This window comes from Pygocentrus nattereri, chromosome 24 (assembly GCF_015220715.1).
Source record: "Pygocentrus nattereri isolate fPygNat1 chromosome 24, fPygNat1.pri, whole genome shotgun sequence".
NCBI classification, from domain to species: domain Eukaryota; kingdom Metazoa; phylum Chordata; class Actinopteri; order Characiformes; family Serrasalmidae; genus Pygocentrus; species Pygocentrus nattereri.
Window position 1 is genome coordinate 27,306,380 of NC_051234.1, and position 144,179 is coordinate 27,450,558.

Here is a 144,179-nt window from a genome sequence, read left to right on the forward strand (position 1 = left end):
AGAGCCATCTACACCACTTTCTCCATGAATCTGACGAATGACTTCACCTTGCAAAGAACTGATTAATCATGAATTGGTCCTATATGGAACCGTTTCTTGCTTAAATAGTTCTTTGCATGGTAAAATGGTTCTTTAGATTGACGGAGAATGTGTTGTATATTGTTCTATATAGCACCAAAAAGAGTTCCTCTGCTGGTACAAGCTTGACATCATATTAAAAGCAGAACCATTTACAGCACTTGCTTTCCATCAACCTGAAGAACAACTTCACCATGCAAAGAACCAATTAATCATGAATAGAACTCATGAACCCTTGAAGAACCATCTTTTTAGATTGTGTAGATAAACCTTTCAGAAACATACATAAATGTTTATAAAGGCTTATTATATCAAGCCTCATTTGTCATTAAAGCTGCTTTTCTCATTTTTTAGGAAAGTCTATAAAGGTTTATGTCAGTTATGAAATAATTATGCAGGCGTCATGGAGACTTTATGAATGCCAAATGAAGTAGTGTTCTCACAAACTGGCAACTTAATATAGGTTTATCAGATGAACAGTTCAGCATACATTACGTCCAACTTCCTTTCAGTGAAAACCTTTCCATTTTAATCGCTTTATTTGAATGACACCTTCACCCAAGCATTAAGAACAATCCCATCTTTCACCAACTCAAGTTTTTGGCCATGCAAGGCCATCAGTGTTTAAAATACTAGTGCACTAATCCCCTTTATCAGATCAGACCAACATAAAAACATTCATTTCAAGCACTACATTACACAGCAGTGCAGCTTTTTTATCAGATAAGACCCTATTATGTTAAGATAACAAACAATCAGGTCACTATCACAGTATAACAATTACTCTTTGCATTGGATTAGCCTATACAAATCAGATTCCTTATCAGATCAGATCCCGTTGAGTTTGTGTTGTGGTAATACAACAAACCACGAGACAACAATCGCGGCGTATCATGTAGTAGGTTCTTAGAATGGCGTTGTCCCAGTAAAGATATACAATTCGTCCACTGTCTAAGTCAGAGCTCTGTAGTTCTGGCTCATCTGCTTGTACTCTGTAATAGTAGAGAGAATAAAGAAAGTTGACTTACATACGTAAATGCTGAGTTTCTCTGGCTGGAGTGAGCAGCTCCTCTTCTCTGACTGGGAGTTGGACAGGGACTGGAACAAGACAGACGGGTTCTTCTCTAAACATGCCCCTTTAGCATCAACAACGCAAGAACACATGAAGGCTAATTACTCATTTTACATGCCTCCTTTTAACGTGGGTGGAGTTTGGTTACTCTCCCGCCAGTGAACACAGAATGTCAACAAAGAAACCGACACACACTCGCATGGGCAGAATAGTCTGAAAGTCTACTCAGGCTTTAACAGAGCTCAGTAACACTGAGAATAACAACTGATTACATTGATTTATCAGTCTACTCAGGCTTTAGCAGAGCTCAGTAACACTGAGATTAATAACCGATCACATTGATTTATCAGTCTACTCAGGCTTTAGCAGAGCTCAGTAACACTGAGATTAATAACCGATCACATTGATTTATCAGTCTACTCAGGCTTTAGCAGAGCTCAGTAACACTGAGATTAATAGCTGATTACAGTGATTTATCAGTCTACTCAGGCTTTAGCAGAGCTCAGTAACACTGAGATTAATAGCTGATTACATTGATTTATCAGTCTACTCAGGCTTTAGCAGAGCTCAGTAACGCTGAGATTAATAACCGATCACATTGATTTATCAGTCTACTCAGGCTTTAGCAGAGCTCAGTAACACTGAGATTAATAACTGATCACATTGATTTATCAGTCTACTCAGGCTTTAGCAGAGCTCAGTAACACTGAGATTAACACCTCAGTAACACTGATATTAATACCAATACTAACTGATCATTGATTATTCTGTTATATCCCAATCCTGAACACACAAAAATGTTTGGTAGTGGTTATTTTTTTTTCTGATCTGTTAATTCGGTGCCTGAAGTGCTTTACTGCTCTCACTTAACATTCAAGCTTTAGCATTTTATTTTAGACCAAAAGGATCCCAAAAAGAGAAGAACAGAGCCAAACAAAGTTCACTTCCTATTCCAACAGATGGAGTTCTACAGAGAACTCAGAACCTGAGAAGTTCTTTGACCTGCTATTTTTACTCATGCTGACGTGCTTTTATGGTAACTTTTACTTCTGTTATTATTTTAGTGCCAATACCTTAGGACGGCTTTAGGCTGCTCTACTCACCTCCACATGTCTCATCTGTGTTATACTCCACTGCGGTACAAAAAAATATTAACACAAGATGTGTCACCTCCAGCCGAACACACTGATGTGTGTAGTTAGACAGAGAGTGGGTCGTTTTCAACACGTCTATATTTAGAGTGAAATGAATACCCTCTGGCATTCAGCCGGGCAAATGCATAAAATGCCATTTTTTTTCCACAGAGAAAAATGCCTAAAGGGCTCTTAAATATATGTGGTGCCGCACTTCAGTTCTCATAACCACATAAACTAGGTACAGGTTCAGAGTAGCTACCAAATCATAACTCCATCCTTCTCAGTCTACCCTGTAGATGTAAAGCCAGAGACGATAGCCCACAGTTTGTGTTGGTCATCCTCTAGTCCTTTACCAGGACGCTGTTGGCTGGATATTTTTGGTTGGTGGACTATTTTCAGTCCAGCAGTGACACTGAAGTGGTTAAAAACTCCAGCAGCACCGCTGTGTCTGATCCACTTGTACCAGCACAACACACACTAACACACCACCACCACGTCAGTGTCACTGCGGTGCTGAGAATGATCCACCACCCAAATAGTACCTGCTCATGAGGATTCATGAGGGTCCTGACCACTGAAGAACAGGGTGAAAGGGGGTAGCAAAGTATCAGAGAAACAGATGGACTACAGTCTGTAACTGTAGAACTACAAAGTGCAGCTATACAGTAAGTGGAGCTGATAAAATGGACAATGAGCGTAGAAACAAGGAGGTGGTTTTAAAGTTATGGCTAGTTTGTGTATGTCCCAAGATACACAATCTTATGTAAGCTTGTGATAAATAAGGAAGAACAAAGAAGCTGCTGATGTTCTCAGAACAATGGACTGACCACCCCAGAGTCCAGACCTCAACATTATTGAATGTGTTGGATTACTTTGGATGGTGAGAAGCAGAAAATGCAACTAACTTCCAAGACTGAACTTTGTGTAAAAATATCCCTGCAGATTTCTTTAAGAAACTGAAGTGAGTCTCCTGAAAAGAATAGAAGCTGTAATAAAGGCAAATAATGGATCCACTAATTGCTGAAAAACTTGATTATATTTAGTTGTTGAGGTGATTTTCCGTTAAATACATATCACTGCTGTCAGGACAAAACCTTCAATCTTGAAAATACTTGTTAGCCTTTACGTTGTGTGTACATTTTATGACGAATGGACCAAAAGAAACGACCAAAGATGACTCCGAAAGAAGTCTGGTTCCCTTGACTTATATTAAAAGTAGAGTAGGTTTTTTCTTTCTCCTGTAAAGTTACCATTTTGGAGATACGAGGTTTTGATCCGACAACAGCAAAGTATTTTTCAAATTTTTTCTTGATGCTGAAAAATGATCAACTTTAATTAAGTGAAGGGTGGTCTCTGACTTTTGCACAGTACAGACTGTATATGTAATAAGAATTTTGTAAGCATGGCTGTCAATCTAAACCCAACTTTAGCCTTAGTAACGTAATGTTTTTACTCTCAGTTTTAAAGAGTGAAACATGATATTTTTGAATAACACACTTTACAAAGTCGGGATTTTGCTGGTCCTGTAGGCGAACTCAGGTGCATGATTGACCTGAAAATTTACAAAATAAACATGATCATACACTCTCAGAAAAGAAGGTGCGACACGGTCACTGGGGTGGTACCCTCAGGGGTAGATCTCTTTAGTCAGGGAACATAGCTGTACCATAATCCACTGAAATGATATGTTGTAAGCTGTAATGACTCCACACACCCTGTCTCATCTCCAGGCGTTTTATTAAATGGTTCTGTTTTAAAACATTAGTTTATAAACAGATACAAATATCTACTTTTCCACTAGGAAAAACTTATTTAAGGTACACAATTGGACCTTAAAACCAGTGTTGTACATTTGAGGGAACGATTGCGCTGTTTGTAGCTTGATGAATAAATCGTGTACCTGACCATGACTTCTGTGCATGCATGAATGCATGTAGGCACATCACCTTGTATTATTACTGCTGTGAAGGTGCTTTGTGTCCAGGTTTGTGTTCAGGTTTGACCACGTGAATAACCTCATGCATTCAGCTGGACAAATGAATGAAATGCAAATTTAGGGTCTAAACACTACTGAAAACTAAGTCTGTCTTAAGATCAGCCCATAAACGTCCATATCTGAAAATTGACTCTATACGTTCTGTGAGTGTGCTAGATTTAATTATATAGCATATTTCATACACAAGGGTGTGTAGAAAAGTGCTTAAAAAACAAAAAAAAGAAAGACAAAGTGTTATTAAAATAGAACTAACATCTCAATAAAATTAAAATTGAAAATGAATATAAACTAATAAATTAATAAAGCAAGAAAATGTAGCACCGGTAGCGCTGTCGCTGTCTGGGTTCGGTTCCCCGGCCGGGTGATCAGGGTCCTTTCAGGGTGGAGTTTGTGTGTTCTCCCTGAGTCTCTGTGGGTTTCCTCAGTGTTCTCTGGTTTTCTCTCTCAGTCTGGGGAATTGGACACATGAAATTGCCCCTAGTTGTAAAAGTGTGTGTGTGTGTGTGTGTGTGTGTGTGTGTGTGTGTGTGTGTGTGATTGTGTGATTGTACATGTCTGTGTATCTGGACTGCTGGACTGGCGAGCTGACTAGGGTGTTTACTGCCTTTTGCCCCATGACCACTGGGATAGGCTCCAGCACCAAGCCCAATGCCTACATTTAAGATTTTTAATTGATATAATGATGTGACTGAAAAATTTGAGTAAATCTCTTAATTTAGTAAATTTAGTCTTTTGGTCACAAGGAACTAATCACTTTTAACTACATTAAAAATCCAAATTTGATTGTGAATTGGTTTTTGTAATATTCTGTGATATTTCACAGATCAATGTAAATCTAGTTGTTGGACATGAATGAGTTAGTTGCTGAACAACACACTTGTGGTTTAAGGGGTTAACTCTTTGAAGCTGCAGTTATTGCCAGTGATAACACATTTTTGTGAATTATTTCTTCCTTGTGCCTCATTGAAACAATATGAGAAATTCTGTTCTAAATGGCAGATTCTACGCTTCAGTCAATGTTTGTGGTCATAAGTAGAACAAGTAGAACAACACATTGTCTTGTTTTGAGGAAAATGTCCAGTAACTCTTAACTTGAAATCTGCTAAATTCTGTTGACATAACAATGTCATAAACATGGCGTGTCAGATGACGTAAGTTGTTGTGACACACTATTTTTTTGCGAAGTGTACTCAATGTCATGACGATAACCAGTAACGGTGACGTGACACTGTTAGATAACTGAACTTAATCTGCCACGACATGTTGACGGCATGGTTGTGTTAATGTCATATAGCGAGGTTCAAGTGTTCCCAGGCCTGGATCATCTCATGGCACAAGCCACCAGGGGGCCCCTTTTAGCAATTATTATAAAATCTAAACAGCTGACTTGCAGTGGAAACTTTACGAGTGGCAAAGCGAGAATAAATTCATTTCAAGCTTATATTACACCCAATCAAAATCGTGATGCTTTCACGTCATGCTTGAATTTCCACTTAATTTTAAAAGATAAAAGTTAAAAAGAATATCAGTGCAATAGAACAATAGAGCAGTAGAACACAAGAGGGAGTGTGTTATCGCAAAAGAAAAACACAGGTGTGATTTGGTCAGACCTGAGCCGAAGGCAGATATACTTCTTTAACAAGCAGCTTGTTGCTATGTCAGAGTAATAAACTCCGCTCACCGGCTGTATAGTCTAACCCTCGCCTTTTGAAATACGGACTGAGCCATAAAACTGCCGCAATATCAAGTTTAGCTCAGTTTTGTCAGTTTTTGCCAGATCAATATTAATCCTGCGATGGACTAGCGACCTGTCCAGGGTGTATCCTGCCTTCCGCCCGATGACTGCTGGGATAGGCTCCAGCACCCCCCCGCGACCCTGACGGAGAAGTGGCTTGGAAAATGGATGGATGGATATTAATGTTGTTTTGTTCCAGCTGGTCTGTAAAGCACCTTAATTTGGCCCATTTAGTTTGGCGAATGGTGTTGGGTTCATTTCTGGCTGATTCCAGGTTGTTTAGTTGTTCTTCTATCACAGCTGCCGACTGAAAAGCCGCTCAGTGGTGATGACAGTTTGGGAATTTAGTGTCGTCTCATCTTCTGAGTCTGACCAAATCGGCTGTCGGTCAAATGGGATCTTAAAAGTATCCATTTTCTGTTTGTGGTAAAGTAAGAAATAAAAACGTTCAAATGGCTTGAGCGTCTCCTACAGCTGTCAAAGTCATTGCTTAGCAACGACGTGTCAATACATTATGTAAATACAATTTAAAGTGGCTAAATAGATAATTAATTATGTAATTACATTTAACATTTTATAGCACAATAACAGTAATAGCTCAAGACCTCTAAACATTAACAACAGAACAGCAAGGCTTGTTAATAGCAGAATAACAGACCTGCAGTTTAAGGTCTTGGTAAGGAAAATCAAGCTATTATTGTTAGAGCTATAAAGGAATTTCTTCAGAACAGTTTTACCAGATAAGTTCTGTCCTATTTATTAGAGCTGACTGCCACCTGTGAAATGTCACAGGCTGCACCCCAAGAGGAAATTAATCTGATGTGACTTGGTGAAGAGAACAGACCCCCTGTGATGTGATTGGTTAGACAAGACCTTTCAGTGGCACACTGCTGGTCACGATCAGGCCGTAATCCACCAGATTAGACACGGCACTGGGATTACTGGGTGATAGGTTTAAAACATTCCCTCTCTATACCTCTCTATCATTCTCTCTCACTCCCCCTCCCTCAGTCTCTCCAACCCTCTCTCGCCCGCTCTCCGCTATGGAATTGTGTTAATGAAAAGTGATTAGTACTCCGCTGGGATTGTTTCAAATAACTAATGATGAGCTCTGCAGAATGCCGGCCTGAATCAATCTGGAGTGGAATGTCTGTTGGGGCGCAGGGAGCATTACAGACAGCGCTTTGCTTCTGTTTGATCTACGACTTTATTAGGATATAACTCCTTCATAACATTCTGGTAAGTTTGCGTATCGCTGCTGTCAGAACAAAACCTTGTATATGACATAATCTGAAAACGCCGGTTGCCTTTTACGTTGTTTGTGAATTTCATGATAAATGGACCAAAAGAAATGGCCCAACGTGACGTGAAAAGATGTCTGGTTCCATTGACTTACATTAAAAGTGAAGTATATTTTTCTTTCTCCTGTAAAGTTACTATTTTGGAGATATGAGATTTTGATCCAACAGCTTTGACATGATTTAACAACTTCTGTTATTGTAGATCTGTTTTGCATGTTACCATTCAAAAGATTAGAATGAGTCCTTTTAATAATATAAAGATATATATAGAAAATGATTCAAATATGATGATAGTTTAATTTACCTAATAAAATGTATTAAATAAGTAAATATATTTTTTATTAATAAAACAAATACAATGTAACCTGTGTTGGTGAACAGAGCTGTAGATGATAACAGCTCCCGTAATAATCAGGAATGATGTTTCAATTTAGTGTAAAAATATATGTATAAAAATGTTTAGTAAATTAAGTAATAAAACAAAAAATTAAAATCTAAAAAGTAATGTTAGTGTTAATTTATTAACTAGTTTTAATAAAAGTGATATGCACAATGCCTCAAACTGGAAAACTGCTGATCAGTGTCAAAGCAGATCACGGCTGAATGCAAATGTTTTGATTTTCTAAGTGAAAATAAGTGAACACAACCTCTTGCACATTTTAATGCACAATTACTGCACAATTGCAGTACAAATTACAACATAAAAGCATAAAGCAACAAATTAAACATAAAACATGGCCTAGACAAAAGTTTTAGTTTTGTTCCAATATGTTAAACAAGAAAGAAAAAAAAAAGTTGGGCCAAAGTTTGTAGAAAAATATTTCCGTGTGTTCCCTGTAAAGGATTATTCTCACTTAGAAAATCAATAAAGCATGTAATTTGATACGGAATAAACTTTTGCATAAAACAGATAACTTGAATAAATTACTGTAAATAGATCATTACTGCATGTTATTTATAATGTAATAGCTTTTTGTTATTGTATGGAAGTATTGAATAAAGATTCCAGAAATACTTTTTGGTGTTCAGTCAATTATTTTTTAAGTTATTACTAAATTATGTCTTCCCAGATGTGAAATCTGATATAATTTTTAGCATTAAAAATGACTTTACTAATGCAGTACCACATTGTCTGAGTATGTCAGTGCTGAACTTGAGTAAGATGTGGAAAATAGGCACAATTATAGATTTCTGCTTTTTGTTTTTCTTCAGGATGTCCCATTCACAACTTTTCTATATGCTGAGGAGTACTGACTGTTAGAGCTGTCATTTGTCAGGCGAGTGGACGCTGCACAGGTTAGCAGCTCTGACTCTCTATAAACTCACACTGCACACAGCATGTATTGATGTTCTGTGAAAATCCTGATTAGAGGCAGCCCACTGTGTCATCCCTGCCTGCTTTGTAGGTTACAGAAAGATTTCAGTCGGCCACCGATAAGAGGATTTTCAGGGGAATTAATGTCATTCCTTTATTACTGTAAGAATGAAATCATATTGATTTAAATGTAGATGAGGCAGGACACATCAGGTCAGAGCAGAGACCTGCGCTGGCCTGCCGGATAGATGTAGACGCTGATAGGGTGATGAATATGCACCTGCACACACACCTGGGTGAAAGGAGTTTAGACACAAAGCATGAACACTGAGACTTACAGTATTAGCTTTAGGCTTTTGCTTTTGCCTTTTTTTAATTTGAGAAAATACACAAACTTTCTGGTCAGTTCTGGTCTGGTGGTCCATTTACACTGATGGATCAGACAGATAGAGGCTGATAAATTGTGCATCAACAGATGGGCTGTGATAAGATAAGATGTCTTTGTTGTCATTGCACAGTGTACAACAAAATTGAGCAGCAATCCAACGGCACTTTACACACAAAATAATTAAACATAAGGCTAAACTATATATGTATATATATAATATAATGTATAGTTTAGCCTTATGTTTAATTATTTTGTGTGTAAAGTGCTGTTGGATTGCTGCTAACAAACAAAATTGTTTTAAAGAGCCCGCATCCTACATTTTTCTGGTATTTTATTTTTTTCCCCTGAGGCCAACTTATAATGTTTTTGTGTCTTTATATACTAAAAACAATCATAATAGATTGTTTACATGATGTATCAACATCCATTAGATTTACACAGGCTGTTTTTTTACTGTGGCTTTAAGACTAGCATATGTAAATGAACATCAGCGTTAATGGGCGGAGCTAAATTGTTGTAGGCTTAATTTTTCGTAACGTTACAATGTTTCGTGGGCCCTTTAATTATTGATTTAATAATAATTAAGGGGCCTACGTCATAGATCTGCCTGATGACCACTGGGATAGGCTCCTGCACCCCCCTGCGACCCTGGAGAAGCGGCTTGGAAAGTGTGTGTGTGTATCATAGAAAAAAAAAGAAACAAAACATAGCCAGTTTTGAGTCTGATTCATATTCTGGAACTGTATGAGTTGCTGAAGGTCTCTGTTTGCACTCACAGGCTGTTTTAGGTCAGGGAATGGCCGAGTGGGTGGAGCTGTACCTCCTTGGCCCCCTGGAGCTCTTCTTGACGGCAGTGGCAGGATCTGGAACCTCTGAGGAGGAGAACTGGCAGCCCTGTATGAGAGCATGAGGCTGATTCTGCTGAGCCTCAGGCTGCTGTGCCTGGCCTGCCTGTGGCCCGTCACCCTGCTTAACAACCACTACCCCAGCCGCAAGAAGAACAAGGACGTACACCTGGAAGAGCACGCCAAGCATAAATATGGAGGGTGAGGGGTCACTCCATGCCATGATTTGCATCCAACATCAGTTTGCTTTGTGCAAAGTAGGGTGGCACAATACATTGTTCATGAGGCTACACCAATAAAACGATGCATTGGATTTCATTGATTCAAATGGGTACATCACTTAACCTTTAAGAAATATATTACATCAACATGATTTTACCTCTCAGTTTACTTTCTTTTAATGAAAATGTAACACATTTATGTGGAAATGATATACAGTGCTGTGCAGATGTCAAAGACCAGTTTCCATTCAAAACGGCATATTAAGTACAAGCTATTCATTTTTCAGCATCAGAAAATAAAGCAGAGATCATATATTTAAGGGAAAATTGCACAAAAGCTTCAACTAAATATAATGGTTTTTTTTCTCTGTATTTAGTGTGTCTCTCTTTGCCTTTTTTACAACTTCCTTTCTTTTCAGGAGTCTCACTTTGCAAAGAAATCTGCAGGGATATTTTCCCACACCTGCAAAGTTCAGTCTTAGAAGTTGGTTGTGTTTTCTGCTTCTTACCACCCAAGCAATCCAAACACATTCAGTGATGATGTGGTCTGGACTGGGGTGGCCAGCCCATTGTTCTTTTCTCATTAAACCCTTAACAATCCAGGTTTATTCCATACAAAGGCATATTATTAACTAACTACAGGCTTTCAGGCAAACTAATGGAGCTACTCTCAGGTTAAAGAAGTGTGTTATGAAACTTTGGTCCAGCCAACCTGATTTTCTCCTCTCTCTCAAGATTAAAGCTTTGAGTGCTGTTCGTCTGAGGGAGGTGGTCTACCAGGTCTTCCAGGTGGTTGTTAGAAGTATTTTTTTTTTGTATGTTTCATTCTTTGTTGAATTAATGTTTAATTTAAAAAGGCACAGTACCGTTTGTATTTGAATCCAGTAAATCAATGCATCTCTAACATATTTGACCAGTCATGTAGTCCTGTAAAGCTAAATAGTTTTGGTCAATCGATAATCAAGTCACAGTGCTGCTTCACTATTTCATTTTCAACATGCTGCAAGGCAAATCACAATCACTTTTTACAGTAATATACAGTCATATGAAGGTTTGACCATGATGGTCAATTTACATGGTCAGTTGTTGTTTTCTAAGTGAAAGTAAGTGCTCTTACTCATCTTCTAGAGGGAACACACTACTGCACATTTCACTGCGCAACTTCAATTCATTTGCTGAGTTTAACAGAAAAAATAATAAATAAAACATAAATTCTGCACAGGCCACATTTTATGCTTTATTTTTCCATTCTGTTAAATTCAGCAACTAAACGGTAATTGTCCAGTAAAATGTGCAGAAGTGTGATCTATCTAGAGGATATGTTCACTTACTTTCACTTAGAAAATCAAAAAGATTTTTGCATGCAACTGTAATCTCAGTATGGTGCAGCCTGACTAAATGAAGCTCTTCACATCAGCTATCGTCAGAGCTGGACTTCAGTAAACCGAAAGACCGAAAACTGAAAATAAGTGGAAAGGATAGACGCAGCTGAACATTGTTTCTGGAGCTTTATTTTGTCTGCTCTGTGTTTGTTTTTTCTCCTGAGGGTTTCAGTGTAGTCTATGCTGTGAAATGTTTGGGTTATCTCCTCTTTTCGAAGTCTCTCATCAGGCAGCAGAGCACATTCTCCTTCTCTGTGCAGCAGCACTGAGATGAGAAAGCGTCTGTAACTGGGCAGTTCGGTTTAGAGAAGGAAGCCCAAGTGCATTTATGAGGAGTTTAACTGCTGTGGCAGTGTTGACGATGTGGTCGAAATGGAAAACGTTTTTGTGACGGTGGTTTTGAGGAGTGCTGTATGATGTGTGACATTGAGCAGTGGGCAGAGTAGCCTTAACCCATACCCAGGTGCTTTTTTGGTGATAAAATACTAAAACACTAAGGTAACTTGTAGTAAAATTCAAAGTAAAGGAGAATAAAAAAAACAAGAAACATAACAACAAGAAACACAAAAATAGCAGCTCAAACAAGCAAATAATACTATTTAACTTATAGTAAAATCCAAAGTAAAAATCTGCTTTCAAAAAAAAAGGTAAACACAAAAATAACACCTAAAAAAACCCTAAAATAACTTTTAGAGGAAATCTCATGGCCTTTTAAATGTTTTTAAATAAAACTCAGAACCACTTTGTGACTCTGTCCTAACAAAAGCAAATAAAGGTTAAATAACAAACTTGACAAACAATACAGTAAACATAGGCAAAAGAAGAGGAAAACAACCACACATTGTAATAAGAGAAACACCAAACATATTGGCATAATATGTAAGTACAATCAAAACTAATTGAGAATCATTACATAGTACTGCCTTCTGGAATATTAGCAATGGTCACTACTTACCATAATGATGACAATTACCATAATGATTAGCAAATTATATATTGCTATGCTGTGGAGAGGCTTAAACCCTCTTACAGGCTTTTCATCATCATATTGCATGCTGTTGCACATGGGAGTGAAACTGCATGAGTCAAATAGTGAAAGGGGGAGGGAAATGCTCTCATTTTTCCAGATTACAGATGTCATGTACAAAAATCCCAACACCAACACTTTGTTTAGACATTCTTTCAAACAAGGCTTTACATGGTGAAACTATCACGGAACTAGTTGAATGTTGTAAGTTGCCCAATAATCCAGCTTGATTGGCTGTTTCCAAAAACACTTTTCACAAAGTTGAGTCACCTGCAACTGTTGCAAATAAGTTTCAAGTGAGTTGCAGGAAGCTGCACATGGTGCAACTCGATCAGTTTAGCGTCAAGTAAGTTTCAAGCAGCTAAAGTTGCATTCAAGTTTCATCATCTAAAGCAAGCCTCACCCTTTTCTTATGACATGTAATGGGACTATAGCTTACTAGCTGTTGTGTCTGTATTTGTAAGTACAGATTTGTTTGAAATAAGTTAACAAGCTCAGATAATACAGTTTTAGCGTTGGTACAGTGAATGGAGTTTTTCTCTGAGATAGATGCCAGAAATAGCTAAATAAAGCCTATGCAAATTCATGATCAGAACATTTAGGACATGTTCAGATCTTTGTTTCCTTGGAAGCTATGCCATGGTTTCTTGTAAGGAAAGTATTACATTACAGTCCTAACAAGTTTTTGATGTTTCTTGTTTCAGATTTTCTGGTTTGGTGACATGACACACCTTATTTCAACTCATACTCATGACATGCATTGTTTCTGAAATATATTTAAGAAGGTGGTGCTCAATATAAAGTTAATGTAATTTAAGGAAAGTAATTTGTTTTAAAAGCCTCTTATCATGGAAAGCAGAATTGTTATTGTTTGGCTATTTTGAACCTAACTTTAAAAAACCTACCTTTCACTCCTCTGACCATGCATTATATATCGCTGCTGTCAGAAGAAAACCTCAAATCACCAAAATGACAACTTTACAGGAGAAGGAAAAAATATGCTTTACTTTTAATGTAAGTCAATGGAACCAGAGTTTTTTCCCAGGTCATTCTGGGCCATTTCTGTTGGTTCATTCATCATGAAATTTACACACATTGTAAAGAACAACAGGCATTTTCTTATTGTCAAAAACTGAAAAATGTCAAAAATGGACGTACAAGATTTTGTTCCAGCAGTAGTGATATATGGAAACTAAGCTGTGAAAACAGCCTGTTTTTGTGATGTCACAAAAACCAACTCATATACATGTACTTGCCTATTCAGCCAACAGCAGTTCAGCCCATCCATTTACACTGAATTTATAAGGAGCATTTTAGCCTGGACTGCTTTTGAATGAGGCACAAAAAATAAAGGGGTGGCCAGTCTGTATAGAGTTAGAGGTAATTCACATGAGTCAGTCTTAAAGGCACAGTAACAAGTTACTCGAAGTGATAAAGAAAGTAATATGAACATTAATTATTACCATTTTTGATGCATAAATTTACACAAATATTACAAGTAAACCTCACAAATACAACACAAGTAAAATGTAGGACATGGGCCCTTTGTCCTTGGCTTTAGTAGGCCTTTTTGTCTTAGCTGCTGGGTTAAACTGTGTAGCGATGTCTCTGTTAGATAAAAAGCCCTTTCACTGAGTCCCTAAAGGATTTCCAGCCTGATTGCTCCATATGAACTGCATTATGTTGGGTTTGCAGTAAAACACACTCTGAGGAAACTCGCTTCAGAAAAGGCGCTGTTTGTTTACCGCTGACCTTCAGCTGCTATCGTAGTCGAGTCTATTTTCAGGTTCACTCTCCCTCTTCGCTTCATCTCCTGGGAGAGATGCTTCCTTACTGCCTTTCAGAGAGCTTCTAGAATTCACTTCACTTTCACAGCCTGGTTGAGTCATGATCACTGCTGAACTGCAAGCTCTTTTCTTTATTCCCAGGAAAACTCACGCAACTGCTGTGTAATAACCTGGACAATTTAGATGCCACTGTTGCCAAGCAGATGTCTTGGGGAAATTTTTTATAATGAAGTTCATTCTCAACACTGTCTACATGTGAAATCTAATTAGGCTTTTAGTCATTTGACACCTGACATAAGAATCTATAAGAATGACAGTGGGCCTGTACTGATAGCATGTATTGTTTTTACATGGCATATTGTAGCTGTTGTAAGAAAAGAAAAAGTTGTCCTACACTTTATGCCATATTTTATTTTGTTCTCCTTGAGGTGCACTTATAACATTTGTGTGGTTTTATGTACCAAACATGGTCACAATTTATTTTACCTGACTATTTTCCAACCTCTCTTTATCCCTTAGAATTAAAGTAGCTGTTTTTGTTACTGCGCCTTTAAGTCTGACATATATAAATTAGCTTTGTTCTGATTGGCCATCCTGTATTGCATCTAATTCAAAAAGTAAGTGATACTTTTTTGATCCCACAACCAGGGAAATGCCACCTCCGCATTTAACCCATCCATGAAGTGAAACACCACATACACAACTAGTGAACACACACTTGCCCAGAGCGGTGGGCAGCCCTATCCACCGTGCCCGGGGTGCAGTTGGGGGTTAGGTGTCTTGCTCAAGGACACCTCAGTCACAGACTGTCAGCCCTGTGGATCGAACCGGCAACCTTCCGGTCACAGGGCCAGTTCCCTAACCTCCAGCCCACGACTGCCCCTAAGTAGTCCAGGTTATAACACTCCTCATAATTTTAGTGTGAATGGGGGGGCTAAACTGGTGTCGGCTGAAAATGGGAATATATGTAAATGAGTTGTGTTATAAGTGGCCTGTGTGGACTGAGGAGTAAAGAGTACGGTTAAATCTCATTTATTTCAAAAACGTGAGAAAAATAGAATTTTCTTGATTTGGGCCCTTTAATGTATGTTAAAGTAATGAGATTTAATCGCTGATCATTTCTATTGGTTCATTCATCATGAAATGTCCACACAGACATTTTTAAAAATAAAGGTTCCTAAATAGTTTTATTGGCAAACTTGGTGTCAAACTTAGAGGTTGGGCTTTAGTTTGGAAAATAAATATCAAAACTAAAAAAAAAAAACATGACTACTAATTTCTGCCAACCCCTTTATGGGGTTTCCAATAGTATGTTAGTAGCATGCCAATGCTGGCGTAAACTCTCTCTGGCATAAATGAATGCTAACATCTGCTAGCACATCTATGGGATTTCTAGTGGTAAGATAATACTGTTGTACTTCTTTGTCAGATTAAACATGGACATTTGGAAGATTATTTAGAAGTTGTAACAGACATTAAGATATTTTATGTAGTGGTTTTACAGTGACTCAATCTGGGTGGTCTGGGTCATCTGAGAGCAAAGAGCTCTCGCACAGAGCTCTCACCACTGTTATCAATCTCTAATCACTAAATGAAACCTGGTTAAGCTCAAAAAGCTGGTTCTCTTTTGCATCTGTATTTTTAAGAGTGCATTGTAAAGGGCAGTTGGTCTTTCCAGTAGTGTAAAACACACTGGGATTAATGCCTGTTCTTTTTGAACGCTGATGTTATTTTCTTTCATGTTTAGCCGGATTGACCACAAGGTCAAGAAGCAGGACAGCACAAAGTCTCTCCTCATCAAGACTGAGCAGCTGCTGAGGATCGAGGAACATGACTTTGCCATGCGGCCTGGCTTTGGAGGTTTGAACATACTGCAGTTCCTTTAACTTTTCCCATTGCATGTGCTTTGGTGCTAAAGCTGATTCTGTAAGATATAAAAAGGTTCCTTGCACTTACATCTCATTTGGAGATGGCAGAGATCTTCAAATCTGGACCTTTAATCCAGTTTCCAGTCCTGTATTTTGTAATGACTTGTAGTTAAGTGAAATGGTACTGACTGACCAAATAGTACCGGTGTTTACAAAATCCAGGACCAGAAACTGGATTCGGAGTCTGGATTTGAAGACCTCTGCCCTGTGGCATTGACCAACGGTCACTTTTTTACACCTTTGTTTTTTTCATGTCTTGTGTTGCCTTTTTATGGGGCCGCAATGAAGTGGTGAATACTATGTCAGGGTGTAGAGGGGTGATTAGATTCCATCCAAAAATTCACAGATGACCCAGATTGAGAGCCTCACAGAGCAGACAAAGGCCACCACACTCACAGATGTACTTTGGAGAATATTAATCTGGATTACTGTTCAGGTCCATCAAAACAGATGCAGGAATTTGGGCTCAGGTTAGAGAGAATTCGGGAGAGATCTCTAAATACACGCACTCACACACTGTGTTAGAATATTCCCAGCACATCTTTGTGATGATGACAGCCAAAGTGCCACTGCTGTCACGCACTGTTCCCATAACATTTGAATGTGAACCCCATGATATTTGAATACTTATTTTTATAGTAAGAGAGACTGTCAGTCTTTTCTCTCGTTCCCTCTCCTTTTATATATATATATATATATATATATATATATATATATATATATATATATATATATATATATGTATATGTATGTATGCAGCACATTGGAAAAATGAATGATACAAAAAGTGATGCTTGTGCAAAAGGTATGGCACATTTTATATTTTATGTTTTATATTTTCTCCAATATGTAAAACTAAAATAAAAATGCATTAAAAGTTGAAAGAAATCCATATTTAAGCATGTTCTCTGTAGAGGATATGTTAATCATCAAAAGATCAAAATCTAATTTGATCAGGAGTGTTTAAACTTTCGCAAATAACTCTGTGTATGTATAATTTCAATAAAAATTCTATTAAATTATTATTAATCAAAGGGATAAGTATGTATTTGCTCAGAAAATACTAATTTTAGAAATACAAATAACAGTAAGTGGTGATTTTATGTATGTTAATTTAACCATTTCCAAAGTATTACTTGTAGGTATCACACAATACAAATCCATAATAATTCATGTAACTTCTTACTGTTTTATGTGTCTATTCTATTGATATATGTTGTTTTTATGAGCAAAGCCACACTTACTGCCAAGATAAATTGCATTAAACAATGTGTGTGTGCGATTGTGTTCGTGGGTAAAAAGACTTTAAACTTCAGAGAAGTTAAACGGCTTAAAGGCGTACGATTCAGTAACTACAGGGACTTTTTTAATATATATATATTTCAGAATTTAATATTTAACTTTGACATGTACAGTAGATCTAATCTGCATTTTCAGTGGGCCCTTGGCTCCTGAGGGGCCCTAATCAGCTGCTTACCTTTACCTAGTACAAAGACCATCCCTGCAGATTTTGTTCAGTAATATAACAGTGTCATGTTATCATTATCATTAACTGTCATGACAAAATCATATTGTTTGATGTCATGACTTAGCAAAAATTGTCATGTACATAATGTCAAATATTTATATTGGTCGTGACAGTGAAGGTAATAATGGTAACATGATACTGTCGTGTTACCCAAGATAATATGCCAACTTTTATTTATGGCATGGTTATGTCAGTGTTATTTATTTATTTATTTTTTAATTCTTTATTTTGAGAGACGGTCACATCTCCACATTTAACCACCTTCCGGGTCAATTTTGTCTCTTAATACCTTTTTTTTTTTTACATTTTTAAAACAATCAACAATCTACAATTAAAGAAAAAAGAAGAAAATAAATTTAAAATTTAATTTAAATTTAAATTAGAATAAATAAATAAAAAAACACAACAGTCAACTGTATACATTCAGTCAAGGAGCAATAAACAGACAGTATCACGAGTGGGTTCGTGATTTATCAATTTGGTACAGCAATATAGTATCACAAATGGTAGTTCTTACTCATTGGATACTATAAATGTGGTCGTAAAGGTTTTATATTAGTAACCCACTTCGACCAAGACTTAACAAATTTATTCATTTTTTCCATAATATGTATTTCATTCACTAGATCTATCCAGCTGTCGATTATAGGAGGCTTGGGAGTACACCAGCACCTTTTTATATTCATTTTACAAGCAGATATTAAAACCACAAACAAATATTTATCTGGCCCTTCCCACTTCCAATTCCCCAGGTACAGAACTTCAAATTGAAAGGGTATTTCTGCGCAGAATATCTCCATCAGTGCTTTATGAACCTCCAACCAGTAACTTTGTATTACTTAACACTATGTCAGTGTTACATAGCAGGGTTCAATTAACAGTTTATTTGAGAACTACCTACATAGGGATTACATGACACATGCATAAGTACTAAATAACATACACTGGAAGCAATGTTTGACCAGCTCATGCTAGTAACTGCAAGATGATATAAAACGTTCTATGAAGGAAACAGCACTGTGTTGACATAAGAGATCTTAAACTAAAGTGACAGACATTCGTTCCATTTATAACACTATTATGAAGAATCCTTCCCAAATAATGGACCTCCTAGTTTAAGAGTTTATATCGTTTATATGTACATGAAAAAGTACAGTTCACATATGTCAACATAATGTCATTTACTTCAGCTTATGATGTGATTCCTTTCATGAGCTGTTCACAGGTGTTGCTTTATACATATCCTTACGTAGGTAGCCTTCAAAGTGTTACTAATTAAAGTTAATAGCAATCAACATTGTAATCAATTGACAATCCAAACTGTGACACTCTTCTTAAGAAAGATGTTCTTATTTTAATTTAAATACCATCTTTGTTCTTTAAACACATTTACATCACCTTTGGCTTGTCTCATAAGTTCCTTTTAAAGCAGTCCACATCTCCTCCAGTCATGTTAAATCAGGGAAGTTTGCATCTTAATTGAATGCACTGTGGCTGAGACTCAGATAATTAAGTTCTGTGCCAATTTCAAGCCATAAGATTCCCACTGGAACGCCCTCTGGCCACCAGGTCTAAATATACAAATACACACACCCCACTGTTACCATTACCGCAACCTCAAACTCAGCAAGTCCATCCCTCCCAACCACTGCCAGACATCTACAACAGCACCACTGCCTGTTTGCTGTTACTGTCTAGAACGGTTCCTAAACATATGGAGCATGAATTGTTATGCATGCATAGGCCACATACCAATCACTGGCATTATCACCGTTATTTACGGGATCTGAGACAAAGTGTCACGTCTTCCTGGGTCTAAACTCCAGCCTGTGGTGAATGGGAGAGGAGAGGCGGAAGCAGAGATGTTAACTGGTTTGAGGTTTCTCTTTTTTAGGATCTGTGGTTCTTCTCTGAAAATATTAGAGTTCTGCCGGGTGCTTTAATCAAGGAGCTCTCAGTCAGCACTTTTTTCATTTTTCGTTGACACTCCTCAGAATAGTGTTCATTCTTGAAAGACAAAGGCCCAGATTTTGAGGGGGTTCTTCAGTTTGACGGGGTAACATGTCACATCACAAAGGGGAATGCGTTCATTTTCTCTTTAGTTAAGCGGTTAAGTTGGAAACAAAGCCATTCAGTGTAGTTTGATGTAAAGTGCTTTGTTCTAGAGAAACTTATAAGTGATACTTTTTTAATTCCACCTCCGCATTTAACCCATCCCGTGAAGTGAAACACCACATACACACACACTAGGGGGCAGTGAGCACACTTGGCCAGAGCGGTGGGCAGCCCTATCCACGGTGCCCGGGGAGCAGTTGGGGGTTAGGTGTCTTGCTCAAGGACACCTCAGTCATGGACTGTCGGCACTGGGGATCAAACCGGCAACCATTCCGGTCACAGGACCAGTTCCCTAACCCCCAGCCCACGACTGCCCAAGTCAGTTCTTCACTGAGGTGGTGATAGGAACCAGACATCTGAGTTTAATGCCTCTGAAAGAGTTTAATGCCTATAAAAGCTCCCTCACTGAAACTTCTTACATGAAGTTGTTACAGTTGTTCCTGTTGGCGAAGACATTGTTTTTCAACAGTTTTGAATGAAGGTCTTGCTGGAGGAGTGCATGCAGGGCCTTATTTTGTAAGGCAGATTTTTTTAGATTTATCACTGTTTTACCGTTATCAGGATCACAGTTTAAAGACTGACCTGAAAAGACATATATGTATAAGTACTTATAAAAAAGACACATCTACATTTATTGCTCATTTTGGATAGTATATTAAGTGACTATATATGTGTTCTAGACATCACGACCCCTGGTTCCCATCATGACCACTGTAAAAAAAGTGTAAGTTGCTCTACAGTTTAAAATTTCACAATGTCTTTCACAGAATTTCACAATATGGCAGGTCATTTCTTTTACTGTGTAAACACAAGCTGGTTCTTTCCCCAAGTCTTTGCTGTTAAAGCAGTATGTTCTACCATGCTTTCTTTTGTGCTCTGAAGGTTCTGCCATTCCTGTAGGCATAGACGTGCAGGTGGAGAGTTTGGACAGCATCTCAGAGGTCAACATGGTAAATTAGAGATATCTGCATTCCACTCGAACACTGTATGTCACTTTTTTATACAGCAGCATCAGGGATTTTAGATTAATTTCCAGTTAAACTAGGCATTAAGTATGTTTTATTGATGGAAAATGTGCTATACCTGGTTCTATATAGAACCTTTCTGAAAAAATATATAAACCCAAATGGGTTTTTCTGTTGTTACAAGTTTGACATTGTAACAATGAAAGAACTTTTTTGGGTGGTATAAAAAACCATTAACAGCACATTCTCCAATGATCTGAAGAACCCCGTCATGATGCAAAGAACCCCCTAATCATGCAAAGGCTTCTTTGAGTGTTCATGGTTCTATATAGAATCATTTTCTTTACTAAAGAACCCTTGAAGAAACATCTTTTTTAAGAGTGTAGATCTTCCCTCAGATGCACATTGTTGTATTTACGTTCATTTCTAAGCTTCATTCTTGCAGGCTTTGCCATTTTCTCTGTTGCTGAGTTTGGTTCTAAACTCACTAGACATTACATTGTCTAATTTAAACCAGCATAAGTTAAATCAACACCAGTAAATCGTGTTAAATGGCCATTAGTGAGTTGAGCTGGAAATGTAATAGCACATTAAGTTCAATTCAAGTAAATTATGTGGGATCAAGAAAATAATTACTCTCGAAAGGTTCAAGTAAAGAATGATTGTTTTGTTACTGTTACTTTATACAAAATTCCACCTTTAGCATTTTAAGCTTTAAGTGTGTGTCCTTATTAGATTGTGTTCACTGTTGGTCACCTACAGGACTTCACTATGACCCTCTACCTGCGACACTACTGGAAGGACGAGCGGCTGGCTTTCCCCTCTGGAAACAACTTGAGCCGCACCTTCGACGCCCGACTGGTGAAGAAGATCTGGGTGCCAGACGTTTTCTTTGTCCATTCAAAGCGTTCCTTCATACACGACACCACCATGGAGAACATCATGTTGAGGGTCTATCCTGATGGCAACATCCTCTACAGTGTCAGGTGTCTTCTCGTACGGGTTGTGTGCATATGGGGGTGATGGGCTTGCTTTGGATTTTGTTGTTGAACACAGAATTTGTCTCCTGGTGCAGGATAACAGTGACCGCTCTGTGCACCATGGACTTCAGCAGTTTTCCTCTGGACACCCAAAACTGCTCTTTGGAGCTGGAGAGCTGTGAGTCGAAGACAAAGTTGAAGCTAGTCTTTGAATAGAAAAGGCAACCGAATCACATAATATAGTATTGGTCACATTACAAATGCATGCATTCACTTACCCTTTGCTTACAGTCCATGCACAGTCCACACTGTTTGGTAAGTGTCTGAGTTGGGCTTTTCTGTTGTCCTGCAGATGCTTACAATGAGAATGACCTCATGCTGTACTGGAAGAACGGGAACGACTCTCTCAGAACAGATGAGATTGTTCTCTCACAGTTCTTCATTGAACAGTTTAACCCATCCAGTGGACTGGCCTTCTACAGCAGCACAGGTACTGAGCTTTCAGCCGCACCCCCCCCGGGTGTCATTTGTCTTTGTGGCTGGTCATGTTTCCTCTCTGTTTCTGCGTAGACGGCCAACACACTTGAATTGACTGGTCTTTTTCCCTCTGTTCCTGTCAGGCTGGTATAACAGGCTGTACATCAACTTCATCCTCAGGAGACATGTTTTCTTCTTCATGCTGCAGACCTACTTCCCCACAATGCTGATGGTCGTCCTCTCCTGGGTGTCCTTCTGGATTGACAGACGGGCCGTACCTGCCCGCGTCTCACTTGGTAAACATGTGCATATGCACTTCTTATTTAATATCCAGTCAGAACAGCCATTAAGCACAAGTTAGTCACTTTAGGAGTCATTTCTGAGAGGATTAGATCACTTAATCCACTTGCATAAGGAAGGAGAAATCTATAGAAAATAAGGAGAAAAAAACAGGAGATAAACAAATTATTAAAAGATGGGACTCATAGCAACTACGCAAGACTGGAAGACAACCAAAACTGCCCCTTCACATAAATAGTACCTTCATCTTTGAGAGAGAGAGAGGAGAAAATCAAGCTGTTTCAGATCTGAAAACATCCACAGGTGTTTCTGTCCGTCCTTCCACTGTGGGAAGACCACTCAGTGCTGTGGGTCTGAAGGGATTTGTAGCTGTTAAAAAAAGTCATTATTGAGAAAATAGAAAAAAACAAAGACTTACAAATTAATCAAAGAAGGTACTGGAGTCCAGTCCTCAACATCACTGACTATATTGGGTTACTTGGATTGCAAAAAGCAGAAAATGCAACCAACTTCTAAGACTGAACTTTGGTTAATCAGAAAATACTCCAGAGATCAGCGTGAAGAAAGAAAATATTCATATTGGTAGGATTTAACAATTTGATAGATTTTTGTAAGTTAAAGTGCTTGGCACCGGCCTCATTGTCATACATGTGGAAAAAATCTCCCTGTAGATTCATTAAAAAGCTACATTAAATGCACAATCAATAGTGAAATAATTATGTTTATTTGTTGATGCGTCTGCATCATTTTCTGTTAAATATATGGCATGTTTTCAGTTTTTTTCCCTAATGCTGTTTATTAAATTATTGCAAACTCAGAAAGAAAGCACTCTCAGGGGTATTTAAACCATTCTAAAAAGGTAGACTTCCCCACAGTTTTGACAGGCACGCACGCACACACACACACACACACACACGCACACACACACACACGCGCACACACACACACACACACACACACACACACACACACACTCAAGCTGTGGTGCAGTCAGTGTATCAGAGCTCTAGTGTTCCTCGGTGACTTTCCACTGCGTTTCCACTGCAGCTGGCCATGGGTTATATTGAGATTGGACCTGCTCTTTCATTGCATAACAGCTGCTGCCTTTCCCAGCGTTATTTAAACCCACCTGGGTGCTCTCACTGAAACCAGCAGTACAGTTACTGCACTACACTACTGCACAACACTGCTCCAGTAATATTACTTAACCCTTAAATTCAAAGGCCTCTTCATCGTCTCTTTAATCTCATAGCTACGTATCTTTGGGAAAATTGGGAGTGAATCCTAACATATTTTGTTTTTGCTAAATGATTTTAAATTATTTGAGCAAGATTACTATTTGTAATTTAAATGAAATTTAATTTATTATTGATTGCTTCAAATAAAAGTGTAAACTTTGTTTGATGCACGTACCATTTATGAACAATTCAGTGGAAATTGGTTTGAATTTTTTCCCCCACTAGTAAGGGTGGTCATCATTATATGGGACATTTCTTGTATGTGTAAGCAACAATATTGTCTGACCAGACACGTCATTAACTATGCCTCATGTTTCTCCTGTCATTGTCCATTTTATCAGCCACATGTACCACTTATCTAATAGGTGCACTTTGTAGTTCTACAATTATAGCCTGTAGTGAATCTCTGTGTGTACTTTGTTAGTCCCTCTTGACCCAGTTCTTCAATGGTCAGGACTCCACAGGACCAACAGTGAGCAGGTATTATTTGGGTGGTGGACCTTTCCTAGCACATTCTTGGGTGGGTATGGACTCTCAGTGTTTATGTTGAAGTCTTAGTTGTAACCGAGTGTTTAAAACTAACCCTGCTGTGTGGAGGCTGTACTTTTGCTTGGCTAATTCATGCTGAGTTGTTTATATGTGCCAAAACAGTTCTATCCAACTCATTAATCAGTTACAAAAATCAGTAAAAAAAAAAGATTAAGTTAAGTTGGGGCGACACAGTGGCACTGTTGCAAATGGGTTCCAATCCCCAGCTGGGCAACCAGGGCCTCCTCAGTATGGGGCTTGCATGCTCTCCCCGAGTCTGCGTGGGTTTCATGGTCCAAAAACATGCAGTCAGATGATGCTAAATTGCCCCTAGGTGTGAGGGTGTGTGTAAATGTGTGTGTCTGCCCTGTGATGGACTGGCAACCTGTCCAGGGTGTTTCCTGCCTTCTGCCTAATGAGTTGGGATTGGTTCCAGTATCCTCTGTGTCCCATGAGGATAATTGGCTTAGAAAAAGTGTGTGTGTTTAAGTTAATACTATTTATAATGTATACTAATTCATAGTACAACTTAATTATAATGTATAATTTAGACTGTATATAATATTGTGTATTATATATATATATATGTGTGTGTATGTGTGTGTGTGTGTGTGTGTGTTAAGTAATATAACTTATAGTATAATATATTGTCATTCATTTATAACACTCAATATAAAAAAGCCATTTATATATATTTAATGTATATTTAAAAATAAAAAACAAAAGCATCAACTTGTTCATTGTTAGTGATATAAGCAGTTGGCTTATAAATCTAAAATCTAAAATCTAACTTAATTAAAATATATTACATCTAAATCTTTTATGTGGTGTTTTACACCAGGAATCACCACGGTGTTGACCATGTCCACCATCATAACGGGCGTATCAACATCCATGCCCCAGGTGTCCTATGTGAAAGCAGTGGACATTTACTTGTGGGCCAGCTTCCTGTTTGTCTTCCTGTCGGTCATCGAGTACGCTGCAGTCAATTACTTCACCACCATGGAAGAGATGAAGAAATTGAAGAACGGAAAGGTCAGTCAGGGGTCAGATATTAAGGGGATTAAGAGGATAGAAGCTATTCGTGTTTCATTTATGCCATTGACTGAAATTACAAGTGAATGAAATTGGTAATACATTGACTGGCTACTTTACTAGGAACACCTGCCTCATACTTCCACTCACTGACCACTTTATTATGAACACCCGCCTTGTCATTGCACTTACTGGCCACTTTATTAGAAACCCCTATTTTGTACTCCTACCTCACTGGCCACTTTGTGAAGTCCACTAATCATATAGGACTCTTCATAGATGTAAAGTAACAGATTATGTCCTAACTGTTGCTGTGCAATTTGTCAGCCATCCTGAACTCCATAACTCATCATTGGTCAGTTTCTGACCACAGCACTGTTGCCGTGGGCTATGGTGGCATGGTAAAGTGTGTGGTGCTGGTGTGAGTTTTATCAGGTACAGCGGTGGTGCTGCTGTTTGATGTGTTGGTGTCAATGTTAGACTAAGAATAGTCCACCACCCAAACAAACCCAGACATCTAGACTAGTTGATGGCCTACACAGATCAACAGATGGGCTACAGTCTCGAACTGGACACTAGCAAGGTGGAGCTACAGTGTTATTGATTCTAATAAAGTGGCCAGGTAGCGTACCTTGAAGCCTAAATATGGGCACTGATGATATTGAAATGTCTCCCCCTGCTGATCGTATGACTGGCTTATGTCCTCCTTGATTTAAATATGTACATAATTTCCACATAAATAAAATATGTTACATCAATACAATTCTTGCCAGCGGTGGGTTAACTGACACAATTGCATTGCATTGCATGACATGTTTAATTTCTGTGGTAACTATGCACACATTTGGTTTAATAGATCACTTTTTCTTCAGTGTAAAAGAAAACATTTTTCTTATTATTGCTTAACTGCCTTTCTCAAACTCAAAAAAATGAACCAGCAGCACTTTTTGGCTCACAGATATGTTGACACATTTAAAGTAAGTATATTTTCATTTTTAAGTCAAACAGCTCCCTTCTGTAACAACAGCTAAAGCCGATTCCTTTATATTGACAGAAGGAAGTGTTAAAGGGGAATTCTGTTGATTTTCCAATATTTGTATGCATAACTCAACAATCAAGATGTAAACAAAGTCATTTAGAGTGATTTGATGTGAAAGTGTTCATTATAGAGAAACTTACTGACTTGGATTTTTTACAGCGATGGTGACAGGAAACGGGTTGCAATACTCACAATGCAGATCTAACAACAGATAAACCTATTGTCATATGAGTTTTTATATGTATTGTTAATGATGGTAAAATAGTGGTCAATGTGAAAAAATTTTTTTTATTTTATTTTCTTTGGGGACTATTTTGCCTCATAACATTTACATTTATGGCATTTGGCTGACGCTCTTATCCAGAGCGACTTACAATTCAGTCATTGTACACAGGTGGCAGTGTTAGGAGGCGGTGCACAGAAGGCAGTGTTAGGAGGCAGTGTTAGGAGTCTTGCCCAAGGACTCTTATTGTTGTAGTGTAGGGTGTTTATTCAAGCAGGGGAGTGAACCCCAGTCTACAACATAGAAGGCAGAGGTGTTACCCACTACACTATACCAACCACTACAACATTCTACTGTGAGGGAGCTTTTGGAGACAATAAACTCTTCAGACGTCTGGTTCCTATCACCACCACTGTGGACAATTCTGACTCTGTAAGCTTCTCTATCCACTTTACATTTAATGATTTATTTATGCAGAAATCTGTCAAAATCAATGGAATTTCCATCTTAAGTTCATACAGAGATATTTTAAGTCTAATATAGAGCTCCTCTTCATTCAGCTATCAGAATTTGATGCATCTCAGGCCATGGCTTTCGATGGCTGCTTCCATGACACAGATGTAGAGCTGAGCCCCTACCCACCGTTGGCTGACCTCAGCATGGACCAGCAGGTGTCCTCACAAAGCTCCACAGTGCCTGACCCCCCTCCGGTGCTGGGCACACGGCTGCGGCGCTCGCGGCCACTGCGTTACCGTCTCCAGCTGCTCATGAGCAACAGCTACATCATCGACTCCTACTCCAGAATCCTGTTTCCTCTGGCCTACGTCCTCTTCAACATCATCTACTGGAGCATCTACACTTGAGCCTGGAACAGAACGTTGTACTTCGCACTGCCTTTGTGTACAGCAGGCCAAAGACTGATCAGGCCAGTCTAGATACTACTGTTTCTTGAAAATGAATTGTTTTTGTTGGTGTATCAGTGTGGCTGCCTCATATTGATGAGCTTAACACTGAGTCACTGCTCATTAATTTACCTATTTTATATCCAGGGCTGGGTAACAGGGCGATGTAATCAAATATTCTCGATGACTGATGAGTAACCTGATGATGGTGCTTCAAAGACAATCACTGCCGTTTTGAGAAGTGATAGAAAACTAGCTTTAAACAACTTGCTGAATAACTTTCTTTCTTGAATAACTTAACTTGCTGAATAAATTTCACTTTTACTGTTAAGCAGTGGATTATTACAGGATGTCAAGAAGCTGTTAGAGTAAATTTCTCATGATTTCTCAAATTTTATCTGTGGAACATTCTCAGCATTTTCCACACAGCTGATGATCCAGGTGAGTTCATACTTTATGACTTCATACAGGCATCTGTAGCTGAATTCCAAAGCACTTACTCTATAACAATGGAGGAAAATATATACTTAAGCAACAGAACACGAGAGGGAGTGTGTTGTCACGAAATAACATCACGGCTGTGATTTGGTCACGGAAAGTGTCGTAGATCACCACAGCTGTGATGTTATTTGCAATAACGCATGACCTCTATTGTTTTTATACAACAGTTAAATAAATAAAGTAAGAAATTAATATACCGGGCTGTGAATGCGGCATTTAATATGTTTTAATGGCAGCAATTTCTTCTGAATATATATAGTTCCTTAAGAAGCAGCTTGCACAGTCTGCTGTAAGCCTCACCTTTTGAAGTACAGACTAATTCATAAAACTGCCTCAATATCAAGTTTAGCTCAGTCATTTTTCACTTGATCAATGTTAATGCTGTTTTGTTCCAGCCAGTCTGTAAAGCATCTTATAGCCCATTTAGTTTGGTGAATGGTGTTGGGTTCATTTCTGGCTGATTCCAGGTTGTTTAGCTGTTCCTCTGTCACAGCTGCCGATTGAAAAGCTGCTCAGTGGTGACGACAGTTTGGGAATTTATTTTGGGAATTTAGTGTAGACTTGTCTTCAGAGTCTGACCAAATCAGCTGTCAGTCAAATCTTAAAAGTATCCATTCTCTGTTTCTGGCAAAGTAAGAAGTAAAAACGTTCAAATGGCTTGAGCGTCTCCTCCAGCTGACTGTATGTGCGATTATACTGAGAAGCAACTGATAAATAGTCAGTAACTCTAAACTCACAGCACTTATATGGTAGGTGTTTTTCAGAAAGTAGCCAATGAGGCACAAGACTTCAAACTCAGTGCATGTTAATAGAATTATGTGATGTCTACATAGAGAAATAATGCAAAATCAGGATTTGCTGGGAAGTGCATTAATAATATTGATATTAATATAAACTCATCAAGCCAAAATATGGATCATGTAGGTCATATTAGGATTTTGGGTTACTATTTTCATTTATGCAATTTACAATATTTGGTACATATTTGACCCAATTTAATCAATGACTTTAATATCTTTTTACAATTGTATTACCCACATTTTCACTCTCCTTCTTTCACACAAAGCTGCCAAGCTGGGAAGGCACATGCCTTAGCCTTCAAAGACTCTAGCACATGCTTCCTTGGAGACATATGAAGTGCCGTCTTTTTGAACTACTGACACAACACTATTGAACAGCTCTACATGCTTGGAGGAGAACATTATCCACCAGTTCACTTACAACAGCTAAAAGACTCCTATTTAGGCTAACATCGTGCTTGTCCTCATAAAAGGAGACAGTCTTCTTCTCTACGCTTGATTATATTCCTCCCTTTGGATAAAATGTAAATTCACTCATCCTGAATTTGCAATGTAACTATACAATATAGCACATCAAGCTGCTTCACTTCAGTTTAAAACTCGAGCGCATCTGTAATTGTCAAGAAACGTTTGATTCCGTTGAGTCTTTAAATCAGCAAAAGCCATGAACACAAAGAAAATGTTGGTATCAGCAGTTTTAGGCTGTTTGAGAACGTGTTGGGTGAAGTTCACACTACTGAATCGACTTAAGTTTTACTTCTTGTGGGAGCCACCAAACTTGCCTGCCAACAGCTAAATGTATGTTTTAATTAATTGAGAAAAGGTGGACTAGTAGATCTGCTTGCTGTGTCTTCTCACCTCCTTCTCAGTGTAAAAATAATTATTATTGGTACAGGTATGAAGATAAAAGACTCCTGCCTAGTAATACTTGTGGAAAAGCTACTGGAGTAAAGCTCATAATAATGTACTGTGAAAATATAATACATAAACATACAATATATGGTCACTTCATAGTCGGACTTTCCACCGGGGGACCTCCAAAGACCTCAGTTTGGTGATGGGCGAGAGGAAGTGCCATCCAAAGAGAGAAAGGACAATTATGCTCTCTTGGACTTTAATATTAGTTAATACTTATGGGCAAGAAAGGCAGGACTTAATTAAATTAGTTTATTTAAAACATAGACATAGTTGAAAATTAGTACATTTTTTTGCAAAGTCAGTCAAAAATACAGAATATGGATTTATATCTAGTACAAAATATATATAAAATAATGGCTCTTAGTTAAGAAACAATAGTTAACTACTAACTAGCAATTATAATGGAAAAAGAGAACATTCATCCTGTGCTTCTTTCTGAAACTGGTCAAAATCTCTGCATAAATACATCATTAAGATGTCAACAAAGTCATTCAGAAAAGAGTAGAGAAACTTTCAGAATCAGACTTGTTCACAGTGATGGTGAAAGGAACCAAATGTCTGAAAAGTTTAATGCCCGAAAAAAAGGTTTTATCACCGAAAGTTGCCTGATGCATGAATCACTGATTTACAATAGATTTAAGAGAAGCTTTTGGCCTAAAATGTATTTTTAAAATTCATTTTCAAAAGTGGCAGAGGGGTATATCAGGCAAAATAGTCCCCAAAGAAAGCTTATTTTGAAGTTGCCACAATTTTGCCGCAATAAACTTTACACACAAAACTCAAAAGGCACGTTCACTCGTCATTTTGCAGGACAGTTACATTAAACCACTTTGAATGACTTTCTTTACATCTAAACAACTGAATTATGTAAGAATTTTTTAACTATTAGGTGGAATTATGCTTTATGATAATTTTGTTTATTGTGCTCAGCATGTCCTCAATATTCATATACTGGACATTACCTTAATTGTGCTAATCTGTAAGCTATAAAGTGCTACTGTATCTTCATATGAATGTTTTATTATATAAAAGCATGAATGAACAAAAACATACACAAGGCAATATTTCAGTCTACATTATGAGCTCTGAAGCCTCAGCAGGTAGTGTTTAATACTGTTTTCTGAAAATGAGTGAAAGCTCCTCATTCTTCAAGTTTCTTCACATAAGTGGGGAGATACAGTAGGTCTCTTTCACAGATTAGTTGTTACAGATTGTCCACATGTCTTTACTGCTTATTGTCAACCCCTGCATATGGTCAGCTCACGCCCGGCACCAGCTTAAAATGCAACAGTCCATTTCAGTTTGCCCTGTTTGAACCTCACAACTTGTCCTGGTGCATCTTGTTGTCTTCAGCTGAACTGGACTGGCTCACATCTCTTCAGAGGACTGTCCGGCAAACTAGACAGAGGGTGAAAGGCCACAAATGTATGTTGAAAATAAAATAAAATAAAATAAAAAAGAAAATAGCCATGTGAGGCATATTCCTCTGAAAAGATCTCAAGTCTATCTGCTTAAATGCAAATTACTGAAATAGCACGACTGCTGATCTTCCAGAAAGCGTCACGTGCACATATGGAATATTTCAGTAGGTGTCATCTAGAACAGTGTTTTTGTTGTTTTCTGAAGGCCTCTGTTCGCAGTAACCTGGCCATCTTTCCGCTGATTGTATCACCTTAATACTTCCACTAGGCCACGGTCACACATCAATCGGTTCTATGTAGTGGTCTGTGCTGGCTGTTGATCTCATTGAGAACCACGTCGCCGCTGGATCCCTCCATGGTTGTGGACGTACTGTCCTCCGTGGATGAGTCTGCAACGTGAAGGTAAAGAACAGATCTTTTCAAACAAGGACTCTCTGTTCAGTCTCAGTCTAAACTCTTAGAAGCCGCAGAGATAAGAGAACCTATATGTAAATTGATATTGTTTGTTTACTGCAGCGGAGAACTTCTGTGGAAGTGTGCAACTTTTAACTGGTATTATATTTGTATTTGTTAGCATAAGAGGAGATATTTGATTATGATTTGAATTTATAAAGTTATTTTGGTGAACACAACAGAAAGAAAAAAAAGCCTTTACAATTCCTCTATGTCCTCTTGTGTCATTACTAGACATCAAAGTCAAAGGGAAAAAAACAAAAATGCAGCTCCAAGCTGCTGATACAGAAAGTAAATTGGGTGCAAATATAGTTTATAACTTAACCCACTCAGTAATGAAATATTAAAAATTTGGTATTTTTGGTAACAAAAATGAAATGAATAAATCTAGTTTTTCCAAATAAATGTCCACATACTTTTTGGGGTCAGTGTATTTACAGAGCTGTGTGACAGATGTGTGATTAACTCAGGAACTGACTGTTTGACTGTGGTATGCTGTTGGTGCTCAGTGAGGAGCTTCTAGAAGCAGTCTGAGTCCGAGAGCCTGAGTTTGCAGTGACGAGTGACGTCTTCTTTGTGGTGTTCTGAGTGGCTGTCCGGCTCCAGTCTGCAAACCAGACACAAAGATAAAGGAATTTAAAACAGTGACTCTGCACTGTAATATGGACAGCAGCTCTGCAAATGACTTCATACAGGCAAGAGATCTATAAAAGATGTGGAAGCCCTCCACACTTGTCATCATAAAAAACGTTCAACGTCATCATAAAAGGTCATTTTTATAAGGGACACTTCTAGGTTTACAGTTGCTGACCAGGTAATATTTGAATGTGTGTGGTGCTGGTATGGGTGTCTCAACACAACAGCACAACAGCATTGAGATTTTGCACACCTCAGTGTCACTGCTGAGTTGAGAGTGGTGATACTGTAGTCAGGAACTGACCACTGATGAAGGGCTAAAGCAGGGGTGCCCTAACTTTTTGTTTAGGGGCCAAAGTGCAATGTTAGTGGGGGACCCTACATATATATCAGTAAATATCATGTAAAGCTACTTAGACCACATTAAATGCAAATAACATCCTGTGAAATGCAAGAAATAATTGTAGTCAAAACTCTGTTTTGGCTCATCAGTGCTTCATTAAACACACTTACTGCCAATATTTATGGCTTTAAATAAAGTGCCTAAGACCTTTGTACAGCTTAACAGTATGTTTGTTCTCTCATTGGATGAAGTAGTGGGCAATTTTCTGGCAAGCCAAATCCAGTGTCTGCACTTTGGGAAGCCCTTTGCTGGAGAATGATTAATTCATTTAGTGCATAAATTAGATGTTGACAGATGGTGGAAGGGGGCTGACAAACTGAGTGTAGAAAAGGGGACCTAAAAAACTGGCCTTTTAGAAACAAGCCATTCAGTATATTTTTCCTAAGTTCTTTGCAAGAGAATGCGTGAAGTGGTACCTGAATTTTCCGCGAGTCTGTACTTGCCACAGCAGAGGTAGGTTCGCCACTGTCTGCGGACGGTCTCTTTTACTGCGCAGTGGAACACAAAGATGAAAAAGCCTTTGGGAGAGAGAGGGAGAGAGAGAGAGATGCTTTTTTTGCGGCTCATCCATAAACATTGGTTCCTCAAGATAACCATACCACACCATTTTGTATGCTGAACATTCTCACCCTGTAGAGAGTTGAAGATGGTGAAGAGGTACATGAAGGCCAGGCTGACGACTCCCCAGGCGAAAAAAGCAAAGCCCCAAGTGAGTCCGAGCAGGATGGTGAGGCCAGCGATGCTGCGCAGGTCCTGCAGCCCGCTGCGGTACTGGTTATTGTGGGGATTTTGACGTTTGATGCGCCTCAGCTGGACCATGACCACCACAAACATGACCATGTTGAACACAAAGATCACACAGAAGTAGGCCACCACCGCCACGTAGAAGGCAGTGTTATTCTTCAGCCAGCAGCTGAAAAAGACACATACAGTGAATAAAGGCCTTCATAATATAACTCAATTGTAGGCATAGAATTCAGTTATTAATCAGAAGGCTTTTTATAAATGAACTCTTGTGAATTATTTGCCAATTACACCTGTCAAACTAATATATAACGTGTGGTTATGAGAGTGAAACAAGGATGTCTGGACTAGACTAAAGACATTTTCGTCCTTCGTCAATAAAAATCCAACCACCTTGGAAGCCACATTTAATGTCAATTTTAACATCTAGGCTGTCAATATGTCTCTGTATGTTCTAGTAAAGGCTTACTTTACTTTAATATTTAGCTCAGCTATAACAACTTTTCTCTCATCTCAGACAGGAAGCGTTTCTGTAGAAATAGTTCCTTGTAAATGTCTCTCAATGTTGACTTTTTTCAAGGCTGAAGTCAGCTATACTTATTTTCCGGTTCCACCTTAAATTGTGCCTGAGGCACCAGAATGTAACTGCACCATTTAAGATGGAACAGCAAAATTAGAATGAGAAACTGACTTTTTAATGTTTCTTGTTGCACATTAAATGTATCAGGAAACCAAGTGAGTGCTTACAAACACAAATACGTTCATTCATCTCCAAATGATCAATGTTAATCTTAAATCTCTCTCTACCGCTTTGTTAGCTACTAGCTACTAGCAGTCTGCGCGCCAAGCTTCAGGGTTAAAGTTATTGTCAAAACGGTGTTAGAACGACCAGCAGAGCTTTATTTTACTGCAAAGGAGGATTTTTTTTTTTATTTTTATTTAAAAATATAGTTCTGCTGTGGAGCCACAACAGAGCAGGGCAGAGCCGTACGACGCCGACTCCTGGCTTAGAGTGACAGCTCAGCCAAAAAGTCTAATGTTGCTCCTAATGAATGAAAGCGAATGGCCACCAATTAGAACGACGTCATTAGTACCTAGAATTTTTTGAATGTCCGACAAAATTAAACTATTGAGACATAAACAAAAGCCATTCAGAGTGGTTTGGTGTGAAAAGCCTCATTCTAGAGTCATAGTTTTTCACAGTGGTGGACGTCCACCTCTAAAAGCTCCCACACAGAAATATGAAATGGTTAGATACACTATATTTCCAAAAGTATTCGCTCACACATATAAACTTGAGTGACATCCCATTCTTAATCCATAGGGTTTAATATGATGTCGGCCCACCGTTTGCAGCTATAGCAGCTTCAACTCTTCTGGGAAAGCTTTCCACAAAGGTTAGGAGTGTGTTTATGGGAATTTTTGACCGTTCTTCCAGAAGTGCATTTGTGAGGTCAGACACTGATGTTGGATGAGAAGGCCTGGCTCACAGTCTCCGCTCTAATTCATCCCAAAGGTGGTCTATTGGGTTGAGGTCAGGACTCTGTGCAGGCCAGTCAAGTTCTTCCACACTAAACTTGCTCATCCATGTCTTTATGGACCTGCTTTGTGCACTGGTGCGCAGTCATGTTGGAGCAGGAAGGGGCCGTCCCCAAACTGTTCCCACAAATTTGGGAGCATGAAATTGTTCAAAATCTTTTGGTGCTGAAGCATTAAGAGTTCCTTTCACTGGAACTAAGGGGCCGAGCCCAACTCCTGAAAAACAACCCACACCATAATCCCCCCTCCACCAAACTTTACACTTGGCACAATGCAGTCAGACAAGTATTGTTCTCTTGGCAACTACCAAACCCAGACTTGTCCATGGGATTGCCAGACGGAGAAGCATGATTCATCACTACACAGAACACATCTGGCTCTGGAGTCCAGTGGCGGCACTTTACACCACTGCATTTGACACTTTACATTGCGCAAATTAAGCTTGGAGGTCTGTAGCGATTGACTCTGCAAAAATTTGGCGACCTCTATGCACTACGCCCCTCAGCATCCGCTGACCTTGCTCTGTCATTTTACATGGCCGAGGAAATATAACGACTGGACTTGTTGCACAGGTGGTGTCGAATCACAGTACCACGCTGGAATTCACTGAGCTCCCGAGAGTGACCCATTCTTTCACTGTTTGTAGAAGCAGTCTGCAGGCCTAGGAGCTTGGTTTTATACACCTGTGGCCATGGAAGTGATTGGAACACCTGAATTCAACTATTTGAATGGGTGACTGAATACTTTTGGGAATATAGTGTATGTGCTGCCTGATGCCTGACATATTGTTTTATAACAGTTTTGAGATAAAGTTTAAAACTTATTTTCAGATTTGTGACTGTTTTTACCATCATAAACATTCCAAATACTAAGAAAGAAAAAGAAGATGTGTAGGTTCCCTTGTGGTTTTGGATATTAAATGAAATGGCTGTATCTGACCCCTGGTTCCTGAGTCTAGTTCATGAACCATGTCCCACCCATACTTACAAATCATCTGTGGTCCCGTCAGTATACTTTGCATACGTAATGAGGCCGTAGTTGTTTTTGTCCACAGCGATCACAATGATGACAACCAGCAATGGTACACCTGCAATGCATGTGTACACCAACAGAGAGCCAATTAACTATGCATCTAGAACCCTATCTGCTGTATCCTACAGTGTATCCACTGCTGGTTCTGCTCAGGAACTCACCCCATCCTGCCAGAGCGAACTTGAGAATGTATTGGGACATGAAGTTGTTGAAGACCTTGACAATGGCGAGGTACAGGTGCAGGGCCTCCAGACCCATCCAGGTAAACGAGGCAAGCAGGAAGTAATGAAGAAAGAATGCTGTGGAGATGCAGAGGCCTACAGCATCAGCATACAGGGCCAGCCATGAGTCCAGCAGGAACACCATGTTCAGCAGTAGAAGTGCAAAGCACAGGTTGATCAGGAGCTTAGACGGAATGTCCCTCCGGATTTTCCTGAGGAATCAGAGAGGATGGAATTAGCGTCAATACTTTTTCAACAACTTGGTAAACAATTCAACACTCATGCTAAAGAAATAGTTCTTTATTTAAATAGGAATAAAGAGCAATGATGGCTCAGGAAATGTCCAATAACTGAGACAGGCCCCCGTCTGCACCTGCCTGTTTGTTTACTGTCTAATTTAGCACACATGTTTTTTCTTTGACAAAATAAAGATATTTTTTTCATTTATTAATGGTTTCTAGCTACGGCCAAGCAAAAACACAAGTCATATCATTTTACATTATCTGAAAAATGCATTTCCATCATAATTTATCACAATTTGTATCAGACAAGACATTCACCACATACAATCTTTAAATTTCTTCAATATTTGTTTCCATTGAGTCTTTTTTATTCAATATGCCAAAATATAAATGTGGATGAAAACCTGGCTAACGTGTTGGAATCTACTCACTTTTCAAGGATTCTTCAGTAAAGGCGATGGTTCTGTATAGAACTATGAACACTCAAAGAACCATCTGAATGTGTAAACGTTTCTTTGCATGGTCAGATGGTTCTTCTCTATGGCAGAAAACCAGTGGTATACGGTTCTTTAAACAATTATTTTAAAAACGCTTCTTCATCGATACGGGTTCCACTATTGTTATGAGTCAAAAAACCCTCTTTTATTACTATATAAAAACTATATAAAAACAAAGAGTGTTTGGGAGAATTAAACTGTGCATGCTAATTTGAATTGGACCTCTTATTAGCACATTTAAAATGTATACATGAAAAGTTTTATTCAGTAGCAGAACTGATTATTTGGCTATATTGTATGCTAACCTTCCCTTTATGTTGAATAAAACCATATTTTAATTATTCATCTACCTTTTCCATTTATTTTCCATTTGAAGATACTTTTTTCTTTAATAAAAAGTGCCTAGATTTTTTTGGTGTGTTTAGTCTAATAAATATTGGATGATAAGGGTTTTAATTTTTTTGCTGTCATTTTATATCAGGCGTTGTGATGCTTTGTGTCAGTACTGTATGAAATGATTCTGTTACCATAACAGCCCTGGACAGAGAATTGATCAAATACAAAGAGAACATTATGCTAATACGGCAGCAGTTTAGTTAAAGAATCATACGCATAGAATGTGTAATGACTGTTTAACTCACTCAAAGGCCAGGTAGGAGAGGAGAGTGACAGCAAGGAAGATGGCAGAGATGCCACAGCCGATGTAAGTGATGAAGGTGAGGATGGTGGCCTGCACTGGGTCAGTGATCACATCTCTGGACAGGTCCTTTACATACATATATAAAACACAATCTCTGCTGAACTTACATACCAAACACACCCAAGCACACGCTTCTGCACTTTGTCACTTTTTGCTTTGTAGCAAAAAATGACAGCTACACATCCTTTCAGACCCATAGCGCTAAGTTGTCTTCTCACAAGGGAAGGATGGACAGAAACACCTGTGGATTTTTTCTCATCTAAAGCAAGTGTGGAATTTGATTTTCTCTCTGATGGGTCAGTTTTGGTGTCTGTCAGGTCTTGCAGGTGGTTGTTAGGAACATTTTTAATATGGTACTTCTTTGCTGTAGGGCTGTGTTCATAAAGCTACATGAAGCATATTTAAGTTCAACATGACAGCCGACACAAACCTACATAAATTGTTTCTCCTGAAGACAGCTTTTGCCAACTTTGATGTGAACACCTATGTCAGGTGACACTGAATTTCCTTGCAGTATGTTATTTATCATTATAAACCTCTCATTGTTCTGAAAAATACATTGAAAAATACATTTTGGTGTTAGTTTTTCTAAATTTCTAAATATTTAAATTTACACTGTATAATAATCTACAAAAATTGTTAATATGATAAGTTTTGCACAATAGTGCATCCTTGCTCACCATTAGCACAGCAAAGCTAGTCAGGTGGTTGCAGCTGCACACGGTCTCATTCTCTGTGCTGGTGTTCAAGACGGCACATCCAGTGTTATTCCAGCCTCCTGATCCGTCTACAGAGAGCGAAACACATTTACGTTATAAACTTTACACACAATTAATGGTAAATTAATTAACAGTAATAATTAACAGTAGTACTGATTATATTGACAATTAGTCAAATATGTTTTTTCTAAAAAGCTAAAAAATATAAAAATAATTAACTGAACAATAACAAACCAGGCAGTCTTTGAAAGATTAAAAAAAAGCTAAATATATTACTTTGTGGCAAAAAAATGTATATAACATAATGCTTAGTTCATTTAATTTCCAGTTAAATGGCAATTCATTTATTTATTTCTCAGCAATGGAAAAAAGCAAAAAAAAAAGAATATTAATAGAAAATTACTCAAAAGCTTCAACAACTAAATCTATCCTTAAAAAAAGATGGTTCTTGAAGGGTTCTTTGGTAAAAGGGTTCTTGCCATTAATGAAGAATGTGCTTTAGAAATGTTTTTTCTACTGTTACAACGTCAAGCTTGTAACAATAAAAGAACCCTTTTGGTGCTTTAGAAAACCCTTTTCATAAAAGGTTCTGTACAGAACCATTTTCTTTACAAAAGAACCCTTTAAGAACCCAGTTTTTAAAGAGTTTAATATAATTTTTTTCAGTGTTTACTGTGTCCATCTCTTGCCTGCATTGCAGCTTCCATTCTTTTCAGGAGTCTTGCTTTTAGTTTTTCACAGAAATCCACAGGGATATTTTTCCACACCTCCAAAACTCATTCTTGGTTGGTTGCATTTTCTGCTTCTCACCTTCCAAATAATCCTTAACACACTGAGTGACTCTGGAGTGGTCAGTCCATTGTTCTGAGACCACCAGCAGCTTATTTGTTTAATTTGCAAATGTTCTTCTTTTTTGTCTATTTGTTTTTTTTCAGTAAGAGCTTCTTTCACATCCTTTCAGACCCATAGCACTGAGCTGTTGTCTCACAGTGGAAGGATGGACAGAAACACCTGTGGATTTTTTCTCATCAAAAACAAGTGTGGAACTTGATTTTCTCTTTGATGGGTCAGTTTTGGTGTCTGTCAGGTCTTGCAGGTGGTTGTTAGGAACATTTTAATAATTTTTAATATACTTTTTAGGAATATAATAATTTATAATATAAAATATAAAAATTTTATAATAACTACAGTTTTGGAAACTTATTTTTCTTTGACTTTCTCGTTCCTTAAGCAGGTGGATTATCTTCAGAAACATGGCAGAAATATGTTATATTTTATGTTTTCTGCCCTTAAATGATCTGAGTGATGAGAAACAGAGTAACTTACAATTTTTTTCAAAGTCCCAGAAAACACAGGTCAGGTTTCCCTGTGGGAGAAGAGAGAGAAATGAGAAAGGTACCAGTGCAGAGAGAGACCGTGTGTGTATGACTCATGAGTGGACTCACTATTACAGGCGCTTCATTCCTCAGAGTGAAAACGACGTTCTCCCTCAGCCCCTTGATGGACAGGTTGGCTACACTCGTCCCTAGAATGTGGCTGTTAAGCGTCAGGTTTTTTCCTGGAACCTTTGTTTTCTCCTGCAACAGTGAATTAAGCATGTAAAAGAAGATAAGGGCCTTGTATTTGCATATTGTCCTTGTTATAAAAAAACATTTTTACATGATTTGAAAACATCAGCTGCCCTTCGCACAGTGTGAACATTTCATGGTGAAGGTACCAAGAGAACGTGGCAGACAGACAGGCATAATTTGCATGACTGTGTTTGAGCAGCCAGAGGAAGCATCTCCCATAGTCACGCTTCAGTGGGAGTGTATGGCAGATTCAAATATACACTGTTTTAGTGGAGCAAAGACCAAAGCTTATTGGACTGTAGACTTTTAGACTGTTACTTGACTTCTGTATTTGATGATTGATGGGGCTCTCAAAAATGTTGAATCACAGAACCAATTGCTAAGACTGACGCATGATGTAATGTGCCTGACTGACGTTGTTTCAAACTAAAAATAGTCTGTCATTGAATACTCGCTCAGTGCTGCAGCATTAGCATCACTGTCTTGATATAATTTGCAGGTTTTATCATGTTTTACTATCACCATGTTGAGAATATTGTGAATATATTGTAAAAAAAATCTTTCATGATTTTAAAGTTATTTTTAGTGATATGAAGCTGCTGTGTGAGTGAAATTTAACAGCTATAGCTGCCTTGTGAAGCAGCCTCATGGACACTGTAAGGTGTCGACTATGTAGTTGTAAAATACACGATATGAACAAAAGTATTGTTATTAATTGTAATTCTAAATCCATAGGCATTAATATGGAGTTGGTCCCCCTTTGCAGCTATAACACTTCCACTCTTCTGGGAAGCTTACAAGATTTTGGAGAGTGTCTATGGGAATTTTTGCCCATTCATCCAGAAGCGCATTTGTGAGGTCAGACACTAATGCTGGACGAGAGGGCCTGACTCACAATCTCCACTCTAATTCATCCCAAAGGTGTTGATGGGGTAGAGGTCAGGGCTCTATGAGGGCCAGTCGAGTTCTTCAACACCAAACTCAACCAGCCATGACTTTATGGAGCTTGTATTGTACACTGGGTCTCAGTTATGCTGAATCAGAAAAGGTTCGTCCCCAAAACTTGCCACAAAGTTGTCAGTATACAATTGTACAAAATGTCTTGGCGCTGAAGCATTAAGATTCCCCTTCACTGGAACTAAGGGTTATAGGCCAACCTCTGAGAAACAACCCCATATCATTATCCCTCCTCCACCAAACTTCATAGTTGGCACAGTGCAGTCAGGCAGGTAAGGTTCTCCTGGCATTTGCTAAACCCAGACTCATCCACCAGACGGTCAAATACAGCAGTGAGATTCTTCACTCTACAGAATACGTTTCCACTGCTCCAGAGTTCAGTGACGGTGCTTCACACCACTCATATCCACTTGTTAGCAATGGGTGTGGCTGAAACACCTAAACTCATTAATTAAGAAGTTTGTCCCAATACTTTTTTCTGTATAGTGTAGATACTCTACCATTCAAACATTCAACCAAATGATTCTAACACGCTAGTGCTGTGTGCCTTCACAGGTTTTCAATCATTAATAAGAAAACTGAGAATCTGAAAGAACAAAGCCACTGTTAGATGTGTCCTGAATGCTGAACAGAGTTGTACACTGACAAAACTCTATAATATCAAGAGTGTTATAATAATTTGATATCCATAATGGTGTTGCATGGTGTTGATTAAATTTCAATTTAGATGACCTGACAAAAAATCTTTCTACATAATTACACTGCACTGGTTATCAATTCACAATTTCTTTTCATTCTCAAAAATACTTGAAATATGGAGTAAAACCTTTTGGTGCCTAGTTTATTATACGTAAAGCTACTTTTAAGGAGTTTCCTGTTAAATATAAAACAACATTGACCTAACATGACAAGTGATTTCAGACTTTTCAATAATAGCTTATGATTTTCTCCAGCTGTCCCTGCATTACGTCAGAAAGCATCAGCAGCCACTGATATTATTATATAATTAGATTTTAGTAAACTTGGATCATTTCTTTTTTCATGTTTGGCATGAAATGTTGACACAATGGAAAAGCCAAGTGGAGTTTTCAAACAGTGAAAAGGAAAAAACAAAACTGTGTTTTGACATGACAGTGATGATATTTGCATATTTGCATATCGCTGTTGTCGGACGAAAACCTTGTATCTCCAGAATGATAACTTTACAGGAGTAAAATCCTACTCTACTTTTAATTTAAAGTCTATGGAACCAGACTTTTTTCCAAGTATTTTTGGGCCGTTTCTTTTGGTTCGTTCCTCATGAAATTTACATACAATGTAAAGAACAAAAGGCAATTCCAAATTATACCAAAAACTGAAAAACGACAAAAACAGAGATACGAGGTTTTCTTCCAACAGCAGCGATATATTAGCACACAATGCATTGCTTGTGATAATGACCAGTGCTGCTCTTCATCTCTTCTTTACCTGGAACAGGGTGCTCTTACTGAAGAAGGTGAACTGAACCCGTGAAGCCTGCTGCTGCTCTACCAGGGAGAGGTTTTCTGTTAGAGAGGCAGGAAGGGAGATGGAACCCAGAGGAGAACTCGCAGATCTTCTTCTCCTACTGTTAACCTGCACCGACATCAAAACACACAAACACACACATTCAGAGCAGCAAGACAGGATTTCAGCTGACGCCTCCTCCTTTACCATCTCTCTTCCCTTACCATGCAGTATTTAAAGGCTACTTCTCAAGTGTTTTACAATAATAGTAGTAATGATTATACAGTGTATATACACAATTGTGTGCAAAAGTTTGAACACCCCAAAATGGAATGTAAATAGTCTATGAAAGAATTAGAGACATGAATAAGAGAAGAGTCCCATCTCAGTGATACAGACAGATCTGAGTGCACTGCATAAGACTTGAGGGTCATACTTCACCTGTAAGGACACTGGATCTGTGACTGAGAATGATGCTCCCATGAAGTTGGTTCCATCGATTTTTGTCACCATCAGAGCGAGTGACCCCACTGACATGCTTTCTTTCTTGTCCTGAATGAACAGCTTCAAGCCCAGCATGTCCACAGCCTTGATCAAGCTGACACCGACAACAGACACTAATCATAAACCATATCACCCACCTTTTTTGACAATTATTTCACCATTCTCTTTCACACGCTCCTCACTTTTGAAGCTGTGGAGGATGCTGATGTATCTGTCTCTTACCGGTTGGAGGAGGAGGCCATAGCATTTGTGGAACTTCCGAGCAGGCGGTCAATGAGAGACAGCACTTTATGGCCCAGTTCCAGGCTGATGTTGGGTCCAGACAGCATGTTCTCTACTCCGTTGACCAGCTGTTCCAGCTGAGAGGCGTTCAGGGTGGACATATCCTGGTTCAGAGTCTGGTTTAGAAGCTGATTGGCCAAGTCATCAGGACTACCTGATGTTGTGGTTTCTGCAATGTGTCGAGAAAGATTAAACTTAAACGTACACATACATGCAAGATCGAAACAGTTCAAATCCAGTTTAATATCACATTTGTTCATGCTATCATAGGCAGAGAGCAATGATTCTCTCTTTTCTTATTCTTCTACACTTTATAATTGTGCTTTTACTTCATTTGAAGCATGTTTTATCTTTGCAGCGTCAATCTTTCTTTTGTAAAGCCTTTTGATTTTGTAACTAAAATGGAAAATGTAGATGTTAATCAAAATTCTTATTATTATTTCGATTATTACACACTTCCTGACAAAAGTTTGCAGACGGATTTACGGGGTGAAACACAGCAGAGCACACACATCATATTTTAGCCTGTTTTCTTCCTCCTGACCCAATATTACAGTCTTAAAAAAAGATCAAGGGTTCTTTAGTGAAGACAGTGAATCTATATACACTACAAAAATGTTATCTTGTCAAGTAAAATTATCTTCAGTCTATTCAATGAATCTAATATTTCTCCTGTTGAGATTGCTGTAAGCTTAATTTAAGATTAAATACTTATTTTAAGATATATTACCTGTCATTATATTAAGTAAAATTATCTCACTATATTGGCTGATAATTTAGCTTGTTTTAAGAAATGTGCTTGAAACTAGCAAAAATATCTGCCACTTAATAAAATCACTTAATACAAGTAAAATGTCTAAAAATGAGTTAAATATATCAAGTTTACAACAATCTCAACAGAAGAAATATTACATTTATTGATTATAAAACAATTATACTTGACAACATAAAATTTTTACACTGTAGAACCTTGAACACTTCAATGGATCGTTGCATGGAGAAATCATTCCTCATATTGATGTACAATGTGTTCTACATGCTTCTATATAGAACCTTTTTGAAAATGGTTCTCTATAGCACCAAAAATGGCTCGTCTATTGTTACAAGCTTGACATCATAACAATAGCAGAACCCTTTTTTTGGTGCTATATAAAACCATTTTCAAAAACAGACCCATATACAACACATTCTCTATCAATCTGAAGAGCCACTGCACCACGCAAAGAACCATTTAAGCCTGCAAAGTGTTCATGGTTCTATATAGAACCACTGTCTTTACTACAGAACCCTCGAGGAACCATCTTTTTAAGAGTATACTTCTTTCAGTTTTAACAAAAAAGTCATAAATAGTGCAGCTTTGATTCCAGGCTTATTACACACAAAGGCTTATTAGTCATTAACTACAGGGACTTCAATACAAACTAATGGAATTACTCTTAGGTTATAATTGTGTAATAATACTTTGGGCCCTCCATGACTTGTTAAGCAGTTATGCTAGTAGTATAAACGCTAGTAGTATAAAAAGCCTTTGTGCATACACTTTTGATGTATTTTGCAACACTCAGCTTCATGTTTATGAAGATGTCTTTTCTGGAATACATGTATTTTGGTATTAGTCTCAAAACTGTCCTGATAATGTCTTTCATATATGAATAGTAGAACCCAGTACACATAACAGAGCTTTGTGTACATCCTACATAGCTGCATGTCCCACATATCCAGGGCCATACCCTATATTTATTACCCTTTATGACCATTTCTTTTAATTCCCTTAAAACTGTTTGTTACTGTGCCTTTAAAACTGATATATGTAAATTACCTCTGTTGTGAATGACTGCCCTGTATTGTGCCTCACTCAGAATGTTAAGAAAGTCCAGCCTGAAACTCCCCTTATAACTACAGCATGAACAAAGCAAACACAGATGTGCTGTAACAATGTTGTGACAACCTGTTGTTACAATGTTGAAGTTGGATGCTGTAATTCCTCAGAAAGTTGTGACAACAGTATCTGACAACATGTAGTGGTGACGTTGTCAGAACGTTGTCGCAACCTCCTAGAATCCTCATAGGATCCATTAGGTTGGGCATGGAACTCCATGGAATTTTGCCAAGTTGCCAACAGGTAGTCGTAACGTCATACGGCAACATCAGACGTTACTGAATAATGAGGTTGTGAAATCGCTGTGGCGACCTTGTTCGGACAACATGAACACCACCACCTTTGACAACGTTGCTGCAACATTGTAAGAAAGCAGACAACATTGTGACAATGTTGTGTGTTTGCTGAGAATAAGCAGTTCTAAACTACTGTAGGCTGAATATGTAAATATATGCAAATGTGAAGATTTTCATAACATCACACAACCAGTGAATTCAAATCTGTTCATGCAGATTATTTTAGACATATGGACTATATGGACCGGGCTATGAATGGAGCATTTTAAAGCTTTAATAGTGAATTGACCTATCCATGCTCCGCCCACAAACGTGTTAGTTCATAGCAACTGTTACTAGGTTGGGCAGGCTTTTCAGAATGTGGGAAACTGATGGTTTAGGGTCGCTATAACGTTAAAATGCTTCTCTGCTGGATTATGTTTTTATAGATACGCTAGGGAACCAGCCCTGTGACCGGAAATGAAGCACCCTTGAGTAAGGCACTTAACCCCAACTGCTCCCCGGACGCCATGGATAGGGCTCACTGCCCCCTAGTTTGTGTGTTCACTAGCGTGCATGTATGTGGGTGTGTCACTGCACGGAGGGCTAAAAGATCAATGCTTCTACATTTAATTCCACCGTGATCTTACCTGTTTTTTTAGTGGTGGTAGTGGTGGTAGTGGTCTGCACTGCTGGTTGAGGAGGAACAGTAGCAATGGTACTTCTTGTTGTAGCCTCTGTACTGGTGACTACAGTAGTACCCAAGGTTGTCAAGACCTTGTCAGAGGCAGTCATGCTGGGCTGGGCCTCTGTGATGCTGTCTGGGCTGGGTGTTGTATTATTTGCAGTATCTGTGGTGTTACTGGCCAGGTTGGCCAAGCTAATGGAAGGACTTGATGTTGTATTTGGTGTGGCAGAACCATCTTTATCAATGGGGTTGGTCGTGTTTACTGTGGTTGTGGTATCTGATGTGATATTGTTAATGTGAGCACTGTCTAGTGTAGTATTCTGTATCATGCTTCTGATATCAAATTGTGTTGCGTTAAGGACACTAGCAGTGGTGTTTTGTTCTAAATTGACATCTGTGGTGAAATTCACCATTTCTGTGGTGTTGATCCATGTTGTGGGAGGTACTGAAGTTGTGGTATTGGATTGTATTACATTAAAACTGTCTGTTTTGTTATGTTGTGTTGCATTTTGGGGTTCTGTGGTATTGATCGCTGTTGAGTTTAGTGAATTTAACGTTGTCCTGAATTCTGTTGTGTTTAATGGGTGTACTGTTGTAATGTCTTGTGTGGCATTGTGCATGAAATCTGTTGTGTTAGGAGCTGTAACATTGAGCACAAAGGCTGAGGTATTAAACTGTGTGGTGTTCTCCTGAGCAGTTTGTGTTGTGCTCATTGCATTAAAGACTGTGAAGTTCAGCTGATTAATTGTGGTGTTTGATTGTGAGGTGTTCTCTACTGTGTACAATGGTGGGCTTGTGAGATTTGCTGTTGTGTAAAGTGGTGGTGGCCTTGTGGCATTGGGGTGTGTTGTATTCACTGATGCTGTTGCAAATGTAACATTCAATGGGGTGTTGGATGCTGATGTGTAAAGTGGTGAACTCGGGGTGTTTGAATGTGTTGTGTTCACTGTTGCATTATGATTGCCTGTTGTGTAAATTAGTGAGCTTGTGGTGTTCTCCAAGGTGTAAAACTGGGGGCTTGTGACGTTCACTGTTGCATTATTTGGGTGGGTTATAAGGACTGATGCTGGTGCACTTGTAACATTTGCATTGGTGATTGATTCTGTCACGTTACCAAATGAGACTGTTGTGTAAAGTGGAGAACTTGAAGTATTTGAGGTTGCAGCGTTTGGATGCGTTGCACTCAATGATGCTGTTGCATTTGTAACATGCAGTGTGTCATTTGATTCTGTTGTGCTATGATATGATGCTGTTGTGTAGAATGGTTGGCTTGTGGTGTTTAGGTGTGCTGAATCATGCTCTGTTGTGTTGAGTGGTGGGCTTGAGGTATTAGTGTATGTTATATCCACTGACGCTGTTGATTCTGTCATGTTATTGAATGATGCTGTTGTGTAAAGTGGTGAACTGGTATTTGTGCTTATGCTGCTTGCATGTGTTACACTGCTTGAAGGTGCTGCATTTGTATTTTGGAATGATGCTGTTGTGTAACGTGGTACATTTGTGTTGTTTAGATATGCTGTGTTCACTGATGCTGTTGTGTTTTGATGGTGTGTTGTGTAAATTGATGCGCTTGTGGTGCTCAGATATGTGATATTCACTGATGCAGTTGCATTCGTAGCTGTTTGAGGCTGTGTTGTGCTCCAGGATGACTCAGCAGTGCTGAAAGTAGTTGCATTCAGAGTTACTGCCGTATTGTACTGTGTTATGTTCTCAGACTGCGCAGTAGTATTTGGCAGGGTTGTGTTTAGATCACGTGCTGTTGCATTTGAGTGTGAACTGTTTTGAGAAAGATCTGTTGTGCCAAAATGTGTTGTGATTTCTGAGACTTTTGTGCTAAATTGTGTTGTGTCTGCTGTGCTAAGCTGTGTAATGTTATATAGAGGGGTCGTTGTATTGAGGTGTACTGTGTTTTGCTCCGTCATTGTTGTATTAAAGAGTAAACTGACTAGAGAGCTAGAATCTGTATTTAGAACTGAAGAAATGGTTGTGTTTGCTTGTGTTACATTTGTCTGTGTAGAGATTTGTTGTAAGCCTGTTGTATTATGTTGCATTGTATGTGGTGATGTTTCATTGATCTGCATGACTGTTGTATTGTATGGTATGTGTGCATTACTGAGTGAAGTTGTAGAATCAAGTGGTGTGTTTGTAATATTAGCTAGTGTGTCTGCAGTATGTAATAGTGTAACTGTACTGGCTAAAGATACTGTTGTACTGGGAGAGGACGCTGTAGCATTGGGTTCTATAACTGTATTACTGATTGATGCAACCAAAGAACTGGATGAATTAGCTGTTACATTAAAAGTTGTCACTATATGATCAACTGGTGTGAGTGTATTATTGAATGGTGTAACTGTACTAGATAAAGTTACTGTTGTACTGGGAGAGGATGCTGTTGCATTGAGTTCTACGCTTGTACTATTGATTGACGCAACCACAGAACTGGATAAATTAGTTGTTGTATTAAAAGGTGCCCATACAGGACTGAATGGTGTGACTGTATTATTGAATGGTGTAACTGTACTAGATAAAGTTACTGTTGTACTGGGAGAGGATGCTGTTGCATTGAGTTCTACGCCTGTATTGTTGATTGACGCAACCACAGAACTGGATAAATTAGCTGTTGTATTAAAAGGTGCCCATACAGGACTGAATGGTGTGACTGTATTATTGAATGATGTAACTCTACTAGATAAAGTTACTGTTGTACTGGGAGAGGATGCTGTTGCATTGAGTTCTACGCTTGTACTATTGATTGACGCAACCACAGAACTGGATAAATTAGTTGTTGTATTAAAAGGTGCCCATACAGGACTGAATGGTGTGACTGTATTATTGAATGGTGTAACTGTACTAGATAAAGCTACTGTTGTACTGGGAGAGGATGCTGTTGCATTGAGTTCTACGCTTGTACTATTGATTGACGCAACCACAGAACTGGATAAATTAGTTGTTGTATTAAAAGGTGCCCATACAGGACTGAATGGTGTGACTGTATTATTGAATGGTGTAACTGTACTAGATAAAGCTACTGTTGTACTGGGAGAGGATGCTGTAGCATTGGGTTTTACATGTGTACTATTGATTGATGCATCCGCAGAACTGGATGAATTAGCTGTTACATTAAAAGATGCCACTATAGGATCAACTGGTGTGACTGTATTATTGAATGGTGTAACTGTACTAGATAAAGCTACTGTTGTACTGGGAGAGGATGCTGTTGCATTGAGTTCTACGCCTGTATTGTTGATTGACGCAACCACAGAACTGGATAAATTAGCTGTTGTATTAAAAGGTGCCCATACAGGACTGAATGGTGTGACTGTATTATTGAATGGTGTAACTGTACTAGATAAAGCTACTGTTGTACTGGGAGAGGATGCTGTAGCATTGGGATTTACATGTGTACTATTGATTGATGCAACCGCAGAACTGGATGAATTAGCTGTTACATTAAAAGATGCCACTATAGGATCAACTGGTGTGACTGTATTATTGAATGGTGTAACTGTACTAGATAAAGCTACTGTTGTACTGGGAGAGGATGCTGTAGCATTGGGATTTACATGTGTACTATTGATTGATGCAACCGCAGAACTGGATGAATTAGCTGTTACATTAAAAGATGCCACTATAGGATCAACTGGTGTGACTGTATTATTGAATGGTGTAACTGTACTAGATAAAGCTACTGTTGTACTGGGAGAGGATGCTGTAGCATTGGGATTTACATGTGTACTATTGATTGATGCAACCGCAGAACTGGATGAATTAGCTGTTACATTAAAAGATGCCACTATAGGATCAACTGGTGTGACTGTATTATTGAATGGTGTAACTGTACTAGATAAAGCTACTGTTGTACTGGGAGAGGATGCTGTAGCATTGGGATTTACATGTGTACTATTGATTGATGCAACCGCAGAACTGGATGAATTAGCTGTTACATTAAAAGATGCCACTATAGGATCAACTGGTGTGACTGTATTATTGAATGATGTAACTGTACTAGATAAAGCTACTGTTGTACTGGGAGAGGATGCTGTAGCATTGGGTTTTACATGTGTACTATTGATTGATGCAACCGCAGAACTGGATGAATTAGCTGTTACATTAAAAAATGCCACTATAGGATCAACTGGTGTGAGTGAAGTATTGAATGGTGTAACTGTACTAGATAATGTGACTGTTGCATTGAGAGATGAGGCTGTAGCATTGGGTTTTATGAATGTGCCATTGATTGGTGCAACCACAGAATTGGATGGTGTAGCTGTTGTTGCTATAGGATCAACTGGTGTAACTACAGAAGTGAAAGGTGTGACTGTGCTGTTTGACTGGATGTTCACTGAGCTGGCTGTTGATGTGATAGGAAAAGAAGCATTTTGTTCTAAGCCTATTTGAGCTGAGGAAATGGCACCTGTGCTGGGAGGGGTGTATGGTGTTTGGCTTGGGCGGGTTCCAATCTTATAAGGTTCAACAGTACATCTCTCATTAAGAAGCACAGACAGCACCTGACCCGTGCCACTGCAGAAAAACAAACAAATTTTCTACTTTAACATCCTCAAAAATGGTTTAGAAACTATTATAAATGTGTAAAAATTCAAACATAGCAAAATTCTCAATGCTGAATTAATACCACAGTGTTTATTCTCAAACTATGTGAACCAGTGAGTATAAAAATGTCAAGATATGTTACTGGCAATTACAAAATAGAAAATACATTTCAACATATGCTGATATTTTCTCATTTATCTTGAAAAAAAGATGAGAAAGCTGGGATTGATGCTGGATTTATACCAAAAAAATACATCAGCACAGTTATTGCCAAAAGTGAAATGAAAGTTGAGGCTGTGTAAATGCAACATCTTTCATCTATGCGTAAACAATGTATAGAGATCAATATGTACATCATAAGTCAATTCAGTGCATCATGTTTTCCAGTTTAGCAACTCTAGTTATGCATTTAAGGGCTGGCAATGACACCGCCTGGGTTAGTTCAGTACTGTGGGTTTGGCTCCATAACTCAAAAGGTAAAAGATCCATGGCTACTCATGTGTCAGCAGCACTTACCATGTATACTGAGTATTGAGGGAGAAGGGCCTCAGCGAGCACAACTGTTCAGCACTGATGTTTGCAGAGACCCAGGTGAAATTTGAATTGAACAGGCTATACGTAGAATCACCGACTGAACCACACAGAGCTGAGCAGAAAAAGAGCGTAAGAATGACTTCAACTGTGCAAAACACTCTCAGATGAGGTTTACAATCAAATTTTTTAATCCCTGACTTCTGTATTGGCTCGGCTACACTGTAAATGAGGGTCACCACAGTGTACTGTGAGTGTAAACAAGGCTTGAATGATTGATTTATTGATTGCTTGCTTGATTTGAGCCTCACCACTCAAAGTTCTTTGGAGTGGTGCCATACAAGAACCACTTTGGTTCTGTAAAAACTTTTCATTGGACGGTTCTGTGAAAAACTATGTTTGTAAATGAGGTGTGCAAGTGTAACCTTCACATAATGTAGCTTCTATGCCAATTATGGCTCATAAATCATGTGCCAAGCCATGAGCCATTTAGAAACATTCATTTTCGAGACTGTTAGCAAGGCATATTTATGAGTGTGATATTTCAACACTTACCTAATCTAGTGAGGGTGCCATCATAGGTGATGAAGGTGCTGGACTTGTATAGGGCTGCCAGGGCTTCACTGACTAAACACAGATCTAGAAGCTGACTGAGCTGCAGTGCTACCAAACAGCTATACAGCCTGAGAGACAATGATAATATTTATTTTACCAGGGGGTCAAAATTTCATTTTTGGTTTTATACCTGCCAAAGTATAAAAATACAAGGACTATAAAACTATAAAAAGGATAATTAAGTTTTATAAAATTCTAAATACAGTTTGGCACAATTTTATGTTTGAAGCCTTTAAAATCATAACATGTTGCACAATGTCATGCAGCACAACCGGCAAAAAAGGTCTTTTATTATGATATGCCTGATATGTCAGGAAATGTGACCCTATGTTATCTTAGTAATATTCTAATGTTTATTGATTTACAAAAATGCTTATACAAGAGTCCAAAAACAAAGATTAGTTTTCAGTAGATGTAAATTTTCAAATCTATTATGTTTTATTAATGTGTGGTTGCGCCGCCTGACATTTTCTGAGTGGTAAAATTTATCATTTGCTTAAAATGAATATGCACAGTTATGAAAGCTTTGAAACAAATATCAATGCATTGAAAAGATTCGTACAGACACAAAAAACACATCATATCGTTTTTAATAGGAACTTTTTAAATGATAATTTTGAAAGCCTTATTTGTCATTGTCCTGCTAGCAAAAAGACCCAGAATGGGGCTAGATGACACACATACACACAGACTAGCCATCTAAAGATTACCTTGTTCTATCACCGTGACACTGTATGTGCACACCCTGCAATCAAACAAAAACAGGCTCTCAGGAAACGTGGGCAGCAACAAGAACAGAAAGCATTTCAGTGGTAGCAGTGTGGGGCACACTGAACAGCAAAAACGATTCACCTGATAGTGACTGGAAACATTACAGAGAGACCTGAAATAAAGGAACATCATTATGCATATCAGTAGGATGCTCTGAAAAAGTATACTATATACTGGTGGTCTCTGAGCAGGATACATACGGGTGGATGGTTGAGCTGCAGGGACTATCAGGGACTAACAGCTGTGTAATCTAGTGGGTCCAAGAAAACAAAACATCAAATAGGATGTACAATCAAATAGGATGTATTTCTACTTCTTCTTCTCATTCTGTAATACATTTTATCATTTATAGTTTCCACCCTTTTCACTCTACTGTAAGTCTATATCTTCTCATTATGTACTCACTGTGTTCTTGACATCATCAAATGTAACACCAAGGCTGCTGACGTTCAGGCTAAATGCATAAAATGCTCCTGAAAGTGGTGAGAAGCAGATCATAGAGTCAGAATTGCAAACACAAGCTACAAACATGCTAAAGATAACTCCTAAATGTATTCTGTGTACCTGAGTCGCTACAGAATCTGCTACAGCTGCACTGCTTCTGTGTGTTATCTAGGACACAAAGAGGACAGGAGTGAACACTACATGACAGCTCAATCACTTTCAGCTATATTAGCCTCAAAGCTCCAGCTCCAGTGCAAAGTCAAAGAAAATCTCAGTCGACAAACATGCCTTGGCTGACTGATACATTTACCAGTAGCATACACTTTAGGCTCACACCAAGCAGGAGAACACATTTCCCAGTAAAGCTTTGGTAAAGCTGAGTGGTTAACACTCACTGTCACAGGCCTCATTCAGGACACGAGGGGTGAAGCGCTTCTTCTCATATGAGCTGGTGGAGAAAACATTATGCAATAGTTAGGTCTCAGTGAGGTCTTGCACAAATAAATAGGAGAGCATGAAGAACATACGTCATACCATGTGACACTGACTGGTTTCTTAGCCTGGCAGACTTCGGAGGAAGGCAAGGAGGAGTTGCAGTACACAAAGCCATCTCCTGGGGGCAGCATGTTCTCATCCACGCACAGGTTTTTTCCTACAGAGACAAATTACTGTGCTGCAGCAGTGCATAATCAATGGCCCATTCGACCCAAGCATTATTGTGGGTGATTGGTAGATGATTGATCACCTCTTACTCAGAGCCTCTTCATAAACTGCATGAATAATTCATTAGATTCAAGACCATCTCTGGTCTCACCTACCCACTCTCTCTACCTCCCCCATTAATTCAACATGTAAAGAAGATTTTCTTCTTTGGTCCTGGAGGAGCTGCCTCATGGAGCATGTGTCTGTGGGCTGGCTTAACTGAATCAGCACAGTGCAATTAGTCTTCCTGTAATGAAGAGGGCAGCAGAGATTTAGCTGGTTACCGCTTATGGACAGTGCGTTAACTGACCTCTAAAGTTGGTGTCATTCTGTAGGTGCTGCTGTGACCATATTAGGAACTCCAGGTCTAAGCAGATTTTCTCTATGAGGAAAATGAGTGGGGTTTTCAAAAATGTTGTCGAGTCACATTTTGTCCTGGCCCAAATAGCAAGAGGATGGTGGGACACCATTGGCGTGCTGAAAAAAGGTGGCAGCCCTTTGGCTTTTTGCTCTGTGTGTTCAGAACAGCCAACTGGCAACTGGTAGTTAAGCAGAGTATTAGACATAAAATTTTCATTCATATATTTGTAAATTAGCTCAGTAACTACTTTTGTCAGCAATATTTTCAACAAAACCATTTTATATTAGGCATTATTTTCTTCTCTCAGTTGTTTGTTGTAATATTTGTCTTAGTTTATTTTCCAAAAAGAAATTTTCTAAAATAAGAGGCTGTGAAAATTGAAAATCTGTTTGAGGAAATTAAAAACTAGTTGGACCTTGTATGTATGACAATACCACTGGGTGGTCCAGCGGTAGACCAGCAGTGACATACAGATAGTGGGGTGTCAACCTGGATCCTCTGAATTCTGAAGTCATTTAGAAGTGAAAATATAAATACTGCTACATATATTCTCCAAGCAAGCTAGCACTGAAAAAATCACATGAAAATACGTCTAGTATTAAATAACACTTTTATACCAGGGTGACCAGACATTGATGTTTTTTGGGGACAGTCCCTGTATCTGGTGGCCTGTCCCTGGCTGGAGCTGTCCCCAAAATGAAGTCCTTTCAGCAGAGCAGACGGGCAGATGTCTCACATTTTATTTGTTTTGGCCAACAAAGGAGCTGGCTGTTGCCGTCTACTAAACACTTCTACCTTTTGCATGTGTAGTTTTAAAGAATACTGCTATGTAAAACTCAACCAGAAGCTAGCAAGTGTCAAGAGAGTCCACAACATAACCACAAACGTCTTCTTAAGACACAAGGTAACCCATAGATTAAAAGCATGGGTGGGGTTGTGGGACATACCAACAGGTAATCTGATTTGAAAAGTATCTGATTTGAAAAGGCATACAATCTACTTGCCGCCTACCATGCCGCCTACAAATAGTGCATCATTTTTTAAAAACTGCTTCAGTTTTTCAGCCATCCACATATGACAAAAGGCATATTTTGATAGCAGCTGTCTGTCTCTCCAGAACTGGAGCTGCATGTGTTTAGGGGTGTGTTTAGGGTCTGGCCACTGGGCTTTAGCAATGGGTCTTTTTTCTGTATTTAATTTTATGTATTCATCATATGAATTACAAGCTTATACAAGCCCTGAATTTTCACAAATTACTTAGTACCCACTCTTTCAGTTGGCCTTCAGTTTATTACTATAGTTTTACATACTATACTATTAATATTACTTATGTACTATTACTAGTACAAAAGATACCATGGTCAAAATACATGACATTGGAACTGTCCTTCCCTTTTCCATTTCATACATTAAAAAAAACTGGATGTTTTAATGGTATACAGACGGTCAAACTGGAAACATCTTGGGTTTTCATCTCAAAAATCTGGTCACTTTGTTCTATATATTTCTGCTACTCAGTCTGTAGCCTGCTACTGCCAAGACAACTGCCACATTTGACAAAGCTTGCTGGTCTGCATGGGGTATTTTAAGATAAGATAAAATAAGATAAGATAAGATAAGATAATCCTTTATTAGTCCCACAGTGGGGAAATTCACAATTTTGATGGGGTTCCTCTTATGATGTCCATTCAGTGCTCAGCAGTGTTAGGTTGCATGCAGCAATAGTTGTATTTTGGATTCTTAATGACCTCGTAGCTCAGTGGATCTGGCAACTCTCAAGAAATGTTGGTATTGCAAAACATATCAGCCTTGGAATGTTTACCACTGGGTGTGTTACCAACAATTTTCAAAAATGCCATTCATTTGTCTCAAACATACAACAAGCTTAGATCTGGAGATCTTAATATAGACATGAAGCCAACTACAGAATGATACACAAGCTCTATCCTCAATATTTCATATGAGATATGTACAGTTTTAATTTAATATTTACGACATACTTGAAATCTTTCTCATCTTCGCAGTCCACGCTAATGTCCTGTAATGAAGAAAAACACTTAAAATGACCATTCATTTTAATCAAACTTCATAAGATTAAACTTTAAACATGTTCCATGTCAACAACAGATACCTGCAGTGCGACTGTGGAGTTTTTCTGGCATAAAGTTGAAGTGCTTGCTGTTCCAGTTGTAATTCCATCTGATATGTTATTGGAATTTGTGGCTAATGTGGTTGATGAGTTCAGACCACATTCAGGCCTGAAAAGGTCTGAAAACTGAGACAGCCAGACAGAGATAGACAGAAAAATAAGGGTTTCAATACAAAAAGGCTGCTTTGGGAAGAACTGGCAATTGGTACTTACCCAGGCCTTGACATCTTGCTCACTCATAGTGGATCCCTCCACCTCAACACTGACAAACATCCAGTAGTTTGATGCTACAGAGAGATCAAGAGAAGCATTTTGTAAAAACTTTTTATTAGGAGAAAGTGAAAGTAAGCCCAATACAACATCACGTTTATATACAGAATACCTTCACAACTTTCCCCATTTTTCCACCACACATCAACCAGTTTTTATAATAGAACACACACAAAAACAAAAATGTACCCCAACCCCCCCCCCCCCCCCCCCCCCAAATGTCCCATCCCAGCTCACCACACCCAACACGCACACTGCGAATAGCGATAACTACAGAAAGGCCACAACACTTGTATGGAAGTACACATTTAACCAGGTAATACTTTTAGGTTGGAAAAATATGATATAAAGGGCTGCCATTTCTGGAAAAATGTATCTGTACACCCTCTTTGTGTGTACCTTATTTTCTCTAATTTTAAAAAAAGCATGACATCCCTCAGCCAGCAAGAAATAGAAGGGGGCTTGGTAGATGTCCATAGTAACAATAAGCAGCGTCTTGCCAATAAGGATGTAAAAGCTATAATGCCGCTTTGCATAGTGCCAAGTGCGAGAGAGCGGTCTGAAACCCCAAATATAGCAATTAGTGCACAAGATTGTACCTGACATTATAGTAAAATAACCCGTCCAAAAACCTTTTAGTGCAGGACAAAGAAAAAACATGTGGCTAAGGTCACAGGGGGAACCATAGCATCTATCACACACATCTTTCACTTCTGGATACAATTTAGAAAGCCTAGATTTAGAGAAGTGTGCCCTGTATAAAACCTTAAACTGGATTAATCCAAGTCGCGCACAAGAGGTAGTAGAGCGTATACCATCCACGGCCTGTTCCCAAATGCCTTCTTCCATTTGAATTCCTAGTTCCTCCTCCCATTTACCCTTCAATTTTAGATCAGAGTAATCACTAATAGACATAATGAGATTATACAATTTCGAGATAACTCCTCTATGATGAGGAACCATTGAAAGCATGGTTTCCCAACACTGTACTGGAGGTAATGAAGAAGAGAAGCGTTTTGAATTTAACTTAAGAGGCAAAGAATAAATAAGAAGAGCACTATTTCATTAAAAATAAACTCTTATGCTTACCTTTGTTGTCACAGAACTGGGAAAGGTTGCACTGCACCACCACTGTCGAATCTGGAATAACAAAGATTTGCATTTTCAAGGTCTTTGCTGGTCTGATACTTTGGCCCAATCCCATTTCTTATCTTAACCACTACCCTTTGTTTTCAAGTGTTACCTTGCCCCTTGGAACTGAGGTACAATGGTAATGGTTGAAATCGTCCTCTATGAAAAGAAACAACCCTCAAATAAAAAAGAGCATCATTCAATTAACTGCTACCAGCGCTGCTCTGTAGGCGACCCTGCCAGTCTGCAGTGACAGCAGAGGAGGGTAAAGTTCAGCTCCTCACTGCTGGGCTTTAGTTACATTTAGGGCATCATACGCCTTCAAAGATGGGGGATGAGACAGTTATTTATTATCGCCCACCCCTAATTTTTCAGTGATATGAAGCTGAAGTCAGATATTCACCAGCTTCTTGTTCAAATTTTCCTGTTCCACATTAACTGGAGCAGCAGTTACATTCTAGTGCAACAACATTAAAATAAGACAATACAATGGTTACTGTAATTTTTTAACAGAGAAATTTCTTTGGTTGCCTTTTTTTTCGTAACACTGATTGGAGTGAGTATCTGAAAAACCTGCATTCCAACACGTCACAAATAACCCAGCTGAATTCATAACTGCAGCTTAATTTCTTCATATGGACAAAATGGACTGTGGAGTCAGTAACACGTTTTGAAACTTTAACAGTGTGATTACTTTTCTGTGATATGAGCCCTTTAAACCTATGTATACTGTGTGCAGTCAAAAAATAGACAAAAATGATTCTATAGTTTGGTGAGCCAGCCAGGAGTCCAACAACCAGCAATGCATTTCTAGAGGGACACTGTAGTGCACGACAGTATAGAAGTCTAAAGAATGTCACTTGAATGACTTACACGCTTCAAATGTCTGTGTTTCAACCATAAGTAACGTCAAACCCAGGCTGAACGCTGAATGACTCCATACTCCCTAAACAGTGTGCTAGCTATAAATGTTTAGAAATTCTAGCCTCTAAACTAGTGCACCATTAATCAAGTATGGATGTGTCTGAATCCCAAATGACTATGTTTTTAGTTATATTGTGCACCATTGTGCTGCTGGATCCTGTATTTAAATTCCTATGTTTCGCACTTCGTAGGGAGCAGGCAGCCATTTGAGATGCAGCCAAGTGTGAGAATAGGGCGCCTCTGGATTGGCGCCAAATAAGACGTGACATGGTAAGTTGGTCAGCAAAAAGTTCTTATAAAGCAAATGGTACTGTGTTATTATATGTTCATTGTTACATGACAAAAAGTTTTAAAAAATAATGAAATGACCACAGTGTACAGAGATGGGAGACCCAACACTTTCTGCATTCAGCGGTCCATAGCTGGAATCACATTTCTTGGTGGAATACTTGTTTATGTCAATTATTATGTCAATTATTATTAATAATAACCTACATTATTTTCTGAAAAATTGTGCATTCTATCATATTCGATGTTGGCCGCTGTTTTATAAAAGCTATAAGCCACTCGAGGTTGTGTGTTTTTTATCACAGGGATGGGAGCTTTAGGCACTCTTCACTTTGTGCCTAAGAACACCCTTCTTGTTTTTGTCTCTTTGAACTGTAAGACACTGAGAGCATTCAGGTTAATGGTTACATACCTGTGGACAAAGTGCTGAATGCAGTCTGGTTTCCTGTGAGAGTGGTGGGGGCCACTGTTATTAGAGAGAGGTAAGATGAGTTCTGTTCAGTAGATGCTGCTGTAGTGGGATGGATTGTGGTGATAACAGCTGATTCCTCATGGCCCCCTGGGTTCGCCGCTGTAGGAGAAAGACATGTAAGCACAAACATGTGGACCACTGAACGTCCAGAAGCACTAAGGCCTATCTAGCTAGTGGGCTGGCTATTACCTGTGGAGCTATAGACCGAATCTGCTGTTTTGGACATGGCTGTGGTTTGCAGGGTGGGCGATGATGAGGCAGGAGAAAAGGTAGTGGTAGATGTTGTATTTATGATAGAGGTGGTAGCAGCAGCTGTAGTTGTGCTATCTGTGGTAATGGGAGAAGATGTAGCAGCACTAGCAGCTGTAGGTGGAGCTAAAGTTGCAGTGGTAGTAAGAGAAGATGCAGTAGTACTGGTAGTGGCAGCTGTAAGCAGACTTGCAGCTGTGGTGGTAGTTGTAATAGTTGGGCTTATAGATGTGGTGGTAACTATGCTAATAGGAGTGGATGTAGTAGTAATAGTACTAGTCACAGTTGTAGGTGGAGCTGTGGTTGTAATGGTAGCTACAGTAGTAGAAGTCGTCGTTGGTGTGGTAGCTATGGTAGTAGCAATAGATGCAGTAATACTAGGAGTAACAGTTGTAGGTGGAGTAGTTTTGGTGGTAGATATGGTAGAAGGAGTAAAAGGAGTAGTAGTGGTCGCAGTTGTAGGTGGAGCTGTGGTTGTAGTAGTAGCTACAATAGTAGAAGTCATGGTGCTGTTGGTAGCTATGGTAGTAGGAGTAGATGCAGTCATACTACGTGTAGGTGGACTTGAAGTTGTGGTGGTAGACATGGTAGAAGGAGTAGTGGTAGTAGTAATAGTAGCAGTTGTAGGTGAACTTCTAAAGGTGTTGGTGGCTGTAGTAGTAGTAGTAGTTGGAATTCCTGTGGTGGTTTTCATGGCTGTAGTGACAACACCCGTAGTGCTTATGGTGGCAGCTGTGGTCGTAGGTGTATATAAAGTAGTAGTGCTAGCAGTAGCAGTTGTAGGTGAAGCTGTAGTTGTGGTAGTCGGTGGCTGCAGTAGAGGCTGCAGTGTGGCTGCAGTAGAGGCTGCAAAAGTAGTACTTGTGGTGATCATAGGAGTAGAGCTAGGAGTAACAGTTGTAGGTGTGGTTGTAGTAGTCGTGGTGGTTGCTGTAGCTTCAGCAGTACTACTTGTGGTGGGACCTATCATAGTAGAAGTAGTGGTACCAGAAGCACCAGGTGTAGGTGGCGTAGCAGTGGTAGTAGGACTAGTGGTTTTAGGGTTAGTTACTATGGTTGCAACAGTAGTAGCTGTCGTGACAGCTCTGGTAGTAGGTGTAGCTGTAGCGGTAGTAGTAGTAGTAGTAGTAGTAGCACTTGTAGGTGGAGTAGTAGCTGTAGTATCTGCTAATGATTAAAAGCAAACATTGTGTTAATAGATGCAAAATCATATTCATAACCTTAGCTGTCATACTAGCTACAAAATGTTAAAGAGACTATAAGGCTGTTACATAAGGCTTGAGACAATCATTTGCCTGCACATCCACCCTCACCACACACACATACACACACCCACGTCCACACCAACGCAAATGTCAAGCCTGCCAGCAGCACACTACAATGGCTCCCATTGCTGACCACTGACCTTGCTGTGGAGGTGAACTCACTGTAGCAGAGATCAAGGCCAGTGTGGAGAGAAATGGAGCTGAGAGAGAAGGACAGGGGCATGAGAAGAGAAACATAGAGAGGTGAACATACATGAATAGACATCAAACACAGAGCAATAAGTGTAGTTCATGCTGTAGTTATGTCCTATCTAATAGAAAAGGTTTAATTCTATACAGTCTTGTAACGTTAGTACACTTACCTGCAGTTGAGAGGAAGTCTCGGGCATTCGTACTGGTCGTGACTGTAAATGAACAGGCTCAAATTTAGTGAAACTGAACGTTACAGGCATTTCCCTGAGATGAGTATTTCAAAGCTCACAGCAGGAAAACACAACAGTTCTACACTAAATGAACACATGGTTAGTAAAATGAGACAACTGTGCACTCACCCGGTTTCATTTCTGTTTTAACGTTTCCTCGTTTGACCCGTACACGGCCTAAACGATTGAGCATGCCTACAGGAAAGTCATGCACAAAGGTAAAGAACGAAGAGCAGCTCTCACTACTATGACTGACAATTAGGGGTGCACTGATTATCAATGTATATTGCAGATTTAGTCTCTGGTTTATTGACAGTTAAATTTGCTGATGACTGGCAGCAATAAAGGTAATGACATTAATTATCTGCTATTTACTCAAAGCTTGTATTTTGTGGAATAAATTAACATACGGATATAAAATGTTTTGACTGCTAAGCATTTCTGAAGTGTAACGCACATAAGATGCACCAAGCTGCATCCAAAAATTTGAAACAGTTGCATCTAAATGCCAGTGCCCATGCACTAAACATCACTTGTCACCTTCCAGCGCTCCAGCATTTCTCTATGCACCAGAGCGCAGTCAGTAGTTTGCTGTCACTACATTAAATTAAGCCCAGTGAGGCCACAATAATCAACAGTAGATTATATGTGGCTTGGAATTTACATTGAGAAAGGCAGTCAGTTTAAAGTCTTGAGAATAAACAGATAAAATCTAATCATCTGTTGACTCAGATAACGTTACTAGCCTAGCTTATTTCACATCATACCTTTTAGACTTTGAGAAGAGGCAGTTCGCTGATAGCAAACACGATAAATTCCCTTATTACGGTTTAGTGCTACTATGAGTAGATGTAGTTAAAAGAGGTTCACTGGTTTAGTAAAATGAGCCAATCAACTTGCTGGTAAATCTGCAAGTGGGAAAAGCCCACTTTAGTTGTAAAGATATGTGCTTGCCCAGTGGATTTTTTAGGGATTGCATGTATGCTTTTTGATCTTTAATTTGGTTTTCAGGTCTTCCCCCTTCCAAAGAGATAAGATCCTGGTCTTCTATAACCACAAACAACTGCCAAGATCGGCGTAGATTGAACAGACCTTCCTATGAGGACTTTGGTTGTAGTTGTTACAACCTGTACAGCCTATAAATTATTATTTGATAAGCGATATGGTCTGCAGTAGCCTTAACACATGCAGTCAAATTGGTACTATGGGCTATGGTACTACAAAGTTTTTTGTGGTATGTGTAGCTAATAGCCAATACTGATCAACTGTCATGCTGTTATTTCCTGACTCTTACGACAAGCCCCACCTATTGGTGAGCGCCCACCAATCAGTGAACCCCTCTGAAATATAAATGGGTGGAATGTGTTTATTTGACTGTTCTGACATGAAGTAGACATTTGACATGTAATTTTGAAATACTGGCATCGTTTTAAAATATGGTGTTATTACTGTAATACTGCCTAAGCCTTTGCAGCATCCTGGCTCACATTATTTTATGCCATAAAATCGAGCCAAAATTGAAATAATCAAAATTAATTCTGTCATGTGTTTAAGGGAGTATTAGCTAATTTTGAGTCTTGCTGTCTCCAATCGTGCACCCCTGCTGCCAGCAGTCTATACTAGAGTTTGTATATCCATTCTAAAATGGATGAAAGCTTTAAAGTGGAAAAAAAAACAGAACCACAATGCATCACACATCAAATAAGCCAGTACTCACTTCATGCATCATACAGTATCCACACTCACAACATGCAAATAATGCATGGTCTGGCTTCATGCAAAATGCTATAGAAAGTGGTGACTAGGTGAAGTTTATATTAATTTATATATATTGTCTGAATCAGATATTTCTTTAGTTGAGGAAGAAAACTGAAAGCATGCATTCACAGAGTAAAGGTAGGGTGGGTGAAAGAGAACGCATGCATGACTGTGTAAGCTGGAGGCTAAGTGAGCCACCCAGGTTAACACTGCTGTATGCATTATAATTGCTCACATTTTCTCTGCTATTTTAAGGCTGACTCACTGTCAGTTAACTGCGCTTGGCGCTAGGCCTATTTCCACAATGACTGCACTCACCACACTGCAGAGTATCGTCCCGGACCCTGGCCTGGGGACGGGTGATGCCCCACCTACGAGAATCCCAGCCCACGACTGTGCCATCCTCACAAGGCCTGTGCTGCAACACATCATTCCAAACGCGAAACAAGTAGAGCTCCAGAGTGGCCATAGTGACCCCAGGGGAGGCGTCCCGTGGCTGGCAGCCCAGTATCAGGGTCCCTATGGGTGGGGTTGCCCGAGCAATAACTGTGCGCTGTTGAGGGTCCGGGTTTCCACTGACCTCCAGGCTGAAGCTGTCTTGCATAGCATCTCGGCGCAGGCACAGCTGGTACCAGCGGCCCTGCTCCAGCTGCACAGGGAATCGGTGCCGTACACCCAAGAGCCAGGCATAGAGGGCGCTGTCGTCACCCTGCAGGGCCAGGTCGTAGTATGGTGGGCGAGGAGATGTGAAGCTAAAGGCTGTCCACTCACCCGGGGTCATCACACGCACATCCACGCACACAGTTATCTGGAACAGCTGTGGCATGGTCCAGCGGTCCTGCAGTGTCCAGTAGTCAGAGCAGCCCTGCAGGACAGCCTTAGAGTCACTCATGAAGTAGCCGCCCGCTGGGGAGAGAGAAAACCCTTTGGCAATGTTGTACTCAATACAGCCATAGCATTAACACTGGACTGACCTGAACGGAAAGAAATTAATATAAAATAATATGATTATTATAAATAATATTAAACCAAAGAGGTGTCAGATTTGTATTACACGGTATCACTTATGTCTAAATTTGAAATATTTTGACATTTTATATGTGTCAAGACTGATAAACAGAGCTAGAGATAATCTGTATAGCATCAGAGGAAAAAACAACAATCAAATTAATATCAAGTCTTGCATTGCAAAAATGTCAAGGAAGATAATTAATGAACTACAGACAATCAGTATGTAAATTATCATTTACTAATGACATGCTATTCCCAAACTGCTTGGAATTTTGAATACCTTTTGGTGCCTAGTTCATATTTCATTTTTGGTTTCATTTAAGTTACTATTTAACATAACAAAAGATATTACTATTACAATGCATTCCAAGTTATTAAAACAGCAAGATAGAGAGGATGCAACATATGAAACTGTAAGAAAGGCAGCCCATGTTCCTTGATGTCAAGTGCTGCTGTAAGGACTTATACTGGAATGCTGATGTGTTCTTTAAGCTGTCCTTGTTTTCTTCCTGTATCAGGTTAGCATGAGTCATGATTCATTGTGAGAGTTGCACCCTGCACATTAACCATGTACCTCATGCATGTCTCTTTGCATTCCATCACCAGTTGCACCACAATATGCTGAAAATGTCAACCAGCCCTTTTCCCAGAGACAGAGGACCAAGAATAGCCACGGCCTCCTCCTATCTGCTCTACACTCAGCCCAGCTACACAGCAGCAGTCCTGCAGGCCTGCTGCCACTCCACTTAGCATCTAGTAATTGGATCAGCTGCCAGGTACCAAGAGTTTTTACTGAACTGGGGAAATCTGCTTTTAGTTACATTACCAGCTGGAATTCACTACAGGAAACACTAAAACTCGGCTCACTGGTGTCACTCAGTCATTTTAAACTTTTAATATCAAACCACCTTCAGACAGCCTGTACCTGTTTTATTCAATCTTATTTATTCTTAACTTCTATTTCTTGTTTTAGTTCTTCTCTTAGTTCTTTATTTACTTTTGAACTTATTTTAATTAGTTTTTATTATTATTATTTTCATTTTATTAATCTATTATCTTCTTTTGATCTTAATCTCATCAATTAAACCTCAAGTTATATTTTTATTATTATTTTTATCTATTTTTTACTGTTAGTTTTAAATTTTCTTTTAATTTAAAATGATTAAATATAGATATTATTTTCCTTGTCAGCGGAAAGAACAGCGGAGGAAGTGCATCCACCATGCATCAGCATAGGAACTTAAGCTTGGTTGAGCTGTATTCCTCTCTTTTTGAGATCCCTTCGGTCTAAATCTAACACCAAAGCTCAAAAGTGAGAGATCCGACCAATAGCAAAGCAGCATGGGTGCTGATCCAACGCGAGAGAACGGAATTAAACCTATAAAAAATTAATTAAGAACTAAATATGATCAAAACGGAACTTGCTTCAGCATCTGCCCCAAGTCTTAACATCTATCCTCTGCAAGCAAGGCTGCTAAAAGGTTCCCTCACCACAGACCAGGCAAAGCATTTTCTGTATTCCAGCAGAAGTGGGAGGAGGAGCCAAAACCTATACCTAAATAAAAGTAGCATCATTTGAATGAAATAATACCACATTAAAAAATATAGAACTGCAGAGGAACTTCTTAGTGTGTCCGCCATCTATCAGCAAAGAAACTAAGCGCTAATCCTCTCTTTTTGAGACAATTTCAGTCTAAATCATGTGCTAAATCTCAGAAGTGAGAGGTGTGATTAACATGGGTGCTGAACCAACACGAGAGAATTTAGAGGGATTAAGCCTACAAAATGAAGTAAGAATGAAATCTGAAAAACGAAAGTGGAGCTAGCTTTAGCATCTGTCCCAATGGGTTCTATCAGAAGTGTGTTTCGGGTTCACTAAGAACAGGGAAAAATGTTGAAAATACTGCCTGTGGCCACATTTACAGATGCAGCGAGTTAAGTTGAAAAACGCGAGATTATTCGGACCGTGTTGTATAAAGAAAGTGTGTACTCCTTCACTGTGATACAGACTGCAGCCTGTTTCATCTGTAAATTTGTGGGAAACCACGTCAGCCAGTTTGAACAACATTCCTGTCAAATTCTCTGTAGCCTTGCTTGCGCAGCCTGCTTATGTCTGCGCTGTTTCGTAATCATGTGTGATACCTTGCCAAATCCAAAACAGGCCAGGCCAGATTTGGCCTCTGTATGCGCATACTGTAACTGCGCCATGACTGACAGGCTAATTGGCAGCAGATGAGCGAAAAACTGCTTGCATGTATGCGTTTAAGTGGTCTTGTTTGCGCAAGGCTTCTGGAATGCTCCCGCAGGTAAGGCCTACACTGGCTGTCTGTGGCGTCATGGGACAATATGAAAACAGGTGCAAATGCCCCCTGAGAGCACTTACATTCTTTCTGAAAATGAGAAACGTTTGGGACTTAGGCCCAAAGCTAAATGAAAGTTGCTTTCCTTAAACTAAAAGCTAAATATCCAACCTATCATGCTGGTTTGTGCTGTTGGTGAATGGCTAGACTCAGTGCAGCATGCAAGATCTTACTGACTGCAAATGCAAGGGAACCTATTCAACTGAATAATAAAATTGGCCTATGTTATTGGTCTACTTGTTCCTCGCTTCATCTTAATCAAATTATTGCTCTAATGTAGCTCAATGACTGAAGTACATTATTAAATGACTGTAGCTACCTCATAACTTACCCAGGTGTAAGAATGCATAATTACCACGGGGTTCCAGTGGTGTAAATTTGGTCTGACAAGTGGGGGGTGCAATTCCAAGGGGATATAGCCAACATACAGCAATTCAAACATATAACTAGGTGAAAAGTAGTTAGATTTACCATATTTATTTATTATTACCTACATTTATTCATGTTTACAAAGCATTTTCTGATACATCTTCTGTGTATCTGTTTCTTGCCCTTTACAGTGACAGGTTTTGTTTCGTTTGTCACTGAAATACAACAAATTTGTTATCTGATCTGCATGTTGTGATAAATATTTTAGAAACATAATTTGATAATGATAAATGTGACGAGAGGAAAATGAAAGCCAATGATTACAGGGCAGCCCATAAGCGCTGCAAACAATTTGATGTACAAAGGCAGGTCAGGGCTTCATTGCTGGATTTCTTAATGCCTGAAGTGGCAGACCTTTTCTGCCAAACTAATATGCCAAATGTTGACGTTTTGGAGCATAGATAATGCTTAATGACAACAGGGTATCAACGATGTGAAATATTTTATGGAACAGTCACTCTTAGAAATGTGCCATCACTAACACAGACTATTGTGTTAAGCCTTTTTTGACCAACATCTTGAGGCCCCCGACTTTCTTCAACAAAATTTCAAAAAGTGATGGACAACATGTCCACACTGCCGCCCACCCACACCTTATTTTACACCAGTGAATGGTTCAGTAAAGACATTAGCTGGCCCAGTGGGCACGCCTCCGTACCCTACCAGAAGTAACCCCACTGGCTAGGCTTCTTTTCCCTCCCCATCTAACAAGTAAACTAGTGAACATGGTCAAAGTTCTAGCCTTTGTTGCTATACTAGAACGTGGGACAGAATGATATAAGCCCTTAAATCTTTCTGTTTCAGTATTTATCATGTTATCACCTAGGCCAACTTAGGCCTGACTTTTTTGTCTCGGGCTGTGGGTGATATGGTAAGTGTGCAATTATAGGGACCAGGCATTTGCCCACACAATCACCCACACACATACATTCTTGCTCACTCACATCCCCTGTCTCACATCCCTTTTGTCGCACCACCCTGAAAAAAACACTACCTCTCACCTTTCCCTCACACATACAATGACACAGCCTCTGTGCTTTAATTGTAACCCTGTCTGTCTATCCTTTCAGCTGCAGTCAGGGTTGTGTTGGTTGCTCCCTGGAGGGATGAGGGGCTAAATGGTCTAATTCTCCTTGGCTGACCACAGCAGCCCACACACTCGCCTCTGCTAATTAATCTGAGATTAAACTAGGGAAATGTCATAACGCTGTGGGCATGCTGGATTTAGCCACCACGCTCACCGAGGATCAAAAGACTCTCTGGCTCAGCCTTTGTCCTGTGCCAGGAAAATCTCTCTCTCTCTCTCTCTCTCTCTCTCTCTTTCTCTCTCTCTCTCTCTCTCTCTGACTCTCTAGGTGCCACAAATACACCTGACTAACAGTATCTCAATTCATCTGGCCATTCCCCTGAATAGAATTATGAATTAGATGAATCAGAGGAATTGTGAGCTAAACCTAGAGTTAGCAGTCCTTGTGAAAATACCAAACTGATTACAGGCCGTTTATTCTAGAGAGTGTGATGGCTGTCTTGAAAGCTGCATTGGGTCAGGGGATACTTGCTCCTCAGACTTCACAGAAGCCCCAGTCAGGAACAGCCAAAACATCACATGCCTCAGGATTAGCTTTGGGCATGCTAACAAAAAATCTGCATGACAAAGTCACCGAAATGATCTGATCTTCCTGGGTGCAATATACATGTCCCCTCTGTCATGCAGTGCTATCAAGCTGGCAGGGTGAAGACTAGGATCAGCTTCCTCTCAGACGAATGGAGCAGCCACCATATCTTTTCAACGTGATGCTAATGCCACGTCACTGGACGGCTCAACACGCTTGGAGGAGAACAAAAACAGCCACTAACAGCCAATCATCAGCTAACACGAGCTCCCTCCGGCTAGCACTGTCCTACGTAATTGGGGAGGGGGCGGGGCAGAGAGAATGAAGCCAAGTAGGCTATCTTGGAGTCCCAGCCACATATGTCTGTGACATCAGAAGGATCGAATTTGCGATCTCCTGATGACAGGTAATTATTTTTAAGCAAATAGCTTTTAAAACTTTCTAATCTGTTAATATAATATGATTCTGACAGCATGATTTTGATAGCATCAATTTTCTGAACAAATATAGTCAATTATGAGTTAAAGTATTAACTTTTAACAATAACCACAAAGTTACATATCCATCATAACTTAAATACTTGGAATTGAGTATGAAAAATGTTGAAAGTCTTTCCCTGATTTGCCCCAGGGTCTCTTATTTAGCACCTATCATGTCCAATCTGTAATTAGTGTTCAAAACTAGGCTTCCGGATACATCTTATCTGACTAAAGTGGGTGGGGCTTATGCGGGGTGTCATGAGGGGTGTCCCATTGGACCATTGTTTATTCAAAATATGCCATAACTGCAACAGCAAAATAGGCATTGAATACTTCAAATGAATTCTAGAAAGATAAGATGTAGATTTTTTATGTAGGGCCTAGTGAGCTGTCCAGGGTGTATCCTGCCTTCCACCCAGTAACTGTTGGGACAGACTCCAGCTCCCCCTATGAGCCAGATTGAGAAGCGGTAGGTTTTTTGCCTATTTGCTTGAAATTCACGCCAGCCATCTTTTCATTCTGTGTACCCGCTGTCCCAAAGATTGTTGTTGGGGGAAGGGGGTCAGAACACACACTATGTTCCCATGCATGCTGAGGACTGTAGTGCATTTCAGGGTGAAACAGGCCAATAAGAATAGAAAACTAAAATAATTTTGCAGGCCGAAAAGCATTACAGTCAAGATCGTTATAGAGGTGACAATGGGTCAAGACAGACCAGGAGACGCTGGTCTGTAGTCGAGTCTGAGCTAAGAGATTATTCACTTGCGGTCTCAAGATCACCCACCACCGTGACCCAGGTGTAGGAAAGGTAGCTTGCGGTGATACGTGATTGCGGCCTTTGAGCCCTTCTCATTCTGTTGTCCCCATTTTCCTCTTCCAACCCTTTACCTCTCGCTAATGTACACAGTCTATTCACTCCTGCACTTTCTCTCATTCAATTTACAGCTTAAAGGTGGTTTATTGACTTGCACGGAGAGTGCTGCCAAAGCAATTAAGCCAATGCTCCTTTAGTGGGATTAGCACATCACACGGAGCATTAGTGTTTGTCTCCAGGTGCGCTTCAGAGCCAAACTTCAGCTCGCTGAGCTCTGGCCTTCAATCTGGCTTTCCACTCTTTATCCATCTCCTCTTTTCACCATGCTGCCATTCAGTCGAAGCACTGTGGAAAGCTGAGATCTATTAAAGAGCAGAGATTTTTCACAGGCCTTGTTGCTATGGAAACAAATCACACCTGAGTCCGTGTCTTGGTCTTAGATATTTTAAGTATAATGGCCCTGATCTAGTTATTGAATCATCATGGCTAAATCAAATGAAGTCTTATTTATATTTAGTCCATCAGTGCACATCGGCAATCCTGTCAGTAATGAAGAAAATGCAATCATTTAGTGGCTTTAAATGCTTTTTTACTTACACTGATCAGGCATAACATTACGAGTACCTCCTTGTGCTACGCTAACTGTCCATTTTATCAGCTCCACTTACTATGTAGGTGCACTCTGTAGCTCTACAATGACAGACTGTGGTCCATCTGTTTCTCTGATACTTTGTTAGCCCCCTTTTATCCTGTTCTTCAGTGGTCAGGACGCCTACAGAGCATCACAGAGCAGGTTCTATTTGGGTGATTGATCATTCTCAGTGCTGCAGTAATACTGAAGTGGTGGTGGTGCGTTAGTGTGTGTTGTGCTGGTGATATAGTGATATAGTACAGTACACATAGTATATAGTATAGTACATATAGGTGCACCTATATAGTAAGTGGAGCTAATAAAAGCTCCAAAAGTGCCTCAAGCTCTGTGGCTTTGCTAGTCACACAGGCACCAACATGCACATTTGCATATCTCACCACATTGAGTCTACACCTTTGTGCTCATACCTCGAGGAACAAGAGGTAGGAACATCCATAAGTAAAGAGCACGTAGGAAGTGATGTTTGGACTTCCTCTCTCGCTCAGCCAGGTGGTCCCTGTGTTTTCGAGGCATCCTTCTGAAACAGAGCAAAAAAGGAAATCTTCATTTTTCTGCAGGTTTGCAGTTATTTGTAAAATAATTCAAATGAAATTAAAATGGACCTTTTTATCCTTGTTAGTTGCATAATTTAGTTTACTTTGTCGCTCATCACATTAAGCACAGTGCAGCATATTACATAACCTAGATCAAAAGCCTACCTTTGGTCAAAGTGTATTTACTTTTGCCCCCCTCTAAAGTGTCCTCTGATTACATCACTGTGCTGACGTGTGCAAGGAAAAATAATATGAACCAGTAATGTCATGTTTTGCCCCTACCCCCGCCACCCACCACCACCGCCCACTACCACCCCCCACTACCATCCTGGGAAATGATAATCAATGCTGGTGGGCTGCATCACCCCCAGATTTCCTACAAACAATAACGTAACTCCTAAACAATAATAGAAAAATAGCAAAAAAAAACTAAATTTTTAAATATTTCAACATAGCAAAGACAAAAAAGTGATTTTTGTAGGGTGAAGTTTGCATTTTGTGTTGTTTATATGGGTTCAAAATCTATCATAGTCTATTTTTTTGTCAGCTGGCTGCTTTGGGGTCATGTCACTACAACACAAGCAGGGGTAACCAGAACTTGAAATGAGTTGGGGCTAATAACAATAATAATAATGATAATTATTAATAATTACTATTATTATCATCATTATTATTATTATTTATATATCAGTTTTCATGCTGATGGCAGTTCAAGGTTTTAGGTTAGACCCAATTATGTTATTGGGGTGGCAAATTACTAGGAAAAACAAACAAAAGACAAAGACAAAACAGAGAAAAATAACATTGTTTTGTGCATATTAAATAACATAAAATGTGATTCATTTAATTAAGTTTAATTAAAATATTACATGTTGTTGGGACATAATTGACACTCAGTTAGGCTTCCCTCACTGCAGGATGCTTATGAGTCTAATGAAAAGCTAACCAGGCAGTATAAGGTAGTTATTATGTAATGCTATACGAATATTGTTTATTTTGTTCTATGTTCCATTTCTCATCTCTGCTACACGCAAAAAAACTGCTTCCTCAGAGGTTCTTTGGTAAAGGCAATGGTTCTATTAAGAACCATGATTTCTGCATAAAACCATGCCATGGTTAAAAGGCTCTTTGGTTCATGGTGAAATGGTTCTTCAGATTGATGAACAATGCAGTGTTATGTAGAACCTTGTTGAAAATGGTTCTATACAGCACCAAAAAATGTTTTGCTATGTTTATGATGTCAAGCTTGGAACAACAGAGGAACCCTTTTCAGTAAAAAGTGAAAAATGTTTATCACACTAGGCCGCTGGCCACTCCAATCCTTGCCCCTGAGCTATAGGGCATTTCTGTTCCCTGACCCAGCCTAATATTGTCTTAACATAATTATCTCTCACTTTCATCTATTGTTCCTACCATTGCACTACCATTGATGTCCCACAGATCTGCAACTGCAGTTTGACTGGGGGCATAGAACAAGCAGGTTCCTCTTCATATCAACAACCTGATTCGTCAACATGCTGCTCACTTCATAAGACTGAACTCCTCCTCATCTCATTGGCTCTAAATGAACTCTCAATAAAACTGGCTCTGTTACTCTTTTACTTGATATTATAGTAGTCAGAAATCTGGGTTTCATCGTCGACTATCTCATTCGATGCACCTGTCAGCTCTCTCTTTGCCAAAATTAGACCATTCCTCTCTCTTTGTTCTGTGTCTCTTGTTCATGCTTGCATCTATAATCATTTGCTCTATTGTAATTCTCTCCTTGTAGGCATCAGCTTCTCCTCTCTTCACAAGCTTCAAATCATCCAGAACTCTGCTGCTCGCCTTCTCATATTCTTCTTCATATTCGCTCTCAGAGCCACAATCCACCTGTTCGGCATGATTCACTTCAAAATAATCCTGCTCTCTTACAAGGCTCTGAACAACCTCGCTCCCTCCTACTTGTCTGATCTTCACATTCCTTATAAACCCACCTGCTCTCTGCTTCTCTTCAGCTGATTTGCAAACCATTTGTCCACCAAACCGTCATAGTTTTGGCAGTTGAGCATTCTCTAGATTCGCTCAATACTCTAGATTACAACTTACCACCAAGCTAATCCTCCCAGTCAGGATGACCTCAGCCTGTCCTCTTCTGTGTTTTCATATTTGTCTTGTGGTGTTCTGTGGTTTATTACTATTATAACCATCTTTGGGTTGTGTATGTTTCATTTTCATAAAGCGGTTTCAGCCTAAAAAATCTACTGTCAGAAATTGGGACGTGGCAGTTAAGGGGAATTGTGGAAGTCATGGCAAGATCTAGAAAATCACCTCACTAAATTAAAAATACAAAAATTTTGGAGCCACAACCAAAAGTATCATCATCGCTATATATATATATATATATATATATATATATATATATATATATATATATATATATGTATTCTGCTGACCACAGTATCACTTTGCTAGCCTGTGAAGAGTCCTTAGCCATGGGAGAAAGTCTCACACCACAGTGAAGGCCAGCCCAGGAAGCCTTGAAAGCTGAAAGCGTCCATAGCCTCAATAGGCGTAGCATTTTCCTAAAGCCACTAACCAGTCCAGGCAGCTGCAATGCAACGTCACCCAAGTGGCCGGCCCAGGCAGCCACGCAGCTGTGATGTAGCGTTGCTTTGGCAGCCGGCCCGAGAGGCACTATACAGTGGGTTGCAAAAGTATTCAGCCCGCTTGAACTTTTCAACCTTTTGCCACATTTCAGGCTTCAAACATAAAGATATGAAATTGACATTTTTTGTGAAGAGTCAACAACAAGTGGGACACAATTGTGAAGTGGAACGAAATTTGTTGGATATTTTAAACTTTTTTTAGAAATAAAAAACTGAAAAGTGGGGCATGCAATATTATTCAGCCCCCTTGCTTTAATACTTTGTAGCGCCACCTTTTGCTGTGATTACAGCTGCAAGTGGCTTGGGGTACGTCTCTGTCAGTCTTGCACATCGAGAGACTGAAATTTTTGCCCATTCTTCCTTGCAAAACAGCTCGAGCTCAGTGAAGTTGGATGGAGAGCGTTTGTGAACAGCAGTTTTCAGCTCTTTCCACAGATTCTCGATTGGATTCAGGTCTGGACTTTGACTTGGCCGTTCTAACACCTGGATACGTTTATTTGTGAACCATTCCATTGTAGATGTTGCTTTATGTTTTGGATCATTGTCTTGTTGGAAGATAAATCTCCGTCCCAGTCTCAGGTCTTTTGCAGACTCCAACAGGTTTTCTTCCAGAATGGTCCTGTATTTGGCTCCATCCATCTTCCCATCAATATTAACCATCTTCCCTGTCCCTGCTGAAGAAAAGCAGGCCCAAACCATGATGCTGCCACCACCATGTTTGACAGTGGGGATGGTGTGTTCAGGGTGATGAGCTGTATTGCTTTTACGCCAAACATAAGTTCGATTTTGGTTTCATCTGACCAGAGCACCTTCTTCCACATGTTTGGTGTGTCTCCCAGGTGGCTTGTGGCAAACATTAAATGAGACTTTTTATGGATATCTTTGAGAAATGGCTTTTTCTTGCCACTCTTCCATAAAGCCCAGATTTGTGCAGTGTACCACTGATCGTTGTCCTATGGACAAAGTCTCCCACCTCAGCTGTAGATCTCTGCAGTTCATCCAGAGTGATCATGGGCTTCTTGGCTGCATCTATGATCAGTCTTCTCCTTGTTTGAGCTGAAAGTTTAGAGGGACGGCCGGGTCTCGGTAGATTTGCAGTGGTCTGATGCTCCTTCCATTTCAATATGATCGCTTGCACAGTGCTCCTTGAGATGTTTAAAGCTTGGGAAATCTTTTTCTTTCCAAATCCGGCTTTAAACTTCTCCACAACGGTATCTCGGACCTGCCTGGTGTGTTCCTTGGTCTTCATGATGCTCTCTGCGCTTTAAACAGAACTCTGAGACTATCACAGAGCAGGTGCATTTATACGGAGACTTGATTACACACAGGTGGATTCTATTTATCATCATCAGTCATTTAGGTCAACATTGGATCATTCAGAGATCCTCACTGAACTTCTGGAGTGAGTTTGCTGCACTGAAAGTAAAGGGGCCGAATAATATTGCACGCCCCACTTTTCAGTTTTTTATTTCTAAAAAAAGTTTACAATATCCAATAAATTTCGTTCCACTTCACAATTGTGTCCCACTTGTTGTTGATTCTTCACAAAAAATTACAATTTCATATCTTTATGTTTGAAGCCTGAAATGTGGCAAAAGGTTGAAAAGTTCAAGGGGGCTGAATACTTTTGCAACCCACTGTAGCTGTGGCGTAGCGTGCTCATACAGCTGAACACTACCAATCCAAAGTTCAGAGAGCCTTGTTGCCACGATACAGCATCATTCAAGTGGACGGTCAAAGGCTGCATCATAAGTGTGATGTAGCGTCACCCAATCAGCCTGCCCAAGAAGCCTCTGAGCCATGGCTGGCAAATCGCTCTAGACTGCTATCTCAGTGGATATGATGGCAAACTCCTGAGCCAGCAGGGAAACATCAAAACATAGATGAAAGAATGGATTCTACTAAATATCAGCAAATTCTGGGATACAGTCAGGAAACTGAGGCAGGCCTCTACAAAAGGGTAGTGATCTAAAGCATATCTCAAACATTCAGTCCATGCAAGACGGCTCAAGAACATTTCAGAACTAAAAGCGTTCTGCAAGTAAGAGTGGATGAAAATTCCTCAAACAGGTGTTTGCAAACAAATGTCGGCTACAAAAGGTGTTTGCAAGCTCCAAGGTAGGTCTTCGCAAGAACCAGAACGATTACTGTAATATACAAGAGTATATTGTAGAAGTGTAGTGTAGAAGTGTAGATGCTTTAACCTCGTCAACTCCTTGCGCCCAACAGTGGTTCCAAAATGCACTTCATCATTCATAACTTTAGTATTTCATAAGCCACACACAAAAAGTCTTCTTTCCAGTCAAAATAATAAATAAAAGAAGCTGAACTCACAATTTTTCCACAAATCTGGGCTATAAATTATAAACAGATGGCGTCTCTTCAGTGACCTGCTCTGTAAGCATTATTTTTATAAAATAATACAAACGCTGAGATTTTTGGCTTTCAGCAGTAAGTTTTAAGCATATAGCAACATGTGTAGATCATGAAACACGTTTTGTTCATTTGCGGGGAACTTTCAGAAAAAAAGCGATTAAATAAATAAAATAAAAATTTGCATTTGTTTCATGCAATTACTGAATAATTTGCCTTATGATTTGGCCTTGAAAATTCAAACGGACAAACCAAAATATACCCGGGAGAATAAGAGGTTAAAGATGTAAATGTTCTAAATAATTAATAGCTTTTTTTCCTTTGAACCGTATGGTCAAGCCATGAACCTTTATTTTTAACAGTGCGCAAGCCTTTAAATTTGGTCCACTGGTCTTGCTGGAAAGAGGCATCTCTGGGGTCACCTGACTGAGATTTTATGGTTGCTTTTGTACAGAGGTGCAATTCTGTACCATGTTTGAAAGAAGCACTCTGTAGTATGACTCTAGAAATATAGCCAGAAGCACTTTCCATGAAGTTGCCGTCCTTTATTGGAGGTATGTTTTCATTCTCTTGTTTCTGTTTGTTCTCTCAGGGTTTTAGGTATTTGCTTTGAATGCTTCTGGACAATGTTCTGTGACGGAGGATTAAGTGGCAAGTAAGACTTTTGTTACATTTTTAATGGAACAGGTATCCAGAGTCAGTCTTTGTCAAAAATATATTAGCCATCTAGGTTTACAGGAAGTTACTTTAGGCAAGTGTGATACCTTGTTACACAAATATCTTCTGTAACCATCAAGCGCAAAACACTAATGTGCCCAGGGGAATAAACAAATATGCGGTCAGAGGTTTATTATATTAACCAAGTTGCACATGGCCTTCACTTTGTTGGCCATTTGTGGTGCAGTTTGGCGCACGTGGCCTTTGGTTGGTCAAAATAACAGCAGGATTAAGAGCCTTTCAATTTATATATATATAGTAAATATAAAAGTAAATATATAAATATATAGTATATATTATAGTAAATATATAGTATATATATATATATATATAGTACTGTGCAAAAATCAGAGACCACACTTTATTCCATTTCAGTCAACACATCTAAAAAGTAAATGTGTTCATTGTTCGTGTCAAAAGAAAGTGAGAGAAAAAAAAAACAGGCATAATGGGCCTCCTAACAACCACCTGCAATACCTGGTAGCCTAGTAGCAAACTGTCCCCATCAGATAAACAGTACTTTCATCTTTGAGAGAGAGGAGAAAATCAAGCTGCTTCAGATCTGAAAACATCCACAGGAGTTTCTGTCCATCCTTCCACTGTGAGACGATGTCTCAGCGCTATGGGTCTGAAAGGACGTGTAGCTGGCAAGAAGCCCTTAGAACAATGGCCTGTCAAGCCTCTACAGAAGTGAATGTTTTTAGGATTTCTTGGATCGTCAGAAGCAGAAAATCCAACCAACTGAGAAAAAATATATCCCTGCAAATTGAAAAGAAAAATGGAAGTAAACAGGCAGCAAGTCTCCCAAAAAGAATGGAAGCTGCAATAATGTAAAGCGTGGACACTCCTAAGACTCGAATTGTATATAACATGATACAGGGTGATTCAAAAAGATTTATGCGATTTCAAAATTATTTATTTAACTTGTAAATCATTACAGATCAATGCAGTGAACTGTAAATGGTTTAAGGAGCATAAAGTTCATTATGTAATTTTACAAGTGCTCAGTATGAACCTCCTCCAGCTGTACAGACAACATCAGCACAATAATTACATTCATCCCATACTCAAACGAGCATGTCGGGTGTCGCTGCACTCGCGGCTCTTTCAGTGCGATTTCTTAGATCATCCATTTCTTAGATGATGTGGAACAAACGACGAACGCTCTGAGCTGTTGGAGGTTCACTGCCCACGAAAATCATGTTGGACAGTTATGACCGATTCACTGTTATTGAAGTGGAGAACGCAGAACACCTTCTGCTCAGGGGTCTCATCTCCTCGCAGACTGAAGGGAGCACTCAGAATCTCTATGACCCCCTCTTTCAATTGGTATCTGATTGGTTCCTAGACGCCTCCCGGTTGTAATATTATGGCGATTTGAAACCAGAAGAACCTTTTAAATCACTCTGTATTAGTTTTAATTGTTCAAGCTTCCATAATTCTGTTTTCCCGTTTTTCTTTTTACAGCTAATGAAAAATTTGTTACTTCATGGCTTTTTTTACTGGACATTACATAAATGAAAGGCGCTGTATATGATAACTTTTAAGCACACAAACTGCAACTTGGCACTTCAGTCTCAGAACACAACCATGAAAAGAAGTGAATAAAGGCTGACAGTTCGTTACAGCGTATGAAAGGAGCAATTCACTGTCATATGACTAAAGCATGACTTCTCTTAGCCTAGCAGCCTAATAAATAAACACTTACTAACAGTATTTTGAGTCATTTAATGCAGCCAAATTCATCACTGTGTCTATTTATTTTCACTGCATTGGGGCATGATACCCTCAAAAAAGAAGAAAATGTCACTTGATACATCATATGCATCATACGGCATCTTTCAAATTTTCTTGCATAATTAAGGTATTGAGATGTAAACGAATTCATTCAGAGAGGGCTGATGTGGAATGATGTGTTGTAGAGAAACTAACTCACTGACTCAAGCAGTCATTATGTCTACAATGAAAATATAGACATTTTATTTATTATGCAAAAGAAATAGTGAACCTATCCATGTCGTTTGAGTTTATATATGCAACAGTGATGATGATAAAACAGTGGTAAATCCAAAAAAGTGTTTCTTTTGGTGATTTTCTTTGGTGATTTTGCCCTGCAGATCCCTCTCCACCATGCATGTGTTCAAAATATGCCATACTACCATAAAAAACTACCATAACACAATGGCTCAGGCATCCAACCACATAAAAGTAACTATTTCATGTAACAGCTTTCTATGAGGCACACTTTGAATGTCTAGTTCCTATCATTACAACTCAGACATTTTTCATAAGGGTGGCCACTGAAAATCTTGGGGCGGCCCACCGAAACAAAAAGCCATAAATGAGTTTCAGGAATTCTACGATGCTGTTGTAGGATGTAGGCTAGCTAAAAACTAAGGCAATATAAGAATTGTGGAACTGCATACTGAAATACTTTGGTTCCTTATTGTACAGTTATTGTTACTAACTGTCTGATGTGCATTAGGGCTTTCTAAACTGGCCAAAAATGATGCTCAATTATTCCTTTTGAAAAACACACACGCTAGAACCATTCATATATTTTATTTTGTGCATTGTCTCCACAAGACGGCAAACCAATATAAAAGATTCAGCTCCCCCTCAAATTCGCATTCCCTTCACAAATCACGACCCCAGGAGTGTGGACTCCACCAAACAGCACTGCAACTACAGAAATCAAATCAGGTTCAAGAAAGGTTTAAGCTTTCGTTTTGCTGCCGACTGGATTATTAAGTTTATTAAGAAATTATTTTAAGTTTATTAAGAAAACGGTGGTTGGTTAGTGTAGTGGTTAACACCTTTGCCTTCTACGCTGTAGACTGGGGTTCAATCCCCCAACAGGGCAAGTACCCTACACTATACCAATAAAAGTCCTTGGGCAAGACTCCTAACACCACCTTCGCCTTCCTGTGTAAAATGATCTAATTGTAAGTCGCTCTGGAGAAGAGCGTCAGCAAAATGCTGTAAATGTAAGTTGAGGTGTAAGACTTTTTCACCCATTTTGCTCTCCATTGTTAAGTGTTGCGTGCGCCTGGGACCGAGATTCATCAGGGGAATGTTCATTTGGGGAGGAACTGAATTGGAGGCATTTGGTTGCATATTTTCGAGATGTGCCCTCAGTTTGCTAATGCTGGAACGGTAGTTTAACTGTAGCTTACATACAACTTTATCACGAGCTTCCACAGCTTTGCTGGTCTATGGATTGTTAAGTTCTGCTCTGAAGTATTTCCACACGGGGAGTTCGGAGCGCAGATCACTCTCTTTGCATCTGAGTTGGGCTCTGAACTCTCCTCCATTATTACCACACGGATGTTGTTGTTGTTGTTGTTGAATTATTCACTATATTTCATGACATTCGAATTCTGAAAGTGATGTTGTGTGGCTTCTGTCCGTCATGCAGTGCATTCAGTGCTGAATATTCATTTTAACGAATGTCTGCTTTTTTCACAATTCCATATAACTGAATTTAGAATATTCATTGACAGCCCTGTTTCCTAATATAATATATCAGACAGAAGCATATTGTGCATATGAAGCTTGCTGAGGGGGCCACTGGGGGGGCCAGGGATTGTATTAGGGTGGCTGTGCCCCCCCCCCACTCCCACCCCCCTTTCTCCTGCTTGATGGTGCTTGACGGCTCTGTAAAATGGTGCATTTCACACTAAACCACTCTGAACGATTTTTGTTAATGTTGAAAAATCAGTACAACTATCCTTTAATAAATGTTCATTAAATAAATAAATGTTTCTGCTCTCGGGACAAGCTGCGGCATGAGAGATCGTCACACAATTACAGGAAGAAATGACCAGCGTCGACGTTTCAACAACCTCAAATTAAACACACACAGAAACATTCATGTGGGATGTGGTCACACGGCGAGAGAGTTTAATAGATCTGTGGATTATATGTAGATATATTAATGTGAGGATGTTGAAACGCTGCTCATTTCTTGCTGTAATTGTGTGATGGTCTCTAACACCGCCATTTGACCGGGAGCAGAAACACCGTGGGCCATTTGCTGTGAAGATGAGCTGTAGTTTCCTCAAAACCCCCCAAAATCTCAGACCTGATGAGCATCCCTGTCCATCAATTCATCAGTCTAACTCATCAAACAGTCTCAAGGAGCAAACGTTAAAAGTAAAACATGACCACGGTTAAAAGAAAACGAGAGAAAGATTTAAGAAATCGTAACCACGAGTAAGAGAAAACGTGCCTATGTGCAAAATGTTCACTCAAATGATTTTTTCTTACCTCCGTCCCCTCCAGGGCTCCGTAGGTATCCCCTCCTGTCAGTTTTAGTAATGAAGGTTCTGTTCAGGTACATTTTTTATTCATCAAGGTACAAATAATGTAAATGTGCCCTCAAAGGCACAGCAGAGGTTTTAAGGTCCAGTTGTGAACTATCATTTCAGTGGATTATGGTTCAGTTATGTTCCCTGACTAAAGGTACAAAGATGTGTCCTTGAGGGTCCCACCCCAGTGACAAGAAGGGAACTGCCCCAGTGACAGTTTAATACCGTTATTTCTGAGAGTGTGGGGTGGTACCGTCAAGGGAGCATCTTTGGTACCTTAATCAATTGTCATGTTTTAAAACATGAGGTTATAAAAGGGTACAAACATGCAAATTTTCCCTTTGGGCAAACATTTTTTAAGGTACAGTTGGACCTTAAAACCACTGTTGTACCTTTGAGAGAACATTTACATCGAAGACGAATGTAGCTGCACAGAACCTTTATTTCTGACAGTGCACATCAACATATCGCTGTTGTCGGAACAAAATCTCGTATTTACATTTTAGTTGATTTTCAGTTTTTGACACAATTTGAAAATGCATGTTGGACTTTGTATTGCGTATCAATTTCATGAAGGATGGACCAAAAGAAATAACCTAAAATTACTTTTTTACAGAAAAAGGTCTGGTTCCATTGACTTACACTGAAAGTAATGCAGGTTTTTTCCTTCTCCTGTAAAGTTACCATTTTGAAGACACAAGGTTTTGTTCTGACAGCAGTGACATAGACCTACTGCTGCTATTTGACACCTGAAACTGAATGTGAAGTATTCAGGTTGAATTTCAATCTTGCATGCATGATCATCCTGTTCATTTGAATATGGCCCAAATGGTGTTGCCAACGAAGGTTGAACTGATACAAAGAGGTGTGTGAGTGTGTTATAGTTATTTTTGAAACGCAAGCAGGTTGGACAGGACCTGAGAACGCTTATAATCTTCTTCAGATTTAGGTGAATCATGGGGTCACTGACAAATACTGAACTGGTACGCCAGGATTATTTAGATACTTAATCGCCTGTCACGTACGAGTAAATGAAGGCCAAGAAAAACAAGAGGCATTCCATTCTGAGTCCAGGGAACAATCTGACCCGCTGTGTGACACTGTCCCCTCCAGAATGCACCTCCTGTTCTCAGAGTATCTGACTGTATTCAGGCATGCTAGCATTCTGAATCATGGGATACAGCCATGAGAATGTGATGGCATATAGCACTGGAATTCAATACTTCATTTTAGATCGTTTTCATTATAAATTCTTTCATGGTAAACCTTTCTGAGAACAGGTATGTTCAGTACGTCTACCACACTTAACAATGGCGTGTACCGTAAAAAAAGAAAGACCAGTTTTAGACAGCCGGCAAACGACAGCACATTCAACAACTGCCCAATCTGCATGGTTACAAGTCGCTGGTTGGATGTCATCGTTTGATTAAAACAAACTTTCCTCTGGTTCCTTCTAAAATACCTATTTTAGGCATTTGGTCAGATCCAACTTGTTTACAAACATTAGAAATATTACATATCATGAAACGTATTGTGTGAATTGAAAATGTCTTCAGGTACTGTGACGTCATATTTCTACCATATCACTCATCCTTAATTCTTAAATCTATCTATCTGTCTGTCTATCTATCTATCTATCTATCTATCTATCTATCTATCTGTCTGTCTGTCTGTCTGTCTGTCTGTCTCTCTGTCTGTCTGTCTATCTATGTGTCTATCTGTATATCAATCTATGTGTCTATCTATCTATCTATCTGTCTGTCTGTCTATCTATCTATCTATCTGTCTGTCTGTCTGTCTATCTGTCTGTCTATCTATCTATCTGTCTGTCTGTCTGTCTGTCTCTCTCTCTCTGTCTGTCTGTCTGTCTGTCTGTCTATCCATCCATCCATGATTTAAAACTGATGAAAGTGAAATCAGTTTATGGCAAGTGTAAATTCCTTGTTCTTTTGCCAGTCAAAAGCATCTTAAACCCAGACAATATATCTAATTTTCATTATCAGACTATTAGATTATTAGAAGATTACTCAACCTAGACTATTCTATTAAGTGGAATGATCTCACTGTATGTGCAGATTTGACTTCCTTCATGACATTATTCCTTGAAACAAGCAAGATTACCTTCCTGCACCGGTAGATGATCTTACTTGTTTCAAGAAATAATGCTTGAAAGAAGTCCAATCTGCCCATATATTAAGATCAATTCACCATGCCTGGAAATAAGTGAATTATAAATGACATATTTAGAAAAAGTTAAATATTCTTATAATATTGTCACAACAATATCATAATAAGAAATATTAGATACATTGCCTATGTTTAAGATGCATTTACTTAGCTATGAAGATATTTTTCCAGGTCTATTTTGTAAGCTTAAGGATTTAAAAACCTAGATTGATTCTTGGCTGAGTTATGATTTTCTTCCTTCCACACCCAAACAGTGTCCTGTACGTCCAGCAGGGAATTGTGCACATGTGGGCGAACCCCAAATGGCTCTTTGCATAGACATATTACAGCTATTTGAGTACAAAACCAGCATAGTGCACCATGTAGGGAGTAGGTACCCATTTGGGACTCGGCCCTAATCCTTGAATACATGCAAAACATACACACAGCTGAAAGAACTGGACTGTTTGGGACGGTGAGACGTTTCAGTGGAAACAGTCTCTTTGACGTTATGGTTGGATTGTCATAAGAGAAGTTCAGCAATGTTGTACTGTTATCACAAATTACACAACACAGGCTTTGCTGTAAATGTGTGCATTTTGCTGAGAAAAGGCCACAATTAAAAGCACAAGTTATGTGTTTTTACTACACATGTGGCTTTGTTAGCTTTTGCAAGACTTCGCCTTTTTAGTTCAAATCAATTCTAATTCCAGGCAATAAGCAATTATTACACTCTCTGACATTACGTTTGGAGTGACCTCCTGTTTCAGAAGCTGCTTTCCCAATTTTACTTTAAGAGGACTTCCACTGATTTCTCTAAATTTGTGGTTGAGATATAAACAAAGTCATTCAGAGTGGTTCGATGTGAAATAGTTCATTGTAGAGAAGCTTACAAACTCGGATTTCTTTAAAGTGGTGGTGACCGGAACCAGGGATCCTGATGTCTACCAGCCAAACATAGCTAGTTTACTTATCACCAGTGAACCTTCCGAGTTTTTATACGTAAAGCTGATAATAAAAGTAAAATAGTGGCAATATGAAAAATTCAGTCCAATTTGGGGACTATTTTGCCTTAAACCACTCCTTCCACCGCGAAAAAAAAAATGATTACACTTCGTTCTCAAACACAAAACGACTATTTCTCAGGCGTCGCGCAACGTAGTCACAACCACTTCATGTTGTAGCTTCATGTTGAGGGAGCTTTTAAAGGTGGACGTCTGGTTCCTATTACCGCCACTGTGAACAGTTCTGACTCGGTAAGTTTCTCTGGAACGACGCATTTCACCGCAAACTTCTCTGATTGACTCCGTTGACATGTTAAACGTTCAATTGTGCAGGTATGTTCGGAAAATCGGTTGAGTTCTCCTTTAATTTGCGATTGAAACAGTCTCGTTTTGCTCGGCGCTGACAGAAGCTCGCTCGCTCACCTGATGAGGACATCATCCGGCGCGCGCGTCTCCCTCTCCCCTCTGAGGTAAAGTGTTAGCTTAGCTGTCTTCACAAAACTTCAGATTTTCACACTCCGTTTCAAAAACAGCCAGAAAGTGACGGCGAGGCTTAGCCTCCGTTCGCACTCCTTCACAGCACCCCCCCCAAAAAATGAGAATGAAAACTGAAATGTGACTCGTCGCCAGAAGGGACGGCGTTAGGACACTCCTAGCATTGTGAGAGTTATATTAGCCGTGAGAGAAGATGACACACCCTCCCCGAAGCTAAAGTCTTTTCTCCTGACAAGAAATCTCACCCTGGCTGATCCACCGTCCTGTCTGACAAGGTGACTGTAATCTTCTGGGTGCCGTGTGTCAGTTAGGAGCTTGTGTGGAGCTTCTTCATCACTTGCTCTGGGTTTCTTCATAGTTTGGCTGCCCCACTGACATGGCATGACACCACACTGTAAAAACGGCTTGTTAATTCAACCTAAAAACTCTTCATGTGCACTTAAACTAGCCTTATTCCAGTCAAAAATGACATTGGTTGAAACATTCATTCAAAGTATGTGTTAGGTTCAGTAAAACTAGTTAATTTGCTTGTTACTGCATGAAGTATTTTTTTTAGGTTGGACTGAGGCCTTTTTTTTAGCAGTGTATTATAAGTGAAATTAGACAAAATACTAAAAAAAAAAGGGTAATGGCTGAATACTAAGTACACTGTCCCAAATGTATTCAGTATTCAGTAACATATTCCATTACAGTGCATAAAAACATATCACTGCTGTTCCCAATTCCCAATTCCACTACATCCCAACCCTGAGGATCAGCTATTAAAGTCAGAGAGAGATTCTGTAACATTGGTGCATTCTAATTATGACTTTTTCTTTCTTTATTAGTTTTTCTATATTTATTATTATTCTTTATTTATTTATTTATTGGGCGTGCCACCTAAATACACTGTATTTGGTCTTATTGTGTAAATGTCTATACCTTTTACAGAAATTCCACTGACTGATCTGCTGTGCTGACAGTGTGACAACAGTCTTCTGAGATTGACAAACTTCTATTAGCCTGTGTGCAGATGTTTCATCATTTTTATGGGGTTTCTTCATTATTTGCAGTTTTTCCACCAACGTTATGCATGTTATACTGGTAACTTTGCAGGACAAGGAACAACTTTTATTTTTTGATCTTATTTGTGGATAATTTTCAAGAATTTCTGGCATTTCAAAATCAACAAAAAATAAAATACAAGATGTTCTGACAGTGACAATAGCCTTTTAATGCTACTGTGAGATTCTGTAAATATGGGGTGTTTTAATCCAACCTTTTCTCACTGTTTATCAGCCTTGCTACATTCATATACTTTCTTTGATTTTGCTGGGTAACAATAACTTCTGTCCACAGATGACTTTTAGTGCAAGCATCTCCATGATCCAGCCAGACTAGTGAGGGGGGTATGGTAGCTCTCGATGAGATTATAGTGGGTTTATGCAGCAGCTGGTCCTGCTTTCAAGCTCCTGGGACCAGGATGTGGGGCCAGGCGTTTCCTGGACAGACAATCCGCCGACGGAGGTAGAGCATGTCTGTGGCTGGCCCATGGCTTCCCCCCACTGGGCTCCAGGTATTTACCCCAGTCCGGCATCCCAGCAGGCCTAGGAGCAGCACTAACGTCATTTGCCTCTCAACTCTTTCATGACAGGTTTTATTTGGCTTGTTTGAAATTAGTCACATTTGGAGTGAGGTGGCGTTAAGATTTATAATGTGACAGTATTCCGGAGGGCAGCTGATTGTAGTTAAAGGTTCTAGTTAAAGCTGTGGATGACTGAAGAAAGATTTTAGGTTGTGTTTGTAAGTTTGCCTTAAGAAGGTCAACCCACAAAGCCCAGTGTGTGAGGAATAATTTGGGGATAGAAGCAATGTTCCTTAGCAGGCTGGCTGAGACAGAGAGGGATTGGGATCTAGGGAGCAAGATGTGTGGACTTGAGGTGCCAGACACTTGCTGTGTGGATGACAAAAGAATAGGTGCGCTTCAATAGGTCAGTTGCACTGGGGCAGTAATGTAGGGGGGTGATGTGTGATGTGGGTGGAGGGGGTACTGGCCCCTTATTGGACATTACATCGCTACTTATAGAGTATACTCATTATTCATGGGTTGCTACAGTAACTTAACCCTAGACTTACTTTTTGTTATAATAAATAACCCTGGGCAGGTCGACAGTCCATCACAGGACAGACAGACAGACACATAGATTCACACACACATTCACACCTACACTCAAAAGAAAGGTACAACACTGTCACTGGGTGGTACCCTCAAGAGTACATCTCAGTAACTTTAGTCAGGGAAAATAATTGTACCATAATCCACTGAAATGACATTTTCTAAGTAGTGTTGACTCCGTACACCCTGTCTCATCTTCAGGCCTTTTAATTTATTGTTCTGTTTTAAAACATTAGGTTATGAAAAGATAAAAATACATTTCAAACTTATTTAAGGTACAGAATTGGACCTTAAATTGCACCACTGCTGTGCCTTTGAGGGAAGATTTACACTGTTTAAACCTTGATAACAAAAATGTATCTGGATTTTTAACAGTGTAGGGGCAGTTTAACATGTCCAATTGACCTGACTGCATGTCTTTGGACTGTGGGAGGAAACCGGAGAACACTCAGGAGACCCACTCCTACACAAGGAGAACATGGAAACTCTACAGCGAAAGGACGATACTTACACAGCATCAGAACATTTGCATGCATATTTATAGACACCAGCTGATGGAATAATTTTACTCAGTTTCCTCCATGGTATTTCAATTAAATATGGCTATGATTTGAATGAACTTTCATGTCTGATTTAGTACAATACCCAGAAGTATAATACCCAGTGCTATTGCCATGAAATCCCCCAGGTTCCCACCTACTATTACTTTAAACCAAGGCCATGGTTTACATGCCTCAGGGCAGTATGTGATTCTACTGTTTATGTTTCAGATTTCCTTTGAAATGGCTGAAATCGGCATGAGATGAGCGTCCACCTGATCCCGTTCCCATGATTCCAAACAACGTCTTCGAAAATGTGAAACAAGTAGGAAGTATATACATTTCTCTGTATTTTGTCCTTTTCTTCTAGCACCACCTTACCATTCTTATCAGACTCTGTGTAGGTTTTCATTCCAATAAAGCAGCACAAACCTGATTTCACTTGATTAATCAGCTGGTCTCATCTCTTCCATTTGATTAGTCATATGTTCACACCTCATAAAACCTCATATAACTATGCAACCAAGGAGGTGTGGTCCTTCTTGCTTGCAATAAAAATCTGTAGCCACACCATCCATTTCTGGGTATGATTGGTGATACTTATTCTAGCACCTCCAAACTCTCACAGATCCGTGAATGAATCAACATTTTTGTTTATTGCGAAGAACAAAGTAAAAAAGTGATTCAAGACACAAAATCCAGTTCAACCCTGTTTTTCAACTAGGAGCCTTTCCTTTATCCTGGATCAATCCAACTAAACCTCCTCACGAACTGCCTTACACAACATTACATCATGGTACTAGGCAGACTGCAAACGGTCATATGGAATCCCATTTAAAACGGTCACATTATGTATTTCTATTTAAAACTGTTATACAATATACATTCAGTATGAAGCTATAAGTCTGTCTTGATGTCTACAGTGAGCATTTTCAGTTTGTCAAAGTATGACAGAAGTGCTTGCCAAGCACAATAAAACTTAATTTTCTCTAAATGTAAAAAATGTATAAAGTTTTTTAATAATAGTGAGATTTTGGAGACGTCAGGAGATTGTGAGTGCTGTAAAAAGCAGGTTTAACTAACTGTTTAGACGGAAATAGATTGCCATTGCTGAGAATGCCAAATATGGCTATGTCTGCTGACGGCTGTAACTGAATTCCTAGTATTTTTGAAAGTTCTTCAAAAATACAGCCAGAACCCAGTTTGTTTGGGACAAGTTCAAAACAAGTGTCAGTACAGCTGGAGACTGTTATTTCTGGACAAGTCTGCGATAATCAAAGTTTATATAAATAAATTCAATGTACTACTTTGAACAGGCACATAAAGAGGAGAAATTAACATGAGCTAAAGTGCTCTCCCATCAGCTCTGTTACACTAACTGTGGTGACAAAAAAAAGGGGAGGGGGTCTTTTCTTTTCTGTTAGATGTTTACCTGCTCATGCAGTAATTGGTGAGAAAAGCCCTAGTCCAAATTCAACATGTTGTAGACAACTGTAACCGGGTCCACCTTAACACCTGTGTAATAAGGATTTTACATTAATGGGCATAGAGCTTTGTACAGGTCTCTCTGCTCAGTTCAGACTAGTACTCGTTACAAATAAGTGATTGTATTATGTTTTGGAACATACAGTACTGTGCAAAAGTCATTTATTTACATTTAAGTTATTCATTTTCAGGAGAAATTTGCGATATTTTTAGATATAAAAAAACCTACCTAGATAAGTGGGAAGGAGATAGATAGATAGATAGATAGATAGATAGATAGATAGATAGATAGATAGATAGACAGACAGACAGACAGACAGACAGACAGACAGGTTAGAAGACCTGGGTCTCCTAACAGCCATGCAAGGCCTGCTAGACCATTAAAGCTGTCACCACCAGATAAACAGCATCTAAGACTTTCCTCTTTGCTTCAAATCTAAAAAAGAAAAACCTACAGATGTTTTGGTCCATCCTTCCAAAAGATAACAGACAAAAAGGAAGAATATTTGTTAGTCAAACCAAGAAGCTTCTCAGAACAATGGACTGACCACCCCCGAGTCCAGACGTAATCATTACTGAATGTGTGTTGGGATTACTTGGATTATGAGAAGCAGAAAATGAAACCAACTTCTATGACTGAACTTTGGAGTTGTGGAAAAATCTCTCAGAAGAGTTCTCTGTTAAACTGAATCTTGTGAAAACAATGGAAGCTGTATTTGTATATTGAGGTGTTCATAGGTGCTTTATATGCTTTCTGCCTTTTTTCCTGAATACTGATACATGAAGAATTTATACTTCATTGCCATTTAGACTGGTAATAAAATAAATGAAGGGTGGATGTTTGCACAGTGCAATTTGTACTAATTTGCTCATTGCTCTGTACCATATATACACAGAGTGTAGGATTGATGTTTCTTTGTATTATTTCATTCATTTTTTCATAATGCTATTAATAGTATAGCGCAGTGAAGTTACCAATGAGAAGCATTTCTCAGTGTGAAGTTGGACCGTGACATACTGTAAGCTTTGTGCGCAGATTTTATTTACATTGTCATGGTTTACTCTTCATAAATGTATGTTTGTTTTCTAACTGTGGACACAGTGAAAACCTTGACCATATGACGACAGGAAGGAGGGCATTAAGCCAGTTTACATAGTCTCTCCACACTAGAGCTTTTGGCAATGAGTGATGACCACAAGATGGCACTGTTGTCCTCTTAACCTAGAAATTGTTAAAACAGAGGATGAAGAACTGTTTTTAAGAACAATACTGTGCAGGCCAAAACAATAACAAAACAAATGCAAGTTTTTTTCTTTATTGGTTTGGAATTCATACAAACAGATACAAAAGCAACAGTTCCCTCCTGAAGGGCAAATTAGTGTGTATTTTGTTATGTATTGTTTGTGATCTGTGTGTCCCCTTAGTCCTTTTATATTTTTTACATCTTCATATGATCCTTGGTGCCTATGCTGCTTCATAACTCTTCCATTTCGATGAAGAAAACAAAAGAAAGATGTGGTATGGATGATCAAATGTGCAGGCCTGAGTGTGTTTGATAGAGGTATGCTATGGATGTGCATCTTCATATTGAGCCACTAAAGTCATGAGGCTACATGGGCAGATGGGGGGTGTTTTTGTATGAGGTGATGGGGACTCATCAAACATTCTCATCCAGTACATACAGAATGGACTCATTTATAAAAGGATGATTAAAAAAAAAACAATTACGTAGGATATCTCTTAAAGGGTAAAGAGTTTTTTCAAGTACAGTATCTTCGGAGAGGGACACATTTATGCACATTTAGGTCATTAAACACACAGTGACACATCGCTCCTGGCTTCTACAGTAAGAAGAGAGTGGAACAACCTGATGAAGTCGGAACTCCAGCTACCCCAGATTAATGGTAATGGTACACTCCGTCCTAGAACAAGATTGAGAAGGTATATCCCAGGATAAACTGAGTGAAATGTTTGTACTAGCCTAGATATCAAGGTGTATGCAGTTGTATATGCCGATACGTAGGTCAATACTAAGGCTGCACAATATACTGTTGGTTAATTATTATTGTGATATTGGTCTTTACAGTACAGATATGGCAGGAGGCTGTAATATGCAACTGAGCCCTCTAATTCATCACAGATGTACACATCCTGACCACAGTCACCAATGAGTTTTAGTGGGTGTTTTGATGAATCAAGGTATTTGTGTGGAGCAAGAACAGCAAATATAATTTTTGTCAAGTTTAAACAGACTAATTTCCAACCATGTCTGAGTCTTTCACCAGTGTGTTTTTAATATGTGTGAGAGGGACTGCAATTGCAATTATGTAGCAGTACAATCACATTACTAATATTTACTAATACAGTATGTTGTCCATATCGTGCAGCCCTAGTCTACGCAGAATAAGAGAAAAACAGATAGGCAGGCAGATATCTCTCATTTTGATCAGGGAGAAGTTAGAATGATAGACAATGGGAGCTAATAGGATTCCATGTAAATTACATTCAGAGTGCTGTGCAGGGGACAGTGTGAGCTTCAGGGTGAGGCTGTATGTCAGCGCTGCAGTAGAAAGGATGGTTTGATCAGCTCTCCAGACTTGTGCGTCCAGTGAGCACGCTCACCCAGATGTGCCGCAGTCGTGCATAGCTCCAGCACTGTGAGAGAGGAGAAAGGAGCAGCTGTTGGCTACCAGCCAGTGGAGTCATGCAGGGAGCCTGAGCCCCTTAGGCCACGCATTACTGTAATGCTCCACCATAAACTTAAGGGTTCCTCACTCTGACAAAGCAGAAATTCAGACTCTCCAACAGGCACAGCCTGAGACAGACAGCTGCCACATCAAGTGTGCATGACTAAATGAAAACTGCACACAGTTCTGGCGAACATTTTTCTCCTCTGCTTCCTTTGCTTTTTCCTCTTTCATCAAAGACATTTACTACAGTGACCTCTGACAGATTTCAGTTTTGAATTGGATTGTGCATTTTTCATCTCTTTTCCTTACAAACTTTGTAGACAGAGTGTGTTTGCACCCTGAAAGAAACCCCTATTAACATGAGAACTAAGACGTTACTGATAAACTGATGTATGGTGTGGGGTCTACCTGAAGGTTGTCTTGCAAGCCAGACTTCTGCCTATCAGCGGAGAGTCCTGCACTTTTCACTGCATTTCCTGACCAGTATCTGCTTAACTAGTCAGCAAGAGGCCATGCAAGTGACTTAACTCAGCCTTCTGTTTTGGTGCGGCGTGTAAGTGGAGGTGACTGTGTATCTTGCTCTGAAAGGCTAATTTGTGGCACAATGTCCAGTGCTTGCAGCTGTTTGCTACTGATGACTCCAATTTAACTGGAAAAACACATTTTTTCCCGTCTGAATAAAAAAAATGCTGCACGGAAGTGTGCATACATGGATATGGAGATCAATCGTAATGCAACTGACAAAATGCCGGACTTGCGTCCAGCTTTGTGTGCAAGACACAAACGCTCTGTATATGTGAGGGTCGGAGACTAAACTGATGGTAACAGTCGTCATACGAGGAAGTGAGGAAGAGGAAGAATAGACTCCATTTTATATTAGAATTGATTTGACACAAGTAGCCTCAGGACTGAGGGGTATCTCAAAAATAAATAGATTTAATCTGCCAGATGCTCCTCTCTTAACCTCTCTTTCTCTCTCCCCACCTTGCTCTTTCTTTCTCAGCCTTTATCCTTCTCTCATTCCTCCTTTCTGCTTCTCATACACAGAGGGCAAGGACAAAAAAACAGCTTTTCAGACTCATACATATTGATGAGAAGCATAGTCTGTGACAGGATAATTTTCAGCATTTTCAGAGGAAACCAAAACACAAAAGGACTCCAGGAGAAAACCCTTTGCAAATTATTTATGGCCTGCAATATAACATATAACCTAATTGGCAACCAATGACCCTATCAGGGAATGACTGAAAGCTTGAAAGGAGGGAAATTAAATATGCACAGTATAATCAAACTGTGACCTGCAATAAGGAGGTTACCATGGAAGCATTGCACTGCATCTCAACCTGCCAACGCTTACAAGCATCTGTTTCTCTCTTGCTCTTCCTATTTTTTTTCTCCTGTATCGCTCACCCAACTATTACTGCCTCTGAGACAGAACGTGTTGGGGAGGGGAGTGGACTGACATCAACAGCAGCAGAAAGAAAAACAGGAGGGGCTGTGATGAAGTCTTGATGCCTATTGACATCTATTCAAGCATGTTCCTTCCTTATTACCTCAAAATAGCCAGAGACCACTATAGAGTCTTACTGAGAAAGAATCATAGATGATGTAATATGGCTGCTAAAAGAATGGCTGTTTAAAGGGATGACTATGGCTGCTTTGATTTAGCTATGAGTACTCCCTAACCATCTCTAAATATGAGTGGTAGGCACATTGTAATGATACCTTGGTTGCCTGTTTTGTCTCACAGTAATGTTGCAGTGGTTCGCATATATATGTGCCTCTGTGCCGCATTAAGGCAAGACCTTGTTACAGCATTCATCTACTACTCTACAACTGCCAGCCAGAGAAGCCACTCTGTAATTATCTGCAGCTGGCCGAGAATCTGGCTTGCCAAGCAACGACTTTCTCTCTACACCATGAGGGATGGAAGTTGTGCAGCATAGCCTTCACAGGGCTTTCACCATGACAACCTAGTCTCGCTTTAATGGCAAGGCCTACCTAGCACTTTTTACCATGACAACAAAGCCTAGTTTCAGCAGGAGCGCTCACACTCTTTCTGAGACAGTAGGCCCACAGCAGAGACACCTACGAGCTCACATGGGACCAGGGTGTGTCTCTCATCTAGGCCCATACTGGCCCACTCTGGATGGGCACTGTAAGCCCATTCCCTGCCATTCCCCCTGGGTACTTTGGTCAGAGTTCACCTGGTTGACGTATACCTTTCAGCATTTGCTCAGACGGTGGTAATTTGATCAACCACACGTGTACTGTCCGCCATCTCCACACATTCAATCTCCTCCTGGTTCTCAGTCACATTCTTTCTTTCCCGCCTCTTCCTCTTGGAGGGTGGTAAGAAAGTCAGGAGGACAGGCAGAATGGCTAGACAATGGAAGGCGGTGATGAGGGCAGTGAGGAACAGGCACCTGAACAGAGTGCGGGTGAGGTTGGAGGGTACAGCCGCCAGGGGAAGCAGGGCGGCACCATAGCACACGTAACTCTGCAGAGCCGGAACCCCATGGCGCTCCAGGGACACCTTCACCCAGCGGGTACGTGTTGACTCCCGGCCCAGGGCGAAGGCTGACACCAGAGGAGCACTAGAGTCCACAGCATAGTTCACCCCGTAAATTAGGCACAGCACAGACATGCAGTCTAGCTCCACCTGCCACAGAGTCATGAAGCCCACAACCCCAAACTCCACTGAGGCCACTGTCACAGTTAGCCAGGCATTCACCAGTGGGTCAGCTGCAAGGAAGGTGGAGAAGAAGAGTAAGAAGAGAGCAGCAATGCAAGAGTTCTTCAGTGGTGCGCCCACTGAAGACGCATATCTGTCCATATACACAAAAGAGGGGTTGAAGATGATGAACTTTACTCTAGATGTCAGTGAGAGCTTCCGCAAAGTGTCCAGCAAGATGGACATCTCCTCTCGCTTGTTCTCTGTTGTTTTGGCAACTAGGAACATACGAGAGGCCACCACATCAAACTCTCCATCAGCTCGTTTGGCGAAGATGATGTCATCTGAGAAGTGCAGGTAACGGGGCTGACGCAGGAAGCCCGAACGCAGATGCTCAGTGAAGTTACTGCGTGACAGGCTGGTGCTGATGTTCAGCCCATGCAGGTAGTTCAAGTAGCTCTCAAACCAGGAGATGCGTTCAAACCCTTTAGTGTACTCCAGGAGGTCCTCCTGTACACTGGTGTTCCAGTACTCAATGGACTCATAGATATAAAAGCCAATCACAGGGCTGTAACTGCTGAAGTAGCGCTGCTGTGCTCGGGTGTAAGCAATAGTGCTGGTCTCTGTAGCCACAACGTTACTGAGATCTGAACCCTCACTCACCTGCAAGTAGCCCATCAATGCAAAGGAGACATAGACCAGGTAAAAGAGCACTACAAAGGGCTTGACATAGGTATTGGTGATCCAGTCGCAGTAGTAGCGCTTCATGAAGGCCACCAGTAAATGGGTCTCATAGGCGCGCAGGTCACCGGGTTCTGCTGCCTCCTCATTGTAATGCGTGTACATAAGGAAGCGGTACCAGGCCGGCTTCTGCTGCAGTAGCTCGGGCTTAGGTACACGCCTGCAAAATAGGCTGTGGCGATAATTGTTTTCCAGGTAGCCAGCAAAGACCAGATTGGAGCCATAGAACGTGAGGATGTAGAGGTAGTTGAAAAGGACGGAGATGCAGGCATTGCGACAGAACAGGCGCACAGCCTCAATGTTGGTGAATGGGCTGGCTCCGATGCCAAAGGTGACCAGATGCAAGGCAGTGCTGGCCGTGAAGGGCAGCATGCAGTCCGAGAACACGGCAGCCACCCGCTCCTTCACATGCTGATCCTCACGCGTCCGCCGCCATGACGACAGCATCTCAAATGTGCCAAACAAGCCGTGACCTAAAGGACAGAGAGAGAGAGAGAGAGAGAGAGAGAGAGAATTAGAGAGAGATGTTTTTAGTGTTTTTAAAATTTTGAACAAGACACACATACTGGAATAGTTCAGTCACAGCAATTGGTTCAGGCAGCAGTCCCTTTCGCTTGAAGTGACGGTGGAACCTGCTGGGAAAGGGAAATGTAAATAATTGAATAAAAGGGTGACAAGATGGTGGAACTGCAGTAGAACCTCTGTGATAAATGGATGTAAGAGGTGCTTGTTTTCTCCTTCTTGCACCTCTTTTTTCACTCCTTTGCACTGCCTGCTGGAGTATTTTTGGGCGTGTGGCACCTCAAAGCATGTAAATTAACCAAAAATGATGCATCTTGTTAATCTAATTTATCCTCGTACTTTATTGCCACTGTTCTCCCTATAAAGAGCTCAAAATCATATATACCAGTTCAATAGCCAACACATGATTATGTAATTTACTGTAACTACAATCCATAAACACAAACAAAAGTGCCAGTATTGCTAGATTGGGGTAAGCTGACCTGAGTACCCTCTTGTTCATTATCTTTATTTACAGATGATTCTGTAGACCTTGCTTGACTCACTTTTCTCCACCCTACGCAGTGCTTAAGTGAGTTTCTCAGACACCCAGGACAGCCACTCATTCATGCAAAATTGATCTGATGAGAGAAGATGGGCCCATAGATGCCAGGCTGGGTAAGAGCTTTGCTTTGTTGCCCAGGGACTCTGCTGCAGAAGCCTGAACTGGGTCAGCCTACTTTTAGAGGCTTGCCACAAGTGATGCTGCGTCCCTCAAACGCATCCCGAGGTTAAATCATGGAAAAGGATGTACGAAGAAACACTGTTGATTTTGTCCATTGGCCCATTCCCTCATGTGCTTGAATTTCCTGCTATTCCTCTATGTCTTTTCCCTTTCTCTCTTTCTTCTCCCTCGTTCTTGCCTGGGTTGTCAGCACAGTCGGAGCAGATGGCTCTCACCTCCAGGGTTGCCACGACACCAGTGACTCATCGGCCATGACGGAGGTTCCCTCGGCCCTGTCACCACTTCTCTGCCCACCTTTGCCTTTACACTGACCCAGGAACAGTGTCCTGCACATAGGAATGAGCGCTACCCCCAGCTTGCACTGACCTCAGGGCACTGCCCACAGGGCACAGCCATCTGATTGCACTCAAGAGACAGTACATTCTGAGCCAAACTACACTGCAAACCTGAGCTACGGAGATCGATGCTAAAAGGCCTCAAAAGACACAATGAATTATTACAAATGCAGAAAAATGACATGGAGAAGCGAAGGAGGGGAAGGGGAGGATGATGCAGTATGCAGAAAGGCAGATAAAAAGAAGAATAAAGAGAGTGGAGGAGCATTTGCCTGAGCCTGAACTCCATTCTCCACTCTGCCCCTGGCTTTTCTACTTTATATACACACACACACACACACACACACACACACACACACACACACACACACACACACACACACACACACACATCGCTGTTGTTGGATCAAAACCTCATATCTCCAAAATTGTAACTTTACAAGACAAGGTAAAAACATACACTACTTTTAATGTAAGTCAATGGAACCAGACTTTTTTTTGAGTACACTTCCTTATATCTACACTCTGTTAATTTTATTATTATTATTTATTATATAGGTTCATTTAATAGTTCTACACTTACGGACTGTAGTTTGTCTGTTTCTCTGTATACTTTGTTGCCCCCTTTCACCCTGTTCTTCAATGGTCAGGACCCCCACAGGACCACCAAAGAGCACTTATTATTTGGGTGGTGGATCACTCATACACAGCAGTGACACTGAAGTGATGGTTGTGTGTTAGAGTTGGTTGCGCTGGTCTGAGTGGATCAGACACAGCAGTGCTGCTGGAATTTTTAACACCTCAATGTCACTGCTGGACTGAGAATAGTCCACCAAAGAAAAACCTCCAGCCAAGAGCATCCTGTGATAACTGAGGATGACTGACACAATCTGTGCAGCAAGAGATGAGCTATTATATCTGACTTTACATTTACGAGGGGGACCAAGAAGCGTGTGACTAATGGAGTGGACAGTGAGTGAACTGTTTAAAAACTCCAGCAGCACTGCTGATCTACCCGTACAAGCGCAACACTATAATACGCCGCCACCACATCAGTGTCACTGCAGTTCTGAGAATGATAAACCACCTGAATAATGCCTGCTCTGTGGTGGGGCCTGTGGTGGTCCTGACCATTGAAGAACAGGACGAAAGATAAAACAGTTGAATTGCTAAACAGCGAAGCTGTCAGCTCTGTATTTCTTCCTGTGGGTTGGTGGAGTGTTTGAGCAGTTTGATTCAGTGTGACAGACAACTTTTACATGGCCTTAAATGTAGTGCTAAATTTTAAAAATGCTCATTTTAAAGCTTAATAGTTTTTTAAAGAATAGATTTCTGACTGTTATTGAAAAAGAAATAGTTCATAATTCATAATAAGTATTATCAACAGAAAATTGTGACTGCTTATGTTTGCATCTGTGAGCATCAAATAAAAGTGGCTATACAATATTTAAACAGTAATCATATAATTGTAGTCATATTACTCAGGTGCATGCATGAAACCAAGAACACAGGTAATTCATAATTTGTCATTTTAGACCTTTTCAAATTCAGAACAAAATTTTGGGATAAAATTAGTTTAAAAAAATGTTGATTTAAAAACACGGTTTGAAAAGACAGTAAGAATGATATACTAAGGCATTTCTGACACACAATACATTGCTTATTCCATACATGGGGAACCGCTCTGGTGTCTCCCAAGACATTATAGAGCATATAACCAACGTTTCCTCCCCATAAATGCAATATTAATCCCAGCTATTATGACCCTTCCTATCTCCTGTGTCGATCATTCCATCATTGTTGGGAGACTATCATACGAGCCCATTTGAAGGCTGATGTCTCTGTAATGGAATTAGCTTTAACAACGAGAGGCTAGTGGTGCATGGAGATAAGGGCCATTGTGCTGGCCTAAGTCTGTAATGTGGTAATTATCATGTTCCATATTTCTATTTGACTGCACCAGAGAGTATATAGCGTCTACTCAAGCTCAAGAGACAAACTGAGATATAGAGCAGCATTTGTGTTACAGAATGGGGAGGGCAGTGTTTGCCCTGAGTGCATGACTTAAGCTCTTTTATTTGTAGAATGTTTAAAACATTAGGTGGCACCTAATCCTGAATTGCAATACTGCAACATTTTTAGTATGTAATGCTGCCATGTAACTACACAATGACCAAAGACAGGGGTGCGATTAAACTGAACCGAGGGAGGCTATTAGATTAGAGCTGTCCTAACCAGTATTTCCAAACAAGTACTGAAATACTCATTCTCAAAATCAGCTTTAAAATCAGTCATATTCAGAGCATCTGACATAACACATACGTTTGTTTTAATCTATGTTTTAGTACACATTCGCTGCACTATACATCTAACCGTTGCCAAACACAAGCCCTTCCGACTTATGTGTTAAATCGCACCCTTCCACTGTCTTTAGTGTTCTAAACCATACTAACTTTACATGAGCTGATCTTTTTGGAGAGGTGGTTGCGGAGCAGCTCCTGCGCTGTACTAATGATGTGTGGAGGCTACTCTTCTCTGACACAGCAGTAATTTTGTCACAATAAACAGATCTGCTGTTAGTGGTTGGTTAGTGTAGTGGGTAACACCTTTGCCTTCTACACTGTAGACTGGGGTTCAATCCCCCACCTGGACGAACACCCTACACTATACCAATAAGACTCCTTGGGCAAGACTCCTAACACAGCCTTGGCCTACCAATGTAAAATGATGAAACTGTAAGTCGCTCTGGATAAGAGCGTCAGCCAAATGCCGTAAATGTAGTGCTTTAAAGTTTTAAACCTGCTGTAAAACTGTTTAATTAGAAATGAAAAGGACAAATAAGAACCAATATTCTTGCCTAAGTTGATTCGGAGGTAGTGTGGCAGTATCAAGATCGCTACAGATAAAGACTGCCACATTTACATATTTGAGATGATTCATCAAACTTAGTAGTGCCTTCACGTAGCAGTCTCCACAGGGCTGTTTTTTCAGTCCCGCTCCCAGAAGATTTCACCCTGCTCCTGACCACTCCTGCAGAAAATTGGAATCACTTGTCCCGATCCCACCCACAACTGAAATGCTTTGGCTCGCTCCCGTCCGCGCAATTCGTCAATGTAAACTGACATCCAATATCTGACATAGTCAATGCACATATGTATTATTCTTTGCTGAAATAACAGGGTAGTCATGGTCATCAGGCTCAATGTGAAGTAACTTCATTAAATGCCATTTATTCTCAGTCAACACAAAGCGAGAATTAAACCACAGAGCGGTTATTTTAGATGTTATGCTGGGCAGCTGTGGCCGTCAGACTGAAGGCTCCACCATCTCTGTAAGCTGTGCGAATTTGCGTGTTATTCACATTATCGAATGCTTCGCAATTCTTTAGAATGATTTCACTTATTTTAATTGTTATACTCTTCTCATTTTATATTGTTTATATATATATATAAACAATATAAACACACAACACTGAAAATTTGTCCTGAGCACTGCACTGAGCATTTTTCTTATCGTCCCACAAGCTTTGGATGGCATTCATGAATTTATGATGCGTTCAACTAAACCAGCCGTAATTCATTTCGTTTTTAAAAATTCCATAAATTAAAAATAACTGTTCTATCTAAAGACCTTTGAGATTGAAATTTATTTTCGGCTACAATTTTTGTGGCTTAAAAACAACAAAGCTTCTACACACTAAACAGAAAACCAACATGACAAATACTTGAGTATTCATATTATTTGGGCCAACACTGTAGTAGATGCTTGGATTTACACACATACAACCACACATACAACCACAGAGCCTTGTCAGTCTTACTGAGATGAAGAGCCAATGACAATTGTATGGTCTGTCCCGGGGGGGCCATTCTGAATGAAGCTACTCCTGAGTGCCCACTGTATTCACAATCTATATAAAGCGCCTACCCATCTCTTTCTCCTCACCCCTCTCTTGACATCCCCCCTCTCCCCTCTAGCTGTTTTTCCTTTCCATCTAGCTCCAGTCTGTTATTTTCACCCAGTACTCCAGAACCCCCTCCTACACATGACACTAATTACCGTGTGTGCGAGACAGAATAATAGAAAGAGCAAGAGAATGAGACGGAGGCGATCTGTCAGTGGGAGCTGACTGCATGTGTGTTTACGTATGTCTGTCTATGTGCAGAATTTGTCAGAGAAAATCTGTCAGTTTGGAAATTTGCTTTTAAATGACTAAGGGATGGAGGACAAAGACGACGTCAGCATGGAATCCCTTTGGAGAGGCACTGTTGCGCTCTGTTAGTTCTTTGATCTTTGGATATTAATTTTTAATGAAGAGTTTACAAAAGCCCAGCCACGAGTGGCGATGGTCAGTCAATAGGTGTGCTCACTTTCCCCCTCGGCGTTTTCTGTTGATGATTTACTGTGACAGCCTCGGGAACTGAAGGTTGTACACAAGAGAACATGAGAAGGAGGGATGAGTAATGAGAATGTGAAAGTGAACACTGACAACATGAAAATTACGAGCACATTTGTATCCGTATTGATGTTTAAGGCCAGGAGTTCACTCCACGCAAATGCTTTGAGCTTTGAGACAGGAATTCATGCATCAATGCATTCTAAAGTAAGTCAGCTACAAATCTAGAATGCATTGCAAGCAATGCAGGGGTTCTACAGCCAGGGCTGCTTCTAGGTATAGGTGGTATGAGTGGGGCTTAGGGCCCACAAGCCACCAGGGTGCCTACAAAAACGTACAGTAGTTTAAAAAATGTATTTAACTATTTGTCAGAAAGAGCAATGCGTTCAGAGATTACCTTAGATTGGTTGTTCATCAAAGTGATTTCGGTATTAATTCTTGTTCTATTCTTGCATGCAAAAGAAATTTGGGGTGGGTGTGGGGCTACCCAACTAGGATATCGCCAGGGACATAGGAAGTAAGGATGCTGAGGGACCCCCAGATTTCAGCACTGTTTAACTGGAACTGCTAAAACGAATGACAGAAAAATAAAAGATCAGTTCTGAATATATTTTTTAAGTATAGCAGATGCTTAACTATAGCAGAACATGTGTTGTATTTTTGATGAATAGTTTGTATATTTCATTTTGTATGTGTTAACAAGCTGCAGTAGCCATGCATTGTTTAAGTTTACTCCCCTCGCCGGCTTGCTGCTTTGGGTGTGTATTTAAAACATGAGCAGGAGTTCATGTACTCATAATAGGCTATTTCTGCGCCCAGATGCAGCCTAATATTATTTTTTCAGCAGTTATCTCCCCCTCTCATTATTTATTTCAACCACTGTAAAAATCTCCCCCTAGATGTGCTTGTGTTGAGTATGTGAGAAATACAAGTGGGTTCCATGCCTCTTATCAACAGCCTGTCCAGTAAGAAAGGTATTGGTCATGTTTGATATGTTCTGTTTAATATGTTCTGTTTCATGTTATCCAAACAATTCAAATGAAAAAACAAAACACACATTTAACATGACATCTTAGTGCATGTCTCCTATCTAAAATTTAAATGGAAATTTCAGAACCTCAGACTTTCCTGCATCCCTGAATGTTGCCTAAGGCAACCAAATGTTCAAAATGACCCTGCCTGAAGTGATCATAATCCACACACAGGTTGGACACACACTCCATATTTTAGAGTAGTTCAGCAGATTCTCACCAATGCAAAATACTGGAGCAGCTCTGTCGTTTGCGTTTGCATACTTGTGTGAAATATTTCCGGCCTAAGAGTGTAAAGATGGGAGTGCTTACCTAGCATAATGAAAGGAATGCCGAGGTACGTGGAGTTGTACTTTCCCCCCGCAAGGTTAAATATCCCTGCTGAGGTGAGGGTGGCCAAGCTCACGGTGACCAGCGCCAGGAGGCCCAGCCAGGGCTTGGTGCGCACACAGTCCCTCATGGAGCAGCAGAGCACAGCCAGTGAGAGGCACACAGCCAGGCTAAAGAGCAGTGGCCGCTCTGACACGCGGCTGGTCCTCTGGAAGTCCCTCTGTAGTGAGGATGAGGTGAAAGGATACAGGCCTAGTTCCGGGTGTGCCTTCCCGAAGCTCTCCAACTCCTTGCAGAACAGAAGCTCCCAGCGGGCTGCCACCACCTCGTTTAATGGACTGGCTGCCTGCAGGTAATACGTGAGCTGGAGGGCGCGGGCAGTGCGCACACCCTCCCGTCCACTGCTGACTGGAGTCACGCCACCCAACTGGTGTCCAATGTAGGCCTCCCGCCCGTCCTTCAGCCTGGTGATGGGGTAGCGCAGTGGCAGCACAGTGCGATTGGAGGCCCTAGCCGTGCGCATCTCCTCCAGGGCCCGCAGGATGTCATCCACTATGCAGTTCTTGCTGTCATCCAGCAGGCAGAGGTGGGCAAAGGTGTAGTTGAAGCCCAACATTGGAACCTGGATGTGGGTGATGGTGCTGTGAAGCTGGTGGGAGTAAAAGACATGGAGTTATGTGGAGCCTACCATCAGGAGAAATGACTGCAATAAGGTCTATTTCTTGTACAGGATAAGCTTGTTTCAGCCTGCTTGTTTTGAGCTGATTTGCCTTTTTAGCCTCGACAAATTCCATCATTCATTTTGCAATGACGCCTGCATTTAATCGTGCTCAATTGTTTAACTGTGAAACTGGATAAAGTGTGTCTGATTGATCATGCACACCATACCCAAAAGAAGAAAGCAGTAAGTACCGTCCCGTCACGACTTTTTGATCCGATTTGCCAAGAAACAGAACAACTTGTATTGGGAGCATGCTCTCCCTTCCCCAAATTCCATTGCTGCAGCACTGATGGTTATGAAACTGAGACCAACCCATGTGTAATAGATGCATTACCAACTACTGCACATCATGTTGAAAATTACAAAGAGCCAATCTGGCCCAGCTGTCCACAAAGACAATTAAAAAAGACGGCTATTCGGCTGACAGAGAAATTGGAGGTACTGGGGCTCTAAGAGTATGTGATTATATCAAGTTCTAAAAGCATTCGGTGGCAACTGTTGAGACCTGCAGGGTAGTGGTTGCCAGGCAACAGGGAAGCATGGTACAAGGAGTGGGCAGCCACTTTCACTTCCTGTTTAAATTTATTCTATGATACACGTAAAATAAGACCCACAGATAAACAGGATAATCCTACAGGCAACTACTAAATGCTGCAAGGATTCAGTCAAACCTTTTAGGAAGGCCACAGATAATGGTTTGGTGTGTTTTGTTCATTTGAGGATGCAAGACTCCTGGTGCAAAAATATGTGCATAAACAGAAGAATGCAGACTTTATGTTATGGCCTGTTTAAATAACCCATTTTATTTGGAATATTTTCCAAAATGGGCATGAAGGAAAAAAACTCAGACTCTGTCCACATCATGGTCCTACATAACCTTAAAATAACCTAAACATCTTTTCCCCACCTGGGTTTCTGGGATTAGCAGTTATTCTTCTTCTATTTCTCCCAGCACAGTAAGGAAGGAGACGAAAAGACAAACAAATCCTTTATCTAAGGTCAGCATCTCCACGCCATGTGTGGGAGCGATTAGACGGGCTCAGATCACTGGAGGTTGCCACAGTGAGTCATTTCCACTAGTGTTCCTACAGCTCTCTCAAGAACGAGAGAAATGTCAGACGCTCACCGATTGGACCTTTAATTCCTTCGCCTTGCTAATTAAGCCCCCCGTCGGAGGCTAAAGTGTGACATCTGCAAGCCCACAGTCAGAACCAGTGACCTGGATGGATGCTGCTAGCTAGCCGTCTGCTCTTTACATAAGGAACGATATTCGCCAGAGTTGACCATTCAGCTTGAACATATCAGCCATAACGTTCTCGCTCCCAGAACTACCAGACCTTCACATACGCACAGTGCTATTTGAGTGCATTGTACTCTATCAAATCATCACTGGGCAGTGAGGAGCCGGCTTTGCTCTCTCAGGATGAGATTTGATGCAGTGCCACAATGCTCAAGGTTACAGTAAGACTTTGAGTGTTATATTGCAGAAAGAATATAAACAAGGCTCCAGTCGCAGAGATGTGGAGCATTTTGATGCAATGTATGAATATTAAGAGGGTAGGAATGGAGAGGATGCGGCTCCAGTCCCTTGCTACCACTGAGCTTGGGTCCTGCTCTGAAACAAGAAGCAATACTAACTAGTCTTAGTACTAAATATATCACATAACTGAAAGTGCAGTGGCCTAACATTTATGGTTTGCCTGACAGGAACAGCTTTAAACTAAATCCAGCATGTCTGCAGAACATTCTCTAATGTTCCTAAGGGTTTTTTATGTGATTATGAACAATCATTCTGCAGTCATGCAGAAGCTTTTTCTTCCTGAATGGGTGCTTAGGGTGTTTTACAGTCAGAACCATGGCAGCTTAGCAATTGTATCATGTTATAATCGTGTGCTACTGGCAGATTTGTAACCAGCTGCAAATTCATCACCAGCGGTTCAGGGGTTCAAGTCCTTCTGTGTTCCTCAAATGAATTACATGTTTTTTTTTCCCACCTTTTGTATTGTATAAGTTGTACCTTCATGTAGTGATAAAAAGATATTTGGAGCTAAATGGATGCTTTTGGGTTCTTTACAGAACATAGAAAGGGGCAACCAAAGGTTTGCCTCTCAGTCAATCCAAAATGCTTTCACTTGAAGCTTTTTCCTTTAATCACTTCACTTGGTGCCATTGTTTAGATTTGAGACATGGTGTTGAGATATGGTTTTTTGTGCTACAGACATACAAACAAGTGTCAAATAATAGGAAAAACTTGAATAAATGTGTGGAGAAACCTACCAAGAGCAGACGCTTCCAGAAAGGTGTACTGCACTGCACAATTAAGCAATTAATGTCTCACCATGCTCTGTGGCACACAAATATGGAGCAGACCCAGCTGACCTTGATTTTGAATGAAGATGGCCAGAGAAAAAGATCTAACTTTAAAAGATAATTACTTATAAGATAATTACAAAGGGCAGGAGCCTCAGACTCATGACTTGCTAAGTCAGAGCCAACCTTCAACAAGTGTGTGACTGCATGTGGTGCATGCACTAAAAGAGCACTACAGGGCTGAATACTTCACCCCTACAGTGAGGGGGCCTGCTGGGTCTGTTATGCTGCCAGGGGCATTTTTCTGGCATGGGTTGGGTCCATTTAGAGGAATGCATCACTGTAAATCAAGTTATTTGACTTTTATTTTGCTGATCACCTTTATCATTTGATGAAATATTTTCATCCTGATGGGGGCTATCTTTTCCAGGATAACAGTATCTCCTGCCACAGGGCACAATGGTTCACTGAATGGTTTCATGAATATGAAAAGTCATATGCTGCGGCATTCACTGTCACTGCCCACTTTAAGACCTATGGGAGATTTTGGACCAACCTGTTAGAAATTTCCACTATCATATCAAACACCAACTGAAAGAATATCTGTAGGAACGGTGTTGTAACCCTGCAGCACAGTTCCAGGGACTTGAATCGATTGTGGTGACCAAACACAGGTTATGTTAATTTTTCCTTTCTCATCCGTCTATATGTTTTAAGTCAGGTGGTCCCCAACCCCGGTCCTGAAGATCTACCAGCCTGCACGGTTTAGCTACACTAAACACCTAATCAAACACACCTGATCCAGGTAATGAAGGCCTTCAGGAACATCTGAATAATACAGTCATTTATGTTGAATCTGAAATCTCTAGAATGGTAGATCTCCAGGATCAGGTCTGGGCACCCCTGTTTTAAGTGCTCATAAGGTCTAAGGGAGTGAGTTTGAGGTGGAGTTTTGTTTGAGAAAGGTCAAATAAGCTACATCTCTCTAAGCAGAGCTATGCAAGCAGAGTGTTGCTGCAGGTCATGGATCCCGAAGTCCAGTCCAGGTGATCTACCACCCTAGAGAGTTTAGTTCAGGGATGATCAGGGTTGGAACTAATCTCTCTAGGGTGGTAGATCACCAGGACTGAATTCGGGAATCCTGCTGCAGGCTATCACACATAAACCCCCTCCCTTTGCATCTTGGTCCGAGTATCTTTCATATAAACTGTGATAACTGTAACAGTTTAGTGACAGGCCTGAATTCACAAAAATCTCAAAACTGCGCTAATATAGGATCAGTTTTCCAGTTTTCTTTCCAAGCCTTTGTCAGTATGTTGCAGAAGAATAAAACTGTCCCACTCCTACACAAAGGATCTATGACCTGCTTTCCCAAAAACATCCCAGCATCAGTGTTAGACTGAGTACACCATTGAGCATACCGGCTAATAAACTATTAGATGTTAAAATTTAATGCTATGATGTTTGAGGAGTCTGGCCACAGGCCAGCGTCAGAAAGCTGACATGAACAATCCAGGAGATTGACCAGCTACATTAATAATGCATTGATTTTTATGGAGTGTTTTGTAAAGTACTTACACTTCTGTGGTTTGCGCCAGTAGAAATGTCCCAAACAGGAAACATTCGCAACTGGATTCATGCTTATTTAAGTGCAAACGTCTAAGACAGTCACACTAAAATGCATCAGGTTAAAAAGCTTTCTTTTTTGCTCACAGCATCACAGAAGGCTGTTTTCTTGGATGAGAAAGGATTGAGGTCCTCAAGATGAGTTTACGGAAGGTCTTTTGCTCAGGAGAAACATCCCAGTAGCAGCAAACTTTCCATCTAATCTTACGATCATCTAGGGCAGTGTTTCTCAACCCTGGTCCTGGAAGCCCACCGTCCTGACCTTTTTTTAGTGTTTTCCCAGCCCCCAACACACATGATCCAAATAAGCAGCCCGTACAGAAGCCCTTATCCAGCTAAAGTGAGTGTTTTTAGTAGGCACTAAAATGTGCAGGGCAGTGGGCCTCCAGGACCAGGGTTGGGAAGCACTGGTCAAGAAGAAACCAGACAATAAGGGGAGCCTTTTTATTTTGCTTTCCTATGGGAGCAATTAGTGCCCAGATAAATGGCTTTATATCATCTTCAAGCTGGGAATTGACTGTGCAAGATCTCCACAGGCACATATTTGGCACCAAAGCCGCGACACTTCATGTGCGCTATTCTATGCATGACTTTCCCAGCCTGGAAAGCTGCTAGGATTAATGATGAGAGCGCAAAATCTGTGTCACTGTCTGGATGTTGCATTTGCATCCATCTGCGCGGATGGCGCGTCTTGTGACTGTAAAGACAGCCCCGCTCTCGCATCGACCCCCAGCTTCTTCAGCAAACCAAACTCTGAAAACTCTCTCCTACCTTCAAAACCAGATCGACGTGGTGAGGCTCGAGAACGCTCCCCTTGCGCGAGGTCACGATGACACGGCCGTATCTGCCCGGCGTCTGCAGGTCCGAGTACAGCGTGTGTTTGGAGCGGTTGACGGGGAAGAGGCTGTCCACCAGGTTGCCCTCTATCTTGGCCAGGCTGTGCTTGGGAGCCAACAGGTACTCCACGTTCTCCTCGATGCGGTACCTGCTGAAGCTCGCGCCGAGCAGGATGGAGAGGAGCACGGGCGCCGAGGCGAAGAACACCGGGTGGTTGGCGACGAAGTGGCCCAGCTTGTGGAACGACGTCTTGAGGCCCTCGTGCAACACCTGCCGCAACATTCTAGAAGGCGGACAGGGCGCGAGAGCGCGCAGCGAACCAGCGGGAAGCGAGCCTCTCCCACCGCGTGCACACCAGCATCAGGCTTCCGGAGCGGAGCTGCTGTTGCATCGCCCCAAGACTCGGGCAGGCTGGGCTGGGCTGGGGGTTTGCACGCGCTGCACGCCGAATTCCCCTCTCGCGAAAGTGACTCAGTGAGAGTTTGGTTGATGCATGCCCGGTGTGAGCACGTGAGTTATTCGCTGCACCTGCACAGGCGTTAAAAAAGGACGTGATAAGAGGGCTGACGAAAGCGAGAGTGGTCGTAAAGCGGTCAGATGCGGCGCTGCAGCGGGCTGTGAAGCGCCCCTCTGCATGATCGACTCGCTCGTCCGAACGCTGCCACGCTGCACCGCATCTCGAGACCCAGAGACCCCGGGAGGACGGGAATCTGCACGGAGACACCACCAGTCACGTCTGTGCGAGTGCACGTCACGCTCGCAAGGCTCGCTCGAATGCGCCGAAGACGGCATCAGCGGTCATCGCCCGCGGACCGCTCTCCGTTCGCTCTACTTTCGCAGGGACAAAAGTTGCGCTAAGCTTCGAAACAGTTCGGTGCACGCGGGCTTCGTCTCGCCAAGGCTGCCGACGCACACAAAGCGCGAGCAGGTTTACACGCATAAGCACAGTGCGGCGCGTTCAGTTCCACCCGCGTCACCGCCGGAGCCGCGCTCGTGATGTTCTGCCATATGCAGCAGTGATCTCCGCGCTGTCAGAGCAGGAGCGCGCGCCTCCGCCCGCGGCCGGGGCTGCCGCTCGCGCTCCGGCTCCGAGCACGTGCCGCTCCGCTACTTGTGGGCATCTCTGGGGTGTGCGGTCCCGCGCGCTAAACCAGGAGGGACGCCGCCGCGCACTGCTCGCGAGGGTTTCGGCGCTAACGTAAGAGATTGCGGCACTTAATTAGACCTCACTGTATTTAGCCTCTCTCTCTCTCTCTCTCTCTCTCTCTCTCTCTCACTCTCTCTCTCTCTCTCACTCTCTCTCTCTCTCACTCACTCCCCCCCCCACAAACACACTCACACACAGCATAGGGTGGTAGAGGAGCATTTGTAGCGCGTGCGCTCTCTCTCTCTCTCTCTCTCTCTCTCTCTCTCTCTCTCGCTCTCGCTCTCTCAGCCTCTCTCTCAGCCTCTCACTCTCTCTCTCAGCCTCTCTCTCTCTCTCTCTCTCTCTCTCTCTCTCGCTCTCTCAGCCTCTCTCTCAGCCTCTCACTCTCTCTCTCAGCCTCTCTCTCTCTCTCTCTCTCTCTCTCTCTCTCTCTCTCTCTCTCTCACTCTCTCTCTCTCTCTCTCTCTCTCTCTCTCTCTCTCTCCCTCCCTCGCTCGTCTCTACGCACGCTCACCCGCTTATCAGAATGTGTTTGGTAGAGGGGCATTGACAGTTGTCTCTCTCTCTCTCTCTCTCTCTCTCTCTCTCTCTCTCTCGCTCTCTCGCTTTCTCTCTCTCTCTAGCTCTCTCGCTTTCTCTCTCTCTCTCTCTCTCTCTCTAGCTCTATCTATCTCGCTTTCTCTGTATCTCGCTTTCTCTCTCTCTCTATCTATGTATCTCGCTTTCTCTGTCTCTCTCTCTCTCGCTTTCTCTCTCTCTCTCTCTCTCTCTCTCTCTCTCTCTATCTATCTATCTATCTATCTATCTATCTATCTATCTATCTCTCTCGCTCGCTCTCTATCTCGCTTTCTCTCTCTCTCTCTGTCTCTCTCTCTCGCTCTCTCTCGCTTTCTCTCTCTCTCTCGCTCTCTCTCTCTGTCTCTCTCTCTCTCTCGCTTTCTCTATCTCGCTCTCTTTCTCTATCTCGCTTTCTCTATCTCGCTCTCTCTCTCTCTCTCTAGCTCTATCTCGCTCTCTCTCTATCTCTATCTCGCTTTCTCTCTCTCTTGCTTTCTCTCTCTCTCTATCTATCTATGTATCTCGCTTTCTCTCTCTCGCTTTCTCTCTCTCGCTTTCTCTCTCTCTTGCTTTCTCTATCTCTCTATCTCTCTCTCTCTCTCTCTCTCTCTCTCTCTCTCTCTCTCTCTCTCTCTCTCTCTCTCTGTAAGCGGGTAAAACAGGTTTTCTTGTGCTGCAGGTAAATGATGCGAAGCCTGATGGACTATTGGCTGCTAAAAGCTTGTTGAGCCCTTTTAAAGGACACAGATCGATAATCCGTAAAGCAGGTGGTCGCCTTACCGTAACACGCATGGGTAGCATGCAGGGTCTCTGTATGTGTTATTCGCATGGAGCGCTTCACACTAATCAGGTTTAAGGTGTTGGGCCTCATAGGCGAGCGCTGAGCCACTGAATGTGTCATTCCCAACAGGTGGAGCACTGCAATCACTCTCATAGAAGAAAATGTTCCCAAGGTAAAATGTAAACAGTACAGACCTCAAAGACCACCTTTCATTGCTTTAATTTCTAGTCAAAATTAAGTTTAAGAGCAGACACAACCTAACACATTTATGGTTTTTGTTGAATAGTTTTTAAAATATTTATTAAACAAGCAACATATCGCTGCAATCAGAACAAAACCATGTACCTCAATTTTTGTCATTTTTTAGTTTTTGACATAATTTGACATAATTTGGTCTGTTGTTCTTTACATTGTGTGTAAAGCCCAGTGTTACAGTTTAGCCGATGGGAGGGTTCGCTGTAATAGACAGACGGTTTGTTGTAAGACCTGCTAGAGAAGTCTGATCAATTAGTGCAAACAAAGTTAATTCATTATGATTCTATGTTGTAAGAAAGAAATATATTTTCCAGCCAAACTGCATCAACTATTATCTATCTATAAGACAGACAGCAACACTTCAGATTATATATGAAAACTGAAATGAGATGAAATGATACCTAAAACCAAAATATCATCTCAAAGATCTGAATAAAGTAGAAGAAAATCCCTGTTTTCAGAGTTTTCCTCTTTTTCATCTTATAATCTGTAAACACACAGAACAAAAAGACACACTTCACTGGAAAGTGTGCTTAGGAAATGTGGTAATGTCGCCAGAAGCTGTGTGCTTGACCTTCTGACCTTCTTCAACAACGTAAACGTGTGTTAGTTTGTTCCCTGTGCTTCCCTACATACACACACACACACACACACACACCTTTTAAGCCACTTCTCCTTCTGGGTTGCATGGGGGTGGTGGAGCCTATCCCAGCTGTCATCGGGTGGAGGGCAGGATATACCCTGGACAGGTCACCAGTCCATCGCAAGGCCGACAGACAGACAGACATACACATTCACAGACTCATTCACACCTAGGGGCAATTTAGTACGTATAATTGGCCTGACTGCATGTTTTTGGACTGTGGGAGGAACCTGCGCAGCCACGGAGAGAACATGCAAACTATACATATGTATATATATATATATATATATATATATATATATATATATATGTGTGTGTGTGTGTGTGTGTGTGTGTGTATATATATATATATATACATATATATATATATACACACACACAAACACACACACACATAAAGGGAAATAAGCGTAAAAGAGTACCCCCTCCAAAACATACAGAACAATTGGAATTCCTAGCAACCACCCGCAGCCACCAAAATAGTGCTCATCCAATAAACAGCACTTAAAGCTTTCATCTTTGAGAGAGAGGAGAAAATCAAGCTCTACTCTTTCTTCAGGTTTGAAAAAAAACACAGGTGTTTCTGTCCATCCTTCCTCTCTGACACTATGGGTCTGAAAAGAGACCAGCCAACCTTAAAATTACATGATATTACATAATTGCCCCCCTCCAAGCCCCAGTATCCAGTCTAATAATTCGTCCCTGAGCCTAAAAACATCACTATCTCAGGTACTTTAAATGGTGAATTAAGATTTTCACGTATTCACTGATTTTTTTTTGCATAACGTCATTATCTCTCTATTAGCTGGATAGTGGGAGTGGCTTTTCTAAATAATTAGGTTTTACTATAAGAAGGAAATAGAAGCTGGTGAGGATTGCAGCACTGCAGACTTGTTATTTTGTTCTGTGATCCAATGGAAAGTTCTGAGTGGTGTTTTTATGCCATATCTTACTTTATGAAGCATTCATGCACAAGTTTAATTTGATTTGTTCAAAGAATAGCATTGAGCTGTTTGCTTAAAGCCCTTGTACTGCATACAGAACAGACTGTTCTGCCTGTCAGTTTGCTGTTGACTTTGACAGAAATAGTCATTGCTGTCAGGCCAGGGCAGAACACCGCATTCATTTTCTCTGAGAGCTGTCTTGCTGGTTAAATGCGTTTGACCACTTGAGAACGACTTGAGAACCGCATTGGACAGATTTGTTTTACTAATGTCTGACCGCTGCACTGTTGTTTTTTCTCAAAAGTCTTTGTAATACAGTTCATGCTTTATGAAGATGATGATGATGATCGGAAGATTTCTTAGTTTTTTTCTTTATGTTGTACACCGGTCAGGCGTAACATAATATCGTTACTTCTACACTCATTGTCCATTTTATCAGCTCCACTTACTGTATAGCTGCACTTTGTAGTTCTACAGTTATAGACTGTAGTCCATCTGTTTCTCTGATACTCTGTTACGCTGTTCTTCAGTGGTCAGGACCCCCATGGATCCTCACAGAGCAGGTACTATTTGGGTGGTGGATCATTCTCAGCACTGCAGTAGCACTGATGTGGTGGTGGTGTGTTAGTGTGTGTTGTGCTGGTCTGAGTGGATCCGCTGTGTCTGCTCTGGGACCATGGGAGTCCTGACCACTGAAGAACAGGGTAAAAGGGGGTAACAGAGTATCAGAGAAACAGATGGACTACAGTCTGTAACTGTAGAACTACAAAGTGCAGATATACAGTAAGTGGAGTTGATCAAATGGACAATGAGCATAGAAACAAGGAGGTGGTCAGAATGTTATGCCTGATCAGTGTATATGCTGATTATTCAGATCATTTGCAAGTCCTGTAAAAAAAGTATATGGTCTAGGCAAAATACAGCTATGTAGTCATATAATCATTGCTTTGGGGTAGCATCAAGCTTTTGATGATGCTAGTTGTTGCGCTCCAGCATTTGACCATCACCTGAAAACCCTGCCTATGCTTAGCGGTCAGATAGTTGCATATGGGAGCAGCTTTAAACCTCTCAAACTCCCGCATGCATACTAAATGCCTCAGTGTGTTGGCAGTTGGACTCTGGAGGACAGGTCATTCATTAGCAGACGGGCATGCTCGCGCTGCCGGTTGGAGTGCAGGAGACTGAGGCGCTGACTCTCCCAAGCGTGCATAATGAAGAACTGAGCCCACGGATGAGAGCAGCTTTGCCTCCACTAGCTCTCTGCTCCTCCTAACGGTCCCCTTTGAGAGGGCTCCTTTGTCACGCAAAGTGTATAATCAGGCTGTAATCAGAGTTCAGACAAGGTCACAGGATTGCCCAATAGAAATGCTAAATTACGGTTCGAATTCTCTTTCTTTCTCTGACCCTTGACCCTCACTGGGGACGTTAACCAGAGCTATCAGTGATGAGTGGGCTTTTACATAGTTATTGCCATGGCAACCATTGTTTCTGCCTATTGTGGATCAGGCTTTGCCATATCAGCCCAGCAAAGCGACAAAGTATGGTTCCCATGGTTACTTTTGAGTTTCAGGTGCTGAATGAAGTAGTGTTGTCTTTGTTGTCGTGTGAGTTTTGTTTCCGGTTTTGTTAGAAGGTGATTTGTGTGAATTCCTGTTTCCTCTTTTTTGTCCATGCCCCCCCCCCCCCGCCCCACCCCCAAAAAAAAAAAAAAATCCACCTCAAGATGGATTAAGTTGGTTAAGCCGGCAGACCAGCGTGACAAAATGACCAGTATGACCAGGCTGGTCAACCACCAAAAATTTCTTTTAGTGGGGCATTCAGTCATGTTGGCCTAGGCCCAGAATCCAAATGTAAAAAGGTACTGTTTAGTTTGCTTACCAGGCACTGATATACTCTCTCAGGTCTTTAAGCTGGAGTACACATGCAGAGAAACACACGGACCACAGTCTGTAACTGTAGAACTACAAAGTGCACCTTTATAGTAAGTGGAGCTGATAAAATGGACAATGAGCGGAGAAACAAGGTCATAATGTTATGCCTGATAGTTGTATATACTTTATCTCAGGTCAGGTCAGGCAAGATAGGCCATGCTTTCAGACAGACTGGGGCGGATTTGGACTCAAGATGAGGCCGGAACATCTCCCTTGTGCTGTTTCAGTGGGAAGAGTTCATTTGGTGCAAACCGAATGGTGTCATAGAGATACAGAAGGTAGGAAAAAGCATGGATAGAAGTATTTTGCAGGGTGAGATACAAGGTGACTCAACAAGGTGTCTAATAGAGTGGACAGTGAGTGGACACAGTGTTTAACAACTCCAGCAGCCCTGCTGTGTCTGATCCAGTCATACTAGCGCAACACACTAACACCACATCAGTGTCACTGCAGTGCTGAGAATGACCTACCACGCAAATAATACCCACTCTGTGGTAGTCCCCTGGGGGTCCTGACCATTGAAGAGCAACGGTAAAGGTGGAATAACAAATTATGCAGAGAACCAGATGGACTACAGTCTGTAACTGTAGAGCTACAAAGTGCACCTGTATTGTAAACGGAGCCGATTAAATGGACAATAAATGTAGTTACGAGGTAAGTGTAGTTAATAAAGTGCTCAGTGTGTGTAAACTACCCTGCAAAATCAGAGACAACGCTTCATTTATTTGTTTCATGTCAAAATGGCCATTAAATAAGCTATTCAATTTTTCAGCATCAGCAAAAACGAAGAAAAGAGACATTTAACAGAAAATTACACAGAAGCCTCCACAACAAAATATCAAAATTTAGTAAGTTTAGTATTTAGTATGTCCACATTTGGCTTTTCTTACAGCTTCTGTTCTTATTAAGATAATTGCTTTCAATTTTTCAAATAAATTTACAGGGAATTTTTTCCACACTTCCAAAGTTCATTTGTGTTTTCTGCTTTTGCAATCCATGTAATCCCAAATAATGTCATGTTGAGTTTTGGAAAGTTCATTGAATCTGTGAACACCAGCAACTACTTTTTCTATTTGCAGATTTTCTCCTTTTTTGTTGTTTTCTTTTTTTTTTGTTTCCACTTCTTGAGAACTACTAGCATTGAAAAGATGGTTGATACTAAAGAAACCTGAAGATTTTTTTAAAAAATTTGAAGCAAGAGTAGAGCTCGATTTCCTTCTACCTCACAAAGATGAAAGTAACTGTTTTTTGAACTCCAGTTTTGGAAACTCTTGCTTTTCACTTACTTAAGCAAAGGCAAGGCAAAATCATTATATAGAGCATTTTTAATACACTGCGACCATACAAAGTGCTTTACAAATGAGAAAATCCAAAGATAATTTAAATTAAAAATGTAAAAAGATGTAGATGTATGCCTCTCATTGCTATTCCAGAATAAAAGAATCTGTTTTTTTATTCAATTGCAGAAAGTTTTGTCCCATCCAGTCCAAGTAAATCTAAGTGTCATATGCATAACTGTGGCAAGATATTGCACAGTCTTGTAGGATTTGGCCAAGAAGAAGCATGCCTAAATTAAATAAGAGCAGTCCAAAAGTCGAACCCTGGTGGACACCACAGGCCACTTGCATGCTCTCAGAAATATTATTTTCTATTTGGACAAAATAGTTCCTTACTTGCAGGTTTGAACTGAACCATTTTAGGACAGTTCCTGAGAGTCCAACCCAGTTCCCAAGTCTTTCTATGAGAATTATGGTCAGTGGAATCAAAGGCAGCACTTGACTGATATTGTCTCAGAGCCTGTATTTAAACATCATTAATAACCTTAAGTAGAGCAGTCTTAGCATTATGATTAGGCTAGAATCCTGAATTATATTTGTCTAGATGGCTATTTAAACACAGAAATCCAGTAAGTTGCTCAAACAAAATTTTCTGAATGTTTTTTTGTCTTGTATCTAATTTTCTCAAAAATATATTTTCTGAAAAATGACTTGTACCTAATGGCTTTTTTGACTAGAAATGAAATAAATGAACGGTGGTCTCTGGCTTTTGCACAATACTGTAAATACTCTTGATGTACCAGCATATGTGGGTGATTATAAACCATAAATATTCATGCACACACTCCCTACCCAAGACCTGAAAAACTCTTGTTTTTTAATTCCGCAGACTCTGAATTCCTGGGCTGGAGAGATTCTCCTGTCTCATTGTCCTTGTCACTGCTGTTTTGTAATGTTTCCTTCCCTTTTTCTCTCTCTCTCTTTTTGCCTGTCAGCCTTGTTGTTCCCATTTTTCCTGCTCTGCTGGGCACTGGTCAGCTTTGATCCCAGGAGAGGAGGAAGAGACACTGTGCTTTTTGGTTCCTATGTGTTAGCCCATCTGCTCTTACAGTGACGGAGCACCATAGAGACGTTCCAATTTCTTAAACCTAAAGGTTCCTTGAAGGTTCATGGTGTGGTATAGAACCTTCTTTAAACTTGAAAATGGTTCTTCAACCTTGCTATCCAAAACTGGTTCTCCTGCGGCGCCACTCCAAAGAACCCTTTTTCTAAAGAGTGCATATACCTTGTCTCAGCCCAGGGGTTCTTCCCGGCTTGCAGTTCATGCAGAGGAGATGGAAAAGGCAGAGGAGTGAGGGAAAGAGGACAAAAACGTTGCCTGGAGTGAAGAAAAGAGCCAAAAAGATAGAGATAAGGAGAGCAAGCGAGCAAGAGAGGCGCTGGATGAATATAAATGACATGGTCCCTTGGTTCACTACTTCCTGCTGACTCAAACTGGGCACAAGCACTGCAGGGTAATCCTCACCACATGCTCACAGGAAAGACTCACTGTATTTATGAATGAGTCAGTGCTGGAGAAAACACACACACACACACACACACACACACACACACACACACACACACTCACTTCAAATGCAAAGAGTACCAGAATTACATCCTGTACCCCTCTGTACTCGGTCCTCAGTTTGTTTTTGATCTCTCTTCTCCCTTGACGTCTCTCCTCTATTTCTCGCGCATGGTGTGTGGCTTCTTTCTTCTCCCTGAGCTCTCTCAGCAGCTTTGGAGTACACACAATCTCTGCGGAATGAAAAACAAGCTTTTTGGGGGGTCTTTGGTGGAAAAGTGGAGCAGAGGTAGAATTTGAATTTGTATGCTTCATACAGGACTGTGCAAAAGTCAGAGAAAGTCAAAAGTCCAAAAAAAGTCAAAACTGCGATTAAGTTCAAATGATTCAAGATATTTCCGAGCCAGTTAAATGTAAGATTATATACTTGCACAGCAAAAGTCCAAAGGAAGTAAAAAAAAAACGATTTTCTAAACTGAAGATAACAGAGAAAATGGTTCTAATAATCGTGCAAGATCTGGCTGACCACCAACACTGTGCCTTTCAGATAAACAGCACTGAAAGCTTTCATCTTTGAGAGAGAGAGGAGAAAATCAAACCCCTTCAGATCTGAAAGAATCCACATGACTATCTGTCCATCCCTCCACTGTGAGAAGACAACTCAGCGCTATGGGTCTGAAAGGATGTGTAGCTGTCAAGAAGCTTACCAAGTAAAGGAAATGGATAAAAAGAAGAAAACCGGCAAGTTAAACAGAAGCTGTTGGGGTTCTCAGAACAATGGACTGATCACCCCAGACCTCAATATTGAATGTGTTTAGGACTACATGGACTGTGAGAAGCAGAAAATGCAACCGACATCTAAGACTGAACTGAGGCTATAGGAAAACGTCCCTGCAGGTCTCTTTGAAAATCAGAAAGCAAAACTCCCGAAAAGAAGCTGAAATAAAAGCAAAGAGTGGACATATCAAAGAGTACACACAATCTCTGGAGAATTAAAAAAAGGACTTTTAAGAACAGCTTTTTTGGGGGGTCTTGGATGGAGAGGTAGAATAGAGGTCACCCTAATTTCACAGAATTTTTAGTCAAAATTGCCTTTAAGTACAAATGATTCACTTCCACAAGATATTTCTAAGAATATAAAATGTAAAATTATCTAAAAGAATTTTAAAAAATAATAATTTTCTAAAACTGGTGTGAAGATGATTCTCCAAACAACTGTGCAAGACTTTCTAGACCACCAAAAATACTCCCATCAGATAAACAGCACTTAAAGCTTTCATCTTTGAGAGAGAGGAGAAAATCAAGCTGCTTCAGATCTGAAATCATCCCCAGGTGTCTCTGTACATCCTTCCGCTGTGAGGAGGCATCTCGAGGTGCTACACGTCTGAAAGGATGTGTAGCTGTCAAGAAGCTTACCAAGTAAAGGAAACAGACAAAAAAGAAGAAAATTGGCGAATTAAACAGAAGCTGCTGGTGTTCTCAGAACAATGGACTGACCACCCCAGAGTCCAGACCTCAATATTGAATGTGTTTAGGATTACTTGGATTGTGAGAAGCAGAAAATGAAACCGACTTCTAAGACTGAACTGAAGGTGTGGAAAAATATCCTTGCGGAAAGCAAAGAGTGGACATATCTTGGGGTAGTGTAGTTTGAGCTGAGCGGGATTTGATTAGAGCAGTTTTGGTGGTCTGATTATGTATGTAGCCTGGGCTCTACGAAGCATGTGTTAATGAGGGAAGCAGATTGAGACGTCTGCACACGTAGCTCTGGGAACACTAAGCCAGTGAGCTGAAGAAGCTCTCTTGCCTACATTTTTAATTACAGCTAACTCCATGCCCTCTGTTGTTAAGGGAATTGTGTGGAAATATTTGTGTCGTGAGGTGTCTGCGAAGGTTTGTAAGACACAGTTCAGTGCTAACTTGGTTGACGTCGTCATTTCCTTGGAAGCTGATGGTGGTGGAACTTTAACTTCCCTTTTTAACCTCTGCCCCCTGGGGGGCATTAGATGGCACATTACCTTACATCACCAGAAGCCTATGGAATACCTAGATTATGTGCACTCACACAGCCAGGGATGCGACTTCCCTAAACGGTGTTTTATGCATTCTGAACATTGTGCACAATTCCCTAAGCCGATTGGCTTGCAGTGTTGCCAGTGTAATTTAATTTGAATGAGTCACACTCGAGCTAATTGAGACTTTTAATTCTGTCGGTTAATATGCTGCAGAAAAATAGACGCCACAAAAAATGAGCAGAAGGGGTGAAATGGCATTCCTTTGTCCCAGGAGATACAGAAAAATGGCAATTAATGAAGAGAACGCGATTAGAGACTGATTAGTTAATTAGCATGATAATAACCAGTACATCCGAATATGGGCAGCTGAGTTTGGTGGACAGAGGTGGAGAGAGACAGTTATTTATTCAAGAAACTGATTGCAGAGACTAACCACTCAAATATATAACCTGAGAGGCAAGCTATCTTACAGAAGGCTCTTCCACATGCAAGTGAAGCAGTGAGGTTTTCTAGGACTGCTCGATCTGTCATGATTGCACGCAAACCTATGAAGATGAATTTAAAGTCTTGGAACTTTATTAGCCCATAAGTTCTTTAGTATAGTCAGCCTATTTAATGGTGCCCCATTTTTGCCTGAAACAGCATACATAAAGTAAAAGGAGCACAGTTCCCACAGACTTTAGGCCACAGTCATGTTCTTGGTCTCATTTGAAAGGTGACACTCTCAAGTGCAACCGTCAGAAAAATTGTATGAATTACTGTCACAGAGGCCAGACTGGAGGAGTTTATTTCTGCCAGACTTCCGTCAGACAGTAGATCTCTAAACTGATCTCTGACTCTTGTTTATTGTTATGTGTTATGTGGTATGTAGACCACATGTTTTAGATCTTTTGAAGTTCCACAGATTTGCTAGCGGTTCCTCATTTGGTGCTTATGATGCGATGCAAATGAGACCGTCATAACTGATCAGAAATCAAATCCTGAGATTTTAAGATATATTGCGTCACTGAATGTGTTCACATGCACTCAGTAATCCGAACATAATCGTATTTCTGCAGTCATCGCGTTATTCAAATGGTCAGGTAAAAATGCTCTGATTTCTTAGATTGGAGTAAGGTCTAGAAATCTGATTAAGAAATCTGAGCTGGATTTTAATCAGAAAACTCTTACTCTGATTTATTTTGGCTTTCTCAGTCTGTGGATGTGCAAAAATGAAAGGGCGGTACCAGAAGTAAGCAAGCAGCATCGCCAGAAAACGGCAGCAAAAAACTTTGGAAATCAAGCAAAACAAACTACATGCTTGATGAAATGAAGATGAACGATTTATATGAATGATTTCTTCCTATTTTCAGGTAAAGTGGCGCGATGTTTTAAAAATTAGGCGTGGCACGCGGATGGGTTTTACATTACATTCATGTCACATCTTATTCTGTGAGTTTATTGGCCGGTCGCAAAGCAGAAATCTGACTACTGTCTGACTCATGTAGAGCCGGAATTTCACATTATCTGATTACTCAAGTGCATGTAAACGTGTTGATCAGATTACTGACAAAATCAGATTTTCTGCAGTTGTCGGATTATTAAGTGCATGGGAATGCATTCACGGTGTTGTTGGATGATTTGAAGGATAAAACCGATGTATCAAAAAAGGTGAGTGCTTTGATAGTTACTGCATGGTATTGCAGAGTCTTATGGGGCCAGATGAGGTCTTGTAATAAGAATGCATGGGGACAACTGTGAGAAATTTGGGGCTAAATATGGATGGGAATGTAGACTTAGACTCAAAACCTGGTGAAGGTGTTTGGGACAGGTTTATAAGGGGCCACACCCTTTTCCAGCACTATAATTTAAACAGGTTGTGCCCAGACGTGTATTCTCTGAGATCACGGCTGGCCCGTTGACTATGTGTTGCCATATGAAGTTATTTTTTAAAGTTTTTTTTTTGTTGTTGTTGTAAATATGATAAATTGAGAATCTTTTTTGACTACAATGATAAAGTCTTTTTTTTCGCTTTGGGGGAACTAAAGGCATTATGTGTAAAATGGTATACTTTTGTTCTGATCACAAGCCTTTCTGCTGCAGTCTGTTCTCCTCTTTTCAGCCAAACATCAAACAGTGAGGCCAGGCTTTTGAAGCTCTCACGAAGTGTGTATAATTAAATATTTATTAACAACTTCAAGGAAAAAAAATTAATACAATATGGGTGGTTGCAGTTTCTTCATAAATAAATAAATAAAGTTTATATCCCATGGGTTTTATATACAATAAAAATATGTAATTGTTGCCATGTGGCAACAGCAAGCAACAATAGAACTGCAGTTTGCAATGCATACAATTGGAATAAATGAACGCAATGCCATTGGGCAGTGCAAGTTTCGTACAGTTTCAGCACAATTATATCAGCCTAATTATTTCCATATACCTTTCTGTAGTTTTAAAACATTTACACATAAATCGCTGTTATGCACATGTATTTTTCTCATGGTTTGGTCTTGTATCACTGTATTAGTTTACTTCCATTATATGCAGTGTAGATTGCAGTCGTGCTGTTGCCATATGGCAACAAAATGCATCTCAAAAAAGTATTTTTCCAATATTTCCAATAACTGTAGTAAAAGTCATAGAGGCATTTTTTTCACATGCATTTAATAAGTCATGCACTAAAGGTTAACTGCATCTCAAATATTTTTCTGGTTGTTAAAATATGCTCAAATTTCAAGCATCATAAAAATATATTGTACAGATGAAAAATGCAAATACTGAAAAATGTTCAGCTGTTGATGAATTTTGCATGTACTCATTTTATGTTTAGAACTGATGAGCAGTGGTCAGTCACAAGTGCATTGACTGTTGTTTATTTTTGGATGAGGTCATATCTATAGGACGTTGTGACTGACCTACAGTCAAGAACAGCACGATCAGCAGATTAAAGAGAGAATAGAAAGAAAGAAGATGGAGGGAGTGAGCGACATAGAGGGATGGATAGATGAGTACAGGAGTAAAGAGTTCAGGGATGCTTCTGAGTGACCGGAGGGGACAGAACAGGGAATAAAACTGGATCCAAACAGCAGGACATTCTTCTATATCCCCCAGGGCTGTTTATTTATCTTATAGAAATGCTTCAAATAGAAACGGTAGCCTGGTGTGTGCTGCTGCCTCTGGGCATGGCTGTCCAAGTTATGGCCAGTGCACTAAATTTGGCTCATCTGGTTTGTCCAGCTGGATGACATGGTATTTGCCAATGAAATGCCATTACTGTGACACGAGTCTCGCTTTAGTACACGGACTATGCTTTCGCCCACCAGGCCAAAGCGTTTAGGTCCCACAGCTTTAGAGACGTCTAAATTTTCTATGTAGCTGCTGTGGTTATTTGTATTTAGCTACTGTGTCATTTGGCTCAAGGTTAAGTGAATGAATCATTAACTAGAGAAACTGCAGACCCCCTGCCCGGCACTGTGATTCTGCCATGCTGTTCACACAGGCTGTGGAGTCAGTCCAAAGCACGCATGCAAGCACATACGCACACACTCAGGAAACAGACTCGGGAGCAGCCCTGCTTTGCAGTGGTTGGAAAAATGGCCGGGAGAGCCATGAGTCAGAAAGGAGAGCGGTATCTCTGTGTGCGTGTGTTTATTACTGTCTGAAAGGCTGCCCACTCTTATTGCCGGTCATTTGTGCCTCGTTAAGCTGAAAGAACGTCAGTGCTGTAACATCAGGCCCTTGGCCAACCTATCAGATCTTTTAAGCCAGTGGTCCACATGAGCATTTTGATGCCCCCGACATATGCTGATTATGCCTGAACAGTCTGGTGTAAGAAAAGTATGTATTAATTTTCACAAAACTATAAAGAGTGAATAAAAACGGAGGTTTTTAAGAGGCTCACTACAAACAGAGTGTCATGAGGAAAAAAGAAAAGCCGGCAAGACGGCTGCACAAGAAACCAAAGAAACCGCAAATATGAGAACTTTCTTTGTTAAAATGACACTAACCATTGTGTTGTCGTAGTTTAATGTCGTTTCAATGCATTATGGACTTTTTCTTCATAGCAGCCACCTCAGGCGTCAGAACTGCTGCTCCTTTTAAGGTGGAACAGGAAAATTCAAACAAGAAGCTGGTGAACATCTGACTTCAGCTTCATATCACTGAAGAATCAGGGGTGGGCAATGATAAATAACTGTCTCATGGCAGGGTCGCCTACAGAGCAGTGCTAGTAGCTGTTAATGAAGTAATGTTGTTTTTTTATATGAGGGTTCCATTTCATAGGGAAGATTTCAACCACTGCCCCTGTAACTCATTTCCAAGGGGCAAGACAACACTTGAAAACAAGGGGTAGGGGTAAAAATAAAAATAGGATTGGGCCTTAGTCTGATATGCATGTTGCTTTTATGGCACGAGGCAATAAATTATCATAGTTCAATAAACAATTGCATACGTTGCATACAAATATCAGTAATAGACAGAAAGACATGAGATGAGATAACTGAAGGGTCTGCTTCAGCTGGCAGACTTTACACTTTTGATGAGGGGCTTACATCCCATTTGTGGACACTCAGTCACGCAGTGTTGAGGCAAATATGAGTGGAGTGGGAGGTTTAATGGAAACCTCTTCTAAAAAATACAGTGTGGAGAAATTAGTATTCAGACACTTGTTTGTGTTGTTTAGTATACTTCCAGTGCCTATACACACGTCATGTGTACACACAGAATGTTCACCTGTAAATATGAGCAAAAGTGTGTATTTATAATAAGCAAAGATAAAAAATTCAATAACATTTCAACTTTGTTGTTAATCCTTGTGTGGTGTTGGGGTCTGTGGGACTCATTTTCAATGTTTACCAAAAGAAGAAATGTGATTTATTATTACTTCTACCTCAGATTCGTTGGCCTTCCTCGCTCATTTTCTGTGAAGAACATATAAAATAACCCGTTTTCAGTGCCTTCACTCTGTTCACCCCACACACATTTATATTACACATGTGGTGTTTGGGTAAAACTGTGGGGAATAAAAGTGTAAAAGTGGCCAGTGTAGGGTTCTCCTTTAGCAGCTGTAGCCAATCAGCATCCTGTCCATGTTGTAAACCCTCACTCACACACACACACACACACACACACACACACACACATATACAAAGACATACACCATAGCACCTTTCGAGGTGCTGTGCCCTTCACTCTGTTCTCCTCCTACATGGCCTGCTGTGTGTGTGTGCGTGTATGTGTGTATGTCTTTGTATATATATATGTGTGTGTGTGTGTGTGTGTGTGTGTGTGTGTGAGGGTGGACAACATGGACAGGCTGCTGATTGGCTACAGCTGCTAAAGGAAAACCTTACACTGGCCACTTGTGATATTTTAAGTACCATTTATCTGGTACTTTTACATAAATTGTTACGGCTATATTGATCTAAAAATCCAATAATGAGGTGGGTCCACCAGACCACCGAATAACAACAACATCAACACCACACAAGGGTTAAACTGTTGTTGGCAATTACACTTCAGGACACACGTTTTTTAAGGGTTGTGCTTCAATTTTGGCTCATTCTCTTCTGCTCACTCCTCTTAGCAAACCATCCTTAGTTCCCTAAGATTACGTTCATGGTTTCAAGACTGTTCTGATTTGTATGAATACTCGTGTGCAAGTTGAGGAGAGGAGTTTAGCTTGAGGTGTAGCAATGGAGATGATTGTGGTGCAGTTCATTGCTTCTCTGTGTTGTTTTGTGCCGTCTTCAGCTCTTTTCAAGTGACTGCTGGTTTCTCTCTTACCCTCCTTCTCATCAGTCTGAGAGAAATCTTGCATGTCCTTCAACTTCCCACGTGTATACTATTGAACCAGTTGTGCTGGCAGGGATGTTTAAGGTCTTTGCTGGGACTTATAGCTTTTTCCATTCAAGTGTTGTTTAATAAAGTCCCTGAGAATGTTGGGAAGCTCCTTCACCTTTATGATTACTAATTGTTTTATAAAATCTTCCCAACTGATGCTCTTTTATAATGGCAGGTGTATCTTGTAAAATTACATTTTTATTTTACATAATTATTTCATAAGAACATATTTATTTTATTTTGCAGTATTAATGTAATCTATTAATATATATATATTAATATTCTAATATATGGATATATGGATATTTATTATAGTGTCTGTATACATCTTTTTTATGCTTATGAACACATACTTTTTGTTCATATTACAAGTGCAAAGTCAAAAGACATTGTGTGTGTAGATATATGGACAAAGGTATTGGGACACCTCCACATTAGACCTATAGAAGCTTTTATATCCCATTCTGAATCCATAGGCATTAATATGGAGTTGGTCCTCCTTTGCAACTGTAACAGCTTCCACTGTTCTGGGAAGATTTTTGCACATTCATCCACAAGAGCATTCGTGAGGTCAGACACTGATGTTGGACGAGAGGACCTGGGTCGCTATCTCCATTCTAGTTCATCCCTAAGGTGTTTGATGGGGTTCAGTTGGAAAGTTGGAAAACAAAGTTGGAAGTGTACAGTTGTCGAAAATGTATTGTTTTTTTTTTGATGCATTAAGATTTCCTTTCACTGGAACTAAGGGTTCTTAGACCACCCCCTGAAAAATAACCCCATATCATTATCCCTCCTCCACCAAACTTTACAGTTGGCAGAATGCAGTCAGACGGGTAAGGTTCTCCTGGCATTCGCCAAACCCAGACCCGTCCATCAGATTGTCAAACACAGGAGCGTGATTCTTCACTCCACAGAATATGTTTCCACTGCTCCAGAGTCCAGTGGCACTGCGCTTTACACCACTTGTCGCGGAGGTGGCATTGTATGACAACCCCATTTTTAAATTTACTTACTTAAACTTACTTAACATTCATCTTGTGTAATTTTAATATTTGCATATGATAATTAAAAAAAAACACATTCCTAATAATAAGTAAAACTGCAACAACTAATAAATTGCATCTAAACAATTTTATCTGGAGCTGCAATGCATATGATATTACAGACAATATCCATTAATGATAAAAAAAAGTGTATAATTTTTTGCTGCCAGGTGAGGAATTTAAAATTGCATTAGGCAACCAGAGAGACTCTCACAGTGACTCAGCTCTTTGACTATTTACACACACACACACACACACACACACACACACACACACACACACACACACACACACACACACACACACAGAGCAGCTTTGTTTTTTTCCTGTGAATGGCAGAATGTGCTATTAGAGCCTGTGTTAATGGGTCTCTCAGGACATTGTGGGTACCTTTGTAGTATAACTGGCATCACTGTGTCCGTATTGGCCCAATCCTGCTGTTGTTATGATATAGCAAGTTCTGTGTTACATGCTACTCTCATGTTTAGCTTGTGAAACCACATATCCACAGTAGAAAGGGACCAAAAATTCCAACATGAATTTTAATTCATTCCCAGTCATGCTGAGGGCATCTGCTTCAGTTTAAATAGTAAACTGTGGAGCTAAACAGAGTGAATCAGATCAGTGATGCTCAAATGAGCTTTTGCTGTTTATAACTTTAATACACTCTCAAAACAGTGTTAGCGCATATGTGTGTCCAGTTAAGGTCAACACATTTTGTCATGCCTGTATAGCCTGACACAAAATACATCCTCAAGTCTCCAGCCACCCCTTCTAATTGGTGAATTCAGTTACTTCAACAGGAAAGTCCACTGTTTTTCACAATGTGTCTACATATTTCAGTTGCTGAGATGTAAACAATGTCTTTCAGAGGGATCTGATGTGAAATGGTTGACTGTAGAGAAACGTACTGCCTCAGATTTCCTTCACAGTGGCGGTGATAGGAACCAGAGCTGTGATGTCTAAAACACAGATAAGCAGCTATTTTATTAACTATACTGAATGATCCCTGAACCCCCATATAGCACTGTGTGAAAGTTTTAGGCATCTAAGCAAATTTTTAAACAATTGACGTCAGCAGTGAGTTTATCACAATATACATTAGAATAAAGTCACATTCATAATTCAAATAAACATAAAAACAATAAAAAGTAACAAGAATTTCTTGGGTCCATATTTTTCCTTGACACCTTCACAGCCGCCACAGAGACTCGTTAATATCATTAATGACATCATGAGCTCAATTTACTGAGCACTGATTGGTCAAACCAGGAGCTGCTTTTTAACTACATATAATACTGGGCTTCCTCGAGGAGAGGCTTGGAAATGGTTAAACAAGCCATTATTAGTTAATATTCTATAAATTTTGTTTATTGAAATATTAACACTTTTCTCAGCAAATAAACACAAAGTACACAAATAAATACATTTTGAAATTGTGTCTTGAGTGCCTAAGTTTTCTGAGTTATTTGTAAAGTTGAACATATTAAAATATAATAAAACAAGCTCTTAAGAGACTTATTTGCTTAACACCACTGCTTATGCACCTCTCTGCCCTGAACGGATTTTTAAAAATATGTATTTAAGACCCAAACCATCTCAAAAGTATAGCAAAACAATATCTCAAGCAACAGGGAATATTTTATAACAATTTTCCATAAGTACTTTCTTTGAGGAAGCTTTTAGAGGCATTAAATGCTTCAGATGTCTGGTTCCTCAACATCACTATGAACAATTCTGACTCTGTTTTTCTAGAAAGGAGTATTTCACTTTGAGCTGTGACTGATTTTGCTTGTGGCTTAATGATCTATGTAGAAATTAGTCAACAACGTGTTATTATTGAACACACTGTTTGTATGATCTCCATAGAAAGGCACTGTCTTTCTATTGGAGCGGTCACACAAGAGCCTAAGATTCAGAAGAGCAGGCAGTTACTCTGTACAGTGAAATTCTTACTTTGCTGTTCCTTCATTCACTAAATAGAAATAGAAATAGAAAAAAATAGAAAATATAAGAATAACACTAAAAACAATAGTAAAAAAGTACAGTTTTATGTGAAAAGTTGAAAGAAAGATTTAAGCTAAGTGATACTTTTTTGATCCCACAAACAGGGAAATTCCACCTCTGCATTTAACCCATCCGTGAAGTGAAACACCACATACACACTAGTGAATACACACACACACTAGGGGGCAGTGAGCACACTTGCCCGGAGCGGTGGGCAGCCCTATCCACAGCGCCCAGGGAGCAGTTGGGGGTTAGGTGTCTTGCTCAAGGATACCTCAGTCATGGACTGTCGGCTCTGGGGATCGAACCGGCAACCTTCCAGTCACAGGGCCAGTTCCCTAACCTCCAGCCCACAACTGCCCCCAGTGCAACTACATGTGCATATGCGCAAGTATGTAGACCAGCTGTTCATGAAGTTCAAGTAATTTGGTAGGTATACTGTGCATTTAAAATAAATACTAAAGTTAAAATAATAAATAATAATAAATAGCGTTGGTTGCAGGAGGAGCACACAAAGACGTCTGCCATGGTGGGCGCACTTGTTGCACTATACCCAATGCCAAGCACCAGCTAAAAGTATATGACCTCCCAGCATTGGGCTGTGGAGCAGTGGAACTGTGTTCTGGAGTGATGGTGCTCCATTACATTCCTTTGGGATGAGCTGGACTGATCCCGAACTGATCATCCAACATCAGTACCTGACCTCACTAAGGCTGTTGTGTCTGAATGCACTCAAGTCCTCACAGCAATGTTCCAACATCTAGTGTAAGGCCTTCCCAGAAGAACAGAGGCCATTACTGCAGCAAAGGGGGACAAACTCCATTAATATTCGTCATTTCAGAAAAAATGTTGAATGTCTACAAATGTGGGGCATATTTTGAAAATTTCTGTAATGGATCTGTGACTCATTCAGTCAACGTGCAGCATTGCTGGAGTGTAGGACTGTGTGTGTTTGATGAATTCTCAGCGTGACTGGATGAGAGTTAGCCATTAGCATCTGTCTGAGTAGGAGCCGAGAGTTGGGAGTTGAGGTGTGAGCTTAGCACACTGTAGTAATAGTCATATGAAAAGGGAAATATGTTGACAGTATAGTATGCAGTACTGTACAAAATTCTCAGGCATCTAAGAAAATTATATGTGAAGCTGTTTATCAGGTCAGTAAGCATGTATTTGTTTAAAAAAGAACCAACACTAGAATAAGCACAAATAAGCAATACATGATTTTATGTCTATCAATGTCTGTGTTTACATGCAAGGATGTTTGCCAATCTGAATGGTTCATGCTCACTTTACATGCTTCCTTTACATGCGCACTACAAGTAATCCGATCTAAAATGACACACATACATGGAGTAAACGTTACCATGACAGCGAACATCACCTGAGGTCCAGTCAGTGAGTTTTCAGTTGGATCGCTTGTGTTTTTAATTACTTCAAAACGATGTCAGACTCAGGAAAAGGTCCTGCATATGTCCTTATTAAAGAAGGCCGAGAGGAAGACGTCGTGTTCTGAGACACAGAAGCTGGACGTCAGTCCCACCGCCGTCTTTTAAAGATCAGACCATAAACTTCGTCTCCTCTGCAGACCAGTTTCTGCTCCGCTGTGTTGAACGGTATAAACTCTCACTATGACACAACGCACATGCTGAACGGACTTAAACTTTCCGATAGGGAATGTAATCAGACACAGGCCTTCACAGCAATATTATTCCTCTACTTAACAGATTATTTACAGGTTTACCCACCTCGTTCAATTGGATAGAAATTGTATTCTGAATGGCCTCAATCGGACTAGACTATTCCGATTGAGACGCTATTAGGCTACATGTAAACGTAGCTATTGTTTTGGCTCAACCATTTCCAAACCCTTCATTGAGGAAGCCCCATATTTATAGTTCCCATCCAGGGCTTAGTTTTTTCATCACTCCTTCATTAATGTTAATCAGCTGAGTCAAACATGTGTTCTTCTGTATTCCATCCATCCATCCATCCATCCATTATCTTCCGCTTCTAACTGTATTCTTCTAAAGAAAATTTTAAAAACTTTTGCAAAAATTGAGGAATGTTGTTACGTTTTCCTATATTAATTTATTTTTTATGATGTTATAAAGTGTTTTTACTAGCAGAAACCCACTTATTGCAGAGGTAAATAGTCTTAAATAGTGTTAAACAGTTTTCTTGGCTACTGCTACTGAAATCTTATATGTATCTAATATGCGGCAATGCAACTCAATCTGAACAGCCAGATCAGAATTCATGCGACTTCTATGTCAGTCCATCTCCACATTTGTCATAACTTCACGCTGCTGAGATCTCATGAACATTTAGTCTGATGTTTCTATACCAAAAAATAGCAAAGCACTTATCGCAGCCAGATTCCCTTTAATACATTTTAACAATACAACTGCAAGTTTAAAGGATCCAAGGACACAAAATCAAAGAAGTGACCACGGCCTTTTTACAGCAAGCTTGAACGCATTATGAGTGATGAGCCCAGCTGACAACCATTGGAACTTGATAATAGCTCCTGTGATGTTGGCGAAGATGAAGCTGATCCTCCGGGAGTGAGTGGCGTTCATTGGCAGTCATGATTGTTAACCTTTGGATGAGTCACATGAAGCAAAGTAAGGCATTGTTCTTTTGTGGATGTGGGTCAGTTTAGGAGCTGATCTGTTCAGACTGATCACATTTAAAAGATGTTGTGAACAGCCAAACAAAAAAATAAATTGAATTTGGTGAGAAAATCAGATTTGGGCCACTTTTACCTGCTGCGTAAACGTAGCCTTAGAGTTTAGGCCAAAATGAGAGAGCTCTATGATAGTGCAGAGCTCTGCTGTCACCTTTTAGGGCCAGTTTCCCAGATACAAATTAGGCCTAATCCTAAACTAAACAGAATTCCCAATGGAGATTCACCATTCAATTGTAGTTTAGTCCAAGACAAGGCTAAATCCTTGTCTGATAAACCAGCCCTTGAAGCTTGTAAAAGAAATCCTATACAATTCATTTTGAAGCCTGTAACAGACATTAACATTTTAATATTTAATATGCATAGAGCTACTGCTGTTCTCCATTTCTAGCAACTGACTGAAACCTGGTTTGTCTGCTGCTTGATTTCACAGTCAGTAACATGTCTAGCACTTCCAGAAGGCCCAGAGTGATGTGTTTTCTGAGAATTTTCCATTGGGCCACTCAGAATTTAACCCTTTGGGTTTTAACTACAACGTAACAATGAAATAAGAGTGTTACTAAAGTACTTGCAGAGTTTAAATTGAATAAGTGTGATGATTAGATTAAATAAACATTAAATAAATATTACAGACATGTATGTTTTTAGTTGCCAGAATTTATTAGGCCTTCTGAAGGTTCCCCACTGCTGTGGATTCCAAAATATAAAATAAATACATTGTAATATGATTTTAATATAAATCATTTTCATATGAGTCACAGTGCACAGTGCAGGGGTGCAGCTGAATTCACACTGATGGGTTAAGACAGAGAGAGAGAGTGAGAGAGAGAGAGAGAGAGAGAGAGAGAGAGAGAATGATGTTCTGAGTGGGTGCACACACAGCTCTACTCCTACACTCTTTCATTCCCACACACATCCCCAGCGCCCTCATGGCCAAGGCCACAGACTGGAGACATAAACTCCTTTATGCCTGTGCATCACTAGCTATCTTTGTGTGTGTTCCTGCGAGTAGGTGTGTGATTGTATGGCCTGCTGTGACTCACTTCAACAAAGAGCTGCGGCGAAGCCTTAGAATTTCACTCTCCCCAGCTGCGGACCTCTGCACACCTTTTAATGACTTCAGCTTTGTGAGGTTTTTATAGAATTTTGATGCAAAGAAAAAAAAAAAATAATATCTTGCACAGAAAGTTCAAACTGTAATTGGTGGAGGTCAATATGAGTGTCAATGAAGGCATCTGGATTCAGATTCACTGTGTAAGTGAGTGCAGTGAACAGGATTGGTGGTGTTCAGGTTTGGAAAGGGCTTGACTGACAGCAGTAGAACGCGACTGATCTGACCAGATGACGGAACATCACTTATATATTTGTACGTACTATGTAATGAAGGTTTGTGATAAACAAAGGCCAAACAATAAAAATGGGCTTAGACTGAATATTAATAAACCATGCAGAGATTTTCCTGAACAGGTATTTTTAGGGGAATTCAACCAATATTTTTCATTTCGAAATAATAGAGTGATTTGATGTTAAATAGTTCATTGTAGAGAAAATTACTAGGTCAGATTTTTTACAGTGGTGATGATAGGAACCAGGGGTCACCATGTGTACAAAACAAATACAACCACCAGTGAACTCATACATGCCTTCTGAGTTTTTGTATGTAATGTCCTTGGTAAGCTTTTGGGACATTTGGGACTATTTTGCCTTACAACACCTGCATGTACCCCCCTCCCACTATACATAAATGAAAACAAATGGATTAAAATACATTTTAAGCCAAAACTTTGTCACAAAACTATCATAACACAATGTGTCAGACATCAGGCAGCATATATCTAACCATTTCATGTGATAACTTTCTGTGATGGCAACAGCAAAGAAAATATTACTCTGGGTTCACACTAAACCCTGTTCAGAATCTCTGAAGCCCTAAATATTCAAATGTTTGTAGACACCTGCTCATCTAGCAATCCTTCTGAATTGAAGGGTGTTAATAGGGAATTTGTCCCCCTTTGCTGCAGTAAGAACCTCTACTCTTCTGGGAAGATGCCACAAATGACACTGATACATTGCTGGATTTGAGAGCTGATTGCATTCAGCCCCAAGCGCATTAGTGAGGCCAGCTCCTGATATTGGTTGATTAGTTTGATCTTCTCCAACTCATCCCAAAGGTGTTGGACAGAGGTCACTACAGAGAACTGGGTATATTGACCTTAGGCTCATGTGTGGCTCTTCCAGAGCATCCTATTCTACTGCCAGTGCTTTTCTGTTATGTAAGCTGAATGTGTGCAACTGAACATCTGTATCAGCAACGGGTGCAACTTTAGATTTTGGACTTTAGAAGTAGTGTAGTTGAATAAATACTGGAAGAAGATTAAAAAATGCTCATTAATAAAAAGATATATATATATATATATATATATATATATATATATATATATATATATATATATATATATATATATATTTTTTTTTTTTTTTTTTTTTTTTTTTTTGCATCATGCATTTTGCATTTTTGGTCTTCCTACTTGGCCTGTGAGCCATGTAAACAATTTGCAATTGCCATGCAGTCATCTGACACCCCCGTATTCCCACTACAATGCCCCAGTCTAAGAATAAGTAGACCTATTCAGAAAAGAATGAGTTACAAACAAGCAAAAGTTATTAAAAAGAATATTCTCTATAGAATCTGTAGAAAAAAAGTGAATATTAACATTAACATGAATGCTGACTTAAGCATAGCACCTGAAAAGATATAGATAATACTGTTGAAAGTTGAAATATAATTTGAAATATATATATATATATATATATATATATATATATATATATATTCAAATATAAAATACTATTTATACTATGGCTTGACTGAATACCTGATGGCTATTATTCACTGAGAGATGTGCATTTATATTGTCCAGTATGCCCAGATAATCAACATTTTAAATTCAATATTTAATTACTATTCAATGTCAATCGCTTGCTTGATTTTACAGTAGTCCAGAGTTGTAACTAAGCTTTGACTGAGAGACTACATAGTTATTATCTTGTTTTAAATGATGTGGGCCTATGATGAGTGTACCATTATGCCCATATATTGTCTGGACTCTGAGCTCTGTTGTCTGTTGGCATTCATCAAACATAATGAATAGCTGTATTTCACTCTCAGAAGACTATGGGGAGATGCAGTGTCCAGCCAGGTTATCGAGGCAGATGGACTAGAGAGAGAGAGATACTGTCCAGCTAGCACATCAACTTTTATTTGTTAAATATTACTGTTATTCACTGGTATCACACTTGTGGAGGAAAAACACAAGTTTACCTGATTGCTGTTTTCATAGTTCACTCTCGTGGTATCATTTTTCTTTATGTGTGAGCAGAGGATAGTTTTGATTCATTATTACTTCAAAGTTCTAAACAAAAAGTAGATTTGACATGAGGGGGAGGCATTATTTTTGGGGGCCCTAGGCAACATGCATAGTAAGCATATAGGGAGCCAGTCAGGCTCTCTTACTGTAAGACAGCCCAGTAGGAGAATTCAAAATATTCATCATCATCGAGCAGAAACTGCCAGCTAAACATTGCCAATTCATCAAGGTCCATCCAATTAAATTTTGTGATAAGTAAGTGATAAGTAGCTCATTACAAATATTTTACTATTATTATTTAGTTAAGTGACCCTTAGTCCCACAACGGGGAAATTTCACATCCACATTTTAACCCTTCATTGCAGTGAAACACCACACACACACACTAGTAAACACATACACTAGGGGGCAGTGAGCACATTTGCCTTGAGCAGTGAGCAGCCCTATCCACGGCGCCTTGCTCAAGGGCACTTGCTCAAGGGCCCTTGTACTGTCATGTACTGAAGGCTCAGGGGATTGAGCGAGCAATCCTGTGGTCACAGAACTGGTTCCTTTACTTCCAGCCCATGATTATTATTATTATTATTTATTTATTTATTTTTGTAACACTATATTTGGACCTCCGCCCGAAGACTGCTGGGATAGGCTCCAGCACCCCCTCGCGAACCTGACGGAGAAGCGGCTTAGAAAATGGAAGGATGGATGGATATATTTGGACCTATATCTGGACCTAATCCTAACCCTAACCTTAACATAAACCCAAAACCTAATCCTAACCCTCACCCTGGCCCTAATCCTAACCCTAACCTTAACCCTCACCTAACTTTCACCCTGGCCCTTTCATGTCAAATCAACATATATGTCAAATCAACCTATGCAAATGCTCCATAATTATTTGGAATTAAATGCTGTAACATTAGCATAAATTAAAGCTGTAGAAATGTTATCCTTCCATGAACTCTCTATGACCATTGAAGAGGTCTCCAGTGTGGTAGTTCAACGTGTCCACAACATACTGCAGATTTCAGTGTATAATACATAGTCTGACTGAAGCCCTACAGGGAAAGCAGAGTGGACAAGGTCGAGCACAGAGTGAACATAGATTGGATTTTCAAGCCGCTTAAAGTGGAGGTGAATATGGAAGAAAAGCCTTCTACAGAGAGAGAGAGAGAGAGAGAGAGAGAGAGAGAGAGAGAGATAGAGACAGAGAGAGAGAGAGAGAGACAGAGAAAGAGAGAAAGAGACAGAGAGAGAGAGAGAGAGAGAGAGAGAGAGAGATCTTTTACCTGGCTTCACTTGGCTGAGTTTTAGTTAAAATAGTTAGGCTGTTATAAGAAGTGAAAGAATTGCCATGTTCATTGAAGACTTCAAAGAAATAATCAAATATGTATTAAACAGAATTTTTTGATCGTCTAAATCCAGTCAGTGTCAATGCCAGGCTGTTCCCTTTAGTGTGAGCTGCTCTCTGTTGGGCACCACAGGTGACTAGGTGTTAAAAACAGACATTTCTCTTTATAGCACCTAGCTTTTTCAACATGATGTCTTCAGCCTGGTCTACCACACTTGGACAGTACCAACAATTACAATGGGTGATAATTTAGTTTCTTTTTCCTGAAAAGGACAGACAGTGTGTTTTGACTCAAATCTCATTTAAAACAGAAGCCGAAATGCCCAGAAGATATTTCCCCAGGGATGCAGGAACAGGGTTTGGGATGTATCAAAATAGTATTGGGATATTGGGATAAGTCATGTATGTGTAAAGGCGGTATTTGAGTACAGATACTTTATACTTTTTTAGGAGAATGTTTTTAGATAACTCTAGCTCTGCTAAAGCCTGAGTAGACTGATAAATCAATGTGATCAGTTATTAATCTCAGTGTTACTGAGCTCTGCTAAAGCCTGAGTAGACTGATAAATCAATGTGATCAGTTATTAATCTCAGTGTTACTGAGCTCTGCTAAAGTCTGAGTAGACTGATAAATCAATGTGATCGGTTATTAATCTCAGTGTTACTGAGCTCTGCTAAAGCCTGAGTAGACTGATAAATCAATGTGATCAGTTATTAATCTCAGTGTTACTGAGCTCTGCTAAAGCCTGAGTAGACTGATAAATCAATGTGATCAGTTATTAATCTCAGTGTTACTGAGCTCTGCTAAAGTCTGAGTAGACTGATAAATCAATGTGATCAGTTATTAATCTCAGTGTTACTGAGCTCTGCTAAAGCCTGAGTAGACTGATAAATCAATATGATCAGTTATTAATCTCAGCGTTACTGAGCTCTGCTAAAGCCTGAGTAGACTGATAAATCAATGTGATCAGTTATTAATCTCAGTGTTACTGAGCTCTGCTAAAGTCTGAGTAGACTGATAAATCAATGTGATCAGTTATTAATCTCAGTGTTACTGAGCTCTGCTAAAGCCTGAGTAGACTGATAAATCAATGTGATCAGTTATTAATCTCAGCGTTACTGAGCTCTGCTAAAGCCTGAGTAGACTGATAAATCAATGTGATCAGTTATTAATCTCAGCGTTACTGAGCTCTGCTAAAGCCTGAGTAGACTGATAAATCAATGTGATCAGTTATTAATCTCAGCGTTACTGAGCTCTGCTAAAGCCTGAGTAGACTGATAAATCAATGTGATCATTTATTAATCTCAGTATTACTGAGCTCTGTTAAAGCCTGAGTAGACTGATAAATCAATGTGATCGGTTATTAATCTCAGTGTTACTGAGCTCTGCTAAAGTCTGAGTAGACTGATAAATCAATGTGATCGGTTATTAATCTCAGTGTTACTGAGCTCTGCTAAAGCCTGAGTAGACTGATAAATCAATGTGATCACTTATTAATCTCAGTGTTACTGAGCTCTGCTAAAGCCTGAGTAGACTGATAAATCAATGTGATCAGTTATTAATCTCAGCGTTACTGAGCTCTGCTAAAGCCTGAGTAGACTGATAAATCAATATGATCAGTTATTAATCTCAGCGTTACTGAGCTCTGCTAAAGCCTGAGTAGACTGATAAATCAATGTGATCAGTTATTAATCTCAGTGTTACTGAGCTCTGCTAAAGCCTGAGTAGACTGATAAATCAATGTGATCGGTTATTAATCTCAGTGTTACTGAGCTCTGCTAAAGCCTGAGTAGACTGATAAATCAATGTGATCAGTTATTAATCTCAGTGTTACTGAGCTCTGCTAAAGCCTGAGTAGACTGATAAATCACTGTAATCAGTTATTAATCTGAACTTTAGTAAACTCTTTGGAGGGATGACTGAACTGAACAGTCTCCTCAGTAGTGAACATGTTCGTAGTGATAAGATCAGGTTTGGTATTGTACTGGACTCGTACATGTGCTCTGTGGCAAGTTACATATATATTATTAACTGAAAATCACATAGCTCCTCACTTTATAGTCAAATATGTGAGATTTTGTATTGGGATGTAGTGAATTGTTGGCTTAGGTCATGAAAGGGCAGCGGGATTGTGGGAGCAGCCGTGGACTGAAGGAGGTGATAAGAGTCAAAATAACGTTGAGAATTTTGTATTCGTTTACATAATTGAATAGCATGTAATATACTATCAGAAGAATTCCATGAACAAGACCGCAAGTAACAGTGTGAATAAAATAAAATTACAGTAGTTATCAATCTTCTTCTTTCGGCTGCTCCCACAGCGGATCATCTGCCTCCATCTTGCCCTATCCATTGCCTCCTCTACTTTCACACCAACCATCTCCATGTCCACCTTCACTACATCCATAAACCTTCTCTGAGGTCTACCTCTTCTCCTTCTACCCGGCAGCTCCATCTCCAACATTCTTTGCCCAATATATCCACTATTCCTCCTCAACACATGTCCAAACCATCTCAACCTGGCCTCTCTGGCTTTATCTCCAAACTGCTCCACCTTCACTGTCCCTCTGATCTGCTCATTTCAAATCTTGTCCATCCTTGTCACTCCCAACGAAAATCTCAGCATCTTCATCTCCGCCACCTCCAGCTCAGCCTCCTGTCTTTTAGACAGAGCCAGTCTCCAAACCGTACATCATAGCAGGAAGCACTACTGTCTTGTAAAAACAGTAGTTATGAATATGTATGCTAAATGTTCCAATTGTTTTGTGAACATGCTACTTTTAATGTTTTGTAATGGAACACATTACCGAAGGCATTTATGACAGTGTATTCAGTATTCAGCCATCAAAGTATTTTGCCCAACCGTGGAATGTGTTTTAAATTGGGGAGGCTGAAATTTTAAGCGACATATATGTGGCTGTGATGAGATGCAAAAAAGGATACATTTTCTGTCAATTTTTCTTTTGATAATTTACATCAAAAAGAACATGTTGTAGTGTGCCACAGTGCAGAAAGAGACTCGGCTCATGAAGTTGTACGCAACAGTGTGAACGCCCCTGGTCAAATGACATGCTTTGTTGTTGCTTTGTGTTCTAAGTAAAAGAAAGTAAACATATCCTCTAAAGGGAAGAAACTTAAACATGGCATTTTCCAGCAAATTTTAATGCTCAATTTCTACATCTTTTCTTTTACGTATTGATTGTTTACCTCTTGATGATCACGTCATGGTTCTTTTGCGCATGCAGGTCAGTTCAGAAGCGTGATCTGTTCAGAGTAACATGGCATGTAGGTCCCATTTAAAAGATAAAGGGCCAACCCTTCACCAACCATTCTTGAGAAGAAAAACCCACTCACGCAGTTTCCATGAAGGTTCTGACCTTCACCGGTGTTTTCTTATTTGGGATTTATTCTTAGGTCAGAACAGAATCTACACACTCAAGAGCACAAAGGTGAGAACAGTTCTGCGGTTTAAGAAGACGTCATGAATTTTATGTAGGCTTTCTCTTAGGACCTTTCTCAAGAACACATATAAGAAAAACTTGATGATATTGGTGAATGGAGTTGGTAAGAAAATCTGGGCCACTTTTACCTGCTGTGTGAGCGTAGCAGCTAGCAATTAGCATTGTGCTAATGTGATACTAAAAGTCTAGCACTTGCAGCAATTAGCATTATTGTAGTGGTGCTTATTCTTCGTTTATAGCTGGGTTTTGACCTTTATGGACTAGCTCTAATAGTCAGGGATCACCACTAGTTTCACATAAACATTTACTGACCAAGTTCAGCAACTGCCCAAATTATTCTTCTATTACATGTCTATCAAATAGATAGATAGATAGATAGATAGATAGATAGATAGATAGATAGATAGATAGATAGATGAACATACAGATAGATAGATAGATAGATAGATAGATAGATAGATAGATAGATAGATAGATAGATAGATAGATAGAACTTTCAGTAGCAAGACATATAATTGCACATAAACTTACACATACCATGCAGAAAAATTGAAAATAGAAATAAATCTAGATAGAAGTTCAAGTACAAGAGAAATAAAAGTACATATATTTGCATATTTGCATGGCATATGAGACAGATTTGTTGTATGTACATGACAGCAGGCAATGAGGGGTATGAGGTGAACTAAAGCACATATTATAGACATAACTACCTCTGAGTTGCATCGATATTATAGTGTACAGTGCATAGTGAAAGTGTCATTACAGTAGTAGTTGTGATACAGTATACTGCACAGTGTGTATGAATTGGAGAGGAGATTCAGTGATGTGGTTCAGCTCAGTTCAGACAGCAGGAGATCAGTACCATCTCTGCAGCAAGGAGACTCATTGTAGAGCCGTATAGCAGTGGGTAAGAAAGATCTCACATGGTGAGCGCAGCTGTGTAGAGCAGTAAAAGAAACAGTAAACTGTACTTTTTCTTTTCTAAAAAAATGCAGCACTATTGTTGTCCATGGTCATCGACCATGTGGTACAGATGCAGCAGATGGAGATTAGGTAGAACAATGCTTAAGTATTCCTTAAGAAAACCCCTCCCAAAAACGATGACGAGAGTGAGGGGGGAAGTCAATTTACAGGAGTGAATAGGATAGATCACATTCTCTTTGTCCTGCCTCGTTTTGATTGGCAGCTGCTGTTTTATTTGTATTCTCTCTTCTGACGGCACTAATATGTCAGAAAATGGAGACAACATGGCCTTGGAAATAATATCAGCCTCTCAGTGTGAGGCAGAGCCATATCAGGCCATCAGATGAGCAGACAGTGGAGAAGACAACATGCTTTTAAGTCATTAAAAGTTGTTCGGCACAGACAGATGGAAGATTTGCTCCTCTGTGTGTGTGTGTGTGTGTGTGTGTGTGTGTGTGTGTGTGTGTGTGTGTGTGTGTGTGTGTGTGTGTGTGTGTGCTTTTTGCAATGCGACTCTTTGTTGCCGGGAGCAGGAAGTTTTAACGAGAGCACTGTGGATGCTGTGTTAGGGCTGGTGGGCATGCGACCACTGAGAGGTGGGGGGATGGGGGTGGGACAGGCTCATTAAAGTAGCAGATAGTACAACCACCGCCACCACCACCACCCCTCCCCAAACTGCAAATCACCCTTGCTCTGGTCACTCAGACCACTGGGCCACAAAATGCAACCAACAAGGCCAAATACAGCCCCGCAGCAGCTCCAGACCACTTCTAACACGAAATGTTCTGACCTCTGCTGTGACCAGACCAAGGCAAAAGCCACCTCGCTGCGGTCATTTCAGACCTACTTTCCACCTGCAGGAAAAGTTTGAAAAAGAGAAAAATGAGAGAGGAGAGGACAGAAAAGGAGAGAACAAAATGAGACAGAAGACAAGAGAAAAGAAAGGAGCGAAATGAAGGAGAAAAGAGAAAAGAGCAACGTGAGACAGAAGAGAAAGTAAGAGAAGAAGAAAGTGAGACAGGAGGGAAGAGAAGAGACAAAAGAAGAAAAATAAAAAATTGAGAATGAAATAGATAAAGAGAAGAGGACGATGAAAGAAGCGGAGCAGAGACTGGTCTACAGAGGAGATGAAGTTTACGCTCTGAGCTTTAAAAGACAGCGGTGGGACGGACGTCCAGCTTATGGGTCTCAGAGCACAACGTCTTTCTTTCAGCCTTCTTTAATAAGGACATGTGAGGTTCATTTTTCTGACACATTTTAAAGCAATTTAAAACACAAGCACTGCTCACTGCTGCTCATCTCACTCTGACTGGACTCGCGTGATGTTCACTGTCATGGTAACGTTTACTCTAAGCGGTACTCCACGTATGCATTTAGTATTGAATTAATTGTAGCGTGCATGTAAACGAAGATTTTCCATCAAATTATTGAATAGAGTGAGCATAAACACCTCAGTCTGAATCTATAATTGTAGTGTGTTCAATCGGATTGGCAAAAATCTTTGCATGTAAACACAGCCTATGAGGGAAGAAACAAAGGAGATCAGAATGGGACAGAAGAAGAGAAAAGCAGAAAATACAAGAAGAGAAGAATGTGAGAGAGGAGAATAAATAACAGAATAAAATAGAAGAGAATAAAAGTGCAAAACGAGAAGAGAAGAGTAGAGTAGTGAAGAGAAGAGGAGCTGAGAAGAGTAGAATAGAGATAAGCAGAGAACAGTAGAGAAGAGAAGAAGAGCAGAGTAGATTAGAGATAAGCAGAGAACAGTAGAGTAGAGAAGAGAAGAAGAGCAGAGTAGATTAGAGATAAGCAGAGAACAGTAGAGTAGAGAAGAGAAGAAGAGCAGAGTAGATTAGAGATAAGCAGAGAACAGTAGAGTAGAGAAGAGAAGAAGAGCAGAGTAGATTAGAGATAAGCAGAGAACAGTAGAGTAGAGAAGAGAAGAAGAGCAGTGTAGATTAGAGATAAGCAGAGAACAGTAGAGTAGAGAAGAGAAGAAGAGCAGAGTAGATTAGAGATAAGCAGAGAACAGTAGAGTAGAGAAGAGAAGAAGAGCAGAGTAGATTAGAGATAAGCAGAGAACAGTAGAGTAGAGAAGAAGAGCAGAGTAGATTAGAGATAAGCAGAGAACAGTAGAGTAGAGAAGAGAAGAAGTGCAGAGTAGATTAGAGATAAGCAGAGAACAGTAGAGTAGAGAAGAGAAGAAGAGCAGAGTAGATTAGAGATAAGCAGAGAACAGTAGAGTAGAGAAGAGAAGAAGAGCAGAGTAGAGTAGAGATAAGCAGAGAAGAGTAGAGTAGAGAAGAGAAGAAGAGCAGAGTAGATTAGAGATAAGCAGAGAAGAGTAGACTAGAGTAGAGAAGAGAAGAAGAGCAGAGAAGAGTAGATTAGATAAGAGCAGAGAAGAGTAGAGTAGAGGAGAGAAGAAGAGCAGAGAAGAGTAGAGAAGAGAAGAAGAGCAGAGTAGATTAGAGTAGAGAAGAGAAGAAGAGCAGAGTAGATTAGAGATAAGCAGAGAAGAGTAGAGTAGAGCAGAGAAGGAGAGCAGAGAAGAGAAGAGCAGAAAAGAGAAGAGAAGAGCATAGAAGAGCAGAAAAGAGAAGAAGAGTAGATTAGAGGAGAGAAGAGAAGAGTAGATTAGAGAAGAGTAGGGTTGAGAAGGGCAGAGCAGAGAAGAGAAGAGAAGAGAAGAGAAGAGAAGAGAAGAGAAGAGAAGAGTGAAGTCCTTAGAGATTTCTGTCACGCTCCCTGCCAGGAATGATTGGGACAAATCGCTCAAAAGCAAATCACATTTTCCACCGTGTTGTCGTGATGGCGCAGGCTAAAATGTAGTTTCAGGCAATGAGTTCTTCCATCAGTCATCTCTATTCCAAGACAAACAGGCTGTGCCTACGTCACTCTTACCCTTGTATAAGTGAGATTATGCTGTGTTTAAGAGTGTCGCCTCTGCTCTGGCCTAAGCCTGTGTCTTTTTTTATTCAGATGGAACAGGTATGATGTTTTATTCTGGATTTCTCTCCAGGGCCTGAGTGTTTCTATTTATCTGAGGAGAAAAACAGCTATTTTCTGAATGTAGGTTAGCAGTAAATCTGTCATTCTTGCTTGGGAGGGGTGTTTGGGGTTTGCAGTGTATCCCCCTGAATCTCTTTCACGCTCCATCTATCAGGCTTTACCAAGCTTTAAATGGCCTTGATGAAGAAACGTGACTGAACCCCCACCCCTGAGCAAACGCAACATGTTTTTAAGACAGTAACTGTGATGGATTAACACCTTTGGGGAAGAAAATGATCTGGTTAGAAACTGACTGAGACTTGTTCACTGCCCTCTTTTTCTCTCAGAGACTGCTTGTCCCAGGTCAATCTTCTGAATGTCTGGCACAGGTCCACAGACTTTCCAACCCCTCAGGAGCTTCACTTTCTCATTTCAGAGCCTCAATCTGCACCGTGGCTCCGTGACAGCACCTGGCCGGGGGACGAGTGCTGAGTGGTTCGCCGCTGAGGACATCAAGTTTAGAATTTATGCGCTGCAAAAGACCAATCACTATACAGGCCTTGTTAAGAACCAAGACAGAGTGATGTTGGGGAGATATTAGAGCTTGAAATATTGGACCGAACCTGACAGGCCCACCTATTAACATCAGATTCTTTTGTACTTCAAGCTAAATTCCACCGATTTCTGCATAATTCAATCACTGAGATGTAAACACAGTGATTCAAACTGTTAAAAGTGTCAGAATTTCTTTGCAGTTGCGGTGATAGGAACCAGGGGACATAATGTCTTTAATGCAAATATAAACATTTATTGACTAAAATTTTAAATGACAAGTGAATGGTTATGGTAATGAAATAAGAAATATTTTGCCTGTAAAAGGGAAAAAAAATATATATATATACAATTTTCTAAGCCGCTTCTCCATCAGGGTCGGGGGGGGGGGGGGTGTGCTGGAGCCTATCCCAACTGTGTATACATATATATATATATATATATATATATATATATATATAGGGTTAGTGTTAGGGTTAGAGTTAGGGTTAGGGTTAGGGTTATATATACATATACACACACACACACACACACACACACATATATATATATATAGGGTTAGGGTTAGGGTTAGAGTTAGGGTTAGGGTTAGGGTTATATATACATATACACACACACACACACACACACACACACACACATATATATATATATATATATATATATATATATATATATATGTCAGATTCAGACAGGATTTTGTTGGGTTTCTGTCAGATTCAGACAAGATTTTGTTAGGTTTCTGTCAGATTCAGACAGGATTTTGTTGAGCTTTCATCAGATTCAGACAGGATTTTGTTGAGCTTTCATCAGATTCAGACAGGATTTTGTTGGGTTTCTGTCAGATTCAGACAGGATTTTGTTGGGTTTCTGTCAGATTCAGACAGGATTTTGTTGGGTTTCTGTCAGATTCAGACAGGATTTTGTTGAGCTTTCATCAGATTCAGACAGGATTTTGTTGGGTTTCTGTCAGATTCAGACAGGATTTTGTTGAGCTTTCATCAGATTCAGACAGGATTTTGTTGGGTTTCTGTCAGATTCAGACAGGAGTTTTGTTGGGTTTCTGTCAGATTCAGACAGGATTTTGTTGGGCTTTCATCAGATTCAGACAGGATTTTGTTGGGTTTTGTACAGTTGGGCTTGGAGAAAAATTTGTTGGAATTGAGTAGATATTGTGGGCTAC

General features: G+C 40.2%; 4 protein-coding genes across 6 annotated transcripts in view; 1 reads left to right on the forward strand and 3 right to left on the reverse strand.

Annotated features, from left to right (window-relative positions):
- Positions 1-1,165, reverse strand: part of hhla2b.1 (HERV-H LTR-associating 2b, tandem duplicate 1) — a 13,092-nt gene extending 11,927 nt beyond the window's left edge. The window contains exon 1 of one of the 2 annotated variants that reach the window (XM_017686937.2): positions 1,107-1,165. The gene's annotated coding sequence lies outside the window, so the exon portion shown is untranslated. The remainder of the gene's footprint in view (positions 1-1,106) is intronic. The other variant, XM_017686938.2, reaches the window with a different exon arrangement.
- An 8,744-nt stretch (positions 1,166-9,909) lies between these two features.
- LOC108439743 (gamma-aminobutyric acid receptor subunit rho-3) lies at positions 9,910-27,502 on the forward strand. Its single transcript, XM_017718307.1, has 9 exons — positions 9,910-10,067; positions 16,031-16,143; positions 20,737-20,804; positions 21,582-21,805; positions 21,895-21,977; positions 22,152-22,289; positions 22,420-22,572; positions 25,184-25,377; positions 27,200-27,502. The coding sequence occupies exons 1-9, from the start codon at positions 9,928-9,930 to the stop codon at positions 27,500-27,502; spliced, it is 1,416 nt and encodes a 471-aa protein (XP_017573796.1). The 5' UTR covers positions 9,910-9,927.
- Positions 27,503-29,995: 2,493 nt separating this feature from the next.
- adgrg2a (adhesion G protein-coupled receptor G2a) lies at positions 29,996-84,572 on the reverse strand. The gene is made up of 34 exons (XM_037534246.1): positions 84,444-84,572; positions 70,677-70,786; positions 63,230-63,817; positions 61,094-61,135; positions 60,872-60,931; positions 59,158-59,316; positions 57,492-57,542; positions 56,346-56,419; positions 56,115-56,258; positions 55,984-56,021; positions 53,739-53,869; positions 53,455-53,572; positions 53,316-53,368; positions 53,041-53,088; positions 52,882-52,949; positions 52,677-52,726; positions 52,558-52,588; positions 52,416-52,450; positions 51,646-51,773; positions 51,076-51,205; positions 45,971-50,529; positions 43,107-43,335; positions 42,822-42,978; positions 42,363-42,509; positions 39,813-39,944; positions 39,694-39,733; positions 38,329-38,435; positions 37,590-37,714; positions 36,150-36,421; positions 35,944-36,043; positions 33,303-33,586; positions 33,090-33,191; positions 32,113-32,241; positions 29,996-31,570 (listed from the first exon to the last, which is right to left on the reverse strand). Exons 2-34 carry the CDS (start codon positions 70,780-70,782, stop codon positions 31,464-31,466), a joined length of 8,544 nt encoding a protein of 2,847 aa, XP_037390143.1. The 5' UTR covers positions 70,783-70,786; positions 84,444-84,572; the 3' UTR covers positions 29,996-31,463.
- A 5,422-nt stretch (positions 84,573-89,994) lies between these two features.
- On the reverse strand, positions 89,995-108,945 carry ptchd1 (patched domain containing 1). Of its 2 annotated transcripts, none has more exons than XM_017718278.2 (3): positions 107,567-108,945; positions 102,121-102,787; positions 89,995-95,273 (listed from the first exon to the last, which is right to left on the reverse strand). In XM_017718278.2, the coding sequence occupies exons 1-3, from the start codon at positions 107,912-107,914 to the stop codon at positions 93,622-93,624; spliced, it is 2,667 nt and encodes an 888-aa protein (XP_017573767.1). In that variant the 5' UTR covers positions 107,915-108,945; the 3' UTR covers positions 89,995-93,621. The 2 variants fall into 2 exon arrangements, with proteins under 2 accessions (XP_017573767.1, XP_017573769.1); XM_017718280.2 differs by lacking the exon at positions 107,567-108,945 and adding an exon at positions 106,748-107,556.
- Positions 108,946-144,179: the final 35,234 nt, after the last annotated feature.

What these genes read in the sequence shown, in the direction of transcription:
- LOC108439743 (XM_017718307.1), top strand. Translation starts at nt 9,928, where the DNA reads ATGAGGCTGATTCTGCTGAGCCTCAGGCTGCTGTGCCTGGCCTGCCTG. An exon ending in GCCAAGCATAAATATGGAGG is followed by an intron (nt 10,068 to 16,030) that starts GTGAGGGGTCAC and finishes TTTCATGTTTAG; the next exon opens with CCGGATTGACCACAAGGTCA. An exon ending in AACATCCTCTACAGTGTCAG is followed by an intron (nt 21,806 to 21,894) that starts GTGTCTTCTCGT and finishes CTCCTGGTGCAG; the next exon opens with GATAACAGTGACCGCTCTGT.
- adgrg2a (XM_037534246.1), bottom strand. Translation starts at nt 70,782, where the DNA reads ATGCCTCGAAAACACAGGGACCACCTGGCTGAGCGAGAGAGGAAGTCC. An exon ending in GAAGATGAGAAAGATTTCAA is followed by an intron (nt 53,870 to 55,983) that starts GTATGTCGTAAA and finishes TCTTCATTACAG; the next exon opens with GAAGACTAATTGCACTGTGC. An exon ending in CTCAATACTCAGTATACATG is followed by an intron (nt 50,530 to 51,075) that starts GTAAGTGCTGCT and finishes GTTTTTCTGCAG; the next exon opens with TGGCACGGGTCAGGTGCTGT.
- ptchd1 (XM_017718278.2), bottom strand. Translation starts at nt 107,914, where the DNA reads ATGTTGCGGCAGGTGTTGCACGAGGGCCTCAAGACGTCGTTCCACAAG. An exon ending in ACGTCGATCTGGTTTTGAAG is followed by an intron (nt 102,788 to 107,566) that starts GTAGGAGAGAGT and finishes TACTCCCACCAG; the next exon opens with CTTCACAGCACCATCACCCA. An exon ending in CATTCCTTTCATTATGCTAG is followed by an intron (nt 95,274 to 102,120) that starts GTAAGCACTCCC and finishes TCTGTCCTTTAG; the next exon opens with GTCACGGCTTGTTTGGCACA.